Source organism: Lissotriton helveticus, chromosome 5_1 (genome assembly GCF_964261635.1).
Source record: "Lissotriton helveticus chromosome 5_1, aLisHel1.1, whole genome shotgun sequence".
NCBI lineage: Eukaryota > Metazoa > Chordata > Amphibia > Caudata > Salamandridae > Lissotriton > Lissotriton helveticus.
Window position 1 is genome coordinate 2,007,677,465 of NC_136065.1, and position 144,179 is coordinate 2,007,821,643.

At 44.1% G+C, this 144,179-nt stretch overlaps 1 long non-coding RNA gene and 1 pseudogene across 1 annotated transcript; both read left to right on the forward strand.

Annotated features, from left to right (window-relative positions):
• Nucleotides 1-14,402: 14,402 nt before the first annotated feature.
• Nucleotides 14,403-120,426, forward strand: LOC144752845 (zinc finger protein RFP-like; annotated as a pseudogene).
• Nucleotides 120,427-131,811: 11,385 nt separating this feature from the next.
• Nucleotides 131,812-134,230, forward strand: LOC144753946 (uncharacterized). Its single transcript, XR_013594610.1, has 3 exons — nt 131,812-131,909; nt 132,187-132,284; nt 134,165-134,230. It is a non-coding gene; the product is annotated as an uncharacterized LOC144753946 (long non-coding RNA).
• The last annotated feature ends 9,949 nt before the right edge of the window (nt 134,231-144,179 follow it).

Genomic DNA, 144,179 nt, shown 5'->3' on the forward strand with positions numbered 1-144,179 from the left:
AGAGGTGAATCATATCTCAGGATCAGCAAAGCTCTCTGTTACTGGAAAAGGTTTTTCTCCAACAGCCCGAATCATGCATGCAGTGCAATATTAAAGGCACTAGAAATTCAGTTTGTTGCAGCTGTGTGCGTGTTGTATCTAGAGCGTGGGTCATTCAACCTAAATCGCGATAAATATCCATTTGGATGGTGCAGTAACAGAAAGGGAGACAAATACGGAAGTAAATGCTGTGATAAGTGACAGAAGGTTGGAAACGAATTGAGATGCAAAAGAATAATTGCACATAAATATTTATCGCGCATAACTGATTCGGTGCCCGGAGGCTCTATAGAGCCGGGCGTGGCAAGAAAAATTACAAAATTATTTCACAATGAGATACATGCACCGGGATTGGCCTTAGTTCACACCGTGACCTGGGATTGAAGCAATAAAATGGCTTCAAAGCATATACTTGTGTAGAAACTTCCATCATTTGTGAGGATTAAATTGTGCCTTGGTCCTGAAGAGAACCCCGGAAGCAAGCGGGTTCGAAACGCGTAGACCTTCTTTTTCTTGTTTTACCAAACAATTGCCTGTCTTAATTATGATGGCCACGTTGTGCACTTGTAAATTATTTTTTGTTTGAACTGGGAATATTTTGAGAGTATTTTGAGAGTAGTTGGTGTGCACAACTAAGGAGATTATCAATTATTGCTTTGTTTGGTCTTTACACCTTGGTCCACCAGTTTAAGATTAAAATCAGGGATCCAAGGAGTGGGCATGCAATTGTGTGTAGGATGTTAGTTGTGGGTGAATGAGGATTGTATATTGTAGGGAGTAGCCCCTTCCCACAAACAAGTGCGCTCAGTAATCAATGAAACATACTAGTTTCTTCACTAGTTTTAATTCATTTTCTCCAAAGGATTTTTCAACATGTGGACAAATCAAAGTTTCGTATATTTTTTTCAGTTTCCGTGATTCATGTGAAACATTTCCATGTTTATCTCAATTAAATTTCCAATGGTCAACACATAACATTCACCCAATGCATTTCGGGTCAAGTAAAGCTGACCCTCCGTCAGGGGTCTATAAAAAAATGAAACAGGACCAATTAATTCACTATCCAGTAACTCTGTGTCACAATATCAATGATATACAATAGCAGAATGCAAACTAAACAGTAAAAAATAGTTCTGCTGCTCAATTAAGACTGTTCTATTGCAAAGTAAACATAGCGTAAAAAACATTCTTGTGTGTTATACGTAATACCTGCAGAGTTCAATTCCGTAAATTTTATCGCATCACAGTATCATGCCATGGCTCACGTTCATAATAATCTGCTCAACATCAACATTTAAGTGCATCGTTATACTCTAGTACACATTAATGCTATACAATCTACTTACGAAGGACCAATGGGTCTGGAACTGCGGGTATCTGAACTTCTCGACTGCTCAGTAGTGAAATTACGCGCCAAATGAAACCAGTATAACAGGGAACTAGATTCCGTTCACGTGATTGGCAATACAGCCAATCAGCCGCGACCTTTAGCAATAACTCAGATCACGTGATAAGATATACGAAGGTTTCACGGAAATAAACACGCTATGATTCTAACGTGTAAGCTGTGAATATTACGTAAAAGGGAAACGAAATAATACAAAAAATAATACATTTCAAGAAATTACAAGTATGTACCAAGAATACATGACATTATAATCATTTTCTAAACAACCCCAGAATATGTATAAGTACAATGCTGCAAACTAGTTGCATGGTTCTGTTGTGGTGCAAACGGGGATGAGCGGGACTGGAAATGCAATAACAAAAGTAGTGTTAACCTCGTGCACTCGTTTAATCAAAGTTCTTCAAGTATTTTAAAGCTTTTTTTGTTGGCGCAACTCGTGTCACAAGGCGTCCACCCTTGTCTTATAAGCAAGTATATAAGACAAGGGTGGACGCCTTGTGACACGAGTTGCGTAGTAATTTCACTACTGATCAGTCGAGAAGTTCAGATACCCGCAGTTCCAGACCCATTGGTCATTCATAAGTAGATTGTATAGCATTAATGTGTACTAGAGTATAACGATGCACTTAAATGTTGATATTGAGCAGATTATTATGAACGTGAGCCATGGCATGATACTGTGATGCGATAAAATTTACGGAATTGAACTCTGCAGGTATTACGTATAACACACAAGAATGTTTTTTACGCTATGTTTACTTTGCAATAGAACAGTCTTAATTGAGCAGCATAACTATTTTTACTGTTTAGTTTGCATTCTACTATTGTATATCATTGATATTGTGACACAGAGTTACTGGATAGTGAATTAATTGGTCCTGTTTCATTTTTTTATAGACCCCTGACGAAGGGTCAGCTTTACTTGAACCGAAATGCACTGGGTGAATGTTATGTGTTGACCATTGGAAATTTAATTGAGATAAACATGGAAATGTTTCACATGAATCACGGAAACTGAAAAAATATATGAAACTTTGATTTGACCACATGTTGAAAAATCCTTTGGAGAAAATGAATTAAAACTAGTGAAGAAACTAGTATGTTTCATTGATTACTGAGCGCACTTGTTTGTGGGAAGGGGCTACTCCCCACAATATATACTTGCTTATAAGACAAGGGTGGACGCCTTGTGACACGAGTTGCGCCAACAAAAAAAGCTTTAAAATACTTGAAGAACTTTGATTAAACGAGTGCTCGAGGATAACACTACTTTTGAATGAGGATTGTGGCATAATTGCTTGAAGTCTGATTGTGAGTGAAATGAGTATGTGATTTTGCTGAAGAAATTTTTCCTTAAATTCTTCTTTTTTTCTGTATTTTTGTCTGGGTTTTTTAAAAAGAATTTTGTACAAGAAGAACTATAGTGTCTTCAAAAAAATGTTTACATTTAAAAAAAGAACAGTTGATAATTAAATAAATGCTATTGAGTAGTGTACGGTTGCATTGATTTATTGATCTTGCGCTGGGTTAATTAAGATTCATAAATGTCCATCAGTACTGGCAGTTGATTTGTTTTCATGGTTAAAAGGGCTCAGTCTTACTGATTAGAGCCATACCCTGTATCGTTATATAAGGATTGCTTTAAGTCACGGTTCATTCACTCCACAACTGAATTGTCCTCAGGCCTGAATGGAGAAGAAAATTTTACCTGCACACCCAAAGACATCATGGCTTTCTTGGACGCCTTAGAGGCGAAAGCTGGACCCTGGTCAGAATGGAGGGTGCCACATGCAAAAATTCCCACAAAGACACGCAAATCCCTGATGACAGTTAGAGCTTCAGTGCTGTGTTGTGGCCAGACCCATAAAAAGCATGTGCACGAATCCACTGCAACTAAGATAAACGTATACACAGTATCAAAAGAGAAAGGACCGCAGTGATCTAAATAAACACACCCAAGTGGTTTATTAGATATGTATAGCTGTGTTTGTGGTGGACGCGCAGCAGTCAAAGGTTTAATCCGCTGGAAAATGTCACAAGTAAGGACATATTCACGAGTCTGTTTGCACAAACCGCGTCACCAGTAATGTTGCTGTAAGATAGATACAGTCGCTGACAAACCGGCATGAGCCGAGGCCATGCCCTCTTGAGCAGCTGTTATCAAAGTTGGCCTGCAGTCCGCGTTGGGAATCAATCTGTCACCAACTTCATTAATTCTCACATAGGGAACTTTATCAGGACTCAAATGATAAGAGTATTTAGAAGGGAGACCTCTAGGGTAATCACTTCCCTTCCCTGTTGCAGCAATGGCAGCCAAGATGTCATCATCCATCCTACTTTTGGAACGTGTAACTGCTGCTACAACATAAGTTGCCACTGCTGTCTTTGCTACTTCATCAGCAAGACTGTTACCAACAGCGTGTACTCCTAGACGCTGGCGACCAAGAGTATGAATTACATTCACGAGAGGCAGACGCTCTTTAAGTTCTGCAACTTGAACACAAAGCATTTTGTGTTTGATTGTGATACCTTTGGAATCTTGATATTTACTCTGAGTCCATAAGAATAAATTGTCATTGAAAGACTGAACACAGTAGTAAGAGTCACTTACAATTAGAGTAGTCACACGAGGATCAGCAAACTCCAGTGCAAGCACCAGAGCACGTAGCTCTGCCAACTGGGCGGTACAGTCCCCTAATGTCTGCGTGTGCACGACATCAGACTTGAATTCGCCATTCACTATGGTACCCACCACTATTGCGCAGGCCGCTGAATAAGCATGCTTAGATACTGTCGCCAACGCTGAAAGGTAAAAGTTGCTGCTAGTACCCCAGCGCAAGCACGGCTATCTTGTTACTCATAACAATATCATATATTTTCTTTTTTCCCCCTTTATTCCATAGTCATATGTGCCACGTTGGCGCGCAGCCCCTACTGCCAGATCCTACACATGGACACCTTGCTTAGAGCACTGCGGGCATCCAAGCCCAGGCCTAGCTATATGTGGGGTGTTAGACCTGTCAGTCTTAGAGTGTTCTTCCCCTAACCTGTTTTTCTTTAACCTTCTTATTATTTTAATTTGTTTTTGTTTGGTCTTAAGACTCTAAACACTTTACCACTTGTAGCCAGTGCTAAAGGGCTTGAGCTCACTCCCTAAAACATGGTAAAATTGGCTTACACCTGATTGGCATGTTTAATTTACTTGTAAGTCCATAGCAAAGTGGTATACCACATACCTACGGCCTATGAATTAAATGCTACTAGTGGACCTGCAGCACTTAGTGTGCCACCCACTTAGGTAGCCCTTTTAAAACATGTCTCAGGCCTGTCATTGCAACCTGTGTGAAGTTTTAAACTGCGATTTCGCCTTTGTAAATGAAACCTTTTGCCAGGCCCAAACTTTCCTCCTTAATACATAAAAGTCAGCCCTAGGGTAGGCCCTAAGCAGCCCACAGGGCAGGGTGCATTGTATTTAAACGTTGCACATGTACTTTTAAGTTTTACATGTCCTGGTAGTGAAAAACTCTTACACTTTTTTTTACTATTGCAAGGCCTACCTCTCACATAGGATAACATTGTGTTACCTTATTACAATTAATAAGTGATCACGTTTGATTGGGAGCAGGTAGAAAAGTTGTGCGTTGTGTCTGTGGAATTGTAATTTAAAGCCATCTTAAATGGTAAAGTCAGATTATAAGTCACAATTCTGAAAATGACACTTTTAGAAAGTTGACATTTTCTTGTCTTAACCATATGGTGCTTGTAGCCTGTTCCTAGGCACATACCTAGGTGTATTTTGCAGTTAGCCTTTGTGCATTCTTCCCAAACAGCCACACAATAGAGAGACTAGGTGTGCCTGGATGGGCCATCACAGGCAGGATGAGGGGAAGGTCAGAGCTGTGCACAGCCCCAATTGCACATCAATAGTCTGGGTCCTATTCACACACAAAGGACTTCACAATAGCCTTTTATGCCTGCAGCCATGCTGCAGCCAGACAGGGAGACTGGAAATTCCAGACACATCTGTAGGAGAAATGTCCAGAGGTTTCTCCCACTTCAAAGCAGGCACAAGTTATAAAGAAGAGACCCTCAGACCCACTCTTCAGATCACTTCTGGACTTGTGGAAGAATCAGAAGAAGGACTGCTCTGCTGCAAGAAGTGCTGCTCTGTTGCCCTACTGCCTGAGTGAGGTGGACTGGACTTGCAAATTAAACCCATGATCAACAGCTAGTTGGCAGGCCTTTTGATCCGAGCCTCAGAGGGAGAAAAGGATTCAACCCTCTTTAATCGTGCATCTGGTTTCTGTCTAACCTCCCAAGTGATGCCCTTTCCAATCCTGGACTCGTAGAAATGGGGCTAAAGGTTCTGTCACTGCTGTGCCAGTCAAGCTATGGTCCTCACCAGAACTGACCCAGTGAAACACAAACCTGATGCAGCCCACGCAGTTCCCCATAGGAGCCAACCCAGCGTAACGCAGCCCCGAAGCAACCTCGCAACACAGTCCATGCAGCTCCACATCAGAACTGCCGAAGTCTTGATGGAGGCTTGCATCGCAGTCCTCGTAGCTCATCGGAACTGCTGTTGTGCGAACCAGCTTTGATGCAAATTTTGCATTGCTCCTTGGAACCGCCACTGTGCGCAGGGACGCTCCACATCCAGTAAATAAGGTATAATACTCAATCCCTGCAGCCAGCACTCCTTCCATCGCAGTCAGCCTGAACTTGTGACTTTGTCCCAATCCTTCGCGACCAGATAAATACAGTTGGCTCTTTGTGAGGTTAAGCACTATTTTTACCTAAATCTTTAAAATTGCATAGCTCCAGTTAAACTAATTAGATTTCTGCCATTTTGATGTCAAACCTCTCAACCAACAACACAGTTGCTTACATAGGGCCATTGACACTTTGCCATGATTTGCAAGATGGAGAATGGTAAGGTCAACATGGTGGTGGATGAGCCTGACCAAGGTTTGGCGAGTATCATTAACAATTTAGAGTTGTGTGTTAGTGCGCATGGACCGGATTTGTCGATATTTAAAGAGCCTATTGAGGGTTTTATTGTGGGAGGAGTGCCTGTGCTCCTTTTGATAGACTCTGAATCAAAAAGAATGATAATTTCCAGTTTTACAGTTGATGGAAGATTTGAATGGGTAATTGAACCTGCAATTGAATTAAAGTTGCATGCGGAGGGTGGTAAGGTATATGACTCAGTGAGGTGGCCAGATACCTTTAGTAGGCATCATCAGGTGAGATTGGGGATTCATTTGAAGCCTAGATGCAGTCAGCAAGTGCTATGGGTGGAAGATTTGAATGTGGAAGTTGGAAGTGGAGGATTGGAGAATGATTTGGAAAAGAATGGTGAGATATTTGATAAGAACCTGGGAGAGCGAAAAGATTTCCAACATGTTATTAAGGTGAGGAGAAGAATATACATGTGAAGCACAAACTGAGCTGTGTGCTGATGAGTTTTTAGGAGAAGTTAAGTGAACTTTTGAAGGGGCTATATACATAAGGAATGATTGAACCCATTGAATCGTCATTGTGTTTGTCTATCACTGTAGCTGGCTAGAAAAACCGAGGATATGTTTTGGTTTAAGGAGCCTCAATTAGGTGATATCGGTGGATGGCCATCTTTTATTAAAAATAGAGGAGATGGAGTGAGATTGGGGGGTGCTGTTTTTTTTTAATTGGATTTGCGATTTGCCTACCACCAAGTGATTTTGGCAAAGGTGCCAAGTCATCTAAAATCTTTGTGACGCCCAATGGGGTTTTCCAATTCTCTAGGATGCCATGTGTCCTTGCTTTGGCGGCAGCAGTGTTTCAGAGGGTCTTTGGAGATGTGCTGCTTGGATTAGGGGGATTACTTCATTTCCAATATGACATCCTTGTTTATGGTAGACCAAAGGGTGCCATTGGGTATATACATTCACTGAAGTCGAAATAGATCTTTATGAACTAGGGGAAGTGCTTCGAACTGTATCCGTAAGGTTACAGGAAGCCAGTGTAACCTTTGTCTGTAAGTGGTGACGTGGTTACATTTACATAAACCACAAGCTATTCTGATATTTATATTTTCAATCAGATGTAAGCAAGAAAGACGTTTTTTTGATGAGCTCAGGTAGCAGGCATTTGCAAAATAATTCTACACAGGATCGAGGTCAATACCAGAGTTGGCCCTAAACTCAGAAGAAATTACTCTCAATATTTTTCTCAAGACCTTAAGCCAAAGGACAAAATCTTCTTGCAAATTTCAAACCCAAATTCTTAATTACATCTAGGGGTATAAGAGGATCTGCTCATACCCATAGATGTAAAATGTCTGTCTTTTTGAAGTCTGATATTTGGGCCATGTAATAGCCATAATGGGAAATGCACCATGCCCTGGTTTGCTGAAGGCCATAGGAGATGTATCAATACCTGTCAATCGTGAGGAACTTTATGGCTTTTATTAGAGGTGGGCGTAACTCGAACAATTCCATGTGGTGTAATCACCCGGAATTACCTAAAAATATCAGCAGGATTACACAAAAAGAGTAATCCTGCATTTAGTGCTATTTTCTTTGCGCAACAATGCACCCACACCTCCTAAATGGATGTGAGGATGCATTTTGTGCTATGAAAAATAATCGTAAATGCATAAGAACGTGAATAGTCAATGCAAGACGCCACTCCCAGCCTTTACTGCTTGTTTCTTAGTGCAACAGAACACAGTCGTGCTCGCTAAATGTGCTCTCGGGTTAGAATATTTGTCCCCCAAATTACTCTTAATAACTTGAGCATGCATAATTGTGTTATTATTGGTAATTTTGCATCAAAGAGTAACTCTGGATTAGCGAAATTTCGCCAATTACTCTGGCATATTTGAAATTAGGCCCGGCTTAGCTTTTATGGGCATGCAAGAATTCTGGGTAATTTTTATACAAAATGTTACTACTACTATTGAACCACTACACTAACTGTTAAAAAAATTATTCATTTGTTTGGGGGGCAGAGCTGGATGAACTCTTCACAAAAGTCAAATGATGTTTGTTTAATGCACCCCATAACTTCATATCACCAAGGATGCAGCACTTCCTTCTTGGGTTTTCATTTATCAACGTAATGCAGTCTGGGAATTGTAGTCTTAGTTCACTTTAATAGATCCAATTGAACTTACAGACCTGAAAACATTGGTTTATAAAAGAAAAGCCCAGGTGCGGAGAATGGAGTTCTTGGTGATGAAAGCCAGGGCTGAGCACTGAGTTCTTGCTGATAAGGATTTATCTGGATACCTACGTTGGGAGGAATCCAAAATATCACCTGTTTGAAAAATGTTCCACTCCTGCCTGATCCACCTCCATGACAACAATAACAGTTTAATTTATTTGAAGAACTGAGAGTTGTTCTAACTCGTCTATCACTAAGAAGAAAGGACTAGTCATTTCGTAAACAGAACATTCAGACACAGCTGCACAGATTCCTCTCCACTGCACCCATGGGACACTGAACACCACGTCCAGTTGCATGTTACTGGCAGGAAGTGTGTGGAACAGAATAATGAGGTGTGGGGACAAGGTTACCCAGAAGTACAGGAATAATGTGTCAAAGAGGGAAGCAAGAATAAAGAATAGATTAGCATCGCACTTGTATACTCATCATCTTTCCACTCAGCATATATAGTATAACAAAGGGGTTAGGGGTATTTTAGGGCTTAAAAGTAATGGGGTCTGTAGTCAAGTAATCAGAGAAAGTTGTGTGTATCTAATTTCATTTGTTGTAATGTAACTGAACTATTGCATACGGATGTATGACGTTACAACGCAGGCTATTACAACGCCTGCCTTTACAATGCGGTTTTTACATCGCATACCATTACAACGCATAGCGCTTTTGGGTGCTGGATAGTGAATAGCTTAATTTACTATTCCAACTCCCGTCCCCGTGGACACTAGGGAAGGTTATTGGATAGTAAATTAACCTATTCCCTATCCTAGAGCGCCCCCCAGCGCAATGCGTTGTAATAGTTTGCGTTGTAATGACCGCGTTGTAATGGTAGTGCGTTGTAAAAGTTTTGTTGTAAGTGATGTTTCCCATTGCATACCACTCAGAGGTTACATTTAAAAAGTGAAAAGGTCTCACAAGAACTCCTCAAACTTGGAAACATCACACATATGCAAAGTTAGTACCATGGTCTTGGGACATATTTAACTGTGACTTCTTAGGAGTTGCGAAGTATCCACAAATTAATTTGTTATGATAACTGCTCGCTTTCACACAGAAAGAGGGCTGATCCAAATCCCCTCTTGTGTATGGGCCTAATTCAAAAAGGTAAATTTACACAAGTAGATTTACTCACACATAGATCTAGCACTGCACTGAGGGGTGTAAAGCTACCCTCTTTAGCTTTTTGCTATTCAACATTTTCAAGTGTCTATTTACACTTAAGTGTAAATTTAGGGCCTGATTTTGAGATTGACGGATGAAGTAAAAGCAGACAGGGTGGCTAAGTACTTTACGTCCACCACCCTGCCTTTTGTCCACGCATCACATTGAAAGACGACTGCTGGCCCCATGCACTTCTCTAACATATGCAGGAAACCACTGTCATGGTGGTGCCTGTCAATGTAAGAGAAGGTGGACAGCTGGTAGTCTGACATCAGAGCCATCTGTCAATCTTTTCCAAATACTTACATTTTTCAGAAACAAACTCACAAAAATGTAAAACTAATGGCCTCACCCCATGGGAGTTTCCTCCCATGGTGTGGGAGTCATTTTAAAAAAAATCACTGTCCCCCACTGCAATGTTTTACCTGGTAATTATGTACAGCCAAAAAAAAAACTCTGACCACACACTCAAATTTGGGCGGATTATCGAATTGGTTTACCTCTTATAGCATGTACTCAATTGGAGCCATTGGAAGAGTATGTTAGTGATGAAGCTAGAGCTATCTTCATCATTAACATAATGTTGGTCCACCCAGTCTTAAATCAGGTGGGCAACCCAAGAGTTTCATGGAGAGAATACTCCATCATAGTTGCAACTAAGTATCCTCTCTGCCAAAATGTACATCAGAGCCTGAATATCTCCACACCCTGGTGGAGTCTCCTATAACAGGATTTAGGAGTGTCATTTTGCTACAAGTAATTTTTTACACATAGGTGGAGATCTCCTCGACCATGGCAGAGATCTCTTTTTGGGAAAGTATATAGAAAAACATTAAAGTTTAGTATTCTTTATAAATAATATGCAAACATTTTAATATCAATCAGGATTTATAAAGAGCAGCTAGTCATCCGCAAGGGTATCCTGGGGCTGCAGGTCATGCTGCTTTGGATGGGTTCAGTTGAACAGTCAGGTCTTGAGACCTTTCCAGAATTCCAGAAAAGAGGTGGAAGTCTGTGGGTAAAAGGGGAGGTTGTTCCTGAATTTAGCAGGGAAGTAGGAATTAAGGAAATATATGTATTGGATTTATGTGTAATACTTTTTAAAGAATCATTCAAAAACATTTCTACCAGAGTACCATTTTATTTGTATCTAAAATATATTACAGTTTGTTACTATAAGTTGTGTACAATTATTATAGTTTTTCTTTTTCTGCAACAGTATAAAAGTTTAAATTAATATTATTGTTAAATTATTCAATTTTAAAATAAAATAAGTTAGTATATATATATATGTATGCGTTTGTGTGTTTGTAAGTGTGTTTGTTTTTGTGTTTAACATTGTTTCATATTGGATGCTATTTTAAGTCCCAGTCTTGATTATTTTCTACTCTAGTGTGTTGGAGTAACTCAGACTGGGCATGTCTGATATTTGACTTACAGGGCTCGAATACATATGCTACTGGTTTGAGAGCATTAGAGTTTTGGTTCCTTTAGAGGTACAGTATGTGAATAGCAATGAACTTACTCTTTTGTGGGAGGGGTTTGTAGTAGCCGTCCCTTCCTAAACATCTGATTATCTTTTCTAAACTCCTCTGTTACATCCTGCTTTTCCTCCCTCTCTGTCCTTCTTCGGTGTTTGTTCTAAGATGCTCAGCTTGTATCTATGATGTCACCTAGAGTTCCTTTTGTGTATGTTTGATTCTATTGTCAGTTATATCTGAGGCTGAGCAGCAGGGCAGCTGCTCCAGGTGGGGCTTCATTTAAGACTTTACTGAATTACATCCTTGCTTGTATCCTGCACATCAATTCTCGATTACTAAAAATGAACCGGGAACTTGGATACAGTTACAACAAGATTCATCTTATTCTTTATGATTATTACACTGGCCACGATTTAAGGAAGAAACCACGCGTGATCAAAAAGACACTGCAAAAGAAATTACAAGGAACTACCTGAACTTCATGCCAACCACTTGATTGCCCCACCGGTGTCTACAACATCTGACAGCCAGTAGTAAGTTGAGGGTTGGTATGAGCTTGGGACATGTTAAAGTATGCCTAAATGTTGGATGTTTAAGTTGCCACCTGCTATCTGAATTCGGCCTTGAACCTGAGAACTTTTCTGAACTAATTTGACACTGCTTGGATCAACTTTGCAACTTCCAGCACTTTTCTGTGGTGTATCGGGATATTTTGTATGCTGTTGCAAGCGTCTGCACTGATGCTTTGATGTACATGTTTTTCTTTTCCTGTGAAGTGCTAAGATTCACACCTCAACCGGGGCAAGTATCGAGTCCCGGTGTGAAGTGAGCTTAAAATATGGTGCCTTCGAGTGATGCATTTATCATTTTCTGTTACATCCTGCTTTTCCTCCCTCTCTGTCCTTCTTCTGTGTTTGTTCTAAGATGCTCAGCCTGTATCTATGATGTCACCTAGAGTTCCTTTTGTGTATGTTTGATTCTATTGTCATTTATATCTGAGGCTGAGCAGCAGGGCAGCTTCTCCCGGTGGGGCTTCATTTTAAACGTTACTGAATTACATCCTTGCTTGTATCCTGCATAAGGGTGGGCGCAAAAACTGCTACGCTCGTGGATTTTTGGCAATTTCGCGATCTGCGAATCTCACGAATTTGCCGAAACATCTGCTCGCGGGCGCGGCTAGATTTTCTTTTTTTTGCATGCCCGAGTTGAAGCTCAAATTCAGTAACGCATTATAATCAGCCCAAAAAACTAGTGAGCACAGTCGAGGCTATGCACGTGTGCTTTCTCCCCAGATCTACCGTCTACAATTAGCTGTAATCCTTGATGGAGGTCTTAGCATCCACGAGTTTCTCGAGCGCAATCCCCGTGTTCTTCCTGTGACCAGGAGGCTGCTTTCTCCTCATCTGCTGCTCTCATCGACCTCTGACCCTTGATAAACCAGAGGGATGTGAACTCGCATAGAAGCCCCGTCCGTTTGGCCCCGCACCACACACATTAGGGTATGCAACGTCTTCCCGCCCTTTCCCCCATTGTGATAGACAGTGCACTCGAGGGAACTCGGCGCATATGGGCGCAGTGGCAAACTTACAGACACACGTGGTCACTGGAGACAACTCTTCTGGCCCCTGTACGCAGCTGTAGTGTAGGAAAAGCACTATACATTTACCCAGCGAGGTGGCACTTACTGATTAGCCAGTAGAAAATACTCCAGTTGAATAGAGGTATGGCATAACACGGTTGCATCTTTGTGGATACATATGCAGGCAGGATTCACTCTGGCACGATAATCCTGTCACAAAAATTAAACCTCAACAGGAAGCACTTACAGATATAATTAAAGCAGGTGCCCGAGTTGAAGCTCAAATTCATTAACGCATTATAATCAGCCCAAATAACTAGTGAGCACGGTCGAGGCTAGGCAGGTGTGCTTTCTCCCCAGATGTACCGTCTACAATGAGCTGTAATCCTTGATGGAGGTCTCTGCATCCACTAGTTTCTCGAGCGCAATCCCAGTGTACTTCCTGTGACCAGGAGGCTGCTTTCTCCTCATCTGCTGCTCTGATCGGTCTCTGACCCTTTATAGACAAGAAGCATGTGACCTCGCATAGAAGCCCTGCCCGTTTGGCCCTGCTACACACACACTAGGGTACACGTGTCACATTATTGCAAATGGTAGAAAAATCCACGGTTTCGCTGGAAAATCCGCGAACTCGTGGATTTTTTTGCCATTTTGCGTGAATTCGTGGACCGCGGATCCGCAAAATTCGCCCATACTTAATCCTGCACATCAATTCTTGATTACTAAAAATAAACCTGGAACTTGGATACAGTTATAATAAGATTCATCTTATTCTTTATAATTATTACACTCTCCCATTTTGCAGTAAGTTTTCCCCATTTTGCATCCACTCCCCCTCCCACATTTACTACTAAAATATAGGCTTACCTGGAGGGAAATCTCTGCGCAGAAAAGATAGGGGAGTCGGTGGTCTCCTTCCATAGACTAGCGAATAGCATATTGTAGTATGTGAGTAGTATTACTGTAGTCAGATTCACATACTACAAATTGCAGCTTGTGATTAGGCCCGATTGTGTGAGCATTCAAGTATTTTTAGGTTTGTCCAGCCTAATGTAATACAACTTAATAATTAACAATTAAATTCATGCACATTCCATAGAGGAGCTTTGGAGCAGCCCTCTTCTTTCATTGGGCTGTTCAAATGTCATTCATATCCTGCTTCTGCCAATGGGAGCATTCAGCATGTTTCAGTGTGTCAGCCCACTGCAGCTATTAGTTGTAAGGCACTTTGAGTGACATCACTTAGACTGATCACATGTGCACAACTCCCCCTAGAATATATATATAGTGGACCTCAGTGCCAAACTGGCGTCCTAAGCACCATACTGGGTTATATTTTTACTCCTTTTATTTGGAGGAATCTGCCTTACACCTGCACAAGCAGACTTAATGTTTCTTTTAATTGCATGAGAATTGAGAAACAACTAAAGCTGTCTCTAGGCCACACCTAAGAAGCAGGGCTGTATCTTTTCTTTGCTGGACTTCAACCCCAGCTGATGATCCTGCTTTGTTGCACTTCAACCTCTGGCTGATGGGATGGATACGCTCAGCAGAGGGAGTGTCAGGAAGAAGAGGATTAAGAATACTTACACTTTACAAGACGGCAGCAGCCCCGTCACAGAATCTGGAGGACGAAGTCACTTGTTTGATTTGTTTGGAATATTTCAAGAATCCGGTGAGCATAAATAAATAGACTGTGGGCACAACTTCTGCCAGTCCTGCATCTCAAGGTGCTGGCAGGAGATAAACACAAGCTTCACCTGTCCCTAGTGCAGAGCCACATCTCCAGAGAGAAACTTCCAGCCTAACAAGCAGCTGGAAACCTTGTGGACATGTTAAAACTTCACCTCCCTTCCCTGAAGCCAAAGGAGATCATGTGCGAGAAACACCAGCAGCGACTGCAGCTCTTCTGTGAGGATGACCAGGAGCCCATCTGTGTGGTGTGTGACCGGTCCAGGGACCACCGGGCTCACACCGTCGTTCCTGTAGAGGAGGCTGCCCAAGAGTATAAGGTATGTGTGAGGCTCTTTTACCGAAAAGTCTGTAGAGCTTGACTGTGTGTGACCAAAGGTGCGAGGTATCGTGTGAGTCAGTGCTGGGACCGCAGTTCTTTTACTGTACACTCTGTACTGCATGACTATGACTCACTGTCCCAAGGGTAGAAGCCATTTGTGAGGCACTGCTGGGAACGTAGTCAGGTGCGCAATGCCCATAGGGTTCAAAGACAGTGTTGCAAGATTTTGAGACCCGTCTGCAGCCCAAAGCTGTCCAAGTATAACCCCAAATTCAACTCAACACAGAGCAGAATCTGCCCAAAAACCAGCCCAAAGTTGCAACTCTCAAGTTATGCACAAATAGCGTTCAGAAACATTTTAAGGATAAATCTAATGTATATTCAGTATACATCTAATTAGAGAAGGTACAATAGACTCCAATGAATGCCTGCATTCATGCACAAAATATATTAACAACACTAATTTTGAAGACCAATGCCCACTGTAATCTTTTAATTGGCACTTTTGCAAGCACAAATCCACACTCAATCTGGCATTCATGAATCTACAAGAGCAGATTATAAAATCAGTCTAAATTAATTCTAAGAACTGGAACATCCAAGCTATTTCAGCAGTGTGGCTCCAAATAAATAACACAGAATGGATCTTGCAGAAGTAACACCACACAATACATAAACGCCAATATACCTGATTCAGACGAGAGACCCCCCATTTTTTAAGCCAACATTTTGTTTCTTTTGGCTGTCTTCTTCCTGAAATTGGCTCCCGGTAATTTTTTAAAATTCTTCCACTTTACTCTTCTAAAATGTTGGCATGCATGACAATGATATATGTTTTTTGACACAACCCTTGTGTTAAAGTAATTCCTGTAGGACTTGTCTTGCAAGCTTTCCATTATATCGATTTACATGAAGATCTTTGAACAAAAGCGTTCTTTTTAGAAGGCATTTATGACAGTATGGGACAACAATAAAAATAAACATTGTGGCAGACTACTAACTATTGTACTTAAGTATGAAGTGACTGAGTAAAAACTTAAAACCTGATAGGAAAAAAGTCTTATTTGACAGCTGCGAGGGTCACTACAGTAAGATGACGGGCTCACACCCTTCAGTTAAAATGTCAGGAAGAGGCCAGAAAAGTGACAGTCACTTGCACTGACCAATTCCCTTCTTTGCTCTCCACTCCAGAATCGCATCCCCGAAATATCTAGAATGGGGGCAGAGAACGCAAGACCTGTCCAAGGCATGCGTTGAACAACAAACTAACAACAAGAAGGCCACACGAAGAACAAATAGCTCCCTAACCTGTGGTCGACATGTAATGCCCTGCACAGATGTCGCATACCCGAATGAAGAAAGTAGTACAGCTCAACCCCCAGATATGGGTCAACGGTCAGCATTGCATTACCTAGAAGAGGCACTCTCAACAGAGAGCTATGCGATAGCAGACTCGCTCGGACACCCAGGCTTCAGTGAGGAAGACAAAAGAAGAATACTTAGGAAGAGCCGTGGCAGTGGAGCCCCAGGCCCAAACTGCATCCCCCCAATAGTTTTTAAATCTAACCCTGATTTCTGGAGTGGAAGATTAAAAAAACTATTTGATGAGGAAGAGAGAGAAAATCAAATTCCCTCAAGCTGGCAAGGCTCAATAATCTCACCGCTCTTCAAAGGAGGAGACAGAACATCTCCAGCAAGTTACAGACTGATAGCTCTCTTGGACGTAGACGCGAAGTATTATGTATCATTACTCCTTGAAGATCTGATTAGCTGGTCCAATAGCACAAAATGAATCCCGCCTAATCAAACAGGCTTTAGGAAAGTGAGCGGGACAATGACAAACATCTTATCACTCTCACTGTTAGCCGACAAATATATCCATAGCAAACAGCAGTTGCATCTCTGTTTCATTGACCTAAAAGCGGCCTTGGACAGCGTAGACCAAAATATCCTATGGGGGAAATTGCACAGCTGGAATATCCCGGACAAAACACTCAGAGGAATACTGCTCCTATACTCCAACACATGGATGGAAATAAAACTGGGGACGGAGCACGGCTATCAAGAAAGATCAAAACCAGTAAAGGGCTCAAGCAAGGCTGTGTAATGGCCCCTCATCTCTTCAATCTTTTTATGGCAGACCTCGAGCCAAGCCTCAAAAAGATTACATCCCATCCACCCAAATTAGGCACCTTACCTCTAACCCACCTATCTTACGCGGAAGACGTCGTATTGATGAGTCTAACCAAGATCGGCCTTCAAAGGTCACTTGAGGGATTTGCGGAATTTATAACCAATAACAACTTGGAGATAAACACCACAAAAAGCAAAACAATGCTCATCACTAGACGACGGACAGTCAATCAACATACCCAATTGGAGGGAAAAAAGATAGAAGCAGTGCCTAATTTTAAGTACTTGGGCTTTTATTTTGATAATTGGCACAATCACCAGCAGCAAAAAGCCTACATCTCCCAGAGAGCAAATGTTTTATTGTTTGCCTTCAGGTCCCTAACAAAAAAGCTCAAGGGGCCATCATACAAACCCTTACTGGCAACAATAAAAGCCAAAATGCTTCCTACGCTATCATATGGCAGCACAGCCCTCTATGGGAAAGATGCGGACCTGCTGAACAAAGTACAGATGGCCATCTATAAATCAGTCTTCCAAATTGATCGGGGTGCCTCACCAGCGCAGACCAGATTAGAATTTGGAGTACTAAATGAAACGCTGGGAAGAAAGTATGCAACTTTCAAGCATTGGTACAGTTTGAAACAGAATACAGCAGCCTCGGAACTGAACAAGGCCTTGTGGGACGAAATAGAAAATGACGCAAAGTCCCCATACAACCAATTCCTAAATAAAGCTTTAACAGACACCTGCACAAGAGACCTCTGGGAAACCAATTTGCCCTACCCCGCCTTTAAGCAAGCCATAAAAAAATCAGCAAAATTCCATTCGCTTCTAGCTTATAAAACCACTTTTAGCGTGAGAAAACATGCTTGGGTGGTAATATCCAACTATAAATCACTCACTCCAGCTCTATACTTAACAATTACATTTCCGGTCCACAGAAAATTACAGCTAATTTACGTTTGGGTAAATTTCCATCTACCATGGACCAGCCAACCTGGGTCCATGACGGGTCCAAAGACTGCAGACTATGTGGGAGCAGCAAGGAGGACATTTGTCCGAATTTATCCCATGCACAAGGCATCTTTCTAAAAAAATACATGAACTCCAGAGGTATAAGAACATGAAGATCGGCGATCATGGCGACCCTAAACCCTATTGACACTCCATTGAATTGCCTATTAATAAAGTTCCTTCTGGCTCATACACATGCACTGAAATGTAACCCTGTGCCCTGCTCAGGAAAGGGAAATAGGACGGTCGACTTTGTGGTAGAGGGCTCTCCCGAACATAACACAGAACAACACTAGAACATTGGGAGGAACACTTCACATGGCCCAACAAATGCTTTTAATCAGCTTTAAAATTGTACATTGTGTATGTTAAAATGACTACATTTTAAAAATACTTGCACTGGAAACTGAAAGTTTTATGATTCAGAGAAACAGAATGTAGATAAACACTAAGAGTTTTATTTGTAGTGCCTGATTTTATAAAATGTATTGTTATGGTTTTAATTAACTGAAACAATAAACTATTCTACTCTATTCCACTCCAGAATCCTCCGCCATGACCACATAATCAGGCACTGAAAGTGATAGAGTACTAGTGTTGTTGGCTTCGTGCTGCAGCAAAAACTAGAGTAAAGCTCCCAGTCTTGGCATGACACCGATGTGTTAACTTGGGATCTAAAAGACCCAATTTCCCAGACCTTTCTGCAACATCCTCCCCTCAACATTGAACACTCTCTCAGCTCTGGTGACACTGTCATCACCCCACTCATTCCACCCCAATCGATTCCACTTCATCATTTGGGCGCCGCTGTCATGCCACTGCTAGCCTGGGCAATCTCATGAGCCTGTGCAGCTGCTTTATACTCGTGTGTGCGAAAATTCCTAGGCAGTCAAGGAATTACAATTAAACTAAACAAGTGGGAAACCAAATCAGGGACAATTGAAAAGGTATATGGGTGATAAAAACTCGCTATGTTTTAATAGAAACACAATTACAGTTCATTGAACAACACATACAATGTGCAATAACGATTAAAATTAAACAGCTGAATGCTAAAAAAATATCACAGTAAAAAAGTTACATTAAAAACAATGACCATATCAATTTATAAACAAGAACACCAATCAAGGGTGTCCAAAACACAGTAATACAGTACTCGACGCGCGTTTCGGCGACTTAACGCCTTCTTCAGGAGCCACAAAGACAATTTAACAGAGACCAGGGATTTGCTCGGTCAATGCTCAAGAGTTTATAAATCTTTAGACCAGTTTATATCTGCAGAGTGATGTCTCTGGACATAGATGCGTCTTATCTGGTTCTGACACAGGTCGATGTTCACAACGTGTGGTAAAAGTGATAAAATTCCGTGTTGATAATATATGTCGAGTTACGGACGTGCGGTTTGGTTAGCACCCATGGAAATAAGTCGTGCTTGACAGGTTAAATTCTTAAGCGTCGCGCCTGGAGGTAGCAAGGATTATCATTGCACATCCAGTCCAGCTGCAACGTTCGCGCGTCCGAGTGCGCAGATACCGGGTACATCAAACTACGCGGAAGATCCGACCGCCTCGGACACCTTAAATTCTGTCCGAAGCCGAAATCCGGTTCACCAGCAGCATTACGGCGAATTATATAGCCGCTGAAAATATCCTACAGCATTCCGAGTAATTAGGCTAATTTTTTATGCTACCTCCAGGCGCGACGCTTAAGAATTTAACCTGTCAAGCACGACTTATTTCCATGGGTGCTAACCAAACCGCACGTCCGTAACTCGACATATATTATCAACACGGAATTTTATCACTTTTACCACACGTTGTGAACATCGACCTGTGTCAGAACCAGATAAGACGCATCTATGTCCAGAGACATCACTCTGCAGATATAAACTGGTCTAAAGATTTATAAACTCTTGAGCATTGACCGAGCAAATCCCTGGTCTCTGTTAAATTGTCTTTGTGGCTCCTGAAGAAGGCGTTAAGTCGCCGAAACGCGCGTCGAGTACTGTATTACTGTGTTTTGGACACCCTTGATTGGTGTTCTTGTTTATAAATTGATATGGTCATTGTTTTTAATGTAACTTTTTTACTGTGATATTTTTTTAGCATTCAGCTGTTTAATTTTAATCGTTATTGCACATTGTATGTGTTGTTCAATGAACTGTAATTGTGTTTCTATTAAAACATAGCGAGTTTTTATCACCCATATACCTTTTCAATTGTCCCTGATTTGGTTTCCCACTTGTTTAGTTTAATTGTAATTCCTTGACTGCCTAGGAATTTTCGCACACAGGTTGTTTACCCTGCCCTAGGAGTCTTATAGAGTATTACCCAGGGGGTCCTTGTTAATCACGGCTGCTTTATACTCATCATCTACAAGGGACTTTACATGAGGGGGGCCCTGCAAGAATGTCCAATGTATGTCTGTATGAGTAATTACTCCAATGATGTAAATACCACTCACTAAGTAATTTTTGTATTAAATTCTTTATAGCACTATTAATCCTAATGTAGGGTATCACATTACTTTACTACAGACAAACATTTTATACATCAACAATGAATCGTCCAAGTGTGTAAATCAATGTACACGAGGTTCCTACATAAAGTAATCAGTGTTACAAGGTGTAGGAGTCACATATCCTCTATACTGTTAGAGTACGCGGTCAGGAGAAAAACAAAGGCTGGCTTTAAAACATAATGGAGTGGTTGCATGTGCTGATAAGACTTCATTATTACCCAAATTAACCATTTTTTAGCACCCTTGGAATAATGAAAGCTTGAGGGAAAAAGGACCAAAGCCATGCCTTACATACAGTTTGCATACAGCACCTTGATGCACGTTCATTGCTCACTGTGCTATTTTAGAAGGATGTTAACTTATTAACTGCCAGTAACTAAAGGATCTTCGTAACAAATGCAGTAACCTACTGAGAGCTCTAAATACAATACAAATCTGTAATCTGCATGCTACAAGTAAGGTTGTCGCCTGGTTGAATTTGTACCGGCATGACCATTGTTTTAGGATCCCACAGTACTAGCTGGTGCCACACACAACGGGTTAATATAAGTCATTATAGTGCCACCCTGTATTACCACAGGGTCACCAATTTGTCATGTTTATTAATAGATCTGAGATGATAGTGCATTCATTCACAGTCTGCCTTTCCTGCTTCTGGAGCTAAGAGGACTTTGTTCTGTCCTAGAACACAGATTGATCTATCTCTGCAACGAGGACTTAACGTGCCTCATCCATTCGGATGGAGCCACACTTTTTGACCAGCACGTGTCATATGTAAGGTTCTTGCTGTAGAATAGGCCTTGCAGCGGGATAAAAATTACATTCTTTTAAAATTCTTAATGCCTTATTACCCTGCAGCAAAATTCTCTGCACTCAAGCTCTGAGAAAGTGCAATGTGTTTCTTGAGAAATTATATCTAAATAGCTTGTTGCTGTAGAACATTCCCTTTGGTTCCGCAAAAGTCTGTACCTGTTTTCTACCCCCCTTAGCTTGGTTCTGTAGAGGGCTGCCAGTGCAGGCATTGAAGCGGAGCCAGTTGGGGAGAAATATTTTTTCAAAAGTTGCATAATCTGGAAAAAACCTAAAAAAAAGGGCTTACACTTCGTTCAACACCTAGCCTGGATCTCTGTCTTCGATGTATTTGTGAAGAGTCCCACAGCACTGAGGCTAAAGTTCATATTGGAAATAGATTGTACCGCAGCTCTTGTCCACCTGGCAGGTATGTTGCAGCTGAAACGTCCATTGAGGAGCCTTGAGACCTAGGGAGTCACACTCATTTAGAAAAAATGCTGCTGGTTTATTCTGATGAGTAGCAGATGGTAAGTTTTGAGCTGGGAGGTTGTACTCAATATCCAGGCCTTTAACCTTGCAGCCTGTTGCTCTAGCCAGATGTTTTCTGATGGAAATTTTAATTTGAGGTCAGTTAGAATTGATACTAGATTTCTCAGTGTCTCCTTCTTCCTAGACTTGGTTGCTTTTATCTAGATGTTAATCATCAGGAGCAAGAGAACGGTGAACTTCAGTATGGTGAAAAATGCTAAGATGGATTTCTTGAGCCCAATGTACTTTCAATGTCTTTCGCCGTATGGAGCAGTGATGTAGATATATAAATAGTAAGGCCATCCATTGGGCGACAATACCTGTTGGCTTTGCTGGCTAGTTTCTGAAACTCGACATAGCCTGTCAGAGGACAGTTGATTGAGCCCAAGTTTCTTGGAGCATAAGGAGATCGAGATCCTTCTAAAAAGGTGCAGATTTGTCATTTTCTAGTTTTTGCATAAGCCTATGTGTGTTCCAGGAGCGCAGACTGAGGCTGTCCCTGCGCAGACACTGACCGACATGGGTGAGATTGCTTTGTTGCAGAATGCTTCTTGCCTGAAGAGCAGTTTGTAAAAAGTTCAATCGGGTCGGGGACAATCGATATTTGCCCGGCGGTATTGCCTCTGTGACCCTCTAGTTATTTAAATCAATGAAGAGGCAGGCGCTGGAGACTGGAAAGCAGGAAACAAGGTTTTTTATTCTCTCCGGAGGAGAACACAACGAAACGGACAGAAGGTATCGTTCTGAGGTGCTCTAACTGTATTCCTGAGGCCTGGCCTCTTATACACACATTTATGACTTTATTGTAGATTACACATACATGTTAAAGCTTTGATGTACGGAAAAGACATTCTCGGAACTCCCCTTTGGGCCCGTTCCCACACACATTTACAGTTGAAGTCCCCACCCTAGTCACAACAGGTGATGAGCATCGCGCAGCTGGATAATCCGCCGATTCACGGAATGTGGGGGGTTTGATCGGATCTCATGGGGTGGGGGCTTTGATCAACCCGGGGATTCTTTGATGGGGGAAGCTTTCTATTGTACGGGGAGGGGCAAAGATGGTATCGGCAGAGCTGGGTGTCGGCCTGGGAACGGGGAAGACAAAACGGGCACACGGGGAAAAAGGGGGTTTGCATCTAAGGGCCGGAGATCATGAAAGGGAAGCAGGGAGGTGTCGCGCTGGGAACAGGATGAAGGCCTGGGGCAGAGCAGCGCCGAAGAGGGGTTTATGACTCAAGGCAGGTGCAAGCAGGGGGTGGTCAGCGTGCAGGCTTAGCGAAGGCAAAGGGCTATGTCAGGGGCCAGCGGCATGCAAAAGGGTTCGTTCTGATCGGGGCATCTTAAAATGGCGGGCGCGCACGACAAAAGTGTGGCATCAGGGGAAGAGGCAAGATGGCGCAGATAATGTTCACCAAAACGTACTAATTTTCAACAGTCCTCCCTTTAACATATTCAAGACATCTTGCTGGTTCATTTTCTACTCGGTTCTATTGTGGTGGGCATGAGAAGGAAAATGGTAGGAACCCTAGATAAAAAGAGTTGTAAACGATACATTTTAACTTTTCTAGTTTTCAGGAGGCGGGCCTATTTGATAAACTTTGATAAACTTGTTCAGCAGGAAAGTCATAGGAATGTAATACAAAAACGGCGAGCAGCAAGTACATATCATAACGTGAACTGGCAGGTTAATACATATTTCAGATTCGGATTGGAGCAGGATCAATACAATGGCGGCTGGGAGAGAAATGAGGCATAAAAAAACGGTGATTGAGGATGTCAAATGTTCGAAGTTTTACGAGTTCTCATTGTTCTTTGTGGTCTTTCGTTGGCGCTGTTGAGCACCGGCGGTGGAGCTACAAGTCCAGCTCTGTTCTAAGTTCTGCGTTGCAGGGCACGACCCTTTCCTCGTGTTTCTGGTCGGAAAGGTCCTTTTCGCCCTGTGTCCTTTGAGGTGATTGTCAGAAAGTTCGGATGGAAGAAGAGCGTTCAAAACAGTCCATAGGGTAGGTCAGAGGAAAAAGGGGGATGGAGCAAGGCCAAATTGGGAACAAACTAGGGGAACGAGAGACTTCAAATAGGCGGGCGTGTGACGGAATTCAGAGAGCGGGGACTTGTCGACAGGCACTGGACGTCGAGCAGGGGCATCAGGTCGACCCTTTCTTTTCATGCTGTCGAAAACAGTGCCTCGTCCTGCAGCTCTTTTCTGTCGTGGTCTCGCCTTGGCTAATGTCGCAGGTGTTCCTTAGTCTGCAGTCGGGCCTCGTGCTCCCACATCCGGTCCTTTTCTCCTCCAACAGCAGTACCCTTAAACAAGTTTGAAAAGACAGTCTTTAGAAAATTTGCAGATGAAGATAATCAAAAAGTCTATTTCTCTCCCAGCTCCAGGCAAAGAATGAAAAATGCCCGTTATTTTAGTGTTCACAACTGGCATATGAATGACCGGTGACGGGTTCTGTTGGATTTACTATGACTTTCCTTCATAATTATTTATTACAGGCATGGCAGTTCATCTGATGGTAACCCACCCTTGTGAGACAAATCTGGCGAAGATATGCCGTTCTCTAGAGTTTTACATTTACAAAAGGGTGCAGTGAGTCGTCAACATGGTACTACACAGGTATTTTGCTGAGAGACGAACATGGCTAAACATTTCCTTTCTATCGGTGCATCCTGTTTTGCAACTACTGCGGGGTTCATTTCGATGATTTCTTTACCTTGAACTAGTCTGTTAACCTTGTAAAACATCATTCTGGGTCCTACGTAACCTTTTACAGCCCGATTACTTAATTAGGAAGGACAGGGGTTTTATGGGAAACAACCAGGGACATATACAGGGGAGGCAACGGGGGTGGTCATTTTTCCGGTTTGGGTATTGCGACAATTCGGGGAGGGGAGGGTCGCGTATTCTGAGGTCCTTGTCTTATACTATAGGAGCCGTTGACATGTAGTTCCCTTATTTTCGGGTCAGATTAGGGAACCTCTGTCGTTTTACCTGTCCTTTCCCTTACGGCCCAACCTGGGTTCATTGACTTCTAGCGGAAAAGGAGAGGTAATGACGCGGCCTCAGGGTGATTGTATTAAAGACAAGTGTTTGTGCAAATACTGACGGTATTTGAAGCCAATTAGGTGGTGTGCTAGGGGTGGCAATCTGCCAATTTCGGGGCTAACCACTCGGAAGAGTGGGAGTGCAGAAATAGAGAGAGAGAGAGAGAGAGAGAGAGAGAGAGAGAGAGAGAGAGAGAGAGAGAGAGAGAGAGAGAGTGCAACGGCAGGCTAAATAGTACACGTGCAACAGAGAGGGTGGCAGTGTATTCAAGAAAGGCTATTTAGTGCATTACACAGTAAAGGGCATTCACGGGTCTGCGTTAGGATCTTGTAATCATGCAGTTCGAGCATTAGACAGGGTAGAGGGGACATGCTTTGAGAAAAAAAGGAAAGAAGAAAGGAGGTACCATTTTGTCGCACTTTCTCGCATTCTCGGTCCTTTGACCAGTTGGGTCAACGCCTCAGTCACACACACACATTCCCTCATAGTCTCGCATCATACGTGACATGGGTTCATTCGTCCGGTCTGGTTTAAGGGTGATCACTTTTTTTTATCAGGTTGTGCTAATTTTTCGGGTTTGTTCGGTACGTGAGTAGTCTGCAGGCGTGCTTAGACACCACCTTGCGGCGCTAGTCCGCTTCGTGTATTAGACGTGGCAAGGCTTCAGATCTTCGCCACACCTCGGCTGTAATCTCTGATGTAACCTGCAGAGGGAGGAAAAAAGGGGGGGGTGGGGGAGACAGCATTCGCGCGCATTCAAATACATGGATTCATAAGTCCTTTACTTACCTCTTACTCGTCTTTCCTCCTTGGGGCAGGGTCCCCGGGGATATGGTTTCTGGAGTCGGGGGGGGGGGTAGTGTGTTCATGTAGGGCGTGTGCGGGGAAACATAAAAAGGAAACCAGAGGTGCCTAGTGCGAGGTATCTAGTCAAAGGATGTATCTCACTATCGGGGTCCTTAAACCTCTTTCAACGCTGTGGCGTTCTAAGGTTCTTCGGTTCTTGGGTCCCTGCTACTTTGGAACGTTGTACTTTATAATATTTACATTATTTCATTTCACCCTCCTTTTACATTCCCTCATTTACACCATTCGTTTTACCCATCCTTGGAAGTCAAGGTCTTCCTCTACGCGAGAGTTCATGAGTCAGACGCGTACCTTGAAGGCGGAGTGTCGTGTTGTCGATCCGATCCGTCCTCCAGGGCTGGGCAACCATCTTCTTTTAACCTTAAAGAGAGAGCAGAGTAGGGTGCACAAAAAAGAACTTTCCCACCCATCCCATATTTTTTTAGAATAAAGCATGCAATACCCGTCCATAGTTTCAAAGACTTTATTTTGCAAAATCATTTCAGCATATGGATTATGAGGGTGCGGTCGTATTTGGCCGGTCGTGGCAATGGCTAAAGTGCATACAGTGGGGGGTTTCGCTTGCAGCAATAAAAACATCGGAAAGTTTTACTCATTCATTTGTAAGAGACTAAAACGTCTATTAATTGGCTGGGGGTTCGGGGGCATATATTTTCATAATTTTAGAAGCATAATCATAACAGTTGTAATCAGATTTCCTATATGCATACCGTACGTGTGCGTCGTAAATGGGGTTTACATCAGTTATAAAAATATAATACATTGTACATTTGTAATCAACATTTGTAATGGGGATTCTTTCATACTGTTCGTCGAGTGAGTTCTCCTTGTCTTTTCTAGCCAAGTGTACAAAGGATCATATAAAATCTCAGAACATCAAGTTTATATTAGTGCGAAGGAACACCACGAGGTGTTCGTAAGTTCCGATTGATACCAGCGCCATTTTGGGCGGGGCCGGCTCAGTCCGGAAGCAGCATCAGGGGAAATGTTTCTCATTACTGGCAGTTTGGACCAGAGTCCTTTTCGGCAGTTCTAGAATTCACGCTAATAGAAGGTGTGGCAATGTCATGTTTGTTTCGTTGGCGATCAAGGCAGCCGTCCCTTACCGGAAACCTGCAAAGGCCGAAGGTTCCGCCGGGGACCTTTGTATGATCTTCAAGGCTGCGGAGATGCTGTCGGAGATGGGGGCTCGTGCTCCAAGGGGCAAATGTTCGAGTTATATGGCTGGCCAAAGTTACTCTAGTGGTCGGGGCCCACCTTCCAGCGGACCCAGACGCCATTTTGAGGCCCTACCGGGGCCACTCTCGTCGAGTTTGCAAGAGTGGAAAAGACCCTTCGGAGTGAAAGGAAGAGGTCCCTGTTTTGTGAAAGCGGGACGTTCGGCTGGGGTGCGGCTGTGATGCCCCCACCTGGGGGCAAGGGAGACTCGTTCGCCTCGTCTCCTTCTCCCGGTGTACTCCATGCCGCTCCTTTTCATCGCCCCGCATGAAGGCCTCTCCACATCCGGTGTTCCCCAAGTGCCACCATTGTACGTTCGGTGCTGCGCAAGTACTGGGGTGCCACCATTGTACGTTCGGTGCTGCGCAAGTACTGGGGTGCCACCATTGTACGTTCGGTGCTGTGGAAGTATTGGCACCATCGCCTGACTGGGGGTGTTCGGCGTCGGGCTGGGGGCTGGGAAACCTCCTACCGGTGGAGGTGGGAGAGGCTCGTCCGCGTCGCCTCTCCCTCCCAGCCCAACTTGGACAAATTGTTGTGGAGGTACGTGCAGGACATCCCGCCGTCCAGGACTGCTGCGGCTGTGACGGAAGAGAAAAGGAAGAGGTGCCTCGTTCTCCTCTGGACATGTGGCGGGACTACCTTAGTCTTTCCAGGCCCGTTGCGGCCGGCCAAGGAGACATGTGGCGGGACTACCTGCAAATGCCCAGGCTGCGGGCTCCTGCCTCTCCTCCGGCTCCCCCATACGTTAAGATTTCCTGACCAAGAGTTGGCGGCCGGGCTCGCCTTATATGGGTTGCCGTTGGTTGGGCGTAGCCGTAACCCTGCCCTACTTTGGAAGGTTCCAGAATGGGGGGGGGGGCGAATGTTCTGTTTGACTTTCATTTTCTACAGTTTATCGTTATTATTCCTTGTTTGTTGTGTTAAATTAAAAGTTCAAGTTCATTAATGGTCTACGGATTTTGTTTCACCATTTCTTTCTTTCCAGGTTGCTTTTATGCTAAGTTTCTGCTAACAGAGGTCGAGTAACACGGAAACACGTGTAGAGGGATGACGCAGATTTGCACATTACATACACACAAACTCAGACGGGGGACAGTACAAGTACGACATACAAAGACCCAAGACAAATATAAAAACAGTTATTGGTCATAATTATCTCTTTCCGTCTGTGAATTTTTAAACGAGGCTGGGTTCCCGTCTTGACATTGCCCGACCTAGGAGAACGTGAGCATGCCGCTGAGATTTTCCTGGCGAAATCTGTGCCATCGGGCATAATCAAACGTGGTGGTTCTGTCTGGTCTGTTTATGTAAGTCGGGTTCTTCTTTGTCTCGCGCCTTTTCTCGTACTGTCGGTCTGTCGTTCTTGTCGGCCCTTTGCCTTTACTCACGCTCAGTAGAGTCGGGCATTGGGCTTTCCAGTGTCCGACATACCTACAAAAAGCGCATTGGTCTGACCCTAAGTCTGGTCGTCCTTTGCATAGTGTCGGGGGATAAGTTGTGGGTAGCGGTGTCCTGGGGTTGTCCTGTCGGTATATTTCCCTACTTGGTTTATCCTCGTCTTTTCTCTGTCGTTTCGTAGCCTCTCTGCGCCACATACCGAGACTGTCGAGCATAATCGGCGTTGTCTTATTATTTCGAAGGGCTATTTCTAACGTTTCTATTTTATCAAGGTCAAAGGATCCTGCCAGTGGCCACTGTTTGTCTTGACTCTCTTCGGTATACCTGTGCCATAATTTATTATAAGCTATGGTGACTAACCCATAGTTTATGAACATGTCCTTATTAGGGGTGCCTTCTAGTGGAGCTATATGGTCCACCTCTAACACCCGGTCCGGGCTAAACAGGCTATTTATCAGTGGGGAGAAGACAGACATGACGGCTCGTAACGAGGGACTAAAAAAGTCAGCACTGCCTATCTTATCACTAGGTGCAAAGACTAGACAGAATATTTCTATTCTACGTTGTTTGCAGACAGTGAATACCTCATGGACCAAAAAACCAAAAGACCAATAAATAACAATGGGGAGAATGAGTAGGTCCGCAAAGATCTGCGTTACCTACCCTTTTCACTATCTGCAAAAAGGGTGGTCACTTCCCTGTTTGCAGACAGGGAATCTCCAGGAAACAATATTTTTGCGAACAACAGTTCAGTTTCAAGCAATTATTAAGTGGGGGAGAAAGAAAACAAGCACGGCTGCTACCCTACCTATCCTCCACTGCTTGCAAAGAGAGAGAGCCTGTTGTTTCTCTGTTTGCAGACAGTGAATCTCCAAATAAAAAAAATAAAAATAAAAAGAGCAATACTAGTATTTTTGAACAATCAAGCAATCAAACAAATTTTTTCGCAACTTGTCGTGGCAACACGACCTTACCCGGACCATGTGGACAGTTTCTTGTCTTCCGAATCCAGCGCCCGATCGTCCTCTTTTTCTCGTATTTCTCACGGCACTCCTGATGGTTCCCAGTCAGGACCGTAGATCACTCGAGAGAGGTCTGTTCGGAACTAGTGAAGTTCGGATGATCGGCTGCCAGACGAGGGTCTATTGGGCAAGAGCTCTCCCGATCGTTGCAGTCGTTCACTCTGTCGTCGGGACCTCTCCCACTGGATCCACGAGTCGCTGATGGGCCCCACGTTGGGCGCCAATTGTAAAAAGTTCAATCGGGTCGGGGACAATCGATATTTGCCCGGCGGTATTGCCTCTGTGACCCTCTAGTTATTTAAATCAATGAAGAGGCAGGCGCTGGAGACTGGAAAGCAGGAAACAAGGTTTTTTATTCTCTCCGGAGGAGAACACAACGAAACGGACAGAAGGTATCGTTCTGAGGTGCTCTAACTGTATTCCTGAGGCCTGGCCTCTTATACACACATTTATGACTTTATTGTAGATTACACATACATGTTAAAGCTTTGATGTACGGAAAAGACATTCTCGGAACTCCCCTTTGGGCCCGTTCCCACACACATTTACAGTTGAAGTCCCCACCCTAGTCACAACAGGTGATGAGCATCGCGCAGCTGGATAATCCGCCGATTCACGGAATGTGGGGGGTTTGATCGGATCTCATGGGGTGGGGGCTTTGATCAACCCGGGGATTCTTTGATGGGGGAAGCTTTCTATTGTACGGGGAGGGGCAAAGATGGTATCGGCAGAGCTGGGTGTCGGCCTGGGAACGGGGAAGACAAAACGGGCACACGGGGAAAAAGGGGGTTTGCATCTAAGGGCCGGAGATCATGAAAGGGAAGCAGGGAGGTGTCGCGCTGGGAACAGGATGAAGGCCTGGGGCAGAGCAGCGCCGAAGAGGGGTTTATGACTCAAGGCAGGTGCAAGCAGGGGGTGGTCAGCGTGCAGGCTTAGCGAAGGCAAAGGGCTATGTCAGGGGCCAGCGGCATGCAAAAGGGTTCGTTCTGATCGGGGCATCTTAAAATGGCGGGCGCGCACGACAAAAGTGTGGCATCAGGGGAAGAGGCAAGATGGCGCAGATAATGTTCACCAAAACGTACTAATTTTCAACAAGTTGATAACCAGCTCCAGTTGGAGTGGTTTGTCTCAGTCTTTTCCATGTTGCTTTTCTGCAGCCAAGGGCTTATTCTAAGAAATCGTGAGTTAATATGGCAGTTATTTTTTATTGCGCCTTTTGGTATGGATTGCGTCGGAGGAATATTCTGGTACGAGAGCACTTTTGGATATCCTTTGGACCTCACATTCTCGAATTTTATGCCCTAGCCTTTAAAGATTGTAGAATTTGCCAGAATGATTTCCACCCATGTGAGAGAAAGCAATCAGTGGGTTCTGGTTCGTACTTTCTTTTTGGTTCTAAGAACTCGATCGCCAAAATGTCAGCCAATTTTATATGTTGTAACTCATGGATCCATTGCAGCAGAATAATAATATTGCCCCTGTTTAAAATGTTGTGAGCCCCCTATGATTGATATTCAGGAGTGAAAAACCAGCTGATTGAGCTCGAATGGGTTGGAGGAACAATTGGCAGGGTCACGGGTTCTCGACATCTGAATCAGAGGGTGATAGGGTTGGTTGGTGTTGTGGTAATGTTCACTTTGAGGTGCTCTATTGAATGGGTCGGAGCAGAGGCCTGAAGGAATATCTGTTTTGCTGTGATTCGTTTTTTGCTCGAGCCTCCTGTTTTGCCAGCTGTTCGGAATTCTTCAGCAATCTGTGAGTTCTGTTACACTTAAAGATGCTTGATGTAGCTCTTTTAGAGTAATTGGCAATACTTGTCCCTCACCATGTACATTGTCTAGCCTTGGAGGCCATTTGGTGCTAGCACCTGCTGCTGCTTCAGGCGTGACTTGGGAAATTGTAAGTAAGTAAGTAAGTATCTCTCGAATGCACAATTATCAATAAATCTTAAGAAAACAAACATCTTATGTTTCTCTGGTCCACGCAAGAAGAGAAATAAATTTGCTTAGAAGATAAATTCCACCATACTAACTCAGGTAGACCAATACAAATACTTGGGCATTTTACTGGACCATAAGTTAAGGTTCAAACAGCATTTGGAACAGGGGAAATCGAAAGCCAAGCAACTCCAATTTGCCTTTAAAACCGTCCAAAAATAGTTATGCGGAAATTCCACCGGCCATATTTTAAAGATTGTAGCTGCCAAATTTCTACGATCGCTTACATACGGCTCTGAGATAATGGCACCCCGGGACTCCTCAGTCCTAAATCTTGCCCAATCCAGTCTGTTCAAAAACCTTTTTTCAATTCCACGTCACATTTCCCAAGCCCAGATACGGTTGGAATATGGTCTTACAAATCAGTTTCCGGCAAGACACTGCCAAATACTATTGGCGAATGAGGGACGCAGAAGACCATTCCCTGGCTCACCTGTGCTGGCTAGAAGTTGAAAAACAGGCAGGCCGCCATAATTCCACATATAAGTCCCCCAGGCAAGCACTTCATGCGTTAGGACTGGAAGAATCCTGGCTTTTATCCATTACTTATACTGCTTTTAAACAGATAACTAACAAAGCAATCAAACAAGTGTCATTACTACTGGACAAAGCGGCCGTGGTTGGTAAAAGCCACGCCTGGATGGTTCTGTCATCATACATCTATCTGAAACCCCACCCATATTTGCAAGACTGCTTCAGGGACAATTACAAAAGGAAACTAAGTTTGCTAAGGCTGGTCTGCTTTTCGAGTAAAGACCTCACCCCTAAATGGCTACGGACGTGGCCAACATCTGATTGTCGCCTCTGTGGCAATGGCGTAGAGTCACTTCTGCACTTAATATGTATATGCCCGGCACTCCAGGAACTAAGGAGAACACTTCTGTTACCCCTCTTAAGAGACGCTCAGGTGAGAACTTGCAGGGCGGCTGTTATTAAATGCCTCAGCGGGTCTTGGATCCAATTATCCTGTAATACTATAACATTTCTGAAGTACGCCGCTCAAGAGCTGGAAAATAAGGCACCAACGAAAGAGGACTCAGGGTAATATCCCTGGCCATAGTCGGTCATGGACTTTCTCTAATTTTTTTTATTTATTTATTTTTACTTTTACACAATGGACACCTTCTTCTTCATTCCCTAGTATAGTGTAATTATTTTTAAATTTGAGTCAAAAAAGCGCAACGTGACTTAATTTAAACCACTTTCCTAAGTTTTAGTCTCCTCCCAGAATATTCTTTGTAAAGCTTGTGTAATCTCATGTTGCTATGTTCATCTTTTATTTTTCGTTTTTTTAATCGATTCGTTGCTTATTTGTGCAGTTTTAAAGATGTAAATGTTGATCGCATGGTGGTAAGTTCCACCCTTTTATGATTTTTTTGTATAAATCAAATAAAAGTAACCTATCAATCAATCTGGTTCACAGGATTGTGAAACATTGCCCTTTTAGATTAAAATCAAAAATAATTACACGTTTAAAGGGCTTCTCTTATATCGCCCACCAAAAGCGCGAACTCCGTTGATGGAAAATATTAGCCCTTTTCTGGAAGATAGTATAAACGGTTCAGATTACACAGTTTTAGGAGATTTTAACTATCACCTGGAAAGGGAAGATTATATCAACATTACAGCATTTATCGATGCAATGGCTAGTTTTTCCCTGAGGCAGATTGTTAGACAAGAGACACATACTGCAGGGCATACACTGGATGGAATCTTTACTTCCAACACCAGGGTAGAAGTGTCGGAAGTTATCCCGGTGACATGGTCAGATCATCAAGCCATTAAATTTATGATATGGGATACCTGGCAACAAATGACACCAATAAAAACCCAGGTCACAGCAGTATATCAGGACTGGAGTAAAATCAATACTTCAAACTTTCAGCCTCAACTAATTACAACAAAACCGAAACTGGAATTAGATGCCAATGTTATGGTTAATAAATTAAACTCCTGGATTAAAACAGCAGTAGACACAGCAGTCCCCAAAAAGAGTCTACGATCAAAAAGGAAAAGGCCATCAGAACCCTGGTTCACGGTTTAGAGAACAGAAAAAAGTACGTAGAAGATATGAAAGGAAATGGAGAACTGATTATGCGGAGGCAAGGAAAATAGAATATGCACATACTTTATCAGACTACAAAAAAATGATTGTCGAGGAAAAAAGTAAATATTTTACTCAGAAAATCCTGGAAGCAAAAAATACCACCAAGGAGCTGTTTATTACAGTGAAAAAACTAGCTAAACTTCCAGGGAATCTACAGAAGATAGAGAACCCGGAATTCTGCAATATTCTAGGAGAATTTTTCACCAACAAAGTGGAGTCAGTATATAAAGCTTTTAGAGATAGTAAAAATCTATCCGCGGAAATAAAAATGCCAGGGATATATCCATCAACCCCTGACACAATTTTTATCTTTCTCCCACCTACAGAGGATCAGATCATCCAAGTAGTAAAGACAACAAAGGCAGGAGCTCCGTCAGACCCTTGCCCGCCTAAAATCTTCCATATGTTTCCAGAGTTGATCAGTGAGCAAATTAGAATAGTCTTCCTAGAAATAATACAGTCAGGCACTTTCCCAGAGTCATGGAAAATAGCTTTGGTTCAGCCTTTGCTAAATAAAGCTAGCCTGGACCCTACAGTACCTAACAGTTATCGGCCAATATCTAGGATTCCCTTTTACGGTAAGATGATGGAAAAACTGATTAATAGGCAGATCACATCTTTTATCTTCGAAGGAGATCTTCTAGATCATTCACAGTACGGTTTCAGAGAGGGGCATGGAACCGAGACCGCCATGGTGATGGCAGTAGAAGAATTAAGAAGAACACTGGTTGAAGGAAATAGCCGCCATGATTTTGTTAGATCTGTCGGCGGCCTTCGACATGGTCAACCACGAAATCTTGATTGGTAGATTAGGGAATTGGGATTTCAAGACAGTGCGATCAATTTACTGACATCATTTTTAACGAAGAGAACATTTTCGGTAGAAATGGATGGGATGGCTTTCAAATCGTTCAAGCTGCCATGTGGGGTGCCTCAGGGTTCATCCCTGAGTCCCACTCTCTTTAATATTTATGTGGCCCCGCTGGCAGTAATCATAAGGCAATGCAGCTTTTCAGTTATATCATATGCCGATGATACCCAGGTGGTGGTCTCAATATCAAACAACATCGAGGAGATAACTGAACGCTTTAATATCTGCATGCTACAGATTAATACTTGGATGCAGAATAATTGCCTTAAATTGAATGGTGACAAGACAAAGGTCTTGCTACTAGGGTCTAACACCTCCTTCTGCTCCCCAAGATGGTGGCTGGTTGAATTGCCGGTCCGGTCACAAAGGTTAGGAACCTAAGGGTAATATTTGACCAAAGACTGACATTTGAAGGTCAAATCAACAAGCTTACTTCCACCTTCTGGGGTATTTTAAAAATTATTAGGAAGATCCGTCCGTTTATCCCTATGGATACTTTAAAAACTTTGGTCACTGCATTGGCCATATCGCGATTGGCCTACGGAAACGCCCTATACGTGGGACTCCAGGCACAGCTCCTACTTACACTCCAATGGATGCAGAATGCAGCTGCAAGATTGATCCTGGACATTCATAAACATGAACCAGTAACCAATCAGAAACCAAGACCCTAGTGAGACCTCAGACAACTTCAGAAGGTAGCTTTTGACCTGTCAGGCTTTTAACTACTCGCTCTACATTTTCGCTGCATGTAATTTGATTTCATTGCATTTTTAAAATATTCTTTGCTAAAATCCTGCTTACCTGTCACTTGGTGTCCCCCTGGTCCGTCACGGCTGTTCTGTGCCGATTGTACGGAGGGGCCAAAACACTAACCAGACTCACTTCCGGTTGGAAACACCGGTTAGCACTCCATGCACTGCTGCTTGCGGTCCCGCCCACTCTGTAATATAAACGAGTGTGCTGAGCGGACGCGCGCAGCGGCGCACCAGCGGCGTGCCAAAGGCAAGCCCGTCTGCGCCCGTCTGTGCGTGACCTTCGCCAGGCGCCAGCCCCCCTGTACGTTCCAAACCATCTTTTGATTCACATGGCCATTTTGAGATATACTAGACTGGAGCTCCTCTCCCTAAATACTGCCCACCACCCTCTACAGGCAGATAGCTCCAATGCGGTAGCCCCCTCACCATCCAACAGTCACATAATAAAGCCATGCGAGAATGACAAATGTAGATATAATAAGCTCCCTTCACAGCCACTCAAACAGTTCTACTGTCTATATGGCAGCGCCCGTTCGCTTCCCAAACACTCACTTGAAATTTGGGCATTGTTAGATTTAGAGAAACCCAACTTTTTCTTTATCACGGAAACATGGCTCCAAGATTCTTCTACCCCTGATATAGCTGTTGCCCTTCCCTCTGAATACAATATCTCCAGACTGGACAGGACTGGCAAGAGTGGAGGAGGCACAGCAATTATTCATAAGTCAGACATCAAAATTCATATTATCGACACCCATACAGCAAACTGGGGTGAAATACTTCTTTTTTCCCTAGACCTATCAAATAAGAAGTCATAGAAAGAGCTCTCATCTATAGACCTCCTGGCAACAAAACTAATGTTACCGCACAGCTTATGGAAATTATAGCTCCACATATTTTGGCGTGCGGCAATTTCCTCCTATTAGGGGACTTCAACCATCACGCAGAGCTCACACATGACCCTTATACTAACGATCTGATTACTAGTATTGACTCACTAGGTCTAACAATATTAGAGACCGGCCCCACACATAACGCGCGACACACTCTGGATCTTATATTTACAAACTCTCAGAAAATCCAGATCAATGAGCTGTTTCCCGTCATATGGTCAGATCACCTCATAATCAAGTTCAGCATCTTCGTAAACCTCACTCAACCCCACCTTAGAAAGGAAGTGAAAATGAGCCGATCCTGGAATAAGATCAACCTTGATTCGTTCTCTACTCACTTTGTTCCCCCCCTAATCACACAGTCCACCCACCCCAATAAGGCGGCTGCCGATTTAGACCGGGCCATCACCACTGCCTTAGACATCATAGCTCCGAAATAGGGTGCCCTAATAAACTTTCCCCCTGGTTCACCCTAATCTAAAAATAGCTAAACAGGCTGCCAGGGCAGCCGAACGACAATGGTGGAAAACAAAAAATATAACGGACAAACAACAGTATAAAGTCTTACATAAAGTTTACATGAACGAGATAGCCTCAGCAAAAAAAGTCTACCTCAGAAACAGGATTAGCCAGGCAGGGGATTCGCATAGAGAACTGTACTCAATAGTAAAATAATTGACCAACCCCTCATCCTGCCAACCCCCACTCATTGAGTCTCAGGAATGGGTCAATGTCCTCTCCACTTTATTTACAGACAAAATAAATGACAGTCATAAACTCTTTCCCAAACCGACCGCGCCACCTATAACCAAAAGTCTATCCAACCAGTTTCCCAGAGAACAACTCCCTGTCCGCAATGTCCTAAAAGAATTTCAAGAAATTAAATAGTTCGAGCACTGCAAGATGCTGTTAAGTTTTGAAAGGATAACTGAGCTCCAGGAACACCCTCTACTCCGGGGTGAGAAGTACTATGAACAAATGAGAACAAGTTCTTAATCAACTTGTGTACCTGGGCACAAGTATATGCTGATAACCAGCAAGAATTTCAAGAAATGGTTTATAACTTCTTCATTGGAATAGTTTCATTTATTTATAATCCATGGTTCATAACGACATCCAAAATGTTAATTCACATCTAATGTCTTGGTCGAAAGGTTAACAGTCTGATGACATAGATTTAATTGGCAAATCTCTGGCCTCCCATGGCCTCCCAATGCATTTCGGCGCAAGCCAGCGCCTTTATCAAGAGATCTGTAAATTCAATGGCGGTGATTAATACTACGTCATGTGCGACCAACAAAACTACATACGAGCTATGATTGCTAGCAGATATATAAAATAAACACCATAAGTTGCAAATGGCTATATATCAAATGTTAACACTATATACAACAAACTATACAAACGCTAGATACATGTGAAAACGGCTAGTGGTCCTGTAGTTTAAATTAAACATGGTGCTGGACATTAAACTGGCTTCGTAATGGCTAATCGATGGGGCGTGGTTAACAAGAAGACTAATACAGGAGGAGTGATAGCAAGTACACAAATGCCTGCTACAGGTATGTAGAGGGCATAGCGGTCTAGGATATGGGTTAACAACTCCGCTAGAAACTCTGTAAATGTCAAGTAAACGCGCTAAGAAACGCAACGCTCTAACAAGCCGTGCATAAACTACGCTTACCAGGAAAAGCAAAGAGCCGCTCTCAGGGGTCCGCTACGCTCCGGTTCAAACATCACGGAGTGGCGGAGGTGTATAAAGGAAGTAGGTGGGTGGGGTTTGTATCTACGCGCTGCGCTAAGGATTGTGGTACTTGTATGCTATCAGTACAATATACGATACAATAAATCAAAGGACATCATGCGAGGGACATGTAAAGTAGGTAATCAATACATTTACAAATAACAGAGGAATTCCACCCTTTCATTAAGGCCCCACGGTTTCAAAGTTTTAAGGCGATATATCCAGTGGTTCTCTCTCTTTAAGAGTTGTGTTTTGTTGTTGGTGCCTTCGTGTTTATCCACTACTTCCAAAATTCGTGCTTTGAGTTCTGTTATGTCATGTTTAGCTTCCATGAAATGTGTGGCAACGGTGGATTTGAGCGTTTTTGTTCGAATGTTGCTCTTATGTTCATTGAGCCGGATTTTTAATTTACGCTCAGTGTGACCAACGTAATGTAATTTACAAGGACAGCTCAGTATGTAGATAACGTTCATGGTATCACATGTGAAGTTTACTTGCAAGTTAATGGTCTCTTTGAACTCTGGTGGAGATAGCTTGTTGCCTTTCATAATATTGCCACAGTTATTACAATTCATACATGGCAACGTTCCTTTGGATATAGAGTATGGGTTGATCTTGGGTCTAGATTTCAAAAGTTGTCCCATGTTTTTTGAACGGGTATGTGCAAACAATGGTTCATGCTCAAACGCTCCCTTGAAGTCTGATTCTATCCGTAGTATCGACCAATGTTTTCTTATGATGTTTTTAAAAGATTGACTGGCTGTGGAAAATGTACTCACACATGTTATGCGTTGCTCATTGGAAGCTGGTTTATTGGTAAACAAAGTTTCTCTGGACATGTTTTTGATTCTTTGTGTGGCTTCATTCAAAATCGATGGAGGGTAGCCTCTTTTCTGAAATCGTGTGGACATTTCAATCATTTGAATTTCTGCTTTTTGCGGTTCCGAGACAACTCGTTTCACCCTCATAAGTTGTGAAAATGGTAAGTGTCTTTTTAGGGCTGGAGGATGAAAACTATCATAACTCAATAAGTTATTCCGGTCAGTGTTTTTTCTGTATAGAGTTGTATCAAAATTAGACTCTCCTCGGATGACATTCACATCCAGAAAATTGATGTTTTTTTCTTGGATATCCCAGGTGAACTGAATACGTTCATCTATCAAATTCAGTTTTGAGATTTCTAATGATAAGGTTTCTTTGGCACCTTCCCAGACAATAAAAATGTCATCAATGAAACGGACATAGAGTTTAATGTGTTCTTTCCATGTGTTTTGACTCAGAATGTTGGTCTCTTCATAGTTCCTCATGAAGATATTAGCGTAGGTCGGAGCAGCCGAATTGCCCATGGATGTACCACTCTTTTGGATATACCACAGATCGCCATGTTTAAAGTAGCTGTGCATTAAAGTAAACTCTAGAAGTTCCATCAAAAAGATTTTCATAGTTTCTTCATAGCTACTGTGTAACAGCACTTTTTCTACTGCCTCTATGCCTGATAGATGCGGTATAGACGTATATAACTCTTTGACGTCTATGGTCGCCATGACAATGGGTTGTTCTTTGGTGATTCTGATAGTAGCCAATTTTTTCAAAAAGTCTGTGGTGTCTTTAATATAAGACTGGGCTTCCACTGCAAATGGTTGGAGGTACTTGTCAAGGAATTTACCCACGGGTTCATGGATGCTCTTAGACGTGGACACTATGGGTCTGCATGGTGGTTTATGCAAGTTTTTGTGGATTTTTGGTGTCATATAAAATGACGGGCTCCGTGGATCCATCTGTGTTAAATATTGTTTGGTTTTCTCTTTAATGGTGCCGTTGTCTGTTGCTTTTTTCAAAATCTGAGCAAGGGTGTCCTGAATTTCTCTGGTAGGGTTATATGAGATACTCATATATAGGTTGGTGTCGTCCAAATGTTCACTGATTTGTGATTCATAGTATGACCGGTCCATAATGACTAGAGCTCCGCCCTTATCCGCTTTCTGACATAGTATGGATTCATCGTAACTAATGTTTTTGATGATCTTCAATTCGCCCGATGATATATTGGTGTGTTTCTTATGGCGAAGGTTGATTGATTGTAAATCCTGTTTGCAAAGAGTTTCAAATAAATCTATGGCCTTATGGCTTACAGGTGCCATATAGTTACTCTGTACTCTGAGACCCTTAAGCTGATCTGGTTCTTCTCCTCTGACGTCTGTCACAATATTATCAAAAAAGTTTCTGAGTCGCAATTTCCGAGTGAGTTTGAACAAACTCACTTCCAATTCAAGGACATCGGTTTCCGTGGTAGGTATAAAGGACATACCTTTCTGCAATGTAATCATTTCTTTTTTGGTGAGGGATTTGTGTGATATGTTGATGACTAGATTGTCCTCATTCATTGCTGCTATTGTTATTTCTTCCTCTTGGGTTTTTCTTTCGTAATTGGTGGATCTTTCTCTTTTTCTGTGTTTGTGTCCCCTCCTGGGTCTACCCTTCTGTCTGGGCCTGACTCTAAAAAAGGTGTTTGTCCAGAAGTTGTTGGGGTTTCCTTTGATCTCTGTATCCGTGTGTTTTGAAATCTAGTTTGTGCAGACGTATCACTCCCTGTAGAAGAGGTATCTGTTTGTGAGGTTTGTCCTTTGTTTTGCCTTCTTTTAGCATAGACTTCCGCCCATGAATACACTTACTCCAATTTATAATCGAGGGTATCTCGACGGTACTTTCTAATTTTACGCTCGTTAACTTCTTGAGTGTGTTTTATTAATTGTTGGTTGATGTCTTCTAATGTTTTGGTAATTTCCTCAGGGCTCATGAGTTTATTCAGTTCTTCTTTTACTCCCACGATTTCCGTGTTCAGTTCTTCTAGTATTTTCGATAGTTCCTCGATGATCAACAGGATTAAATCAAGACTACACTTATTTAGAATGGCATACCATTTGTCGACAAATTGTTTGCTATTTTTGCATAATGAGGGTTTCAGAGGGATTCTGAGTCCTCTTGGAATCCGTTGAGATTAGAAAGTACCGTCGAGATACCCTCGATTATAAATTGGAGGAAGTGTATTCATGGGCGGAAGTCTATGCTAAAAGAAGGCAAAACAAAGGACAAACCTCACAGATACAGAGATCAAAGGAACCCCCAACAACTTCTGGACAAACGCCTTTTTTAGAGTCAGGCCCAGACAGAAGGGTAGACCCAGGAGGGGACAAAAACACAGAAAAAGAGAAAGATCCACCAATTACGAAAGAAAAACCCAAGAGGAAGAAATAACAATAGCAGCAATGAATGAGGACAATCTAGTCATCAACATATCACACAAATCCCTCACCAAAAAAGAAATGATTACATTGCAGAAAGGTATGTCCTTTATACCTACCACGGAAACCGATGTCCTTGAATTGAAAGTGAGTTTGTTCAAACTCACTCGGAAATTGCGACTCAGAAACTTTTTTGATAATATTGTGACAGACGTCAGAGGAGAAGAACCAGATCAGCTTAAGGGTCTCAGAGTACAGAGTAACTATATGGCACCTGTAAGCCATAAGGCCATAGATTTATTTGAAACTCTTTGCAAACAGGATTTACAATCAATCAACCTTCGCCATAAGAAACACACCAATATATCATCGGGCGAATTGAAGATCATCAAAAACATTAGTTACGATGAATCCATACTATGTCAGAAAGCAGATAAGGGCGGAGCTCTAGTCATTATGGACCGGTCATACTATGAATCACAAATCAGTGAACATTTGGACGACACCAACCTATATATGAGTATCTCATATAACCCTACCAGAGAAATTCAGGACACCCTTGCTCAGATTTTGAAAAAAGCAACAGACAACGGCACCATTAAAGAGAAAACCAAACAATATTTAACACAGATGGATCCACGGAGCCCGTCATTTTATATGACACCAAAAATCCACAAAAACTTGCATAAACCACCATGCAAACCCATAGTGTCCACGTCTAAGAGCATCCATGAACCCGTGGGTAAATTCCTTGACAAGTACCTCCAACCATTTGCAGTGGAAGCCCAGTCTTATATTAAAGACACCACAGACTTTTTGAAAAAATTGGCTACTATCAGAATCACCAAAGAACAACCCATTGTCATGGCGACCATAGACGTCAAAGCGTTATATACGTCTATACCGCATCTATCAGGCATAGAGGCAGTAGAAAAAGTGCTGTTACACAGTAGCTATGAAGAAACTATGAAAATCTTTTTGATGGAACTTCTAGAGTTTACTTTAATGCACAGCTACTTTAAACATGGCGATCTGTGGTATATCCAAAAGAGTGGTAAATCCATGGGCAATTCGGCTTCTCCGACCTACGCTAATATCTTCATGAGGAACTATGAAGAGACCAACATTCTGAGTCAAAACACATGGAAAGAACACATTAAACTCTATGTCCGTTTCATTGATGACATTTTTATTGTCTGGGAAGGTGCCAAAGAAACCTTATCATTAGAAATCTCGAAACTGAATTTGATAGATGAACGTATTCAGTTCACCTGGGATATCCAAGACAAAAACATCAATTTTCTGGATGTGAATGTCATCCGAGGAGAGTCTAATTTTGATACAACTCTATACAGAAAAAACACTGACCGGAATAACTTATTGAGTTATGATAGTTTTCATCCTCCAGCCCTAAAAAGACACTTACCATTTTCACAACTTATGAGGGTGAAACGAGTTGTCTCGGAACCGCAAAAAGCAGAAATTCAAATGATTGAAATGTCCACACGATTTCAGAAAAGAGGCTACCCTCCATCGATTTTGAATGAAGCCACACAAAGAATCAAAAACATGTCCAGAGAAACTTTGTTTACCAATAAACCAGCTTCCAATGAGCAACGCATAACATGTGTGAGTAAATTTTCCACAGCCAGTCAATCTTTTAAAAACATCATAAGAAAACATTGGTCGATACTACGGATAGAATCAGACTTCAAGGGAGCGTTTGAGCATGAACCATTGTTTGCACATACCCGTTCAAAAAACATGGGACAACTTTTGAAATCTAGACCCAAGATCAACCCATACTCTATATCCAAAGGAACGTTGCCATGTATGAATTGTAATAACTGTGGCAATATTATGAAAGGCAACAAGCTATCTCCACCAGAGTTCAAAGAGACCATTAACTTGCAAGTAAACGGCACATGTGATACCATGAGCGTTATCTACATACTGAGCTGTCCTTGTAAATTACATTACGTTGGTCACACTGAGCGTAAATTAAAAATCCGGCTCAATGAACATAAGAGCAACATTCGAACAAAAACGCTCAAATCCACCGTTGCCACACATTTCATGGAAGCTAAACATGACATAACAGAACTCAAAGCACGAATTTTGGAAGTAGTGGATAAACACGAAGGCACCAACAACAAAACACAACTCTTAAAGAGAGAGAACCACTGGATATATCGCCTTAAAACTTTGAAACCGTGGGGCCTTAATGAAAGGGTGGAATTCCTCTGTTATTTGTAAATGTATTGATTACCTACTTTACATGTCCCTCGCATGATGTCCTTTGATTTATTGTATCGTATATTGTACTGATAGCATACAAGTACCACAATCCTTAGCGCAGCGCGTAGATACAAACCCCACCCACCTACTTCCTTTATACACCTTCCGCCACTCCGTGATGTTTGAACCGGAGCGTAGCGGACCCCTGAGAGCGGCTCTTTGCTTTTCCTGGTAAGCGTAGTTTATGCACGGCTTGTTAGAGCGTTGCGTTTCTTAGCGCATTTACTTGACATTTACAGAGTTTCTAGCGGAGTTGTTAACCCATATTCTAGACCGCTATGCCCTCTACATACCTGTAGCAGGCATTTGTGTACTTGCTATCACTCCTCCTGTATTAGTCTTCTTGTTAACCACGCCCCATCGATTAGCCATTACGAAGCCAGTTTAATGTCCAGCACCATGTTTAATTTAAACTACAGGACCACTAGCCGTTTTCACATGTATCTAGCGTTTGTATAGTTTGTTGTATATAGTGTTAACATTTGATATATAGCCATTTGCAACTTATGGTGTTTATTTTATATATCTGCTAGCAATCATAGCTCGTATGTAGTTTTGTTGGTCGCACATGACGTAGTATTAATCACCGCCATTTGAATTTACAGATCCCTTGATAAAGGCGCTGGCTTGCGTCGAAATGCATTGGGAGGCCATGGGAGGCCAGAGATTTGCCAATTAAATCTATGTCATCAGACTGTTAACCTTTCGACCAAGACATTAGATGTGAATTAACATTTTGGATGTCGTTATGAACCATGGATTATAAATAAATGAAACTATTCCAATGAAGAAGTTATAAACCGTTTCTTGAAATTCTTGCTGGTTATCAGCATATACTTGTGCCCAGGTACACAAGTTGATTAAGAACTTGTTCTCATTTGCTAAAAGAATTTCAGACATTTTCAGAGGAGGAAGTGGACATCACAATAAAGAAAATCAAATCAGGGTCCCCAGCTGACCCCGCCTCCTCCCAAATCTTAGCTAAAATTGCACCAACCCTGATCACCGAATATACCGCTACCCTTAACCTATCTTTAACCCATTGTATGGTCCCTGCCCACTGGAAAGAGGCTATAGTTAGACCAATACTAAAAAATAAAAACGCCGACCCAAAACAACCCCTAAATTACCGCCCGATCTCCCTTCTACCACTCTTTGGGAAGGTCATGGAATCTTTAATAAATAAACAACTAGTTAAACATCTGGAAGACAACAAGCTACTGGATCCATCCCAGTCAGGCTTCAGAGCTTTTCATAGCACTGAGACTGCTCTGCTTGATATAGTGGATAATATTCGACTGACCATCGATGCAAGACAAACGGCCATTCTGATCCTATTTGATCATCGGCAGCCTTCGACACCATCTCACACAGCATTCTTTTAGAGCGCCTAGCAGAGATCGGTGTCGAGGGCGCAGCCCTACTTTGGATCAAGAGCTACCTGACCAGAAGGCGGTCTAGTGTCCAACTTGGGTCTTTTTCCTCAATAAACGTGGAAAACGATAAGGGAGTCCCCAGGGATCAATATTGAGCCCCACACTTTTCAACTTATAGCTATCCCCACTGGCCAAGGTAATTAGAGCGCATGGCTTTGAAACTGTGTCTTACGCTGATGACACTCAGCTGTTAATCTCCCTAGGTCCAAACCCTACAGACACTAAATCCAGATTCCAACATTGCTTGACCTCTATAAAGGAAAGGATGACCAACAATTACCCGATGCTTAACGCCGGAAAGACCGAGATAATACTGTTTGGAAATGCACAGAAATACTGGTCAGACGAATGGTGGCCACCAACATTAGGCCCCTGCCCCGAAGAACTCAGCTCAGAACTTGGGAGTCACTATCGATAATAAACTGTCCATGTTGGCCCATGTCAACAAAGTAGTACACACCAGCTTTGGACTGATGCGCAGCCTCAGGAAGATCTTTAAGTGGATCCCCATATCATCCCGCATGCCCTTAATAGAGGGCTAAATTATAAGTCGCCTGGACTACGGTAATGCACTGTTCGCTGCCATCAATGAAAGTCTCCTGACAAAACTTCAAACCCTGCAGAATACAGCGGCCAGACTGGTTCTTCATCTCCCCCCTCGCACTCCATCGCCCCCTTGTCTCAGAAAACTACACTGGCTCCCCATAAAAAAACGCATCAAATTTAAAATATGCTGCTAGTCCACAAAACTATCAATGGTCAAGGACCTAAATATTTGGAAAGAAAACTCTCCGATTACTGCCCGACCAGAACCCTTCGTTCCTCAGATAAGCATCTCCTAACGATCCATAAAGTCCGCACAGTCAGAAATGGGGACAGATGTTTTTCTAAAATAGCCCCAGAAACGTGGAACACCCTACCCCTTCAGATTAGAATAGACCCTAATCACAACACATTCCTCAGAAATCTGAAAACCTGGCTATTTTAGGTCCTCTAGGTCTGCCTTCCCTCTGTTCTCTCACTGAATCTCTGCAAGCGCTATGAGACCTATGGGTGATATATGTGCTATATAAATTCAATTTCAATTCAATTCAATTCAATCGATTGAGGGATCTCCACTGGTTGCCAGTGGGAAAGAGGATTATATTTAAGGCTCAGTATCTGGCATGTAAGGCATTACAGGGGAAAGGGCCTCTGTATCTGAGAACACACCTACGGAAATACAGTCCGTCTAGAAATTTAAGATCAGCACAGGCACATTTACTGGTAGTTCTGAGGTACAAGCAGTTACGCGGGGGGAGGAGTTTTATTGTTGGAACTGCAAAGGTATGGAACTCCCTTCTCTTGGAGATTAAAAATAGTAATTCCTTGATGTCATTCAGAAGTTTGCTGAAAACGTGGCTGTTCAAAAACGAATAAGTTCAGATAAAATTGAATCAGTGGAATTTTAGCTTTTAGGTAGTCCTAGCGCCAAGACGCCCCTGGGCATACGCTGCGCTTTACAAGTTGTAAAATCAGTCAATCAATCATCATACTATCCATCAATTGTTTCTTTTGCATAAGTCACCCTAAGTGGGAAGGGTATGCCCAGACGTGGGTCCCTTGCTCACTACACAAATGGATTCAAGCTAGCCTGGCTGATGAATGGCGATGCCCTGAAACCTGTCCCAAGATACTTGTTTCCAGTCTAGGGAAAACCTGGCTTGGCAGTTCGGGTTGGACTGCGTCTACAACGAACAGGGTCAAGACTGATTTGCATATTGCTGGGTCCAAACTGGGGTGGTGTGGTGGGCAAAATAATGATGGATTTCACCTAGATCCTTGTGACTGGGGTAAGTGGGAAGGGTATGCCCAGATCTGGGTCCCGTGCTCACTACATCACTGGATTCAAGCTATCCTGGCTGATGAAGGGTGATGCCCTGAAACCTGTCCTAGGATACTTGGTTCCAGTCCAGGGAGGACCTGGCTTGGCAGTGTGGGTTGGACTGTTGCCACAAGGAACAGGGTCAAGAATTATTTGCATAAGGCTGGGTCTGAACTAGAGTGGGGTGGTGAGCAAAAGAACTGCCTCTATTTAACTTTCTTAATAGAAAACGGCCAGCTGGGGTCAGTAAAATGGCAGAATCACTTTCATTCTCTAGATTCCAGTCCATAGAAATTGCCTTCCACAAGCACCCGTAGACAATAATATTTTTTTCAAATCTTGTATTTGCAGTGATATGACCAACGAAGGCTCTGCTTTTATATTACAAACAGAGCTTTGGACAATACCATTTCCTGCTGAAACGCAATATTTCTCTTCATGTGTTCCCATACCTGGCGTGTCATGCAGTTTGGTGCTAACTTTCCCTCTATATTAAAGAAAAGTAGATGTTTCTGCACCCAGGCTAATGTCCTGCATAGCTAAATGCATATAAGGTCCCAAAGGTGAAACCGATTGCACTGCAAATATTTGTTTGTTCAGCTGACAATTAATTCCGCTGCATGGGCCTCACTCGGGCACAGAAGGATGGTCGCACTTGTTTTTGTGCATTCCTGCATCCCGTTTTGATCTCCAATGTGTTAAAAGAGAGGTTCTCCTATAAATTGTGCAATACAGCAGGACACTTCAATGTGTTGGTGTGCAAGTAAAAGATGACATTTTAGATGAAATCCCAAAGAGAAGCACATGCATATCCTTTAAACGTGATGCCAGTTCATATTTTTCAACATGTTGCCAATGTTTTCTTGACATTTGTAGAGTGATACTGCGTTGCTTGCAATGAACCTGATTTTGTTGTTCCTATGCAGGGCTAGATTCGGTAAATCCAATGTAGGTAAAAAATCGGTAAAAAATACAGAATCTGTAGGATTCGGTATTTACCGAATCGGTATTTACCGATTCGGTAATTGACATTGATTCCTTCGGGCCTTGAGGCCCATAGGAATCAATGTCAATTACCGAATCGGTACCGATTCGGTAAAATTACCGAATTGACAAGGGGGACAGGGTGTCACTTTGACACCCTGTTGCACCCCTGATACTGGCTTGTGTGGGCATGTATGTGTGCCACATGGCACAGGTGTACATGCACAGATGTGCATGTACATAGAATTCGTTATTTATCATGAAATCGTATTTCATGGTAAATAACGAATTGTTAAGGGCCTGTGGCACTATTTTAAGTGCCACCTACATCTACATTTACCGATTTGGTAAATTTACCGATTCGGTATTTTACCGAATCTGTAAATTTACCGAATCGGTAAATTTACAGATTCGTTAATATTTGGACCCCCTACATGTCAAAAAACAAATACCGGTCGGTAACGGCCGAAATCGGCCGTTACCGACCGGTATTTGGTGTCCTACATCGGGCCCTTAGTGAACTAATTTAATTTTTTTTTTAAACTAGAGATTGTAGTAATTGTTTTCTGAACTGATTTAGTAATTAAGGTTATCTTAAATACATGAAGTGATTCCTGTGGCTTAGAATTGCTAGTGCTATTCTTTATTTTGACAGCACATCGCAGCTCCATTAAGTGAATACAAAGGCCTTTCACGAGAAAGGGGCACTAAGCTTGTTGCCGACCTGCCCCAGTCCTGTGGAGATGTAAAGGAACATTGGCTTAACGATTACTGTGAATTTAGGATGACCGCACACCTTGTAACCACCTTCTCCTTCTATCTGCAAAAGCTACGTAGAGTGATGCCATTCCTCACTCAGGCGGTCTCTTTGTGATTGGCTGTAATCTTGATTAAGCCATTGGCCCAAACTCAGGCTCAAGCATTTTCGCTCTGCCGTATACAGATCATCATAAATGATGCAGCTAGACTTGAGTCCGTTGCCATCATAGGTAGCCAAGTTGAACGGCTGCAGCATAAACTCCCCATCCAAGCTATAAAGTAGCCCTTAAGAAGCTGAATTTTGTCTATCAATCCATTGATGGGAATGCCCCTCACTAACTGAGAAATTGCGTCAGAGACTGTAGTGCAACTTACAATTATCATCAGACATTTTTCACCTCTTGATCCAAGACTTGGTAACTAACTTCAAGCCATTTTTGGACTCATTTCTGTCATTAGTATGCTTGCAAACTCCTTAAAAACTATTATTGTTTGAATCTGTATTTGTAGGTTTATCAGTTGATTGATCTGCTACTTTCGAGCGTTACAAAACCAGTGTCTAAGCACATTCTAAGAATAGCCTAATAACATGGCATATAGATCTGACAGCCTTTGTTTAGACATATTAAATGTGGAGTGCTTCTACACAGGCCTCTCACTCGCCTTAGAATAAACTGCATTCACAGAAGCAGTTGCTTCCATCTCATTTTGCATGTATGGTAAAAACATATTTTTTTATTTCTAGAAAATGTTACAAATTCGCTTGATTGAACTGAAGAGCAATTTAGACGATGTGAAGAAATTAACAACAGAGGAGCAAAAGAAACGGGTAGTGCTGGTGGTGAGTTACACAGTGGGGAGGAATCGTTCCTCCTAGTTTTTTAGTTCAATTTTTATTTTATTTATGCTGTTTCTAGTAATATGTTCTCTAGAGCTTTCCTACACCTCCCTCCCCCCGAAGCACTAAAGACTAAAGGCCTGATAACGACTTTGGTAGTGTGGGAGTGGCCTGCCATTCCCCTCTCCCATACCGCCAAAGTCGACTGCTGCCTGAGTACGAGTTATTTCGTGATCTGGTGGGCGGGCGAGCGGTGCGGTTTAAAGGCGCATATGTGAGTCTTTGAACTGCAGCACCAGAGGAGCACCAAAGCAAGTTCCTGCACAGCATGGATTTTGGTAGTCCACGCAGTGCAGAAAATGGGGTACATGCACGTATCCACAGGAACTGAGGCAACAGGGGACCACGGAGGGACCCTTTAGTTTCCTAACTGCCAGCATTTTTATGGGGTGAGCACCACCATGAGGCAGCTGGGGCTGAGAAAACTCGTAATATGCTTGGCGGTGCCGCATCACCACCAGGGATCGCGGATCTCCAGTGGTTGCGGCAGATCTATGGCGTACCGCCTTCATAATATGACAGTCACTTCACCTCTGCTGCGGTTTTGGCGATTCGATGGACCGCCAAACTCATAATAAGGCCCACAGTCAATTTGCCCATTCGAAGTAGAAAACCAGTTGGACTGCAACAAATAAACAACCCAGTTAGGAAAGTTTGCATTTGATGTTTTTTGATAATGATCAATCAAGGATCACTAAAAATTCATATGCATTTTGAAATGATTATTTTAAAATGCTGTTCTAGTTCACAGGATGTGAATGGCACCCATACAGAAAAAAAAATGGTATCGAAGACATTCATGAGTAATGTAAACAGAAGACACGATTCAGTAAGTAAAATTCTTCAATCTTAGTTTCAGGGATTTAGCCTTGCATACCTGTTTTGGAACAACAGAACCTTTTGTGTCCTCTTAAATAGCAAGTCTGTTATTCCTGTCACAGTTGTGCAAAGGGGAAGTATAAGCACAGTGTTGTGACCTCTTCACAGTAAAGAGATGTTCAATGCCATCGGTTCTAGTAAGAGAATATTTATTCCTGCAGCAAATATAACGTCGTAACCTGGGAGAGTCCTGGGCCAAGTGATACTCTTTGGAATCTCAGTATGGAATCACAAGGTTCTTGCAATGAGATTCCAGATAGGATGCCACATTCCCCACTGTAGAAAAACAAAAGAAAGGTAATGCAAACTATTGCAGCCAAAAAAACTAAACTTAATATGCAATTGTATAATACACAAATGAGGAATCACAAAGTATTTATGACCGAACATTGATGCAGGATCACATAGTATACACATATATCAACTAATACATTTGATAAGTCTTATACCATGTAGGAGGACATCGTAAAGACCTCGCAGATTGGCATTCAACATCTCACACATTTGAATTTTCCACATCGCATAAGATTGTACTACACTTGAACTTAGCTCCTTTGGGATACAAATACTGTAATAACCTTACCATTTTACTCATGCTCCAAACATTACCATCTGTTAACTAAACCACCTCTTTGCCTACTGTGATAATGAGGATTATGATATGGTGTGGTTGTGCAACCTCTCCTTGTAATATTGGAACAATGTTTTTATCAAGCTCACTCATATTTGTTTGTAAAACCTTAGCTCAGTCATGGGTAGCAGTAGGTCTGAACCTTCAGACTTAATCAAAGGAGCCAGTTGAATAAGAATGAAATGAGATAAAAAAAGAAATCTGACACCAATTTATAAACATAGGTTGTATTTTTATCTTTAAATAGACTCCTGAACAAAATCTAAGGAAGGGTTCAGAGATATGAATTTTTAGAGAATCAATAAATCACTGCTTTTCACCAGATTCATTAAATCATTGGAACCTACTACATTAGTGGTTACCCCACTTTAGAAAGTCGAACAAACATTATATGGGTACGCTTTGGGGGGCCGGTCACAGACACCACCAAAAAAGCTGTCTCCAGACCAGTTCCAGGTTCTGAGGAATGGAGTGGTCGTGATTCAAGGGACGCAGGATGCTGAAGATGCTCATGGATGTTGAGGATACTGAGCTGCTGCTCGGGGTCTTCCTATGGCCACCCCTCTGGTTTATGGGGGGTGACTTTGGCCTCAGGGGTTGATATCCCACAAAGTCCTGCATAAAACCAGTTGTCAGTGGTCTGTGGGTCTCCCGTTACAACCAAACCATTGGTTCCCTTTAACTTGCTGTGACTTCTGTGCTGAACAACTAAACTGCACTCCGATGACTCTCCCAGGTCCAGAAGATTCAGGTCAAATGTTGAGGGTCGGGGCTCGGTCTCCCAAGCTGCACTCAGCGGTCAGCAGTGATCAGAAATCTTGGGGCTGGCTGGCAAAGGTGCAAGCTTCTCATCTTCTGTGAACCTGGGAACCCGTGACTGGAGGAGGGGATCACCCAACTGACTCTTGGGCATCACCTATTCAGTTTGGGGATTGAGGAACAACTTTTCCTTGAGTGGGGCACTACAGGCACAGTTCTTTCTTTTCTAGTTCAAATTTTAAAAGTTGCTGTCCAGTCGTTGGTTCAGCCTCTCTTTGCTGGGTCAAGGGAACAGCTGGGCAGTGCATCTTCTTCAACATTCTCTCTAGTTCAGATGTGATCCGAGGTCTGAGTGACACTTTTATGCACTCCCCACTCCCAATATGGCAGAAGCCTGCTCTTGGTGTGTGGTGCTCCCTAGCCCTACCCAGAAGTGTAGCAACCTAGGGGCTACACTCCCCTCAAAATACTGGTTTGAGGGGGCGTGGCCAACCAAGATGGCCGTGTGATCGTAACCCAGGAAGGCTCCGCTGCTGAGGCCCCAATAAACCACGATTTCATAGACAATTCTGCATTAAAAATGAAGATTCTTACCGGTTCACCCAGGAGGAATGAAGCGCATGGACCGGATCGAGGCGAGAGGAGGTGATCTGCTGTGGATGCTGCCAGTTAGCAAGAGGGCTGGGAGGAGTTAGGTCCGGGCCGAGATTCAACTTGCAGCCAAGCCGGTGGAATTTGAATGCGGCAGGGATACCACGGCCCAGCCTCAAAACACAGATGTATTCCCGTAACATCGATGACACACAGATCACCCCAGAGAAGTGAGACACCGCCAGAGGTAGTGCCAGTGAGTGGGAAGCACGAGACCCGAGGCGTGAATAGAAGGAAGGCGCCGGCCCAGGTGTATAAGTGGTGCTGTCAACGACAAGATTTGCGTGAGGTTCCGTTGCAGCTGCGACACGGACAAGCCTGGGGTCGGTTGGGGCCCATCGACAGGGGGCTCTGAGGTGGCAAAGAGCGGTTGCAGCTGGGTGCCTGACTCTAAGATGGCGCCCAGCGGAGACACTCCATAAGCAGAAAATCAGAAGCGCTCCCCTCGCTGGAGCCTTACTCTCCGGTGAAGATCCCTGCATCGCATCCGTAGGCCCATTCTTTTAGGATCCAGAAGGAGCTCATGCTGGGACTATAAGGAGACAGTAATAGGTACCGGGACAACACGCAGACAGCCTGGATGGGTGGCAGTGCATGATTGTCCAGAGGGCATACCTCACACCACATCACCTTAACTGTATGTTTCCTAACGCACAACTCACCTTCCCTAGTTGTCAGGAAGAAGATGCAGACCTTATTCATATGCTGTGGGGGTGCCCGCGTTTAAGCATGTTCTGGCAAACTGTGGGAAATAGGGTTCAGGAGGTCACTGGAATGACTGTTTGGTTTTTGGCGGAAAGCTGCTTGCTGGGTCTGCATAAACGGCCTAAGGGACGGAAGGTCCAATTTAAATCTGCTGACCTGGCTGTACTTATAGCAAAGCGAGCCATCAAAATGCGGTGGAAATCTGCTTTGCGCCCTACACCTCTCTTATGGCAGATGGAAATGGTCCGCTGGGGCACTGCGGAGAGTGTGATTATTAGGCAGGAGGAAGTTAGAGGGCTACATAAGGTCCCTATCTCTCTAGATTGGGACCAGATGCTTGAAACATTCAAAGCCATTGATATGCTGACCCCTCCATCATCACAGAGTGGTCACACCCCACATCCCACATCCCCAAGAGGAGAACTGCTTGCTTTTCGATAGGGCCGTTCCCCCCTTTTCACTCGGAAGATCTAGAGATCTGTATATATTGCCTGCTGTTGAAGGATCTGTTATTTCATATGTAGATACAAGCTCTATTCACATTACGCTGTAAGTTAGTGGACCAGGAACTGGGAAGGGGGTGGGGGGATTTTTTGTAAAAGTTTATAATGTTTCGTTTGCACGATATTCATTGGTCTGCTAGGATTCTGCTACTTCGCTATTTTATTAGCATGTATATCTAATTTGTTCTAGTCCTTAGCGAATATATCACTGTCAGGATATGTATTCTTGGATATTACTGTCCACATTATCATTTACATTCTGGAACTAATGTATGCACTCATGTTCTATATATTTTTTTCTCCTTCTTAGCCCCCAATTGCTATGGAATTGCACCACATGTAGTATCCTGTTTGAAAACTCAATAAAATGGTGTTTGAAAAAAAAGACAGCCTGGTTGGGTCCAAGCAGACACTGTTTGAAGATTGAGGCACTTACAGCTCACAAGTGAAGACGCTCCTACATGTGACCTACCAGCCAACCAAAGCGGCACACAATCGCTAATAAAACACCGGCGAGGTGTTAAAGCTAAGGCTGAGATGGCCGTAGAGGCTCCCCAAGATAACACCACTCAGCTCCAAACGGATTCCCCTTAATTACAGGTTAGGATATATACTCTGAGTATCCTCTAAAAAGTAAAAACCTTCATGGTTAGAAGATTTTACTGCCTCCCCACAACACACAGGCAAAGCGACCAGTTGCAGGCACTAACATGACCCCTAAGGACTCAACCAGAGGAGGTGAATCGGCCACTAAATCCCTTGTGCACCTACCCACTTGCCCGCATCAAGGGAAAAGCAGCAACCCCCAGCAACACAGCGGACTGATCCCAGGACTAGAGGTAGTTCCATGTTGAAGAGGAAAGAGACATCAGAGCGCTATAGGGTGAAGAGCCCTACTGCACAGTGGGAGGACAGCCGCCTAAACAGGCCCCAGAGTGACTTCACACCACTTCAGAGCTGAGCGCCTCACAAATTGCGAGTCTTTTGCGACTCGCAGTTTGCGAGGTGCTATTTTGGATGTACAACAGTGTGTAACACACTGTTAGCGATTCCCAATGGGGTCGCAAATAGAGAGCTCATGAATATTACTGAGCCTCTCGCAATTTGAGACCCCATTGGGAATGGCAGGCCCTCCCAGGTATGGTGGCCTGCTGGGCTCAGCAGACCACCATGTCTGGGACTGCTTTTAAATAAAGCCGTTTTTTTTTAAATGCAGCCCGTAATCCTTAAAGAAAAACGGGGTGCCTTTATTTTTTTTGTAAAGGAAATTATTTTGTTTTGCTTTTTAAGGACGACTGCCTGCCCTAATAAATATTGTCCCCTGTATTTGCAAAGGGGAAGGGGCCAGCTTGGGACCCCTTCCCCTCTGCAGCCCCATTACCACCCTCTTGAAGAAGGTGGTAATTTGCGAGTGTTTTGCGCCTGCAATTGCGGGCACACAACATTCTTACATAGGGCGGCGCTCTCTATTAAGAAGGGAATGCCCCTTCCTAATAGCAAATCACAAAACTCTATTTTACGGGTCACAAAAAATTTTAACTCGCAAAATTCGGTTTATACATTCCCCATGCTGTTTTTGCATGCGCAAAAAACTTCACAAACCCAAAAACTGTTGTACATCTGACCCCAAGTCCCTACATCACTTTATGCGGGGAGAAGCTGGACACTAGGGATACCAGTACCGACACAGGGCTCATTTATGCAGCCAGAAAAATTGCAAAATAATAGTTTCCTTCTACTTCGCCCCCACAGCCACCAAAGACGTGGAAGTGCCAGCGACAGAGCAACACATCATGGCGCTATCTACGGAGGACCTCCTTGCCGCACTGAAGGAATTCAAACAAGAACTAAGAGAGGAGCTAAAGGCAGATATAGTGCAATCCATTGACTCACTTAGGGCTGACCTAAGTGGCAGACTCACCAACCTGTAGCAGGATGTCGACTCAGTGGGGGCCAGAGTACTAGATGTAGAGACTACCACTGTAAACTTGGAACAGAAAACGAAGCAGCTGACATTTACTGCACGGGATCTCCAAACTCGGCTACAAGCTGTACTACTAAAGAAAGAGAACCTGGAGAACAGGTTAAGACAGGAAAATATACGGATTTGCAATCTGGAAGAGGGAGCGGAGGGACCGGACCTAGAGGCCTTTGTTACTGGCCTGTTCACTGAAGCACTAGGGACAGCAACAACAAAAATATAGATCTTGTCCATAGAGTGGGAAGACCCAATCGAGGAGAGACTAGTAGACCGCGGGACATACTGGCGAAGCTACACTCATTCAAGACCAAAGAGGCCATACTACAAGCGGCTAGGAAGCTAGAGGCAGTAAAGTTCCAAGGGCATTCCTGTCAACTGTTCCAAGATGTAGCACCAGCAACCCTGGCCCGCCGCCAATAACTCAGACCAGTCACGGAAAAATTCAGACGGGACAACATTAGATACCGGTGGACCTTTTATATTTTTGAAAGTTTCAGATCTCGTAACAAAATACACCGCATAACCAAAGTCAAATAAGCCTTCAAAGTACTGGGCCTCCAAACACCAAAAACTACCACAGAGGCAAATGGCGAGGGACAACAGGATGGTTCTTCGCAAGGGGTGGCGAAGGGGGGCAGACCTGTCGCCTTCTCAAAGCGCAGAAGAAACAAAGCACTGATGAGATAACCTGCAAGAACGACACCAAGTGGAGAGAAGGATATATGTGCCAAACTCGCTCATCACTTTACAAACAGCGGCAACCAACACTGCCCCTAAACACCAGGAAATATGATTTCACTCTTCATTTCCAGTTGGAGAACCCAATCAACATGTATAATTGACGGCTCGGAGACCAGTGAAGAGGACTGTGTAGCTGGAAAGCATCCGCATGTCTCAAATAGGAAAACCAGAACTTGTATTTTGTTATAACTTTATTAAACTGACCCCGTTGACGGATCATGGTCCAATTATCTCGAACAATGGACAGACAACGCAATGGCGACCCAAATGGGGGACAGTGTGTCCCAACATTCTTGTTATTCAAGACTGTTGCTAGTCTTTTATCTCACAGTTTTATATGTTTTCTTGTTTTCTTTTCCCCCTTTGTATGTTCTGTGTGGAGTCCTGAGAGGTGAGAGCAATGTCGGTGGTGCACAGTGGGGACACACACACTGGACATGGCCAGTGGAAAGATCTGAGGGGTGTGGAGATGGGAGGTGGCCCTGGGGTGGGCGGCAAAGAGGGGATCACAGGGGAATGAGGGAGAGCATGAGATCACAACACAGTACCCACACCCAAGATGGTGATCACCACGCTGACATGGGATGTGAGAGGGATGAATGTCCCATCTAAGCATCAAAAGATATGGAAATATTTAACCGACCAACATTATGATGTAGTGGCACTCCAGGAGACTGCCTTAAAAGGTCAGAAGACCACAGAACAAAACACAAAGCATAACCCCTAGTTTTTAAATCCTCTGCCAATACCAAACACAATGGAGTTGCCCTTATCTTCCATCCTTCCCTCAGATTCCAGCCAACAATTATAATACCAACAAGGAGAGGAGGGTAGTATTGGTAAAGGTCCATATAAGGGGACGCATATGCACAATTGTGGGAATATATGTACCAAATACAAATTAAGCAACCTTTATCCATAATGCACTGACCCTTCTAGCTGGCTTCGCAGAGGACGACATTGTGATGATGGGAGAATTCAATCTGACATGGCATTCCGGGAAGGACAGCACCACCCACATAGGGATCACACAGGTATCTTCTCAAAGAATTTGAAACAAGCAATACACAACTTAGTCCTCAGAGGCAGTTGGAGGGAAGCACACCCAGAAGGTAAAGATTATACATTTTTCTTCCACATCCACCGCACTTACTCGAGACTCGACTATATAGTTATGAGCCAAACCATTAATAAATTACTTTGGGATGCCACTATTCACCCTATTATCATCTCCGACCATGCCCCAGTGGCGATCACCCTAGAGTGGCACAGCCCTAAACCAAAGTTCAAATGATGGTTGTTCCCCAACACGGTAACACAGGACAAATGCCCTAAGCTTCTCAATTAGGAAGTACTTTCAGCTAAATGACCCTAAAGACACATCTCTAGCTAAAAATTGGGACGCTTTCAATGCTGTAATCAGGGGCCAATGTATAACACTAATGGCAGCACTTAATAAGGAAATAACAACAAAAAGAATAATCTTGGAGGGAGAATTGAAAACACTAGAACAAACACACAAAGCCAACCCTACCTTCACAACTCAACGAAAGGTCCCAGCCCTAAAGGGAAAACTCCATGTGATCTACACTAACAGAGCAGAATTAACACTGATTAGGCTTAAGCAGACCTCATATGCACAGGGCAATAAAGTAGGAGCACACCTGGCACGACAACTACAGGTAAAGAGAAAAGGACTTTATCGGGGACATCCAGGCACCCTCAGGCTCACAAACACACGATGACTCGGGCAAAGCAAGAGCATTCAGAGACTTTTACAGTACTATATACACAGCTGGCCCACTCAATTTTCAGGCACAAACAGATTATCTAAAGACTGTGGAAATCCCACGCTTTAAACAGAACCAGAATGAACACATAGGGGAAGCTATCACAAAAGAAGTACAAAAAGCCATTGGGAGTCTGAAACTACACATATCTCCTCGGCCAGATGGCCTGACAACACAATTTTATTAAACTTTTAGTACAGAACGAATTTCCCAGCTGACGGCCCTGTTCAATCACATAGCGACTACTAAACAAACGACCCACACTGTGAGTGAAGCTGTTCTGCCTGTGATTCCCAAACCAGGGAAAGATCCATGGTAGTGTGGTTCATATCGTCCCATAGCACTACTTAACCTAGACGCTAAATTGTATTAAAAATGTTTAGCTACCCGCCTAGAAAATGTAATGCCTGGATTGATCCATCCAGATCAATCGGGATTTATCAAGGGACGACAGACTCACGACAAAGTGCGCAGAGTGATACATCTAATAGAGAAAACTAATAGGCAACAGATCCCCACAGTCCTTCTCGGCTTAGACGCCAGAAGTCATTTGATTGAGTTCATTGGAGTTTTCTTTATCAGATCCTTTAAAAATTCAGCTTTTGCGAAGCATTTATCAATATGATCAAGGCTTACTTTGCAGCCCTCAGCGCAGGAGTCTTCGTCAACGGCATGGCTTCCGACCCCTTCCTTCTGGAATGGGAAACGAGGCAGGGCTGCCCCTTATCCCCACTCCTCTTTGTGCTCAGCATTGAACTGTTAGCCGCACAACTTAGAGACAATAGAGGAATTAGGGGAATTCCATTTGGTTCAGCCGAACACAAAATATCACTGTTCGCTGATGAAATATCTTAACAATAGCGGCACCGCATCAATCCATTACGGCTATACCTGACGAACTGGAAAGCTTCAAGGTAGTAGCGGGATTCAGCAACAACCTTCATAAGCCCTTTCTGCTTAACTTACCACTACCAGAGGTGGAGATGAGTGAACTGATGATGTCAGCTCCCTTTCAGTGGTACAAGAAAGACTTATCATACCTGGAATAAAACTGACCCCAAATATGTAAGGGTTATTTGCAGCTAACTACCCACCACTCCTATACCACCTACGAATGAACCTGAAGAGATGGGCGCCCCTTTACCTTTCCTGGCTAGGCAGAATAAATGCAATTAAAATGGTAGTCCTAACGAAGTTTCTCCACCAGTTTCAAATTCTGCCCATAGAACTCGAAAGAGACTTCTTACGTAAGGTACACATACTCTTAAGGAAATTCATATGGCAGAATAAGAGACAAAGGCTGCCGTTTAAACTTCTCAGAAAGCCTATGGATGAGGGAGGCCTGGCGATGCCCGACGTGAACCTCTATTACAAAGCGGCCCACATTCGAGTTCAGGTAGAATGGTCCCAATGCAATCAGATAAATACTGGCTTCATATGGATCGAGCAATTGCGGGTAGAGTAATATGAGACATACTTTGGCATCCAAAGGGAGACTGATAGGCGACTGCATACATTACAATAGCACACCCACTAGGGTGATGCCTAAAGTATGTGACGATATATTGAAACAGACAGAATGGACTATGTTCCCCTTACCATTCACTCCTATTCATTACAACCCTGCTTTTCCACCGGCACTACAGCCAGGACCCTTTGACTCATAGCGGAAGGATGACTGCCTTACTATGGCTGATATATTCCACAATTGGGACATTTAAACATTCGCACACTGTCAAATGGCATTCAACTTACCTAACACAGAGCACTTCTGATATCTCCAATTACATCACTGGGTCCTATAACCTGAGCTGAGAGAAGAGGAAACATGAGAACCTTGGAGCAGTTTACGAAGGGTGCCAGCTCAGTGAAAGGGGTCATCTTCTCCTTAACTCCTTCCGTGCATGAGGCACGGTTGAGCTGTGCTCATGACGAGCTGAGCTCGTCATGACCGTTGGAACGTTCACACGCGGGGATAATTTTCCCGCTGTGCTGAACGTTCCAAAACGGGTGTGGTCATGACTAGCTCTGCTCGTCATGAGCACAGCGCCGGCGTGCAGCATGACGAGTTGAGCTCATCACAAGCACGGCGGCACGTGCGGCCCCTCACCCCCGCACAGCAGGTGAAAAAACCCCGCAGCGAAGGGGTTAAACTCCCTATTACTGAACACACTGCTGTCTAGGCGTCCACGCTATGTGGAATTCTGGGAACGCACACTAGGCCAAGATATCATAGACACTCAGTGGAAAGCCCTCTGGAGGGATATAAAATGTCATTGTCACTCTCTCAGTCAACTCAAAGCCCACTACAAGATAATGTTTGACTGGTACCAGTACGATTATAAACTGAAGAAAATATTCCCTAACACTTCGGACCTTTGTTGGAGGGGCTGCGGCCTTCTGGGCAACTTAAGATGGGGGGACTGCCTGTCAAGTCTCCAGAGTTCATGATGCTGGGCTTGAGGGACCCAACCTTGAAACAACAAACTAAAGCCGATCAAGCCATTATATGGCTTTGCCTGGGGCAGCTAAAACAGCGATATTAGCCTGGAAAAAGAAAATCTCCTGCCATAACTCAATGGCATGCACGTCTTTGGCAGGCACTCACTATGTAACGTACGAGTGACATATATAGAGACAAATTTAAAAACTTTGAATATGCTTGGGGTCTCCTGGTCAAATATTCATCCAGCGGTCTCCCATTAACCATCGGTCCTATGAGAGCTAGAGCACTGTACCTGTTTCAGTTTTAATCTGAACCACAACGAGCGTACAAAACCACTTCAAGACTAGATTGGCTTCTCCGGACTCCGAGAGTCGGAACAGCCCGAGTTGTCAACTTTACCCCACTATGATTTATTTTCTCCCTCTCCCCTCATTATAGCGCAGCTCCGTCCCCCCATCCCCAATTCTGAAAAGAGTGAACTAACATATCTACATTCCACAAGGAAAGGAACCTGGGAGGGCGGAGAGATTGAGGAGAAGGAATGGATTGACGCTACAGTTTCTGTTTTCGTTATTCTTTTCATTTGTTTTACCAACCAGTAATGTCGATTTGCAGGTAATACCTGACCAAAGAACTGCATGAGAAACTAATCGGATCAACTGACAGAATCTGTACACGGTAATAGATGGCTGATAGCGATATCCGAATGCAAACATAAGATGTATTACCATGCTTGTTGATTGATGTTTTGTAAAACTCAATCAAATCAAGCTTGACAAAACACTGGTTTTTACAATGGCTTTTTCCTCTCTGCCCTAGATGCCAGCCTGTCTACCTAAACAAAAGAGCAGCCCCCTCTGTGTGTGGAGAAGTGTGGCTCAATGGTTAGAGCAGCAGACCCTGATGCAGAGGTCTAGCCCGGGACCAGAGTTTAATTCCCCACCTCGGCGGGTCTTGGGCTCAAAAATTCCACGGACCTGATAATTCTAGCCTCGGTGCCTATTCCAATCATGGAGTCCCACTCTGCAACTCTGGGCAATAGCTTGCTTAATCTCCACAACGGCCCCCACAACGCTAAGGATGCCTGGCCTCCACCTTGGGGGTGCCCAGGAGTGGACACCTCACAGGGAAAGCTAGGATGGGTTCCACAGTGGTATTCGTACAAGCGCCTTTAGACCCTTGTGGGTGAGTAGTGCGCTATACAAGTTTCAATTTACAATTTTTTTACAATTTAGTACCATTTGCCCTTAAAGGCGGGTTCCACTTTGAAGTTCACCGTTTTGGCTCACACACACTCTTGGCCATTATGGCAGGAGGAGGTTGCACCTCTTTCCCCAGTAGATCCATTGTTTAGCTTCCTGAGAGTCATTCTCACTCCCCCCAGGATGGCAGACGGATGTCTCACGGGCAGGAGGAGCTTGTGTGCAACTGTAAATGGCTACTAAAGACTGCACATCATAGTTGCAACTTTCTAAAGTTTACATTTATAATAAAGTTGCATTAAATTCAACTAGGCATCAAGTCGGGTTTCATGCAATGGTTCTTTTGATACCAAAGTATCATTGTAAGTAGTCTCATTTGTAAGTTAGCACTGACTGAGTTGACACTGTGTAGCTCATACTCGCCAATTGGGCTATTAGCCATTCCACAGTAAAAAAAACAATGCAGGGTTTCTACTGTCTGGACATGTAAAGTTAACAAAAAACATGTCCATCTTTTTATATCATGCACCCTGCCTTTGAGGCTGAGTAAGACAGCTTTAGGAGTGACTTATAAATATTAAAAAGAAAGTTTGGGCTTTGCCATTAGTTTAAATGGCAATGTTGAGTTAGCAGTTTTAACGTACTCTGACAGCCTGTAATGGCAGACTGGGAGTTATGCTTTTCTTTCTCACACTCATGGTGTCACAATGAGTGTTGCAGTTAACAAGGGGCACTTTATGTACAGGTCCTGGGTACCATTGGTAGACTATAGTAGGGACTTAGAAGTAAGTTAACTTATGCCAATTGTGGGTAGTCCAATTAGATATAGCTCTTTTTAAGGGCCAGGGCACTGGCACTGAGGGCTATTTGGCATGACTCAGTGCACATCCAAAAACTAGCAGCATCAATCCAAATGTTAGGGGTTGATCATGCAAAAAGAGCCATTTCATTAAACCTCATCTAACAGCTCTAATGGGATCCAAAAATTAAGATGTAGCAGCTTGTGACAAATCTGTAGCCCGAAACTGTTTTAGCATCTTGCCCTGATTTACACATTCTAGAATACCGTATAATTTTCCTAAACTTTGCCTATGACTTCCAGTCTTTTCTTTTACATCAAGCATTCACATCTGTTTTAAATAACACACAGCAAATCTACCCATCATTTTTTCAAAGGGAAAACTCTTGCCAGTAATTCTGGACATGGTGCAATATCCCGAAAGTAAGTCTTTGATCGCTTAATGGCAATCTTACTCATTTGCTAATGCCAACTGTAACCCTTCTTTCAAGACCCTTATCCACAATACCACTGCTCTGGAGATAATAGACTGATATGTACATATATTTGATTCTGGTGAGAAAGCAGGTGGTGGCAGCTCCTGTTCCTCACTGGGGGCACAGCAATAGCGTGAGGCTGTAGTGACTACTATTACAGTCCCTGCATGATTTGGATGCAGGCACCCAAATTTTCATTTTCTTTTAATTCACTGCCAATTTGTTTATTTTAACTTCGTTTTTAATAATCATTGCATTGTGCACTTCCTACCTCGTGTGTGGCCCCCCCGCCCCGGTCCATCACGGCTCTTCGTGCCGATTGTGTGGAGAGCGGGCGCCATTTTGGGAGTAGCCTGAAGGCTGCCTAGACCGCAGTTAGCGGTCCAGTTGCTCGGGGGTGATCTGCATAAATTGACAAGATTCTCAGGGCTCGCTGTGAGAAAGCAGGTGGTGGCAGCTCCTGTTCCTCACTGGGGGCACAGCAATAGCGTGAGGCTGTAGTGACTACTATTACAGTTTTAAACGGACGTTAAGCGGAGTCCCTGCATGATTTGGATGCAGGCACCCAACTTTTCATTTTCTTTTAATTCACTGCCAATTTGTTTATTTTAACTTCGTTTTTAATAATCATTGCATTGTGCACTTCCTACCTCGTGTGTGGCCCCCCCGCCCCAGTCCATCACGGCTCTTCGTGCCGATTGTGTGGAGGGCGGGCGCCATTTTGGGAGTAGCCTGAAGGCTGCCTAGACCGCAGTTAGCGGTCCAGTTGCTCGGGGGTGATCTGCATAAATTGACAAGATTCTCAGGGCTCGCTGTGAGAAAGCAGGTGGTGGCAGCTCCTGTTCCTCACTGGGGGCACAGCAATAGCGTGAGGCTGTAGGGACTACTATTACAGTTTTAAACGGACGTTAAGCGGAGTACCTGCATGATTTGGATGCAGGCACCCAACTTTTCATTTTCTTTTAATTCACTGCCAATTTGTTTATTTTAACTTCGTTTTTAATAATCATTGCATTGTGCACTTCCTACCTCGTGTTTGGCCCCCCCGCCTCGGTCCATCGCGGCTCTTCATGCCGATTGTGTGGAGGGCGGGCGCCATTTTGGGAGTAGCCTGAAGGCTGCCTAGACCGCAGTTAGCGGTCCAGTTGCTCGGGGGTGATCTGCATAAATTGACAAGATTCTCAGGGCTCGCTGTGAGAAAGCAGGTGGTGGCAGCTCCTGTTCCTCACTGGGGGCACAGCAATAGCGTGAGGCTGTAGTGACTACTATTACAGTTTTAAACGGACGTTAAGCGGAGTGCCTGCATGATTTGGATGCAGGCACCCAACTTTTCATTTTCTTTTAATTCACTGCCAATTTGTTTATTTTAACTTCGTTTTTAATAATCATTGCATTGTGCACTTCCTACCTCGTGTTTGGCCCCCCCGCCCCGGTCCATCACGGCTCTTCGTGCCGATTGTGTGGAGGGCGGGCGCCATTTTGGGAGTAGCCTGAAGGCTGCCTAGACCGCAGTTAGCGGTCCAGTTGCTCGGGGGTGATCTGCATAAATTGACAAGATTCTCAGGGCTCGCTGTGAGAAAGCAGGTGGTGGCAGCTCCTGTTCCTCACTGGGGGCACAGCAATAGCGTGAGGCTGTAGTGACTACTATTACAGTTTTAAACGGACGTTAAGCGGAGTGCCTGCATGATTTGGATGCAGGCACCCAACTTTTCATTTTCTTTTAATTCACTGCCAATTTGTTTATTTTAACTTCGTTTTTAATAATCATTGCATTGTGCACTTCGTACCTCGTGTGTGGCCCCCCCGCCCCGGTCCATCACGGCTCTTCGTGCCGATTGTGTGGAGGGCGGGCGCCATTTTGGGAGTAGCCTGAAGGCTGCCTAGACCGCAGTTAGCGGTCCAGTTGCTCGGGGGTGATTTGCATAAATTGACAAGATTCTCAGGGCTCGCTGTGAGAAAGCAGGTGGTGGCAGCTCCTGTTCCTCACTGGGGGCACAGCAATAGCGTGAGGCTGTAGTGACTACTATTACAGTTTTCAACGGACGTTAAGCGGAGTCCCTGCATGATTTGGATGCAGGCACCCAACTTTTCATTTTCTTTTAATTCACTGCCAATTTGTTTATTTTAACTTCGTTTTTAATAATCATTGCATTGTGCACTTCCTACCTCGTGTGTGGCCCCCCCGCCCCGGTCCATCACGGCTCTTCGTGCCGATTGTGTGGAGGGCGGGCGCCATTTTGGGAGTAGCCTGAAGGCTGCCTAGACCGCAGTTAGCGGTCCAGTTGCTCGGGGTGATCTGCATAAATTGCGATGTGTCCCAGTTCGCGCAGCGGACAAGCGCAGCGGGCGCGATGAATGCGAGCCGAAGTCGCGCATAAGTCAAGCCCGTCTGCGCCCGTCCGCGGCCGGACGGGGCTAGGGGCATGTCCTTATGCCCCTTCCATCTCCTACTCCTCTGAGGTTCTGAAATCTCTACAGGGTAATTGGCCTCTACCGAACTCCACCCACGGTATCATATCCTCCCTCTGGCTCGCATCCTCATTACCCTTGTTCCCCCCTCCCCCACAGGCACCTCCGTTGCTGCCTCCCTTTGGCGCCAGCTCTTCTTCCTCTTCCCCTTCCCTGTCTATTATTTTGCTCAACACCAGGTCAGCGGTAAAACACCATCAAGAACTGTTTGTGTTACTGGATTCCCATAAACCCGACATACTGTGTCTAACCGAAACCTGGTTCTGCGAGTCCTCTCTACCTCTCCTTTTGGCTGCCCTTCCTCCTGCTTATGTGGCCATTCGTGCCGACCGCCCGGCTTGTAAGATAGGGGGTGGTGTGGCGCTGATTGCCCGATCTGAGTACAATTTCCAACTTCTCCACTCCCCCCCTATGGCCCCTGCCGAGCATTTAGTGGTGCGCTCATCTACCTTCTCACCCCCGCTTACTTGTTTGTTAATGTATCACCCGCCTCAGAATACTCCATTGTTTTTACCAGCCTTTCAGGACATATTGGCCAAGCTAGCGGTCAACCATGCCTCAGTCTTAGTTTTAGGTGATTTTAACTATTGGCCCAATGATCCCCATGAATGCACATCCTCCAAGCAGTTCACAGAGTCACTTCAATCCTTGAACTTTATCCCCCACATTCAAGTTCCAACACACAGACACGGACATAGGTTAGACCAAGTTTGGTCTCTTAATTATTCCATTTCATCCATATCTGTGTCCCCATGCCCATGGTCTGACCATGCTCTTATCTCCTTTTGCCTTCACCTTAACCCCGTCACTAAGGTTCCGCTTGCAAGAAACATCTGGGCACGTAACTGGAACTGTGTTGACCTCCCCTCATTATCTTCTTCTCTCTTTAATTCTTCACCTAACTTGGGGGGCTTATCTTCTTCATTGCAAGCCACTGCCTTCGATACCTGGCTCGCCGGAGGTTGCGATTTAGTAGCTCCTTTGCGTCGGATCTCAACCAAAAGACCTTAAGAGTCTAATCGGTGGTTCAGCGAAGACTTAAAGGATAAAAAGATGATCCTCCGGCGAGCTGAGAGGCAATGGAGAAGGGACTATTGTCCCCTATTGAAAACCCAGTACCTTTCACTATTACAGGACTATAAAAAAGCTATCCTAGGAGCAAAAACGGCTTATTTTTCATTAAAAATCCTGGCGGCAGAGAATAAATCTAGGGAGATTTTTACCATCGTACATGATTTAGCTTTCTCTGAGAGGACCCCCCCCAAACTCCCTCCTACCCAGCCCTTATGTGACTTACTGAAATATTATTTTCTGGACAAAATCACCAATATTAAGAATAATATCCCTCTCCCTTCTTCTACTTTTATCGATCCCTGTCCTCCCATAGTCCAGAGTCACCTGTCCTCAATCCCCCCCCTCACTGAAGAAGCCTTCTTGGAAATTCTTCCTAAAGTAAAGTCAGGCTCCCCGGCCGATATCTGCCCAGCCCGCATTCTTCAACAGATTTATTCTGTTTGCACTCAGCCCCCGATTACTTTTCTTAATAGTTCCCTTGCGCAAGGGGTTGTGATTCCAGTTTTTAAAGCGGCTACAATAGTGCCTATCCTGAAGAAGCCAGGCGCAGATCCATCCGCCCCAGTCAATTATCGACCCATCTCCCTGTTGCCTTACTTGGGTAAAGTGCTCGAGCGCCATGTTGCTTCGATACTCAGTACCCACGTAAAAGCAGCGGGGGGCCTGGTGTCCTGTCAAGCGGGCTTCCGGCCTCGGCACTCTACTGAGTCCGTAGTGGTGTCGGTCCTGGACAACCTCAGGGAGGGCATGGACCAAAACAAACACCAGGCCCTGGTGCTCCTCGATCTCTCCGCCGCTTTTGATACGGTGGACCATTCCATCCTGCTTTCACGTATCAGAGCGGCGGGAATCGGGGGCACAGCCCTGGTTTGGCTATAGTCCTTCCTGAGGGATCGCACCCAGGCTGTTAGGTTGGGGGATTTCACGGCAACTCCACTTAAGATTACTTGCGGTGTTCCCCAGGGCTCCTCTCTTTCCCCTCTTTTGTTCAATCTTTATATCTATCCTCTGATTTTCGCACTCCAGCAGCTGGAGGTCACCGTATACAATTATGCGGATGACCTCCAGCTTGTCTTCAACCTTTCTTCTTCTTCCCATTCTATTTCCAACTTTCAGACTGTTATGATTTTCATCAGCGACTGGATGAGCCACAACCATCTGAAGTTGAACCCGGATAAAACCGAGTTGGTTCTCACTGGTGGCTCTTCCAGTCCCTGGAACTCTTCATTCTGGCCTTTTTCTCTGGGTTCCCCTCCCACCCCTTCCCTTACAGTTAAGACTTTAGGCATCAAAATGAACAATCACCTCACCCTTCACTCACAAATTAGTTCTGTTGTTTCTTCTTGCTTCTTTTCTCTTCGTACTATTCGCACAGTTTCTCGCTTTTTTTCCCCTCTGGCACTTAAGTTGATTATGTCTGCCTTAGTGATCTCCCGGCTGGATTATGCCAATGCCCTATACAACGGCATCCCAGCCTACAGCTTACGTAAGCTCCAGCTGGTGCAAAACCAGGCAGCCCGGCTAGTGTACGGCCTCCCCCGATCCCACCACTCAACGCCGCTATTGAAGGCGCTCCACTGGTTGCCTGTCAGGGAACGTTCCCTTTTTAAAACTGGCTGCATGGCGTTTCAGGTACGCCAGGGAACAGCCCCCGCCTTTATCATCTCCTTGATAAAGAAATATGTTCCTGCTAGAGAGCTTTGCTCTTCCTCTCAATCCCTGTTACAGGTACCACGCTTTAAACGGAAGAAGTGGGGAGGGGACAATTTTTCTTTTTTGGCACCCACCTTCTGGAATTCCCTCCCCGACCACCTGCGGTCGACTGAACACTACTCCCTCTTCCCTAAAGGCTTGAAAACTTTTTTGTTTAATCAGGCCTTCCCGCACTAACCCACTTTATGCTTGCTCTTGCCTACTCGCTCCTGTTTACTGTGCCTCTAAAGCGCCAAGAAACCGTCTGGTGAACGTTGCGCTCTACAAATATTTTAAATTCAAATTCAAATTCAAATTCAATTCTGTGACTTCACAAGAATTATTTAATTTCTGATGATGTCATGTGTACTCCAAAATCAGTCATGAAGCTTTTTGACCAGCCCTCCTTCTCCAAAGTTTCTTTCATAAACTGAGTAATATTTCTAGATATAGCTTGTCTCACCATTTTCACTTATGGCCATACGACATTTGTTTGTTTAAGAAACTGCAAAATACCTGACTTTTGGATAAGTACATATAGCAAACAATATCTAACAAAATTCTGCCCCAAAACCTACCTGGTCTCGACTTTGGTAATTTTGTATAATCCATTAACCTCTGTGATTTGCCACTTTCTCTTCTACATGTCTGTCAAAGCTTAGCAACAAGAAATCACAGCTCACTCTACTTTTCATTCTACTAATTTCTCGAGGCCCCTTGTGAGCCCAGCCTAATATGGTTTGCCTAAATTTCCCAGGAACTACCAACAGCTTACCCAACATTCACACAACATCCTGTTCAGATTGCCCCTCCGCAACATGAAAGTACGATAAAACATCTTCATCTAACACTTTTTTATTAGCCCATTTTGTCCTAGTGTAATTCAAAACCTTCTGAATCACTGCATCCATTGCACACACTTCTCTCCACTCTGCCTCTGTGACAAATGTAAATGTTAATGTTACTGCGATTTGTATAGCGCAACAGCTACACCAGCAAAGGGGCGTCCCGGCGCTATCAGCAGAGCAACAAACACGGAGTGAAAGGCAAAGGTATGTTTTAATGGCCTTCCTGAAAGTCAAGTAGTTGGTGTGGCTCCGAATGTGGATGGGCAGTGAATTCCAGAGGAGGGCTGCCCTGCTGCGGAAGGATTGGCCTCCTGCCCACACTCTCCGATACCTTGGGACACTCACCAGGTGCTGGCCTAGGGAGCGGAGCTGACATGTGGGGATGTAGGGAGTAACTAAGTTGGCCAGGAAACTGGGGGTGTTGAGTTTCAGGGCTTTGATGGTCTAGATGCATATGCTGTTGTTGTCAATTTTCCCATTAGGTCTTATAGTAGAACCACATCTATACCTATGTTGCTGGCATCAGTCGCCCTTACGGAGTATCACTTGGGGGCATATTATGATCTTGGTCGTAAAGCCTCCGACCATAGGTCGGAGGCTTTAAGACTGTGATCGTCGGTATCAATTCCGACTGGCTGATTACAATACAGCCGGTCGGAATTGAAACGAGCCAGTGATTCCGGCTGGATTCCGACAGGCTTAAGGAGCACGTCAGCCAGTCAGAAGCAGGCCACTAATCTCTATGGACGGAGTTTTACGCCATCCATATTATGAGGCACGGTTTTCGACAGGCTTTCCAGCCAGGCTTTCTGACATGGAAAGCCTGTCGGAAAGCGTGTATTGGGACCCCTAGCAGGGCCCCCTCTGTTTGCGGCATCTGGTTGGGGACCACAGGGTCACCTATGGTGCCCCCTTGTTGATCCCTGCACCTTCTGGCAGGCACCTTTAGGTGCCTGCCACGGGGTGCAGGGATTAACACAAGCTCCCATAGAGAAATAGGAATATTCAACCGCCCCATGTGTGGTCGCATCCTAATAGCTGTGTCGGGACCGCCTACAGGAGGTCGGTTGGTCCCGAGACCACGACAGCGTAATCGAGGCCTTGGTGTCAAACCAACTTAAAGCTGGAGTATCTGCAATTACCTTTTTTAAACGGAGTATCTGCCATTACCTTTTTTAAACTGTTGAATTCAAGCATTCACCATTGCACAAAAATGATTGGATTTATTTTCAATATCTCTCATATGTTTGTTCTACCAGAAAATAAAGACAAGAACTTGTTATAATATTCTGCGAGGCCCAGAATCTATCCTAGCTGATCTTTGTCCTTTGGTTCTGGAGCCTCTTCAATGCCATTAATTAACTAAAGGAGAAATTCCACCCTTGCTATATTGTGACCTAAATAATCTATGGATTTTAAATTTGCACTTGTCCTTTGCTAAAGTCAAGTCAGTACTCTCCAAAATCGTTAACATCTTAAATAAAGTTTCAGTATGTTCATTGTTTGTGCTGCCATACTCATTTGCTTCTGCATTAGGTTTCGTTTATACCCGTACAATATTTGGTAGTGACAAAATATCAGAAAAAAATATCATGATACAAAAATATTGTGTCATGGATATTGGGATGTTCAGTATATAATTTTGAGTGTTTTTAAGTGTTAAGTGTTTTTAATATTGTGGTAAAAAATGTTGATTTAGAAAATATTGTATGTAATAACATTTATGTTATTTTGCATGTATTTAATTGTAGTGTGAAAAGTTTCAGAAGTCACATGTGGTCACATAGGTACATTTGCAAGTTGACATCACATGGGCATGCTGGTATCGCCATAGATCACTTATACACATATATATAATCCTATCCCAATTATTTTAACAAAGCCAAAAATGATCTGCTGTTCTTGGGAAGGTCAAACAAATGATAAGTCATGTGATGTCAACTTGCAAATGTACCTATGTGACCACATGCGACTTCTGAAACTTGTCTACAATATCCCGATCCTCACCAATCACCAACCCCACCTTCCCATTTCCCCTCTCATCCATGCCTCACTTTGGGCAAAAAACGTTCTAGTATTCAGCAAATGTATGCATAATATGTCTATGACTGAGGATGTGAATAAATAACATCACTCATATATAACAAAGAGTGTTATTAGTTTGATTCTGAGTATTTTTAGGAAATTTCTTTTTGTAAATAAATCACGCAACTGGGACCCCCTCTACATGTAACATTTAACCAACCCCAACAAAGCAGCCCCCAGGCGTTGGATAGGCAGCCACTCCTTTGAACGTCGGGAAGTCCCTCCCAAGAACATCAGAATCCCACTCCCGTCGGCGTCTATATGGTGAGGGGCGCTGCCCCCAGCGATGTTCCACACCGCGACCGGGCTCAGCCGCCCATTCCCCAAAACTCCTCACAGGCCGTGTCAATCTCAGGACAAGAGCCCTTTCACCCACGATGGATCAAGGTGCCGCTGCAGGGGTGCAGGCCCTCCCCCGCATTGCCCGACAAGACCACCGGTCCCCCAATGGGCTCACACACCTGGATGGAGATGGGAGGGGGGGAGGAAAGGCAAGGAGGCAAGAACACTGGTGGCCTCTCACTCGAGGCCCTCCCCCTGCACAATGTCACTCACAACAGACCCCCAAACAATAGCAGGAGCCCAACAAGACCACCAAGCCTCCAAGAGGCCTGCACGTTTGGCGAAGGAGAGGAGGGGGAGAGACAAAGAAGCAGGACGAGCCGGCCAACACCAGGCCACTGTCCCTGGCCGCACGGCTGTACTCACGTGCTGGGTGCTCAATGATGCAGGAATTCAACGGTCCCAGGGCCCCCTCATTGCCAGGAACCACACAGGCCACCGCCGGGAGCACCAAGAAGGCCACCGGCTGCGCAATGAACTCCAGCCACACACGCCGCTCAGACCACGACCCGATCAGGCCGCCGATGATAAGCTCACCCCTCAGTAGGCTGGAGGGCCGCCGATACATCGAGACAGGCCACACACATGATGTTGTTGCAGATGCCACACAGCAGTCCGAGCTGGGCGCACCCCACAGCTGCCGCTGCGGTGGCCGGACAAAGCGGCAGGGGATCCACGCAACCCCGCGGCACGGGATAGAGCTATGTTAGTATGTGACACATTTTGATATATTAAAATTAATTGCAAATAAACAATTACATATGGATAAATAAATACCACAATTTTATACTTTTGTATTTCATACGAATTGTAAATCATATGTAGATAGTTTTGCTTGTTGTACATGTTCAGCTATTTATTTCCATTGTTCAACTTTTTTTAAACTTTTCCTAAATTGTTTTATATACATATTTATAGCGTCATTTTAACATAAGGTATTTAGCATATATTAAATAATAGTATATTATTTTATACTATTATTTAATTTATACTTAACAATGTCTTTACATTTTTACAACATGCTTTTTCATGTTTTTCATATTTTTAAACCTGTTTTTAAAACATTTGTTCAACATTTTTAAATTTCCCCATTCATTGCTATGGGCAGATAGTCTTTTTTTTTAGGTAATTTTAGCAGCCATGTTTTTTGCAGCTACCTTCTATGTTGTAGTCTGTTTGTGTCCTTTTAATCTCTTTTCCTGGATCTAGGTTGTGCTAAAGTGCTTGCCAACGGGTGTAGCTCCCCCGGGGACAATTTATTTACTGGCCTCTATTCCCTTCAGTTCTTTAGTGAATCCCCTAGCGGCTGTAGCTCAACCGGATTTAGTTCACTCATTAATTCCCACCGCTAGTAATCTTAAGGTGCAGCTGCCATTAAATCTAGTACCCTCAAGGGATTCCATGGTCTTGGAGGTTGTCCCTCGTGAATTTGGTTACAAACTAGTGAGTTGGAATATTGCCGGTTGGCGTCAGAAGGAGGAGTCTCTTGGCAGGAGGGAGTCTATTACGAATTATGACATCCTTTGCCTTCAAGAGACGTGGTCTACAGCCGAGATACATTTTGATGGATTTGTGTCCTACAATTGTCCAGCGCAAGAATCCACCATGGGTTGGGCAAAAGGTGGACTGGTGATTCTATTGTCCGTTGATTTTCCAGTCCGAGTGAAATCCCATACCACCATTGGATCTCACTCGCAAGTACTATGGCTGGAGCAAGGTGGGGGTCGAGATATTTTGTTAATTAACTATTATAACAATGTATTTGATTCCTCTAGCACCTGTGTTGTTAATGAACTAGAGACTGCTGTTATGAAAATCAGTAGGGCTATCCATAACCCTTATGATATCATTTGGGGAGGGGATTTTAATATTCGTACTTGCCCCCGTTCATTCACAAATGCATGTGGTTTTGATGGGGAAAATGGGGAGGACCGGGCCCATTTTGTCCACACAAATTATGGTGACGCCCTTAATACATTGATGCTCAAGTTTGATTTGTTAATTCAACAGCCAGCTGACGATAGTGAAGGTAACACTGTACCGACTTTTGTAGGGAGGAATTTGTCTTCTGTAATAGATTATTTGTTGGTCTCAGTTAAAATTAGCCCTCATTGTGCTATACCTGAAATTGTTGATTTGGGTTTTAGTGACCATAATGCTATCATCATGTTGACATCTATTTGGGGGACAAAGTCTATAGTCAAGCGTGGGATAGTTGCCGAAATAATACCATGCAGGCAGAATGGTATCAGGATCAAGTGGTGTGTGGAGAACTTTGAAAAGTTGCTGCATAAAATTGTGGTTGCCAGTTTTCAAGAGCTACAACGTTGTTTAGATGATGATGCAGTAGCTTCATGTACTGTCACTGAATTTGAAAAACTTAATGGCATTATAAAAAGGACTCTCACCATCACTATTGTTAATAATAAGAAGGCTACTGCAGGTTGGTTTGATAGAGCCTGCACAAAATCTCTTCAAGAGTTAAAGAAAGCACTCTCACACCATCCTAGGGACAGGGAAGCCGTTAAAATTCTTAGGGCAACCTACAAATGCCACCTGAATCATAGAAAACAAGAGTTAAGGGAGGAAACGTGGGACAATCTGACAAAAGCGGCAGAGCTGCGAGATAGTAAGCTTTTTTGGAGCACCGTCAATAGCCCTTTCCTCCAAAAGGAGGAATTTCCTGTATTAACCGCCCAGGTTAGCGAGGATAGTTGGGTCCAATATTTCACTGGAATATTTGATCCGGCCGGGAAGGACTCTATAAATCCCAGTGCTGAAATCATTGGGCCTAATCTACCCCTCGAGATTACATTACTTGAGGTTGATAACGCTATCCGGAATAGTAAGGGAGGGAAGGCCCCAGGACCAGATGGGGTCGCGGTTGACCTGTATAAAACAGATCTATCATTATGGAGCCCCCTTCTGACACAAGTTTTTAATGCATCTGTAAAGGAAAGCACCCCATCCACATGGGGTGAGTCTATAATTCTGCCGATCTACAAGAAGGGAGATCGAGGAGAGGCTAAGAACTACCGCCCTATCTCCCTTCCTGATTCATCGTTAAAAATTATGAGCAGGGTCCTTTTACTACGATTGGAAGAGTGGGCTGAGGCTAATGGTATCCTTGCGGACTCCCAATTCGGATTCCGCAAGGGCCTTGGCACTATCGAGCAGTGTATTAATTTAGACCTAATTATTGGCAAATACACCAAAGCCAAACAGGGCTCTTTATTTCTCTGCTTCGCTGATCTTTCCAGTGCTTTTGACCTGGTGGATCATGCTTTATTGTGGTCTACATTGCTCAAATTGGGAGCCCCTGCTGCTATTATTCATTTCCTGGCCAGATTATATAATAAGTAGTCAGCACAGATTCGTTTTGGCCAAGCGGGGGTATGTACCAAGAAGATTAAGGTCAAATCAGGCAAGGCTGTGTTTTAGCCCCGTTACTTTTTTCCCTTTTTATAAATGCTTTGGACTCTGATCTGAAGAAGGTTCAAGCTGATGCTCCCCAAGTAGAGGGCCAAGCGATCCCAGTACTGCTTTATGCAGACGATACTGTTTTACTTTCCAGAACACCAGTAGGTCTGCAGAGACTAATGAATTGTTTTTTTGATTTTATAAAGGGGAGGAAACTCAAAATTAATAATTCCAAAACTTTCATTATGGCATGCGGGAAAAAGATGAAAAAGTTTAGACCATTCCAGTTCAAGGATCACATAATCTAAGTGGTGGATAATTTCTGCTACCTAGGAATAACTTTTAGTAGCAGTGGTACATGGGCCTCAGAGATCCTTAATATTAAGGCTAAGATGGGTAAGGGGGCCTCAGGGGTTTTTAGATTTGCTTCTAAACTTGGCAGTCGCCGCCCACTAGATATGCTAAATGTTTACCGACATAGATGTGCGTCTGTGGCACTCTATGGTTCGGGTGTCTGGGGACACTGCCAACACGGGGACCTGCAAGTTGCTGAAAATGTCTTTTTAAAGAGGCTTCTTTTTCTTCCAACGTCGGCCTCAAATGAGCTGCTTCACAATGAGGTGGGGTTGGAATACCTGTCTGATTTAATAGGACTGAGGCCCCTTATGGCCTGGAGGTCCATTTGGGCCAAGGACGAAACAGGATTCACTAGGAGAATAATAAAAGACTGCCTCCGCCTGGATAAATCCAGTATGATCCCCTGGCTCAAATATGTCCTGACTGTAGTGATCCAGAATCACGGTCAGCAGTCTAGTGCTTTGTAAGCCAGCACACTGAACACCCACCCACCACTGATGTCACTGGTCAGGTGAAACAACTTTAATAAAAGGGGCCGAGCCCATGTGCTCTGGGCCAGTTGTACCCAGTAACTGCCTGTGTCTGCGTCAGTCCTTTTAGCAATGAGGGCCCAGGGCCCCCAACATTACATTGGCGACGAGGCGGTAACGCAAAGCTACGCGTGCCGCAGCTGAAAACCCCGGAAAGAAGAAGGGAAGTGCCCATGTGCAGGGCACCCCTCTGGGGAAGCGGCGCCGGCCGCTGAGAGGCCCGAGGGGCGTCTGCCGTGCCCCGGGCCTAGGAATCCACAAAGCAGAGGTGACCGGGAGCTCACCCCGCACCTTCATGCCCAGCGCGAGCCTCCCGGCGTAAGGAGAAAGTGAAGCGGACCGACCAGAGCCCACCTGTGCCGGCCGCTACCGAGCGCCACGTGGAGGCGCGGCCCGAAGTACAGAGGAAAAGGAGCGGACCGACCGGAGCCCACCCGCGTCGGCCGCGACTGAGCCCCTGCCTGGGGTGAAGAGAGAGCCGTGCAGAGCCCACCTGCATCGGCCGCCACCGCATGGTAACCTCCGCGGAGCCCACCCGCGTGGAGGAGGAAGGCCGTCGGCCGAAGCTGAGCCCGGGCGTTGCTAGATGCCTCGGAGGGGGCCGCGCAAGCCTGGAGCGACCCCCCGTGACTGCATGATAAGCGGTGCCCACCCGCATAGCCGTGGCGCCCTGCCGAGCGTCGACAACACACTAACTTTAAAGCAGAGCCGGCGGAGCCCACCCGCGGCCTGCTAGGAGCGTCCCCAGCCCCCGCCGCACAGCGTGTGTAGTGTAAAGCTGCGGCGGCGGGAGAATAATGGAAGCGGAGCCCACCCGGATGATCAGCGCGCCTTGCCGGGCGTAATGGCAGCCCCATTGAGTTTCAAATAAAGCAGCGCCAGCGGAGCCCACCCGCGGCCTGCCTGGAGCAGTGTCATCTGCCCCCGCCGCGCAGCGTGTGTGCCCTGAGGCTGCGGCGGCGGGGTGAATAAACTTAACTAGCGAGCGCCCGCAGCGTGTGGATAGCTGCAGGCCGCCGATTAACGTAAGCGGTGCCTACCCGCACAGAGGGAGAAGGATACAGACCCTCACCCCCGCAGCGTGTGAACTGCTGGATGCTGCTGCGGCGGGGGTGAGAAAAGGAAGGAGGAAAGCATGTGGGCCGAGGCTGGTAAGAGCAGCACCAGCCCCCCTTCCCCCGCAGCGCAGCATAGGTACTGCAAAGGCGGATGCATGCCCTCGAGACTGCCCGCGGCCATCAGAGCGACCCCCCTTCCTCAGCCCGGGACCTGAAGGGGCCTGCGGCTAGGGGAGAGCAACAAGAGACTGCCCACCCCACAGCGACAGAGTTAGCCCCTCCCCCAAAGCCTGTGAACACTCTGCCTGTGGCGAGGAGCAGGGAGTGCGGGAAGAGTAAGAGGAAGCCTTGCAGAGGCCAGGGGAGCCCAAAGCACATTGCCACAAACGTAGGGAGGCTGGTACCGGCATATGCTCACTCTCCCCCTCAGAGATAAATGCAATAAAAGGGACCTACCTGTCGTCCACGTAGGCCAGCACTGGCAGCTCAGCTCCATCTGGAAAAGTCCAAACGAAGATCCAGAGAAGCACACAGAGACGCAGACTGCCATCGGAATCTCTGCAACACTGCCATCCAGTGGCTGTGTCCAGGAACTGTGCCAAAAGAATCCCAAGGGGAAGAACAAGCCTGCAACAATGCAGACTGAAGGCTGCAGCCCACACCACTTGCCACAGTGAAAGACACTAACTGACACACACCACAAGGAACTGCAACAAACATTGCACAAAACAAGAAACCACAGTGTTCACAAACCCACCGTCACTGCCCAGTGACACAGGACAGCATAGAACTGCGCAGGAGCGCGCCAGAAGAATAAGAACACTGCCTCACCAGCAGCGCAGGAACGCGCCAGAAATGCAGGAACACCCCAGGAAGCGCAAGAAGTATCCAGGAGACAGCGCAGAAATGCGCCGGAAAATCCAGGAACTCCACACCTCAGGACCGAACAGCATTGCGCAGGACCGCGCAAGGAGTGAAGGAACTCCACGCCACCACGACTGAGTGACGCAGGGATCGCGTCCTCGGAGACCTGTCAGTAGGTCACAGCGACGATGACTTGCCAAAAAGTCATCGCCAGATGCAGACCAGTCAGTTGGGCGCCGGAAAGGAAAGGAGAAGATGACCAGGCAGTTGGTCACCCGGAAAGGAAAGGAGAAGATGACCAGGCAGTTTGGTCACCCCGGAAGGAAAAGGAGAAGACGACCAGGCAGTTTGGTCACCCCGGAAAGGAAAGGAGAAGACGACCAGGCAGTTTGGTCACCCCGGAAAGAAAAGTAGAAGATGACCAGTCGGATGGTCGCCCAGGAAAAGAAAGGAGAAGCTGACAGTCAGAAGATCACAACTGCGAAGACATGCCAGAAGATCAAAGGCATAGCAACTGAATAGATCAAGAAGAGGTCCATGGACGGGACCCCGAAGAGGTCTGATGACACCGACCCGAAGTAAAGAAGGAGCGACAGGAAGAAAGGTGCGATGCTTGGTTTGGCCATCGGAAGAAGAGAAAAGTGTGTCCTAGGGGTAGGACGCAACCAGGGAGATTCGTGTGGAGTGCACGCCACACGGAGATGGCCTGGGTGGTTGAAGAAAAGAAAAGGGACCAACCACGTCGTGAAAGGAAAGGTGGAGAAGAAGGGAAGTGAATGCCACGGTGCCACTAGAAGATCACAAGAAGTGAAGAGGTGTGACCAGTCAACTCACACACCCATCAGAAGAAGATGGTGACATGCACCAGAACACCGGAGTGCAACAGAGAACAAGGCCTGGCATGAACACCGGCAGCACAAGTCAAAGATATCCACCTACAAGCCATCCATCCATGTGGTAATCGTAGAAGAGGACAAGTTTGGACTGTTGACAACAATTCTACCTTCGGGGTTGAGCGGAAGATTGAATGGCGAGAGTGCTCACACATCCGGCTGAGGAACTGACCACTCCACATCAACCCGTGGCAGCCCGAGAAGCAAAGGCCTCAAGGGACTCTGGTGGCAGCAAGTCCCACAAGAGAGACAGGTACACAACGGTGCGTCTGCAAGACCCACGGAGAGGAAAGCTTCGCGTGCAAGAAAAGAGTCAACAGCGTAACCTTCAGGTGGAACTCGGACACAACGGTGAAGATCGTGGAGCGCCCCGCTCACGGCCCGAAGGCTATGGTGGAGCAACATGACCGACAACACCAGTTCAGTGGAAGCCTGGCAAAGAGGTCCTCCCGGACATCCTATGAGAGAGGAATACCGGTGAAGAGGGGCATCCTAGTGAGAGGGATGTATGCACCTACTCCTTTCATCTGCCCAGAAATACTTTGAAGCCTGCCCAGAGACATCACCAAGGACCAGGACTGAAGAGGAGAACCGAGAAGACAAACAATACTCGGATCACGTCACCCGTCTATCTAGCTACCAACTGTCACCAGTGGTGCCAAGCAAAGGCAAGACCTAGAACAACGTCCAGGCGGCGCAGACAGATGATAGGTCCCGCCAAACAACGGCAAACAATGCCACAGTGACTCATGAGTCCTGAATGCAGTAACTACACCATCTGCGACCTGCAGTCCACCAAAGAGACTCACTTCAAATTACAGAGTCCAGTGTTACATTTGTATGTACATTTTCTATCCCACAGGTTGAACTTTGTCGTGGGGTTTGAGAATTGTACTTTTTCTCCCACAGGTTGGACTTTCGGTTATTTTCATTTTCCCCGAAGTTTGGGAGGGATGTAGTGATCCAGAATCACGGTCAGCAGTCTAGTGCTTTGTAAACCTGCACACTGAACACCCACCCACCACTGATGTCACTGGTCAGGTGACACAGCTTTAATAAAAGGGGCCGAGCCCATGTGCTCTGGGCCAGTTGTACCCAGTAACTGCCTGTGTCTGCGTCAGTCCTTTTAGCAATGAGGGCCCAGGGCCCCCAACATTGCACTGACCTCATATAAAGATGTGTTTGATCTGGATGTTTTCGTGGACCCAGCAAGTGCCACTAACATCGCAAAACAGGAGCTCAAACTTGTTTATTTGGGGGAGAAAGCTAAACTGCGTAGAGAAGTCAGTAGCCAGTTTAACTCACATTTATTTTATTATTCCTACAACTTGGCTGGTTATGTCTTTTCTAAGTACCTAAAAGTAATTACTAAGCATTCTCACCAGTATGTTCTTACCAGGCTGAGACTAGGGAGTGCCCATAATCTGGTGGCCTTCCCCATGAGAAAAAAACATACGTCATCACCCTGTCCATGTGACGGAGTCTCCAAACAGAGCACATTGCACTTTCTGCTAATTTGCCCCTTGTATTTGCACTTCCGTATCATTTATCTTAAACCCCTTTTTACGAAATGTTCTGTGTCCACTGTTACAACTGCTATGAGACTTTTATTTGCACTTGATGTTCCGGATATCTGCTTTTATACTGCGACTTTTATTCTAAAATCTGTGTCAGCTAGGAAAAGCATGGAAATTATGACAAACTGTGAATATTCCCTTTCCTGTATAAATTGCTGATTATGCTGATGTATCCTTTCCCTTGTGTGATCATACTGAACTCTGTATATTATTTTTAATAGTTTTAACAATTTCCCGGAGATGTCTGTAATATTTTACGTGCTTTTATTGATATCATTGATATCATCTTCCACACCGCACGCAGAGCTCAATGGAGAAAAATGTTCCTCTCTTTACTCACCGTATCCAATTCCAGGAAATCCGCTCATGGACAAACACTCTCCATAACACCATCCCAACTCTTCCCAGGCAGAACCTCCATCACTATCTATAACAACGGGATCGTCCTAATACAATCCACAGACAGGAACCTGGATCTACTAGATAACCTGTTTCACACTTTCTTACAGCACCTCTCCAATGCGCTGACCCAACTGAGTACGACCACCCTGGACCTCACGGCCCCCAACCACAATGATTCCAACACAGCTCAGTCCCTAAACGACACGCACCTTTCCCCCACCACCGGCACCGTCGTTATCCACCCACCTACTGTAACGACTTCACACTCCTCAATCACAGACTTAGATCTCTCCCCGACATACACCAGCCGCACCCCCTCCTGTCCCACCAACACCCTGACCTCCACTCATTCCACTCCCATTCCGCTCTCCCCGGTCATCACAGCCCCCAGCAACAACGCCTCTAGCATACCTCAGCCCCAAAAGGACTCACACCTCTCCTATAGCACTAGCACCTTAGTCATACACACACCTATGGTGGATACCTCACACCCCCCAATCACAGACATAGATCTGTCACCCATATACACCAACCGTACCCCCTCCCCCCCTTCACCAGCCCACATTCCCAGTCTTTCCATCCATAACACCACAGCTCCCACTCACAATCCGCCTAACCGAGTTCAGCACCAGACTGACACGCCAACAGACAATCCCCACCCTTTACCCCCCACTCTCAGCCCCCTCTTCCACACATTAACTAGCCACACTGAGCACGCCCCTATCACTGCAACTCCGCAAAAGAGAACCACCTACATCCACACTCACCCCCCCATTCTCACCCCCTACTACCCTACATGCGCCCCCACCACTAATGACATACGCCCATCCTCCACCATGCACTCTCCACCCACCACCAATACCCTCCTCCATAATATGCCATCCTCCCCCAACACTCCAATACCCACCACCAACACAAATCCCACACGAGACTACGTTATGACTTCCCTCCTCCAGCTCAAAGAAGACATCCACATCATCAAACAACTACTCTGCTCGCATTCCAGTCACTCCTCACCCACCACCCTCCTCAAGCTCAAGCAAGACATCCACATCATCAAACAATTACTCTCCACACAACCCAGACACCCCTCACCCGCCTTCACCAGCACCACCTTGCCTAACAGGACCTCCACTTGGGCGACTGACTCTCACATTCAACGCCCCCCGCCCTGGACCTCAATCCCTGTTCGCAATCGGGAAAACCGTCCCCATCGCACCTGCAACACACTATCGGACCTCGATACAATCTTCCTCCTCCGCTCCTACGGCCCAGCTCCCCTTAACAACATACCCGCCACCCTCCGCACCATTCCAACGATTCATCCAAATCCCCTTAGACCCCCCACGCAAAACAACAGAATCTCTATCCTTAGTAACCTGAGAAAAGTCCCCCTCTCTCTCGAAGCCCCTTCCACCCACGACACACCCCGTCTCAAATGCACCCTCCTCAACTGCAGATCGGCCTCTAGACATTCCTCTGCAATCGCTGATCTCATCTTATCACTGGACCTTGACCTCATGGCCGCTCGTGTTTCTGAACTTGTTTGCCCTGAAGTCCTGTGTTGCTGTGCTCTACCTGAGCTGATATTGGAGCCAGAGGAGCTGTTTTTAACCTGACTCGTCGTGGGAGGATCTTTGCAACAACTTGTGGCCGCAGCGGAGAGAGAGGTGCCGGCCCCGGGACTGCGAGGACCAGCATTCTCCACCTTGCAGCTGGTCCTCTTCCCGCGTGAGCCGCGCCCCCTCCCAGAGCCACACCCCCAGCTAATCAGATAACTTCTCGCGGCCCCCGCTTCGCGGGAGCCGCTCGTGTTTCTGAACTTGTTTGCCCTGAAGTCCTGTGTTGCTGTGCTCTACCTGAGCTGATATTGGAGCCAGAGGAGCTGTTTTTAACCTGACTCGTCGTGGGAGGATCTTTGCAACAACTTGTGGCCGCAGCGGAGAGAGAGGCGCCGGCCCCGGGACTGCGAGGACCAGCATTCTCCACCTTGCAGCTGGTCCTCTTCCCGCGTGAGCCGTGCCCCCTCCCAGAGCCACACCCCCAGCTAATCAGATAACTTCTCGCGGCCCCCGCTTCACGGGTGCCGCTCGTGTTTCTGAACTTGTTTGCCCTGAAGTCCTGTGTTGCTGTGCTCTACCTGAGCTGATATTGGAGCCAGAGGAGCTGTTTTTAACCTGACTCGTCGTGGGAGGATCTTTGCAACAACTTGTGGCCGCAGAGGAGAGAGAGGCGCCGGCCCCGGGACTGCGAGGACCAGCATTCTCCACCTTGCAGCTGGTCCTCTTCCCGCGTGAGCTGCGCCCCCTCCCAGAGCCACACCCTAACCAATAGGGAGTAACAACATCACTATTAAAGCAAGCCCAGTTACGCGCTCAGCGGGACGCGCGCGGGTCAAAGCTCGGGGCTAAGCCCGGGCAAAGGGCGGGCCGTCTTAGGCCGTCCAAGGTCGTACAAGGACGGGACGGGCCACTGTATTTTCATTTTTATTTTTGGACTTATTTTAAAAAACTTGTACTTTGCACTTGGTCTTAAACGTTCTTGCCACAGAGTCTTTATATTAAGGACAAACTCATCAACACAATACCTCTTACTTGATTGAGACAATTTATATGGCATATAAAAAATTAAGATCTCGTACCATTTTTATGAAGAGAATGGGTACGGAAGAGGCGGTAAGAAAATGTTCTGCGAAAGCAGTAAAACAAGGCCAGCTGATTGGAACCCCTGCTATCAGCAAATATTTCTTAGCTCTATCATCCAAAAATGATTCCTGTTCACCCGCTTTAGATCTGCCCGTAAAATTGGAAAAAACTCCAAGTAAAGAGACTTTGCACTTGTCTTCTATGGATGTGCAGACCACCTCAACTGTAAGTGATCTTGGTTCTCATATAAAACCTCAGACTTTATGCTCCATACAGGAATCTCAAACATCTATTCTCGATTCCTCTAAATCCAATAATATTATATCTACAATACAACCAATTCATTTCCCGGACATTGAGGATCTTTGTTCAAATGGTATAAAACCGATGGAAAATATGTCTGAGATATTATTAAATCCCGACATTATACAAATCGAACCTCAAGAGCAACACTTTGATTCTAAAATTGATCTGGATATATCATTGGATACGTTTCTTCCTAATAACATGAACTCTACTAATATGGCGACACCCATCTCAAAGGCTCTATATACTTTACAGGAAATACTTGAATCAGTCCTTTCTTTTTTAGGTAACATCTTAGAAAACTCGGATCAGACTTTGGATGCTCAAATTGGTATTTTGAAATTTCTGGTGGAAGAAAAGAGGAAAAAAGAACATATAGAATTAACAAATAGTATACAGACTCAGGATAAAAGAAAAGAGGTCTCCAAATCCTCTCTACTAACTAAAACTTCAACTCCTGATTCTCATACTACATGTGACAATAGTACTCAAACATCTGACCAGGATTTAACATACCAATTTAACACTAAAACTAAGAAAGACACCAAGGAGGTCCGAATATATTCCTTAAAGAACCTATTTAAAGAGGAGCCTTTATTGAAAATAAAAGAGTATCCGATCTTTTCAGCGACAAAGAACTTTAATACGCTAAACGTTACTGATGAAGGAGACGAAATAACAACTCTTCGACCTGTTTTAAATGATGTTGGAGAACAAATGTCTTCCCTAAAGAAATGTAACAAAGGATCAAAAAGAAAAATCAGAAATAGGAAACCACTAAGAAGAATAAATAAAAAGAAATCGAGAAAATTAGATTTAAAAATACAATTAATGATCACAATAATGATGAAGGTGTAACCGACAAAGTAGTAATCAACCAATCTTTGGCAGAGGAATCAAACGAAATAAAAACTAAACCATCCATAAACCAATTGAATCTTAAAGCTCCTGAATATATACCTTTCAGAACAAAAAATAGTACCGAACAAACAAATAAAGTAAGCGGGTCTGATAAGATATTATCCACTGGAGGCTATCAATCTATGACTAAATACCTAGTTTGAAGAACTTTTCCCATCTGATGATTTACCGCTCAATAGAGGAAGGATAATCAATTTACTGCAGCAAATCTATATGCTAAAATCCATCACTAGTAAAGAAATAGATTTAGTAACATTCCCTGTTAAAGAAAATAGGAAAATCGCGAAAGTTGCTTTTTGGTCATCTGTTGTTCCTGGAATCATCGTAGGGGAAAAAGAAATATTACATAAACTTGGTTATGATGTCATAGAAATATTTCCATCTAGGAATTATATAACCAAATCAACTGGCCTCCTAAATACTACTTTAAATACCCCAGCAAATAACTGGGATATAAATATCTGTGATCATGTTGATTCGGAGCGAATTAGCTTTATGAAGGATACCCTGAAAATTCAGATACAAGACGGTCAAAGGAATGTATGGAGCCAAAATCATAAAGGAAAAGAAGTCAGAAAAACAACTGAATCTTGGGCTTGGGTATCTGAGACCTTAAACAGTGATAAACAAGTACTTCAATCGCATCGTACTGTTTAACAACAGCTTAAAGATTACCTCATGGAACTTAGCCGGGAAAACTATCAACAAAATGAACATAGCATTAAAAAATAACCCTGATATTTTAGCCATGCAGGAAACATGGGCTATAAAACCATTTAAACAAAAGGGCTACTACGTCTATGACATTCCGGCTATAGCAACAAGCAGAGGTCACGCCAAGGGTGGTCTGGCTATTCTTTTAAGCGAGGAACACCAATGGTCTCAAGAAATAATCAATTCTAAATCTGACAATTTCCAATGCATCAAGGTTATATTAAAAACAAATATCTCTGACCAAAAAAAGGCTCTTTTACTTTTCAACATGTATATTCCTCCAGGAACCTCTCAGGACGCTACCTTTGTAGAGACTATTGATTCAATTTCTAAGATAATCGAAGAGCAAGCAAACACTGCGTTTCTAATTATGGGTGATGTGAATGGGAAAATCTGTAATCCAGAAATCGGCAAATGGGCAAAAATATATGAAGACGAAGCAATTGATTTACCTACTCCGATATTTCCTAAAGGAAAAATCGCCGATAAAAGAGGGAAAATGCTATTAGCTTCACTCCCAAGTATCAATGGGTCAATTTTGAATGGATACGTAGAGGGTGACAGACCGGCATCCTTCACAAGACGTGGAAACGGATCCCTTTCAATTATTGATTATCTAATATGTAACATAGAAATAGCAGACACATTCCAACACTTGAAAATTAATTTCACACAAGATAGTGACCATGCGCTTCTCTGTTTAAATACTGGGTGGTCGCTAAAATCTTCTCCGTTGAATCCAACTATGTACCTTAAAGGGAATATTGAAATCAATAAAAAACAGAGGCGAATCTTTTGGAACTCTGGGACCATAGACTATATAAATGGAAAGATCTTACAAAACAATCTTTTAACTAAAAAACATTCGGAAGATCAAATAATAAATTTCGAATGTATTATGACAAATCTTAAAAGAACTCTGCTTAACAGGGAAAAACCACGTAAAAACAAAATGTATAAGACCTCCGACGAAAATACCAATAGGAGGAAACTCAACAAACTTATACGAGGGCAATTTTTAAATTATTCACCCACAATACAGCAAGAGATAAATAAATTAAAAAACCAACAAAGAAGAGAAAAGAATAGCAAAAAGAGAAGGCTACAGGACAAAAATTGGGTGGACATTCACGAGGCGGCAAAACAATATAATCAAAGAAAATATTGGTCTATGATAGCCAAAATAACTGGGACTAAAAAGAAATTATATGCCATACCAGTACCACCTCAGGAATGGGAAGCTTATCTAATTGACCTATACAAAGCAAACTTAACTGAAGTCGAAAGTAATGCTGCTGAAATTCGCACGGAAAATAAACTATTATTAATTGAAAAAACTACAGCCTTTTCTATTGAAACACACATTAGAAAAGCGAGAAATACTTCTGCGTCAGGCCCTGATCTGATACCAATCAAAGTTTTGCAATCCAATCCCAAAGAATGGAGTCAGATGTTAACTTCATTGTTTAATTTTATCTTTTGTACCAGGAGAATACCAAAATCATGGCAGGGAAGTACTATAATCCCCATACATAAAAAAGGGAATCAAAACATTGCTAGTAACTACCGCCAAATTGCATTAATGGACGCTACAGGCAAAATCTTCGTTGCGGAGGTACTGGATAGATTAAAAGACTGGTGCTTTTCGCAGGGAATAATTCCGATGTATCAAGCTGGATTTCTTCCTAATCACTCAGTAACAGATAACATCTCAATTCTCCAAACTATACTTGACAAATACATTGAGAGGAAATCACAACCAGTGTATGCTGCATTTATAGACTATTCTACCGCGTTTGATCGCGTGGATAGGTTAACCTTATGGAAAAAATTGAGAAAGCTGGGGATTTCTGAAAACTTATTGCAACTTATAATTATGTTACATACTAATACCTGGTCCCAAGTACAAATGGGAAGTGAAAAAGGTTTGACGAAACCGATCAATACTTTGAATGGTCTTAAGCAAGGATGCCTTCTTGCACCAATTTTATTCTCGCTATATTTGAGCGATTTACCATCATACCTACAACAATGCACCAGCTTGCCCCCAAAGGTTGCTTCTCAGAGGATACATGCATTGTTGTATGCAGATGACATAGTTATGTTAGACCTCACACCTTTTGGCCTCCAAAATTTACTGGATTCCTTAAACGTTTATTCGAAGGATCATTTTTTAATTCCTAATTTAATGAAAACTAAAGTGGTAGCGTTCTCTGGCCGGAAAAATAGTGCCAAGTATAACTGGAATCTTGATGGGATAAAAGTAGAGGAAGTGGAAGAATATACCTACCTTGGGAGGATTTTTACAAAGAATTTAAAAAATATTAAACAAATAAACAATCTAAAGAAAAAATCTGAGATCCATGCTGGGGCACTTTCTAGATTGTATACTGCCACAGGAAATAGGCATTTTTCCTCTCTGCTTGAGGTGTATAAAGTAAAAATACCCTCGGTCCTGTCATATGCAACAGAACACTTACCAATAAGTCAATGGTCGTTTATGAATATAACAGAAGGAAAGATTTTGAAAAGAATACTAAAGGTTTCTATATCAACATCTGTGCAGGCTATCAGACTGGAATTTGCATTAACAAGCTCGTATGCCACAGCTATGGCAAATGTCATCCGTTGGGCCTATAACATCTTGCATGCAAAAGAAGGAACACTGAGATTCTTGTTAAAGACTGAGATATTTAAGTCAGACTCTCGACATCTTAACTTTTCCAAGAATATGTCCGAAGCATTTAAAATAGCAAACCTTACTAAAGATATTCTGTTATCCTGGACAAAATCCCAGTTAAAACTCTTTTTGAAATGCTTCACTCCAAGGTTAAGCTATGATCTCGACTTTATGCATTGTAGTAAGCTATCTACATATAAAATCTTCATAGAGTCATTGGAATATAAGCAACTGCGGCCATATTTGGGGCTTTGTCTTACACACGGAGCAAGAAGGTCCATAACTATGTTGCGCTTAGGCATCTTACCTGTTTCTGCCTTTACATCTAAGTGGTCAACAGGAGACTCCCCTATATGTAATCTTTGTTTAGGCGGTGATCGAGATATTGTGCACATCTTATTTGTTTGTCCGCACGCAAGCGTAGTTAAAGCGCGGATAAGATATCTTCAGCCGATATATCAGAAATGCAACATTACTTCAGTAAATAGTTTATTATCATTATGTAAACAACCGACAGATGAATGGGTTTGTTATAATTTCTATAAATTTTTAAAATCTTTTTTAATACTATATTGATATGTATGTTTATTTTTCTGTAAATGTTTTCAAATTTGTGGTCCTCAGTAGAGTACCAAAGCAAATAAAAAACTTTTTGACTTGACTTGACTTGACTTGACCTCATTGTCATGACTGAAACATGGCTAAAGGAATCTTCTACACCCATATTGGACATACTGGTTCCCCCCAACTACCACATCACCAGATTAGACAGGGTTGATCAAAAAGGTGGGGGAATCGCTTGTATACACAGAAGTAACCTCTCTGTCACGAAAGTAATTTCTCCCTCCCTACCCTCCCCAACCTCCTATGAATACATGTGCCTTGATATTAGCAGTGCAGGCAAACCGATTTGCTCTCTCCACGGCATCTACCACCCACCTGGGGACAACTTCACTTTCTCGCAACAAATTATGGATTTGATCACAACCAATTCAGGGCGACAACTCACACAAATATACCTTGGTGACTTCAACCTTCACTGGAACGATCAGAATGACGCGGTGGTAAACAGTCTTAAAAACTTCCTCGACCCCCTTGACCTCACCCAAATATGTAACAGCCCGACCCACGAGAAAGGCTCTACCATCGACCTTATCATCTCCAAAGAAGACTCTATCCAACTCGAATCTATCAAACCCTGTGACTCGTCAGATCATCACATTGTCACGTTCTTCATCAATGAAAAAGTCAAAGCTAACCCGGCTCAATCCGTCAAGCCCAAAGTCTGGAAAAGAGACCTGAAAAAACTCAACCCAAACTCTCTACCCCCCAACAGCTGCAATATATTACTTCCTCCCACTGGCATGACGGATGTCCAATCCTTGACGGATCACTATCTCAACGCTATGACCGCCTTAGTTAATGAAGCTGCACCACTGCAGCTAAAAGGAGCATCCACAAAAATATCCAATCCCTGGTACAACGGGAGTCTCAATAATGATAGACGGGCCATGAAAATGGCAGAGCGCACCTGGAGATCTGCTCCCTCTGCACTGCACTTAAAAACGCTGAAGAAAAAGAGAAATGCCTACTTCAGGAAAATAAAACACTCAAAATCAGACTTCTTCAGCTGTCAGCTCGACCATGCCAAAAATAGGCCGAGAAAGCTGTTTGAGCTAATCAGAACACAATCCAAGGAACAACCCCAACCACTCAGTACTCTGGGCGATGCACCCTCCTGTGAAGACTTCGCTTCCTTCTTTACCCAAAAAACAGACAACATAAAGAATGATCTCCTCATTGACGCAAGTCTCTACCCCAAACCCCTCTGCACAGCACCCACTGAACCAAAAAACAATGCTACGTGGTCATCTTTTGCCACCTACTCGGAAGAAGAAATTGGTAGACTGCTCAGTACGGTGAAACCAGCCAACCACCCCACGGACCCCCTTCCTGCCAACGCTGTCAAAGACCTTACCCCGTCGCTCCTCCCACTTTGGACTAAAATTATCAACAGCTCACTTCAACAAGGGACCATCCCTGACTCCCTGAAAGTGGGACAAGTCACACCTCTACTAAAGAAACCTACTGCCGACCCCTCTGATCTAAATAACTACCGTCCCATTACCAACATTCCGACTCTTGCCAAATTGCTCGAAAAATGCGCACAAACTCAATTGGCTAGACACATTAATCAGTTTGAGCTACTCAACACTCATCAATCAGGCTTCAGAGCGGACCACAGTACAGAAACTGCTATGATACACATAATTGACGACGCCCTTCAAATCCTAGATCAAAACGATACCTGCCTCCTGACGCTTCTTGATCTCTCCTCTGCATTTGACACCGTCAAACATGAGAACTTACTTGACCTATTAAACTCAAGAATGGGTATATCTGGAACTGTGCTCAAGTGGTTCACGTCCTTTCTGCACAACAGAACGCAGAAATTCAAGAGTAACAATTTGATGTCTTCTCCAATACCGGTAACGCTAGGCGTCCCACAAGGATCCTCCCTATCCCCAACTTTGTTTAACCTAGTTATGGAACCTCTCACCACCTTGCTACAAGCATCCAATGTCCAATTCCACATGTACGCCGATGACACTCAACTTTCTCTCAAAGTACAATCACCCAAAGACATTATGCTCTTGAACTCAACGATCAGAAGCACCCAATCATGGTTGGCTGCTAATCACCTCAAGCTCAATGCTCTTAAAACAGAGTTCCTCTTGATCTCACCTCCTGCGAAGATCACTAGCACTCAAATCTGGCTTAAACACCTAACCGCACTCAATGTTCAGCCCATCATTGTGGACTCAGCAAAATCTCTAGGAATAACACTTGACACCAACCTCAACATGCAGGAACACATCAACAAAGCAACTAAAGGGGCGAACTACCAGATCAATACCCTAAGGAAACTCAAACCCTTCCTTCCAGCCAAAGATTTCCAAACTGCGGTACAAGCTCTAGTCATCCCTCGAATAGATTACGGCAGCATCGCCCTCTGCGGTCTCCCCCTAACTACCACGGCACCCATAAGAGCTTCATAAACGCTGCAGCGAGACTCATCACCGGTTCAAGAAAACACTCACACATTTCCCCTGACCTGAGAGCCCTGAACTGGCTGCCTTTTGAAGCCAGAATTCATCTGAAAATCGCCTGCATCACGCACAAGGCTGTCCACCTGAGCTCACCCGGATACCTCGCCCAAAAGCTGACGATTTCCGGAGGATCTAGGAACACCAGAGGCACAAACAACCTTCTGCTAAAGCCCCAAAGATTCCGCAAGGAAAAAACGTATAAACGCTCCTTCTCAGGAATGGCACCCAGGATCTGGAACTCACTCCCCCCTGAAATCAGACTCATCTCCTCTACCATGCTTTTTAAGAGAGAAGTAAAGGCTATCCTCATGGCTAAATACACTTGATTTATGACTGGGAATGAAAAATTGTCTAGCATTCGCGACAAAGAATTTTCAATTCTATTAAGGACACGGAGGCGAGGATTATGCTTCTCTTATCTTTACTGACCAAAAACAGCAGCCAATAAAAACACTTTAAACTTGCATGACCCCGGAAGGACAACCCCCTCCAACAGTATGCACCAATCACTGTCCAGTCCATACAATAATAGTCCATGTTAAACCGGAACCTTCCTCTTTCTTTGCGAAGTCCTCCGCAGTCCAACCAAGACTGTAGCCCAACGTGGCAACTATCACAATCTCTTGTCCGAAGGGGAAAACTGCTCCACAGCTGAGACCCAGCTCAGTCCCCAGGAATCGCAATCAGGTCTGCTTGTGCTGATCACCTGAAACGAAAAAATATGTCGTAACGGCTATTCCAGCCACAAGGAATAAAATCAGCCATAATTTCAATCGGGTGGGAAAATACAACACTTCTGTAACATTTACATGCCAAATACATCCTTAACAACTCGGGTGGGATAATCCTCGCCTCCGTGTCCTTAATAGAATTGAAAATTCTTTGTCGCAAATGCTAGACAATTTTTCATTCTATGTCAGTCCACGGAGGCTCTGATTATGCTAGTTTAAAGTGTCTCCACCACCACCGAGGCCACATCCACAATAGGTTTATAATAAAACGTTTTAAAAGTAGATTCAGAGGACCAATCAGCCGCAGTCATGATGTCCTGAAGCCGAGAGCCGGCACCAAAGGATTTTGAGGCCATGGCCCCTCTTACAGAATGAGCTCCGAATTTGGAGGAATCAATACCAGCCATACTCATTAACCAGGAAACCCACCTGGCCAGAGTAGCATTGGCGACTGGGCGGAAAGGTCTCTGTAGAGAAATCAATAACTGACCAAAATCTGTCCTAAATTCTCTAGTACAATCCTCATAAACTTTCAGACATTTAACCACACACAATTTGCTGTGATGAGGAAAAGCAGGATAAGAAATACATTTTGAATGTGTTTTTGTACGTTTTGAAATAGTAAAGGAAACTCCCGTGGGAGTAAATACTCTACCTGCCAATTCCAGTGCTCGGATGTCCGAGACTCTCCTACAGGAAATCAAACATAGCAACATCGTAAGCTTCGCCGAGAGTTGTTTCCTAGACAGACCCTCATTCGCCGGCCATGCCGTCAAAAAACGCAAGATAACCGAAACATCCCAAAGCTCCGTGTACCTAGGTTGAGGAGGGTTCACCATCCGGATCCCCCTGACAACCTTACACACTAATGGATGTTCCCCGACCGGTCTACCATCCACGTGAGGATGGCCCGCTGAAATAGCTGACCGGAAAGTATTCACCGATCTGTACGCCAACCCTGACCGAGCCAAATCTGACAAGAAATTCGCAATCACAGAGACATGAGATCCCACCGGATCTCTTTGTCGCTCGTTACACCAACCAACCCAGCGTCTCCAAGCAGACTCATAGCGTTTGTGGGTGGAAGGAGCCCATGCCTGTGACAAGAAAAAGAGAGTGTCTTTAGAAACTCCTGGCACTTGCCAGCGTCTCCTGAAAGTCTCCACGCCATGAGAGACAACTGCTCCAGAAGGACCAGCGGATGACGAAGGCCCACCGGGTCCGTCAGGAGGTCTGGGAACGATGAGATTCGCACCGGATCTGAGCTAGAACCCTCGGGATCATGATGAACGGGGGAAAAGCATAAAGAATGCCCATCGTCCATGACTGAAGAAAGGCGTCCGAGCTGATCGCCAACGGATCCGGGCGCCAACTGAAAAACTGGGGTAACTGTCTGTTGAGCCGTGAAGCAAACAGATCTATGAGGTTTATCAAAGAGGAAACAGACACTTGTAACACTAGGCCATTGGTCATATAAATTTAGAGTAACCTCAAAAACCCTATGCAAATGTGGTTATTGCGGTATATATGGTTCGTCCGCCCCGCATATGGGTTGTTGGCCGTTATCATTGGTTACTCCAAGTTAGTGATGTTGCCAGCCTCAACCGGAGGCACCTCTGGCTTATAGTGCAGTGTCCAGAGAAGAAGAAAAAGTGGTGTGTCAAAATAGAATTTCGAAAAAAGGAAAAAAGGTTTAAAAGCTGAAAAATCACCCTGAATAGTTTTATTTAATGGTGTGATTTCCAGGTTATTAAAAAGATCTGTTACTACTAGGTTGATCGAGTAACTAGATCATAGTAGTTGAAAAACACTTATTGCACAAACGTCGACATGTTTCTGCTCTGTCGGCCCACAGGGGTCTATAGAGCATTCGTCAGGACTCACGGTTAAACAGACAAACAATGTTCGGATTACTCACACCTTTTGTGTTGTGTTACGTTAATAACCTGTATACTTTGCAGGGTATTGACTCCTCCGGTTTCTGAAAAGAAATAGGGAGAGAAACATCGAGAGAGACACACTGATTGCAAAACATCCTAATTTAGGCTAGTGCAAAGGGTAGAATAACATTATTATTCATTCATTCCTGAAAATTCATCTCTAAAGTGGGGAGGGTTTGGTAACCGGGTAAAGCTTTTCGCGCTATAGACAGGGTAATGAAATTATGTAAAAAGCACATTCTGCAAGGGTGAGTTTTATCTAGTACGCGCTGGCTTATTATTTAGCAAGCATAACGGGTAGGTTATTTTAAAGAAATGCAGCGCATAGAGCTCGTGGAAAAGGAACTCGTGGAAAGGAACCTATTAAGCAAGATGGGCGAGTTATTAAACGCAGCGCATTCTCGTACCTTGTAAACGGAGAGTACTCGCTTGCGTCGGGGGGCCCTCAGGACTCAGAGCTGTGTTTAAAATATATCGTGTTAAAAAATATTCCGTATGGTCACCTTACCGAGATTCAGTGGAAAATGCTGCGTGGCTCCGCCATTACCCGCGTGTGCTTGCAATCACGTCTAGTGCTGACTCTGCCCCCGGAAGTTCGTGAATCCGGCTGGGCAGGCGTTTTTAAAGAGGCAGGCACTCTAGGCTCACGTGTTTGCGGACGTATCTGGATAATATGTTTTTTTTAAAACAAAACTTTATTACTTGCATCAAGGAAAAATGGAATTTTGGCGAGTATTGTTTATTTTCTGAACTAGGCAGTCTCTTGTATTCTATAGATGGTACGTCATTTAGAAAATTGGTGCCACGGAATGGAATCATTAAGGTCGTTTTCGTAAGTTCTAAGACGTTCCACCCACCTCTGTTCTTTCTCAAATAATGTTCTTTCACATCTTTGGGATTTATCGGTTAGCATTTCGATTACTGACCAGTGGATGTCATCGCAGGAATGACCTGCTTGCACGAAGTGGGTACAAAGTTTGGTGGTATTCTTTTTTAATCTTATATTACTGCGATGTTCGCCAATCCTTGTTTTTATTTTTCGACATGTCATCCCGATGTAACGCTTGCCGCAAGGGCAGGTCACTATATAGATGACATGAGTCGAATTACAATTAGTGTGTTGGCGTTGCTGCCAGAGGAGGGTGTCAGAAAGCTGTAATGTTTTTGTAGCAGTTGTAGTTTTACATGCTACGCATGACCCACACGGATAGTGTCCAGTTACAGGTGACATAGTTATATCCCTGGGCAGAATTGCTTTCAATTTCTTTGGCGGCGGTCGAGTATGTACCAAGACATCCTTGATGTTCTTTGATCTCCTATTGGCAAACCTTGGTCTGGGCCAATCAAAATGTCCGGTGTGAAGGATATGCCAGTTCTTGTTTACTAATTTCTTTACTGCGTAAGACGCCTGGCTGAATGTTGTCACACAGGTAGTTAGATCAGGTATTATTTCTTTCTGAAATGTTTGCAGGAGGCATTCTCTCGGTTGATTGGTAGCTCTTTTTTTGCAGAGTTTGATGGTTTTCTCTGTATAGTCTCTCTGTCTCAGTCTGTCACATAATTCATTGGCTTGCAATCTATAATCTGAGTTGTTACTGCAGTTCCTCTTTAAACGCAGAAACTGGCTGTAGGGAAGATTGTCCCTCAATGGTTTGGGGTGAAAACTTCTGTAGGACAAAATGCTGTTTTTGGCCGTGGGTTTCCTGAACGTTTTCGTGTGTAACTCATTATCCTTTACGAATATGGTTATATCAAGGAAATCAAGGTTGCAGCTGGTGGCTGTATGTGTGAATTTTAGCCATGGGTCAAGGTTATTGAGCCAGTTCATAAAAGACTGTAGGTCCAATTTTTTGTCCCAAATCAAGATGATATCATCAATGTATCTCTTCCAGTATAGAATACTGGAAGAGAAGGTGTTGTTCACATTGATTATGTTGAGTTCTTCAAAGTGACTGACATAGAGCCCCGCCACCGAGGGAGCGAAGGCGCTCCCCATGGATGTTCCATGGATTTGAAGGTACATATCATCTCCAAAGGCAAAGAAGTTCTCCTTCAGTGCTAACTTGCAGCACTCTAGGACGAAATGTCTTGGTGTTTTAAATTCCCAATCTTTCGAAAATAAAACGTCTTCCAAAACTTGCATAGTATCGTTTTGAGGCAGACTAGTGAAAAGGGCTTCAACATCCAGGCCCACAAGTAGCATTGTTTGAGGATTGAAAGGTTTTTTGTCTATTTGTACCAAGAGATCTCGTGTGTCCTTTAAATATGCCGGTGTTTGTTGGACAAGAGGCTTTAGGAATTCATCGGCAAATTTGGAGAGTGGTTCTAATATTGAACCAATGCCCGAAACTATCGGACGACCTGGTGGTGGGCTTCTGTTTTTATGAGTTTTTGGCAGAGAATAAAAGTAGGGAGTAATAGGTTCCTTTGCCATCAGAAAATCTGCCTCCTTCGGTGTAATCCAGACTTTGGTCTCTGCTTCATTAACCATAATCGAAATGGTATTCCTGAGTCTTTCAGTGGGGTCTGAGTCAATCTTTAGATAAAACCTTGTATCAGATAGCAGAGCTAAGCACTGTGAGTCATATCCTTCTTTGCTTAAGATAACAGTTCCACCCCCCTTGTCCGCTGGCTTGATCACTATTTTATCATTGGTTTTTAATGCTTCCAGGGCCAAGCGTTCGTTTTTGCTCAGGTTTTGGTAGGGTTTTTTATGTTGCAATTTGTCTACTCCATTTAGAAGTGCCTGCTCGAACGTCTGTAATTCTGGGTGTACGGTTGAGGCTGGTGGATTAAAGGTGGATTTGTTCCTCAAAGTAGTATCACCCTGTTCTGTCATCCCAATGTTGGTATTCTGATTGGAGAAGAAGGCCTTCAATTTCAATGTCCTACAGATCTATGACACACGGACCCCACAAGCGGTCCAAAGCCTTGAAAATCTTGGGATGCAGCATCCAATCGCTGGCATCCCTCAAATATCGTGAGTTCCAATCCGCTGTCACGTTGACAGAACCCGGAATGTACTCCGCCGTCACCGATATCTGATGGTCCAGGCAATAGTGCCAAAAGTCCTTGGCTATCTCCGCTAGGAGACGAGACCTGGTGCCCCCGAGGCGATTTATGTACCGTACCGCGGACACATTGTCCATGCGTAGGAGAATACAGCACGAAATCTTCTGAGGGGACAAAGTCCGCACTGCAAATGAACCCGCCAGGAGTTCCAGACAATTGATGTGGCGATTCAGTTCCTCGCGGGACCAACGGCCCCCGGTCTCCACCGAGCCGCAACGGGCTCCCCAACCCCATCGGCTCGCATCCGACTCTATCACAACCTCCGGGGTGGCCGCAAAGATGGCCCTGCCGTTCCAGGCTTCCAAATGTTCCAACCACCAGTTCATCTCGGTGCGCGCGTCCGTCGATAACGAAACCTGCTGGGCGTAAGTCACACCCCTGCGAAGATGCAAGGCCTTCAAACGCTGCATCGCTCTGTAGTGCAAGGGACCCGGAAAGATCGCTTGGATGGATGAAGCTAAAAATCCCACCAGGCGAGCTAAGGTCCTCAAGGAAATTGTCGGAGAGACAAGTGCTTTCCTCAACTCCTTCTTGATCGCCATCCTCTTCTTGAGCGGGAGGAGCAACTGGGCCTTCACCGAGTCGACCTGGAATCCCAGGAATTCCATAACCTGTGAAGGTGCCAGAATGGACTTCTGCAAGTTCAACAGGAAGCCCAGGTCCTGAAGGAGACAAATCGTCCATGATAAATGAAGTGAGACAATCTCCGGAGAGCATCCCAGGATCAGGATGTCGTCTAGGTAGATGATCATCCGTACGCCTCTCTCCCTCAAGCATTGAACTATGGGTTTCATCAGTTTGGTGAAACACCAGGGAGCGGATGAGAGGCCAAAGGGCATGGCGGCAAACTCGAACCACTTGTTGCGCCATTGAAATTGAAGAAACCGTCGATGCGGTGGAAAAATGGGCACCGCCAGATAAGCGTCTTTCAAATCCAGACGTACCATCCAATCTTGTTCTAACAGAATGTCTCGCAGTAGGTGTATGCCCTCCATTTTGAAGTGTCGATACACCACCCATGCGTTGAAATCTCTGAGGTTTAAAACTAATCGAAAGCCCTGGTCTTTCTTTGGGACCACGAAGACCGTGCTCACAAAGCCGTGAGCGTGTGGCAAAGTCTCCACAATTGCTCCCTTTCTGAGCAAAGCCATCACCTCTGTGTCTATGAAACTCTGTTCTTGTAGGGAAAAATGTAGAGGCGCGGGCGCTTGACGCTGCGCGGGGGAGGCATAAAATTCTATCTGATACCCTTGGACGGATTGCAACACCCAGGGATCTGTAGTGAGCTCCCGCCATCTGTGAATAAACAAGGCCAACCTGCCCCCCACCTTGTGTTCCGATGCACAAAGAATTCGTACCTGAATAGGAGTTGTCTCCAGAGTTATTTTGCTGTCCTCTGTAATTTCCTTTCTGACCTCTGCCACGGCCTCCTCCCCGATTACGGGAGGGGTAGAAATTGGGGCGCTGGTAGCCTCTGCCTCTCTGTTCACCTCCACGTGAGGTCTGATTGAAGCCTCGGTCGGACCCTCGACCTCGCTGACGTCCGGCCCTATCAAAAACACCGGTGTGAAGCACCCTCTTGATTGTGGATTGCGCCTTGTCAAGCGCGGAAAAGGTGGCGACATACTTGCCCATTTCCTTGACAAACTTGTCTCCGAAGAGCATGCCGTTAGCCATCGAACCAGGTTCGTTGGTGGCCATCTCCGCTAACTGGGAGTCAATGCGCATCAGGAAAGAGCGTCTCCGCTCCGTAGACAACGCCACGTTCGCGTTTCCCAGAAAGCACATAGCGCGCTGGGCCCATTCCATAACATCAGATGTGTCCATAGGCACGCCTTGTTCCTTGGCCTTGACTGCAGCCTCCAGAATCTTAGTAAGGGGACCAGAACATCCAGTAACTTGTCCTGGCACCCCCGCCACGCCCTATCCAGTCCTTTTTTAGGGTCTTTAGCGAATTTTCTCATAAATGCCGTCATGGTGGGATCAAGGTCCGGAGTATCCGCCACCTTCCCCAGCACCGAAGGCCTGGGGCATTCTGATCTCAGAGTGGCTCGAACCCCACTCTCAAAGCCTTGTCGCAAATTATTGGTGACATAATGCGCAACTTCGGCACAGGGCACCCATTCCGTGGATCTAGGGTGAACAATATTATTGGGATCAAAGAGAAGGTTTCTAGGGATCTGACTATCGTCCGGCTTGTAAGCCGTGTGCTTAGTTTTCTTGAACTTCTTTCTAGGAGCTGTAGAATCCACCTCCGAGTCTGAAGTACCAGGTGGTGTCGAGGAGGAGTCCCCCGAAGTTTGAACAGCCATAGAGCCATGGTCCCTCATCACTGATTTAGCCATCTCCGCTATCTTATGGGCCCTGGGATGGTCTGAAGTATCCCCCTTACGTGAAGACTTAGCCTTCCTCTTGCCCGATGAATGATGGGATTTTGTGAAAGGCTTTAACGCCTTAATCAGGGCTTTACTGACAGAGCTCTGGTCGTGGGTAGCCAGAGCCTCACCTAAATTCTCCTCCTGTTGTTCCTCTTCCGGCTCATATTGCTCATACTCATTAAATTCGACCCACTGGTCGCCCTCCTCGGCGTAATACGCCATATCCAAGTGATAAGGAGGTGAGGAGGAGATTAATAGGGGGGGGAGTAGCCCAGGGGTACCGCCTCTACACACACACAATGCAAACCCAGTTGCCACACACACCAAAGAGGCAGGTCGATATATACAAGGTGGAAGGAGACCCCTTATTCAAGCCACAGAACTCCCCTGGAGCAAAGCTCTAGTCCGGACACGCTCCGGTCAGCGTTCTACAGAGGCCAGAGATTTATGCAGTCCAACAAGGCGCCAAACGCGAGGAGCCGGTAAACTCAAAACGAAACTCAGCTCCTCGCGCATGCGCGTTCCATCTGGGGCACACACTCGACTGCTCTCTGAGCGCGGCGAGGCCGCGTCTGCCTCCTCCTACTCCACCGCCCCCTAACGCGCTCAGACATACAGCGCACGCCGCAGGGCAGCGGACCGGGAAAGAAAAACCCCGAACGGGAAGAAAAAGCAATCGCAATGCGCAACGACAGAAGGCGCAGTCACACTATAATTACTCGTGCACTCGGTCATACACATACAAGGAAATTCAACCAAATCACATCATAAAACCCTCATTCATAAGCAGAAATAAGGGAAAGGCACTTAACTCGCTGCTGCAGCAGCAAAGAAAGAGGAAGGTTCCGGTTTAACATGGACTATTATTGTATGGACTGGACAGTGATTGGTGCATACTGTTGGAGGGGGTTGTCCTTCCGGGGTCATGCAAGTTTAAAGTGTTTTTATTGGCTGCTGTTTTTGGTCAGTAAAGATAAGAGAAGCATAATCAGAGCCTCCGTGGACTGACATAGAATGTTATTCACAGACGGTGCACCATTCAGTTTTACTAATCTTTTTTGCATTTTTGTATGACGCATGTTATTGACCTGCCTGAGTGTTTACGCTATCAATTATATTGCATTTGTATCATTATTGATGTATCTTGATGACTATGCTCCCACTTGTATCTTCCCCACCCCAATTGCTAGTTTACCCACACGCTGTTCCCTTGTCTGTGAAGCGCTCTGATATCTGCAAAGATCTTGTTCGCGCTATATAAAACTTTCAAAATAAAATAAATAAATTTTATGATCATCTTAAATGATCGAAAAAAGTTTTCAAATCGAAATCGTTGTAGTCTGTTTGTGTCCTTTTAATCTCTTTTCCTGGATCTAGGTTGTGCTAAAGTGCTGCTGTTCATTTGAACAGGTAGTCCTTTTAAAGTTTTGCACCAGTCCGCGACTTCACTATAACAGCGGCTTTCTTTATAACAGCTCGGCGTATTTACTTTAAGTATTTTCTTTTTAAACGCACCCATGATGCGCTTTTACTTTAATATCTGCAACTCGCCTTTAATTATAGGCTTGCCGTATTTACATTAACTAAGATCTTGTTTTAAAAGCGCACCCATTCTGTGCTTGTGCTTTCAGTTTAATTGCGGACATTAATAGTCGCCGTGCCCCGTAGATCGCCTTGCTGAAATGATTGAGACTGAAAGGCTGTGAGGCCTTCATTTTCTTGCAGCTGAAATCTTGGTGCTGTGTGCAGCTCAAACATTCCTTCTCTGTAGTTGCCATTTGTGGGCAGCAAGTAAACATCTTACTGTAAATGCGCTCTGTGCCAGCTGGCAGCATGCTCGCCACGAGCTTGTGACTCGAGCGTGGATTTAGGGAAACGCTCTGTAACGTGTTTGGTTTCTTTCAAGGAGAAGGAGGCAGAGCAACCCATACCCCGCGGCAATCCAGTGGCAGATTTTCCTCCAGATGCGAGAAGTGTCACCGGCCTCTCGCAAGAAGCATTAAATCAAAATAATGACATTATTTTTTAGCACACCTCTGACCCGGAGCACTTAACAGCGTCCACAATTTCATCGGAAGCCTAAAGTGCCAGATCACGCTTCGCAAAAAGTAATGTTATTTTAGCTTCTGTTTCTGCCTTGGTTTTCATTGTTGATGTGTGTATTTAGTTGCTAAAGTAACTAAGTAAATTCAATACAAAATAGACTAAATAGTTCTATATTGATGTCCAGCCGGACAGTTTAATTACATTTAATAAGAAATTCATATCAAATTTTTTTTTTTAAAAGATGTAAGTGGGACACCAGCCGGTGCCTGATTCAACAAACTCCACCAGGGAAGGACATACAACATAAATTTTGTAGGCAAAACAAAAGGCAGTCTGATTAGTATAAATTATGTACAGACTAATCATAAACTACACATATGCACACATAAATACTGATAGATTAATGACATTTGCGTATTTTGTCGACGACGTTTCGAACTTCCATTAATTAAGAGTTCATCTTCAGGACAATTGATCCTTTGCTTATTTTCAAATGCAAGCCCGTCAGTTTGGTAGAGGGACCACCACTGGTTTGGGGTACCTGGAATTACCGAATTACATATTGCCTGTTGCGACTTGTAAGTGGTAATTTATGCCGGTTAATACAGTCCTTGATAGAAGCACGTTCAAGAATAAAATTCGTTAATAAGGAAGGAAACGTCCACAATGGGGATCCGGTTTCCAGAAGGGAACGTGGCCCCGGGCTTGAGCAGTTGCGACTCCTCGATGGGGGTCTGTTCTGCATGTAACTGACGGTGCGCATGTAATTCGGTAATTCCAGGTACCCCAAACCAGTGGTGGTCCCTCTACCAAATTGACGGGCTTGCATTTGAAAATAGGCAAAGGATCAATTGTCCTGAAGATGAACTCTTAATTAATGGAAGTTCGAAACGTCGTCGACAAAATACGCAAATGTCACTAATCTATCAGTATTTATGTGTGCATATGTGTAGTTTATGATTAGTCTGTACATAATTTATACTAATCAGACTGCCTTTTGTTTTGCCTACAAAATTTATGTTGTATGTCCTTCCCTGGTGGAGTTTGTTGAGTCAGGCACCGGCTGGTGTCCCACTTACATCTTTTAAAAAAAAAATTTTGATATGAATTTCTTATTAAATGTAATTAAACTGTCCGGCTGGACATCAATATAGAACTATTTAGTCTATTTTGTATTGAATTTACTTAGTTACTTTAGGGACCATTGTCTCTGTGAAAAAAGTACTACCCATAGGTCCCTAACGATTGCACCTTGGGTTCCCTTGTGTTGTAAAATATATAGATGTGTGTATTTAGGCCAAGAATGCTGAAGAGTAGTCGTTATAGTAATGTAATCTCTATGGGCCTCTGTCACATCTCTCTGCTTTTTGTGAAAGCTGCGACTGCCATACAATAAAAAGCAAATGCTTGTTTAAAGGTTTGGTGGGTAGCGGCGTAGAGAGGGAGGTCTAGAGGTTAGTTGTAGTGTTGTTTGTGGTTGTTTTGTACATTTACTTCTATTAATAGTGTTTTCTTCAAGTGTGTAGTTCGGGATTTTCGTACTCTTTTTTAGTAATGTTTTGTTATGTGTATATATATTTTGGTGATTAAGTGTAATGTATATATATTTTTGAGAATGTTATGTATTTTGCAGATCGATTTTCTTGTTTACTTTTCAGGTTTTTGTCAATAATCGTGTCATATCTGCATTGGGAGTTACCTTTTTTTAATGAAATCACTTTTGGTTTATAATCAAACATTATTTTTAACTTTGAATTCCGTTTTTTGTGGTTTGAAGTTTTTCTTTTTACAAACACTTTTTTGTTTCTTTATGTTTCCTGCATGCTTTGGATTGCTCTGAGGGGTGTCTATTGGATTTGTTTTATTTTTCCATTTTCTGGGGAGTCTTTTTGGAAACAGTGTCCCATTTTTGCTGAATCAATACTTTTGACTATATGAATCGCCAAAAGACCGCCAACCTGACATCGAGATAAATCGTAATCTGCCGGGAAGCTGGCTGTGCGCTTTGGCGGTGTGGCAGCAGGCTGGTGGCGTGCGCACTGCTCTCACAACACCAAACTCACACTCATCACCTTAGTAATTGCTTTGCTTTCTAAGATGTTGTATATTTGGCTTGCTGTGCCATTACGTCTAAAAGTAGTGTAATAGTATAAATGAATACACTTTTTTGTAAAGTTTATAAGTTTGTTATTTATATATACATGTATGCTACTACTTCTATTTATTTATACTCCCATGTACGTTCCTAGATGTTTTACTCTCTTTTGCAGCTTTTCTGTTGGGTGAGCTGTAATGTAAAACAAGTGATTTCTTTTCTATTGAAAGAAAAAAAAAATCAGGTTTATTTTAAATGTTTATTTGTTGGCAGTCATTAGAGTTTAAGGTCATTAGATACACTCTAATGTGGTCAGTTCATATAGCTTAATAATTTGTGTATACTTCCTTTTTTATATCATTTTGCTGGTTTTTGATAGGTATTTTATTCTGGCAACTTATCACTTTTCAAAGTTTTAGTGTTTTCTTTCAGGTAGTCAATTTAAAGAGGTAGAAGTTTGAGAGTGTTTTGGTAATCAATTGCTATTTTACATTTTATGTTAATTTACGAGTAAGTTTTATTTAGATATAAGTTTTACTTAGTTAATTTGTATTTCTTATTTAAGGGTCTGGTTAGAAAATTTGGCAAAGTTTCTTCATCTTGCAGTGCTCGTCATTTTAGAAGTATTTTTGGGGTAAATTTAGTTTGCCTTTTCAATTCAATTCAATCAATCTTTATTCGGATATGAAATATCCATAAAAGCACATGTCAAAAATACTAGCAACAATACAGATTACTATGCAAAAAACGCAATATAGAAACAATGAATACATGAAGACTTTCAGATTGCATTAGGGGACCTCAATAATATACATATGTTAAAAGGCATAATGTGCAAAACAACAGTATCAAAGATAACATTAAAATGTAGAAAATGTTATGGCCCTGACAAATAGCAACGTTGTGCTATTAGGTACAATTAAATGTTAAAAAAATAGCCACATATTATAATAAAGTGCAATCAGATGCAAACAATTTTAGCAGCATAATATAAAGTGCAATTATGTATAAAATATAAATGTAATCTGGCATGCGAACAGCCCTTTCTTTCAATACTCCATATCATAAAATCATTTATAGGTCCTTACGACTAACAACATAGTGGGCTCAGTTATACTACAGTGTGTTATGGAGTGCTCATAGAGGCACTTGAGCGGGCTGCCACTTTTAGGAAGGAACTTACACAAAAGATCAGATCGTCCCTCTCAAGCTTAAGAATTTCCAGATAGGCTGTTCTATAATCAATGTTGGCAGTTGCTTTGAATTAGGGGATCAAATATTGTTTAGTATATTTTTTATAAAATTTGCAGAAAAATAAAAAATGTAACATTATTTGATTGCGGCATGTACCACAAGGGCAGGACATTTGCTCAAGATTGATGTGAAATCCCAAAGGGAAGCAAAGTAAGTATTTTAAGGTGCTGACTCTAAGGTGGTTGAGCAAACTTCACTCCCAATGACCCATATTCTTCAAAAGATACTTGGAAGGCATATGGGACCGGGGGCTATTAGCAACCACTAGTGACATGTACCTGGCAACTGATGATTGTGGGCGCTCTGTAGCGTGTCTTGCGTTATTATATAATTCGTACAGGGTGTATTGGAAGATATGTTCTAGGTTCACACTGCTCAGACTTTTTCTGACAGCAGCGAGCCAGGGTATGCTCCCTGCCCTGTCGCATTTAAGACAGTCTGCTATTATATCCCTAGTCAAGGTTGCTGCCAGATTTTGCCAATCTTTTAACCAAAATATGGCAGGGCGGAAACTAATATAGTCTTCTATATCACACAGATTTAGTTCCTAATGGCATACAAAATGTGAGGAGGAAATTGGGGCCCCTAAAAGTTTTCGGCCGAATCTATTTTCCTCTCCCTGGATTCCACTTGTAAAACCCCAAACTTCAGCACCATATGTGGTAGTGGGAATGCACTGTGTTTTATAAATGTTGATTATAGATAATACTACTTTGGCTTGTTTGGGTTGAGGGAGGCTCAGGATCAAATTAGTGGCTTTTAAGGATTTACTTCTACTATGGGCAGAATGAGCTTCCCAAGAGCCATTGTCAGAAAATACTAACCCCAAATATTGAAAAAATCAGGTGTGTAATAAATGTTCAGAACTTGAACTAATTTAATTAATAAGGTGCTTTTTTGAGCCACAAGTCATAATAAAAGTTTTTTTTAAATTAGTGCAAAGGTCTAAATCAGCCATAAAAACTGCAAACCCCCCAACTAAAGTGTGTAGTGCGTTCGGTGTGCGGCCCATTAGTAAACCGCATCATCCACGTATAGAGTGAGTTGCCATTGATACTCGGAACATCATTAGTGAGTTCAAACAGTTCATTATGTAATTCCTTAATATAGAGGATAAATAGGAGTGGGGCCAGTACGCACACATGCCTGACCCCTCTACCAATGTTGATGTCCCTTGAAAGCTTCCTGTTGTTGCTAACCCTTATCTATGGCTTCAAGTCCCCGTGCAAATAAGCTAAAAAGTGGACTAGGGCCTCCTCCAGGACCATAAACGTGACTTGTTGACAAAATCGAAGGCTGAGGTAAGGTCCATAAAGCCAGGTAGATGGGTGACCTCCGGGCTATCGTGTATTTGCCCACAATCAGGTTTAAGTTAAGGCACTGTTCCCAATTTGCTTCTAAAACCTTGCTGACATTAATTTAAAATGTGTTCCCTCTCAGCCCAGGACCTAATTCTATTAAACAGGATCCTTCCAAGAATCTTTAATGTATTATCAATCAGGGAGATCGGTCTGTAGCAACTAGGGTTGGATCGGTCTCCTTTTTTATTAAGAATAGGAACAATGATGCTGATAGACCAGGTGCTCAAGATAAAAGTGCTTGTTAAATTATTAAAAACATTAAGTAAAAGAGGTGCCCAGAATTCAGGTTTATGTTTGATAAGGTTGATGGAAAGCCCATCTGAGCCAGGGGCCTTATTACCTAGGCTTTGGTGGATGGCATCCTCAACTTCTAACTCAGATATAGAAATCCTTGAGGCGGCATGATTATTTCGAAAATCCTCATTCTGGGGTGGGGCGGTGTAAATCTTAGAAAAGTGAGCTTCCCAGGCTTTGTCATATTTATGGCCTATGCCTTTATACTGTGTTAAGTTAGCATGCGCTTATTAGAAGTTTAAACGCCATTTTCTCCTTTCTGTTGCTTTTGCACACGGCACATGATATTATAAATGTTTAGACTTTAGCAGAATATTTTGCTTCATACAAGAATAATATGTTTTTCCTATAGTATCAGTCTGGCTTGGTAAGCTATGTCTGAACAGTGAGTGCCGAGGCCCTCAAGGTTACTTCAACACAGTAGTTGTTATTCAGTCTGATAAGCGCCCGTCCTAGACATAACACATCTGCCGCTGGGCACCTCGAGTTTTGAGCGCGTTTAATATTGCACTGCGCAGAGCATGCAGACACAGTTTGATGAACCTTCGCATGCAGAGAGCTGGTGTAGAATATGATGGGATCTCATTCTACTAGAACCTGAGGTATGGGGCCGCCCTTGTAATCCCAAGAGACCTTCTATAGATGTAATATAATATACTAGCAAGGGAGGTTAAGATTTAGGTGCCATTTAGCCTTCTTCCCTTTAGCATTTTAACATGTTTTCTCCCTTTGTATTTTAGGGAATTGTAACTATGCTGATAACATTGTTTCTTATAATATGTTTGCTTGTATTAGCTAAGATACTGTACTTGAGAACACTGCAGTAGAAATAAATATTTCAAACTTGCACGTGTCCTCATTCACTTCTTTTGGACTGATCAGTGAGTATAACGAAAGAGTGTTTATGTGTTCAACGTTTCCTGAGGTGTACTAAGTTCATGTTCTGGGTTGTCTTATTATTGGGAATTTGTAAGAACCAATAAGACACTGATTGCTAGTCTGGTAGGGGATTTTGGGTACTAAGGTGAGTTTTTGGTACACCCTAACTCACCAAGGTTCCAAGTCTTTGCGCACAGTTCTGCGTATAAGCAGGATCCCTGCGACAGCTTCACTAGTTATATTGCAACTTATAGAGGTTAGGGTAAGGCCCATAGACCGCATACCTTTAACTGCTGCCCAAAAACCGCTTCCGTTATCAAGAGTATCGGCACAGGCAAGATTGTTCCAAAATTCTTTTAAGATCGCATCTTTTTGTAGCCTGGCCACTTGTTTACAATGGGGCCTCAAAGATTTAACAAGAGTTGCGTCCCTTAGTGTTGCTGCGAGTGCTACTCGGAGTTCTCTATTTCCTCACGGGAAAGTGCTATTAAACCATCATGGGTTCCGGCTATTTTTTTTATTTTTATTTTATTTTCAAAAGTTTTATATAGCGCTGGCTAGACCCGGAGGTATTAGAGCGCTTTACATGTGCCTTAGATCATAGTTACAGGTTACATCATAACAAAGGTTACATAGTTCTTAGAGCATGGCCACATAGTTACTTGTAAGGTCGAGATAAACAATAAGCACAAATACGTAAGGGGAAAAGCAGGCAAGATGAGAGATTCAGGGGAGGGGGGGTTGGAGCAGGGGAAGTAAATAATGAAGGCGGGAAAGAGGAGGGTAGGGTGAGAGACACAGCATGGGAAGAGGAGGGGAAGGGTGACGGGTGCACAAACCGGTAAACGAGTCAAGGCAAACGTCCAAAGTCCAGTAAGCTGTGATCCCAGGGGAATTGGTATCACGTCCCTATCTCTGTTGCGAGAGGTTTCCTTTGCGCAGTGGACTCTCTCAGAGAGGTCTCTGAGACTCCAAGGCCTACATACTGGATCCTTCCCCAGAAAGGGGAGAGGGAGTGCTTTGGTAAGTCTACATGAGCCCCCTCGCAGTCTACATGAGCCCCCTCGCAGCCATCGCACGCCAGCACAACCTCAACATCATCTCCTACGCCGACGACACCCAGCTGATCCTCCCCCTCACCAATGACCCCGCCACCGCCAGAGCCAACCTACACGAAGGGATGACAGACGTAGCCAAATTGATGTCGAACAGCCGCCTGAAACTGAACTCGGACAAGACGGAAGTCCTCATCCTAGGATCCTCACCCTCCGCCTGGGACGACTCCTGGTGGCCCCCCGCCCTGGGCAGCGCACCCAAACCAACAGACCACGCACGCAACCTGGGCTTCATCCTGGACTCCTCCCTCTCCATGACCAGACAAGTCAACGCCGTCTCCTCGTCGTGCATCAACATCCTGCGCATGCTACGCAAGATCTTCCGATGGATCCCTTCCGAGACCAGGAAGACAGTCACCCAGGCCCTCGTCACCAGCCGTCTGGACTACGGCAACTCCCTCTACGCCGGAACCACCGCCAAACTCCAGAAGAGACTCCAGCGGATCCAGAACACCTCAGCACGACTCATCCTGGACATCCCCCGCCGCAGCCACATCTCCGGACACCTGAGAGACCTGCACTGGCTCCCGGTCAACAAGAGAATCACCTTCCGGCTCCTCACCCACGCACACAAAGCCCTATACAACCAAGGCCCAGGATACCTCAACAGCCGCCTCAACTTCTACGCTCCCAAACTCCAGCTTCGATCGACCAGCCACGCCCTCGCCGCCGTCCCCCGCTTCCGAAGAGCCACCACAGGAGGAAGGTCCTTCTCCTACCTGGCCGCCAAGACTTGGAACTCCCTTCCGACCCGCCTCCGCCTGACCCAAGACCACCTCGCCTTCAGGAAGCAGCTCAAGACCTGGCTGTTCGAGCAGTAGCGGCCCCCCCCCCCCAGCGCCTTGAGACCCTCCGGGTGAGTAGAGCGCTATATAAATGCTCTGATTGATTGATTGATTGAAGGGGTGCCATACCATACCTCAAGTGTGAGTGGCTCCTTGGGCGCAGTGGACTCACTCAGCGGGTTTGCTGAGACTCCAGAGTATAAATATTGGATCTTTCCCCAACAAGGGGAGAAGGAGTGCTTAGTCAAAGGGCACAAAGGACAGGGGGTAGGCAGAGTAGCAGGCAAGGGGAGAGAATTCGGGGGAGAGGGGATAGGAGACATTGAGGAGAGACGAAAAGAAGTCTGTCTAAAGACCGACTGGGTAGGTGAAGCCAAGGAGGGAATCCACGGCCAGACAGTTGAACGCAATAACTGCCTCTGTGTTGGGGTCACTAAATGACAGACAGACATCGATAAGGGATGGGTGGGCTTTTATCATTTCGGAAAACAAATTCTTGTTAAATGTGGGCCTAAAATTCGTTCCGCTCGTGGAATTTGCGGATTTTCTGCAATTTCGCGATCCACAAATCTCGCGAAATTGCGGAAAAATCAGCAAATCCACGAGCGGGACGAATTGTACATGAAGCAACACTTACAGGGTTACAGCAGGTACCCAAGTTGAAGCTAATTTCTTTGTAACCATTTACAAAAGGGTTACAAAGAAATTAACTTCAACTTGGGCACCTGCTGTAACCCTGTAAGTGCTTCCTGAGCGGCGCCTCGTTGCCTACTTGAAACTATTCTCTGACCCTGATCTGACCCTCGAAGCAGGGTCAGAGAATAGTTACAAGTATGGCAACGAGGCTCCTGTCACAAAAATTAAACCTCAAAAGGAAGCACTTACAGATATAAATAAAGCGGGTGCCCGAGTTCAAGCTCAAATTCAGTAACGTTTCAATCAGCCCAAAACATTAGTGAGCACGGTCGAGGCTGGGCAAGTGTGCTTAACCCCGTCTCTGCTGTCGAAAAATAGCTGTAATACTTCGGGGAGGTCTTTGCATCCATGAGTTTCTCAAACGTGATGCCCGTGTGGCTGTGGCCAGGAGGCTGCTTTCTCCTCCTCACCTGCTGCCCTGCTCGCTCTCTGACCCATACACAAGAGGAATGTGAACACGCATAGAATCCCCGCCAGTTTGGCCCGCACACCACACACTAGCGGTATCAAACATCTTCCCGCCCTTGTCCCACTATGATGGGCAGCTCACTCAAGGGACCTCGGCGCCCTTTGGCGTGGCGGCAAAGTTACAGGCACACATGGTCACTGGGGACAAATCATCTGGCCCTTCAAGCGTGATCCCCGTGTGGCTGTGACCAGGAGGCTGCTTTCTCCTCCTCACCTGCTGCCCTGCTCGCTCTCTGACCCATACACAAAAGGCATGTGAACACGCATAGAAGCCCCGCCAGTTTGGCCCCGCACACCACACACTAGCGGTATCAAACGTCTTCTCGCCCTTTCCCCACTATGATGGGCAGCTCACTCAAGGGACCTCGGCGCCTTTTGGCGCAGCGGCAAAGTTACAGGCACACATGGTCACTGGGGACAAATCATCTGGCCCTTTACGCAGCTGCAGGGTAGGAAAAGCACTATACATTTACCCAACGAGGTAGCACTTACCATTAGCCAGTAGAAAGTACTCCAGTTGAGTATGGTGCAATCGCAAAAAAATCAGCGATTTCGTGGGAAAATCTGTGAATTCACGGATTATTTTGCGATTTTGCATGAATTTGCGGACCGCAGATCCTCAAATTCGCCCATACTTAATTTTTGTTATCGATCTTTCCAAATAACTCTAAATTGCTTGCCCCAGGCTCTTTATCAGGACTTGGTCTGGGGGCAAATCTAATTATAGTTAGAATTGGATTGTGATCACCGTACACAGTGGGTAAAACCTCAGTCTTTAATAAAACATCTTCTAATGAAGCAGATATAAAAACGTATTCAATAATTGAGGCACAACCGCGACTCCTATATGTTAGTGTTAAACGATTATCAGCTTGGCATACAGATGCAATTATCAGGCTCCGTCTTCTCAACTTCTTCAGGGCTGTGCTGAATGACCTATAACCTCCCCTACACAACTCCCCCAGAGCCTGAAGTATAAACACAGGTGACTAGGACAGTCCCGCAGGGGAGGGAAAGGAAGGGGACAGCGGGGAGGGAGATCTGAAACGAGAACGACAGCCAGTTAGAAGGTACCCTCCCGCACCCTTAGAAACCCTCCTAAACCCTTTCTTTTCCTTCCGTATACAATATGGTTTCACCCCTACCTGTAAAGGAAAATACGTTGGACCTGAAACCTAGGAGTAGAGACTCAGGCGTTGCTAGAGTATTGTCACCAACATCTAAGGAATATACAATATCAAACATATAATTCACATTCCCCAGTAGGTGGCAACTATATACACACAGTTCTCATGCATACCCAACACTGTATGTTTTCAATCCTGTTGACACAACACTCCCTCAGGCTTGAACCCCCTATCTCGATTCTCCTGTGTAGGGATGAAAATAAGGTATAAACAAAGTGAAGACTTCACAACAGTATCTGGGTTCACATGGAAAACAGGCACAACGGAACCGATAAATTCCTAGGCCCAAAAACGTCTAATACCTCTTAGATGGGCCTGTCATTGTTTTGAACAGTACAATGGTGAGAATAGTCCGAACCCCGACTTCTTTGTTTATGAAGTTCGACACCCGTAGTGTTTTGGCTCAGGTACCTCCCTGCAATGAGACGGTCGTAATACGTCTCCTCCAACAGGAAGAATGCAATATAGTAAGCTGTAGTGCGAAAATGCCCCAAGACTCGTTACAGCTGAAACTCCGCTCAGAGCAAGTGCGGAAAAGTGTCCGACCCAGAACGGGACACTGGTGGATTCCAAGTAAATAGAGGAGCAGAACAGAACGGCTCCATACCAACCATCTCCGTCTCCTCTCAGGAATAATCGGCGAAGTCGGCGTCTTTGGTACGCCCTTTACTTCCGCGTCTTGCGTGATGTACGTCATACACGCAACGTGATCCCGGGCATGCCGGGAAATGTAGTTTTCAGTGCCGCTGTTGCCGTTTTCGGGACTCGAAGAGCCCTCAGAGAGCAGAGGACACAAGAAACATGAAGGCAATTTCCATCACATTAAGTAAATTATGATTGGACAAAAGGTCTAAGAGTTCCATCCCCCTTTTGCATGGGAATTTGTAAACCAAAGATACATAGATATTTAATTTTCCCTTGGGATTCTGACGTTAAAGTCGCCACCATGACAAATTCCAGCTAAGTTGTGGGGACGCCTTTTTACTTTGTAAGTTACTAATAAAATCGAAAAGATTGATGAACTTGATATTAGGTAGGGTAACAAAACCATTATCATAAAAATAATAAAACAAATTGAAGCCCCCGTGTGTAGATCAAAGCTTGAAAATTATCATTATTTGTAACAAGAGACTTGACACTACCACCTGATGAAATATTTACCCAAATGGAGAGTCCGCCAGAAGCACGACCTACTTTAGGGGTAGGTACAATGTTGTTTAAACAAGCAAAACCTTCTAGGAATAAGTCCCTCGTAGCCCAGATTTGGAACATGAGAATATCATGTTTTTGGACTATGTTAACCCAGTCTCTAGAGCTTAGCTTGGAAGCCATGCCAGCAACATTCCAGATTAGCGCTTGTAGGTTTAGATTATGTGATTCTGGGGTAGCATTGTCCAGGGAATCGGGCAAAGATCTAGAGAGGGCGGATTCACCTAGTGTTGAGATAGGCAACAGTCAATCCTGGCTGTCTGAGTCAGACAGGATAGAGAACCTGTTATGCATAGTATGTGGGGGGATGACAAAAGTAGTTGACCCCTGGGTTGGTTGTAAGAAAAGCCCAGGGGCAGTGACCAAATTCGAGTTGGGGAGATTTAATTGCATTCCTGTGTCATCAAAATCAATCTTACCACTGAAGGATGTCGAAAATTAATGACAGCATAGTCTCCCTCAATATTCTTTTGTGAGGAGCCAACGCATCCTACCATACGCACCATTATGATATCGCTAATATTTGGCACTTTAAACTCTTTATGTTTGACAAGCCAATCAACGTTTTTGTTCTGCAATTGGTCCCAGATCTCAGTCTGTTTTTTTCTTAGTGGGGGACGCCTGCTAGGGCTAGGACGTAGGGACATGCCTCCGGTTGTAGATTAAGGACGTCTCTGCTAGTCTCAGCAGGCAGCCTGATGTTGTGGTTTTCAATGGTGGTGGTGTCACAATGAGTGTTACGGCCTGAAAGGGCAAGATATGTGCTAGATATGTGGGTTTATCAGAGGTAGCATAATCAGCTAAATGAGCATGAGCATTAGTGCTGTTAGTTTGCCCTGTGGGTAATAAAGTTTTCTGACCAGAGATGGATTTGGGTGAAAGGCTTTTCTTTGCTTTACTGCACGTTGCACAAACACTCTTAAGGGGAGGGGGTATAGAGGTCAGGGTTTGCCGTTGTGGTTTCAAATTCTCTATGCTAGAGGGCTGTGACTTCTGGACTACCCCGGTGTAATTGTTGATTTAAGAGTGCTAGTATGTGTGTTTGATTTATTTGTCAGTGACTCCAAGCGGTCTAGACATTTCCAAAGTGTAATAAAGTTATTTTCCACAAGTACACTAATGCACTAATATACCATGTCCACTACTATATCAATTGAGATGTCACTAGGTCTGAGACGAGTTGAAGGCGCTGCTATAGACTCAGTTTGCGTGTGGTAAGAATGATTTGGTCTGATAAAGTTAAGTCGACTGTGGGATCCTCAGTGACATCAGCGGGCTTCGCATTTGCGGAAGTCGCAGTACTTTGAATCCAAGAACTCAGGGCAGTACATTGCTGTTTTAAGCGGGGGGTTGTTTCTTCTTAGAGCTAGTCAGTTTAGGTAGTTTTCTTTTCCTTTTTGCCCCTGTGATTATTGGATTCGGGGACACATCCATATTTAGTACGATGTCCTCAATTTGGGCCTTAGCTTGATGGTCCTCGGAGACTCCTTTGTCCTTATTGCCCTGATAGTTTTCTATTGTACGGCCACCTTCTTGGTTCGGCGAGTGCATAGTAGTATTAAAAATTACATTTATTGACAGGGGGAGGCCAGTACAATCCTCCTGTTCCTCCCTTGAGCTTTGTATATTTTTGTCAGGCTACGAAATAGTTGCGACATTTCTTACATTTTTTTCTGGCACATAGAGGACTGCAATCAATTCAATTCAATTCAATTCAATAGATCTTTATTCGGTATTTAAAAAATACCCTAAAAGAACATATTATACAGTTAAAATCAGTAAAATACAATTCATACCACAATGATTGGAGACAATTGACCGAAAAACCCATTCAACACCGCCCTCTTGAATTCCTTAACCTTAAAGCAACCTTAATGAAACTCATAATACAGAGCAGAGTATAAGGATCGTTAGCCCATTGCAAGAATAAAAAGGCAACCTTAGCATGTTTGAACTTTGCCTGTTTTAAAATTGAGAGCGAGATAAGGTTCTATTCCCTCCTCTGTTTTAGGCACAGACTGAGGTTTTACTTCCTTCTACCGCCTCTACGTGAGGCTACCAAGTCCAAAAAAACTCTTTTAACTCTAAGTTTATCTGGGGGGACAATTTCCATAGGATTGGTAAAAATATCTTTACAGCCAATTACCTCAAGTGTGGACTTCACGTATTTTAGCCAGGGAATACACATTCCTTTGTCCCTTTCTATACAGTCTCTGATAATTTGTCTGCTCAGGTCAGCCTCAGTGTTGGTCCAAATCTTAAGCCAAGCCTTGAGGGGTCTGACCTTTATCAGGTCCTCGATGTATACTTTTCCTAATTCTTCATGGATCATGTATGCGGGAGTACTGCAATCAATTGTCTTGTCAAAACCAAGCTCTAGGCATACTTAAATGAACTGTGAATCACAGGAGAGTAGCAGGCACCTCAGAACAAGGCGCAGAGGAATGAAACTCGTGTCTTTTCAGCCGCCAGTCGCAGTGAGTGAAATGCCTTCAGCTAGTGGTTACTGTCCACATTTGTCAGTAATTACATAGTAAAAATAGATTATGATAGGAGCTCAGGAATTTGGGAGTAGCTGAAAAATACCCCAGGCAATTCACCTCCAGAGACCCAGTCATCTAGGGCAGCGTAAATTAATTAGAGAACCATATTTTGGCAATGCAGCATTTAATTAGAATGCATTCATTCTTTCCATGCTGTTCATTGAATTTCCTCACCACCTCTCTTGTTTTCAGTCCTGTCTCAGATTCATAAAGGAAAATGGCAAACGTTCAAGCCAAGTACGTTTCGAGATTTGCAGTGAAAAGGCAGGAGCTGAGTATGTTAATTACATTTGACTGAGAGGGTTGAAGGCATCTACATTATTTAGAGTGCCTTTTATTTTGTTGATTTATTTGCTGGTCTGATTTTATTGGTTAAAGTTGTTTATAGTTTGATTGTATTGGTTAATTTAGTTTGGGTTTGAATTTCTAAATCAACCATGTATTTCTTTGATAAACTCTAATTTAGGATTTATTTTTAAATTTTCATATATAGTTTGATCGTTTTTAATATCATTCTATTTATATATATTTATATTAATATTTAAGTTGATGTGGAACTATTTGTGGGTAATGTCAATATTTTTGCTTATATTTTTATTAATTTAAGGACATCTGTGCAACTGCAGCACAGCTGGATGCTAGAGATGGATAGTTTATACTGATGGCATCACAGCTGCACTGAGACATCTGAAGCACAGCCTAGGGCAGAAAGTGGGGAGTTTACAGCAAGCATCACTACTGTACAGAGACACCTGGGAGATAGGAAATACACAGAGAGCATCATTACTTCACAGAGACATCTGAGAGATACAGCCTGTGGCGGGAGTTAGGAGGTTATACAGAGAGCATCACTGCTGCACAGGGCCACCTGAAGCGCATCCTGGGGCAGGACACATGAGTTTATACAGAGATCTTCTGAGTGCATCATTACTGAACAGGAACATTGGAAGCACAGTATGGGGCAATAGATAGAGGGTTTATACCGAAAGGATCATTACTGCGCGGGGGCATCTGGTGCACGGAACAGGATTTTGGGATTGTATAGAGAGAGCAGAGCATTCCTGCTGCAGAAGGACATCTCAAGAACAGGCTAGGACAGGAGATGGGGGTTTATAGAGAGATCATTAAAGCTGCACAAGAACATCTGAGGCCCACCCTAGGGAAGAAGATGTGAAGTTCACAGAGAGCATCATTGGTGCTTAGGGGCATGTGAAGCACAGCTTCGGGCAGTAGAGGGTACGTTTATAAGAAGAGCATCACTTCTAGATGGATATCTGTAGCACAGTCTGGGCTAGAGATTGGAAGTTTATACTGAGGGCATCATTGCTGCGCAGGGGTATGTGAGCACAGTGGGGGCATGTGATGGGGAGATTATAAGGATAGCATCACTGAGATACAGGGATACCTGATGCCCATCCTGGGGTAGCATACCATGCCGTGTTATTGTCTTTCTAGATGGACTGCTCAGTTGTTTAAGTGAGCCATAAACCCCCCATTATTACTCTCCTCACTGCCCAACCCATTTCAATCTACAAGCTATTTCAACAGTTTTCTGGCAATTTCTGAATACAATATCTTATGGACCATATATTCAATTTCAGGGGAAACAGCATTTAGAACAAAGTCTAAACCACACACTGCGTTTACAAAGTGAACTTTAAAAAGCCTTGTCTTTACCACTGCATTTATTTACCACACAAGTCTTTACAACGACTTGCCATAGGGTAAGCAGTGTTGGGCTGCGAAGTTCAATTCTTTCCCTACTGTTGCGCAGACTAGAGATGTAATTGCAATGTGTACGTCTCCGAAGTCCAGCGCTTTCTCTTAAGGCAAAGTGGTTGTTCCAATGTAGTGGTAAAGATGCGTTGTTGTAAAGACGGTGTTGTAAAGCCATGCATTGTAATGGCTTGTGTGGTTCCGATGTACAAAACACTTTCAGCATTCACCGAGAACAGGGAGCAAGACATTTATTTTGCAGACACGGTTTCAACAAAGATGCATGGTGTACTAGATGAATTTTGATATACTGAGGCGGTTTCAAGCATACAGTAACTGATTTACAGTCTGTTCATTATTAAATGGAAAACAAACGTAGGGTGCAATTTAGATTTCTACAGATGTAAATTGTTTGTGACTAACCACACTTTGTCACCCTCACTATGTTGGTCCAGCTCCATGCACAGTAACTTTTTTTGCTGCTGTCTCCTCTTACCTCTTGGTGCTTTCAAACTCAGAGCAAGGCTATGTGCTTTTGTAAGCCCCCTCAAAACAAGCTCCCCCCACTCCTCTCCTTGTCCTGCAATGCTGTTAGGCATGCCTTTTCTCACTCAAACCATGTCCTTTCCTTCTGACAGTCACGTTAAACAAGTTTTGAGGTAGTGTGCATAGTGCCCTCTGGTCCATACCCACACTGAAGCATAATTCAAATAAGACACTTGTTGAAAGACTTCTAAATTCTTGGCTTAAATTCTAAAGAATTAGGGACAAGATTTTAACGTACTGTTCTATAAATATAGTTCATTTTATCTACGGTTAGTCTAAAGTTTGTATTCTCGAAGTCAGATGTCTTGTAAATATTACACTGCTCAACACTTCTCTCTGTGCCAAATGAAAAAAGGGAATGCACAACTCAGACAATGTTCTACTAATAATTTTCATTTTTAGAATCCACCACCTGTTTTTACTTTTTATTTAGGGGGAGTTCAAAAATCAAGCTATGAAAATCACGAGAACCTTTGAAGATCTGCAGCAGTTTCTGGAGCAGAAAAAGAAAAACATCCTGGGCAAGCTGGAGAAACATCAGCTGGAAATGCTAGAGAAGATGTCTTTCAAAATTACTGTAGTGGAGAAACAGAATGCCTCCCTGAAAAACCTGATTGAGGAGTTAGAGGCCAAGTGTAAGCAGCAGGATGTGAAGTTATTGAAGGTAAGAGAGGTTTAGACATCAATAGCACTAGAAGGGGAACATTCCTGCTCAAGAAACCGGATCCAGTTAGAGATGCGTCCACAGCACGGAGTAGAATTACACAATGTCAGAGTATTTAAGAAATCAATGGAACTGAGGTGTGATATTTTGTCCTTAAGAACCTAACCACAGATAGTGGAAGTACCCCTCATAGAATATATAGACGCTGAAAGGGAGAGGTGGTAGGAAACTAGAGGGAGGTTTGGGAGCACACCATTTAGTTACTGAAGGTGAAAGTCTTTTGAAATCTATAGTTCTAGAATAGCAGAATTCAGTTTTAAAAGAAGGGGTGAATATTCCTATTCTCTACATCAACAAAGGAGGGATTGTCTTTACATTACGTGGGGAGAAAGAACTCTGGTACAAGAAGCTCAACTCGTTGACTGACCATATCAGAAGAGAAGGAGTCGGCTTATCTTTAGTGAGTGCGGTCAGTTATGTATCTGTTGAAGGTAGTGTACTTTAGTTTGTATATTGTATAAATAGCGGTAACTGCAAACACAACAATGAATGTGAATCAATGTCACACATTCACCCCAGTCCAAAGATCTGGGCCCAAATCCATCGTTTTTCCACTCCACACCACCCTGGGTTAGACAATGGAGATATGCAAATCAGCGCTGACCCTGTGCCCCATGGGAACAGTCCAGTCCGAACTACAAAAGCCATGTCCTTCCCAGAACGGAAACAAGCATCCGAGGACCGGCCCGGTTTCGAGGTAACACCTCTCTTCAGCCCGGCTAGCTTGATTCCAGTGGTGTGGAGTGCCTGGGACTCACGTCTGAGCATCCCCAGTACACTTAGAGCGGTAACTGCAAACACAACAATGATGGACAGAATGTGGATCAATGTCACACATTCACCCCAGTCCAAAGATCTGGGCCCAAATCCATCGTTTTTCCACTCCACACCACCCTGGGTTAGACAATGGCGATATGCAAATCAGCGCTGACCCTGTGCCCCATGGGAACAGTCCAGTCCGAACTACAAAAGCCATGTCCTTCCCAGAACGGAAACAAGCATCCGAGGACCGGCCCGGTTTCGAGGTAACACCTCTCTTCAGCCCGGCTAGCTTGATTCCAGTGGTGTGGAGTGCCTGGGACTCACGTCTGAGCATCCCCAGTACACTTAGAGCGGTAACTGCAAACACAACAATGATGGACAGAATGTGGATCAATGTCACACATTCACCCCAGTTCAAAGATCTGGGCCCAAATCCATCGTTTTTCCACTCCACACCACCCTGGGTTAGACAATGGCGATATGCAAATCAGCGCTGACCCTGTGCCCCATGGGAACAGTCCAGTCCAAACTACAAAAGCCATGTCCTTCCCAGAACGGAAACAAGCATCCGAGGACCGGCCCGGTTTCGAGGTAACACCTCTCTTCAGCCCGGCTAGCTTGATTCCAGTGGTGTGGAGTGCCTGGGACTCACGTCTGAGCATCCCCAGTACACTTAGAGCGGTAACTGCAAACACAACAATGATGGACAGAATGTGGATCAATGTCACACATTCACCCCAGTCCAAAGATCTGGGCCCAAATCCATCGTTTTTCCACTCCACACCACCCTGGGTTTGACAATGGCGATATGCAAATCAGCGCTGACCCTGTGCCCCATGGGAACAGTCCAGTCCGAACTACAAAAGCCATGTCCTTCCCAGAACGGAAACAAGCATCCGAGGACCGGCCCGGTTTCGAGGTAACACCTCTCTTCAGCCCGGCTAGCTTGTATAAATATGCCATTCATCATTACACAGTCTCCCTGAGTCCATGTTTCACTACCTAAGGCTTTCTAAAATCACGGAACTCTAACATGGAATGCAATATAACATTTTTACGCATTTACTTTATTCCTTATAATACATTGCTTAACATGCATAATTTACTCTCCCGACAGCAAGTGTTTACTTACATTTTTTGTGTTCTTCTACTTCACTTTCTCTAATTACAGGAATATAGACTCCACAGAGTGGAGTGGTGTGGCTCACTGGTTAGAGGCGGCAGACCCGGAAGCAGAGAACGGCCCGGGACCAGGGGTCAGCGGACTCAATAAGTCTCGCCTCGTTGCCTACTCTAACCAGGGATCACACTCGGCAACTCTGGGCATTAGCTTGCCTCATCTCTACAACGGCCACCCACATTCGCCGGGGATGCCTGGTTTCACCTTGGAGATACCCAGTAGGGATCATCTCACAGGGATAGCCAGGACGGGTTCCCCAGCTGTTTACAGCGCCACAACGCCTCAGGGCAGCAGTGCGCTTTACAAGACACATACATTTACAGAGAACAAGTACTGGTAAATGAAATGTGTTAATAGCTGACTTTCTTGTAGTGGACTACATTAGGACAATACATAAACATGCTTCTAAACATGCATCCTTGTTTGCTAATCAAAGTGACTATCAATGGAAAAACCATTCAGCAGGTAGCTGAAAAGGTATGCCATACTTTATTTGTCTAATCAGAATTTATAATAGTGGTCTTTGATCTGACTTGCTTGTTGTCCCATTGGGTTGGAAAACAGGCAACTGGAATAGAGTGTGACATTAGAGTGTGCGAAGGTCCTGTCATATGACAAGTAAACTGTAATAAGAGATTCGGATTCAGATTTTTTACAGCTGATGCAGGCTTTCAATTATTCTAATGGAACATTTGTTTTCCCAAAATGTCATCACTGTTTATAAAAAGACAATTTCATGGCTATTTAACTTAATAAATCCATTCACAGGTTCCCCATTGTTCGGTGTTTAGACGGACTATCGAAAACAGAAATATTGTCGGATAAAATATTGTGTCAAGAATATCGAGGACAAAAATTCGGTGAAGATATGTTTCTATAGGTAACAAAGATTCGCTATATATAACACCACATATATGTAGCTTGATGATATATATATATATATCAAGCTCCTTGGATGTGGTATGTCAGGTGTTGGCAATTAACTCTTCACACGCATGTCCATACCTAATAAATAAAGCTGTGGGGAAAAGCTAGTTTCGTCTGCAGTGCCGCTCATGTTGTTGGACAAATCCCCAAGGAGCTTGATATTTAGGCGGCCGTCCTGCCGTCGAGCTGGCACCACCCCTGGAGCGAGGGGGCCACCGAGCTTAAAAATGTATGCGAGCTCGAACAAGTGGAGATTGAACTTGGATTGAGGACATGTACCTGCGGAGTGGCTCATGCAGAGCCTTGAATGACACTAATATCGAGGTGCATCCATCTGTGGCAAGAAATGGTAACTGTTAGTCCTACGGCGATGTGCAACCTATTCAGGAAACAATAATGCCAAACGAGGGGACTAACAGACCCAGCATGCACCTCTCTGACTTTTCGAAACATCCATGAGGAAGTTAACTAACGAAACGCGTCGGATGTGGTATGTCAGGTGTTGGCAATTAACTCTTCACGCGCATGTCCATACCTAATAAATAAAGCTGTGGGGAAAAGCTAGTTTCGTCTGCAGTGCCGCTCATGTTGTTGGACAAATCCCCAAGGAGCTTGATATTTAGGCGGCCGTCCTGCCGTCAAGCTGGCACCACCCCTGGAGCGAGGGGGCCACCGAGCTTAAAAATGTATGCGAGCTCGAACAAGTGGAGATTGAACTTGGATTGAGGACATGTACCTGCGGAGGGGCTCATGCAGAGCCTTGAATGACACTAATATCGAGGTGCATCCATCTGTGGCAAGAAATGGTAACTGTTAGTCCTACGGCGATGTGCAACCTATTCAGGAAACAATAATGCCAAACGAGGGGACTAACAGACCCAGCATGCACCTCTCTGACTTTTCGAAACATCCATGAGGAAGTGAACTAACGAAACGCGTCGGATGTGGTATGTCAGGTGTTGGCAATTAACTCTTCACGCGCATGTCCATACCTAATAAATAAAGCTGTGGGGAAAAGCTAGTTTCGTCTGCAGTGCCGCTCATGTTGTTGGACAAATCCCCAAGGAGCTTGATATATATATATATATATATATATATATATATATATATATATATATATATATATATATATATATATTACCTACTGGCAATAGCCAGTAGGTATATATAGTTAGGATTGTTTTCCATAGGGAAATCGCAACATTCTATTGGGAATAACTTTGGCGCCGGTTGAGGAATCTTCCTGAAATTTTCCTTAACTTTGCCTCCCGGCGCTCTGCTCCTTCCCTGAAAGTTTGGGGGGGATTTGTCAAGCAGGGGCCGAGATAAAAGGGGGTCCCAAAACATGTTTTCCCCATGTTAATTTCCATAGGGCGGTTGGACTCACTTTTAGCCCGAACGGCTGAATGGTTTTCCACCAAACTTGGCAAAATTGTAGGGACTGGTAGCCCGATGTGCCTTTGCTATGTCTCAAGATATGTGCTCCAGTGGTTTTTACGAAAATTAACTTTGAAAAAATATGTATTGGGCTACATTGGGCTATATATATGTTAGAGCCCAAATGTAGCCAAATATAGCCCAATGTAGCCCAATGTGGCCCAAAGATGGCCACCAGAGACAAAAAAAAACAAATGTAGCCCAAATATCAGCCAGATGTAACCCAACTATAGCCCAATGACAGAATGTCCCAGAGTGTTCTAAAGAACAACTAGGGCGCTAACAGTCTTACTTATGACAAAAGTATGGCACACCTGAAGTCATCTTGATTGGAATAAAGTGTTAACACTTAAAACATTTAATTTGCAAAGGAACAAAATGAGGGGGGGTTCATTTTGCCATAGAAATTATGATTAGTGCTGAAGAAAGAAAAATTAGGGCACATTTTGAGGGACTTCTCAAATCGTCTTATATTTCATTAAAAAATTCTGATATGCAGTCTCCCAAGATGGCCACCAGAGACAAAAGAGCCAAATGTAGCCCAAATATCAGCCAGATGTAGCCCAACTATAGCCCAATGACAGAATGTCCCAGAGTGTTCTAAAGAACAACTAGAACGCTAACAGTCTTACTTATGACAAAAGTATGGCACACCGGAAGTCATCTTGATTGGATTGGAATAAAGTGGTAACACTTAATACATTTAATTTGAAAAGGAACAAAATGAGGGGTTTCATTTTGCCATAGAAATTTTATATATATATATATTCACTGAAAAAACCATAGGTTACACACCAGTTATAGTTAGGAATTAGCATTTAAAAAACCTTTGAAATTCACTGAAAAAAACATAGGTTTCAGGCCTTATATAGTTAGGAATCAGCATTTAAAAAACCTTTGAAATTCACTGAAAAAAACATAGGTTTCAGGCCTTATATAGTTAGGAATTAGCATTTAAAAAAACCTTTGAAATTCACTGAAAAAACCATAGGTTTCAGGAGTTATATAGTTAGGAATTCGTTTTTAAAAAACCTTTGAAATTCACTCAAAAAACTATAAGTTTTAGTGGTGTTATAGTTAGCTGGACATTTTACTCATACAAAACCAATGAAATTGCTCCTATATAGTTAGTTGTACTAACTATATTTCGCGCACCCGCAATCCACTGCTGATGATGTCACATAATAGATCATTCATGACATGGTCAGTGACGTCACTGATGACATCTCAAATGACATCACTGATGACATCACTGATGACAATAACATACACCTTTTCATACACTATTACAATTTTTCATCACTGTTTGTAAAATACAGAGTATCATATTTAAATCCATTGTCACAGCAATACAAGTATCTAAAAATCCACTCAGTGATTCATAGATGTATACACACATCTAATCACTTACCTATGGATTCACTCATACATGCTGTCAATGAACAATAGAACACTATCAAAAATACTTATACATCTATATCGACATTAAACAACAGCACGCATCCTATTCACATATGAAGTCATCCTACTCACTTATGCAAACAATGGCTCATACTTAGATATTTACTTAGCAAAACACTTATACAAACACCACTTCTTCTATACATTTAGATAGTAAGTCATACTTAGTGAATTATAAAATCATTATTACAAGTATACAGTTATCCATACAGTCACTCACACAATCATTGTGTCTTATGTATACTTATTTATATACAACAACTGACACATACACTGCCTTTTATTTTTCTAGTTTGTTGGACCTGTACCTTTGAGAAATATATTTGCTCATCACCACACCCATAAAGAGATTCCCTCACCCAAACTGTTAGAACATGTCGTTTTAACTTCATATATCTACTGAATCAACTATTCACACATCTTTGGACAGTCACACCCCCCCCACCGAACCACACACACTTTCACACTCCCATACAAATACTCAGTTAACTAATCAATAACTAATATAGACTTTCACATAGCTAGTAACCAACTGTAGAATCAGTTTACACAACAACTGACAAAGTGATACAGATATTCACACAGTTTAGTCACTATCCACTATATTTAGTGAGACATTATAAATTGGTCAAGTAAACAGTCAATTACACTGCTACTAAATCCTCCATCCAAATATTTATTTATATATACCCACTCATTCTTCAATGTAAATTGCTATATATATAATACATATTTAAATAACAAAGCAAACCACATTCACTGGATGATGTCATCAGTGATGTCATCAGTGATGTCATTTGAGATGTCATCAGTGATGTCACTGACCATGTCATGAATGATCTAATATGTGACATCATCAGCAGTGGATTGCGGGTGCGCGAAATATAGTTAGTACAACTAACTATATAGGAGCAATTTCATTGGTTTTTTATGAGTAAAATGTCCAGCTAACTATAACACCACTAAAACTTATAGTTTTTTGAGTGAATTTCAAAGGTTTTTTAAAAACTAATTCCTAACTATATAACTCCTGAAACCTATGGTTTTTTCAGTGAATATATATATATATATATATATATATATATATATATATATATATATATATATATATTCACTGAAAAAACCATAGGTTTCAGGAGTTATATAGTTAGGAATTAGCATTTAAAAAAACCTTGCAAATTCACTGAAAAAAACATAGGTTTCAGGCCTTATATAGTTAGGAATTAGCATATAAAAACCATTGAAATTGCTCCTATATAGTTAGTTGTACTAACTATATTTGGCGCACCCGCAATCCACTGCCGATGATGTCACATATTACATCATTCATGACATGGTCAGTGACATCACTGATGACATCACTGATGACATCACTGATGACATCATAAATGACATCACTGATGACATCACTGATGACATCTCATTTGACATCACTGATCACATCACTGATGACATCATTCATGTGATGATACAAGGCACCTCCTCACACTCTAATATAACCTTTCATACACCCAGTGTTAAATACAGACTACCATTCTTGAAACCATTGACACACCAATACCAGTTACTACATAGGCACTCACTGATTCCTAGGTCTACACACACATCCACTCATTCACCCATACAATCACTCATACATACAGTCACTCATAAATACAACACTATCATATGCACTCATACACCTATGCAGACACTCACACACTTCCACTCATCCATGGAGTTACTCACACACCTAGTCAGTCATGTAAAGAATCAATCACACTTCCATTTCCTCATCTATACTAAGCATGGGCGCAAAATCCGTTCCGCTCGCGGATTTTTCGGATTTTCGGCAAATTCGCAATCTCGCGGATGTAGCGAAAATACGCAAATCCGCGCGCTGCGGATTTTTTGCTTGTGTTCGCACTGCTCGCGGTCCGCGGCGCGGGCAGCAACAATCTCGCACTCGCAAAATTACATTGAAGGAAGTGGCCCAGTCTCCAACTTCCTGTTCCTGTCCAGCAAGCTCCTCCCATTGCTTAGTCCATTTCCTGGCCACTTTGAATTCGATCTTGACTGGGAAGGATTACTTTTTGTGGATGCTGCTGGAGATTTGGCTTTGAGGCCTTTTGGATTACTTTTGGATTCGAAATTTGATTTCACAAGTAAGTTGATAAGTTGATGTTGTTTGTTTGTGGTGATTTTTGTGTGTGTTTTTCGACTTTTTGGGGTGGGGTTGGGGGCTGGCTATGTTGGTGGGAGGCCATTTTGAGGCATGGTCCTGCAGGTCCTGGCCATGTGGATGGGGTCAAGCGGACATTTTGAAGTCAGGCAGTGTGTTTTGTGCCCTAGGGCTACCCAGTCTGCTCTGATTTTTTTCATTATGCCCAGGCGAAAATCGGATTTAAAAAAAAAAAATTGCCTGTGTTCGCACTGCTCGCGTCCCGCGCAGCAACAATCTCGCACTCGCGAAATTGTAAAAATTACAATTCTGAACATGAGTTGGAAACTACCAGGCTTAGTTATGGGTGCATGCATGATACAACTGTTTTGTTGAATTTTAACATGATTCTGGCCAGGGCATGGATGGCATTGGATTGTGGTGATATTTGTATGTTTTACGACTTTTTGGGGTGGTGTTGGGGGCTTGCTATGTGGGTGGGGGCCATTTTATTGCCTGCTCCCGTGTGAGTGGGAGTCTAGGGGCCATTTTTAAGCCAGTTTGTGTGCTTTAGGCCATAGGCCTGCACCCAGTGTGTTGTAATTTTATCATGCCCAGGGGGCCCAGAATCGGTCTGTTCGTGGATTTTGCTGGTTTTTCGCCACGTTCGCGTCGTGAAGCAACAACCTCGCACTCGCGAAATTGCAAAAATTGCAATTCTTCACCAGAAAACCACAAGCAGGCAACATAAACCTTCTGAAACTTGATGGATGGCATTGGATTGTGGTGATTTGATTGGTGTTGTGTTTTTTGACTTTTTGGAGTAGGGGTTGGGGGCTGGCTATGTTGGTGGGGGCCATTTTGAGGCATGGTCCTGGCCATGTGGATGGGGGTCAAGTGGCCATTTTGAAGGCAGGCAGTGAGCTTTGTGCCATAGGCCTGCACCCATTGTGCCTTGCTTTCACCCATTGTGCCCAGGGGGAGTCAGTGGTACATGAAACTATAACCCTTTGTGTGTGTGCTATCTTGGATCAATGTTAAATTCCTGTTTCCCAAAAATTTAGCAATTCTTAATTTTGAAATTTCCATATTGTGTGGTGTGCACGTGTGTATTCATAAATGCCTACTTGCAAACTATTTATTGAAGCTCTACATATGCAACATATATTTACTGATGTTCCTCTGTCTTCGTTTGCTTTTAGGTGCACAAAGTCAATAACTCCGCATCATCGTTGAGCATCAGTGCCAGGAAGAAGTCCTGCTGCGGCCTGCTGTTCCGACATCTGAAGAAGATGGCTCCAAAAAGAGGTGCCCGTAGCTCCTCTAGCAAGAAAGATGTCTCTACTAAGGAGAAGAAGAAGCAAGTGGCACCACTTACCAAGGAGACTGGTGGCTCGACCACTAAATTTTTGTGGAAAAAACAAAGGCCCACCATGAGTGCTGCACAGGTAGCCTGTTTAGTGGTTCAATCACCAACGACCAGTGATGTTGGCTCATCGCAAGAAAGTAGCAGCACACCATCAACACAGGTTGTAACTCATCTCACAAGTACTATTCAACAACCAAAGCCGCAACAACAACTGCATGGGCTACTAGTACAAGCACAAGTACATGCGCAAGGAGCTGTCCGAGAAGGAGCTGTCCGAGAAGGAGCTGGCCGAGAAGGAGCTGTCCGAGAAGGAGAAGGTCGAGAAGGAGAAGGTCGAGAAGGAGAAGGTCGAGAAGGAGAAGGTCGAGAAGGAGAAGGTCGAGAAGGAGAAGGCCGAGAAGGAGAAGGCCGAGAAGGAGAAGGTCGAGAAAGAGAAGGTCGAGAAAGAGAAGGCCGAGAAGGAGAAGGCCGAGAAGGAGAAGGCCGAGAAGGAGAAGGCCGAGAAGGAGAGGTCCATGGAGAGTTGCAAGTAGAGGTCAGTGAAGAGGCCCATGTAGCGGCGCATGGAGCGGTGCAAGTGTCCACAATGGTTCTTCTTCCAGGAGTAGGGGCACAGGAGGAAATTGACTTTGGAACCGGGGTATCATGTCAGGAAGACGAAGGCACTCCTCCTGATGATTCATTTTCTCCCAGCTCCCCAGCAAGGAAAAGATCAAGGAGTGTGTGTAGAAGTTCCTCTTCAAGCCCCGCCTCATCAGATGATCTGGATCTAGATTGGCAACCATCTCCGACGTCTGAGAGGGAGGCACACCACTCGCTGCGAAAGGTATCAAATGTTAAAAGTAAGGGCCCCGGAAAGCTCATACTTATGGATCCGAACGCCGGACTTGATGAAGTGGTGCATTCTGATGTTGTTAAACAGGATGACAGCAATGACCTAGTCATCACACACGTCATTCCAGCCACACCGGCCATGCAGCAGAAAGACATTTATACCCTATCCTGACGTCATGCTGAGCGTGACCCTGGCGACGTGGCACTGGTAGCACCACCAACGCAGTCAAGTAGTACAACAAGTTCAACAAAACCTACAGCTCCCATATATTCTCCCCAGAGGGGGACTCCATCCAGCTCGACTCCCTCAAGTAGGGTTGCTGCAATAATTGCACAACCCAGTAGATGTCTGCAAGGCTCATCCACCACTGCTTCATCTGGCATTGGCAGTATCATCTCGTGCGGCAAAACCAGAAGTTTCCAGTCCCCAGTTTGGAACTTTTTTAGTGTCCATGCAAAGTATGATAACATAGCCGTTTGTTGCATTTGTAAGACTAGAGTTAGCCGTGGTAAGACTGGTACCAACTATGGAACCAGAGGCCAGATAGGTCATCTTCAAAGAAGGCACGCTGTCGAATGGTTTGCGCACCTAGCAAACATCAAGGGAAAGCAATCCCAAAGGGCAAGTGGCCAAAATATACCCATACTAGGTGTTTCATCTGAAGATGACGGGGAGGTAGAAGAAGCGTCAGACATTTGTCCGGTTGCACCCAGTACCCCTGGCAGCACCACACCCTCCGGAACACATAGGAGGCACACTGAGAGTCTGGGAGACACACCAATGCGGAAAATGTCAACACTGAGCAGAAGTGGGTCGAAGAAGGCATCCGCATCATCCAGTAAATTTGTCCAGCGCACCATTACAAAAATGTTCTCCTCAGATGCGCAATTTCAACGCAACCACCCAATTGTACGCCTGTATAACACTAAGCTGGCTAAAATGCTAGCGGTGGACCTTCTCCCTTTTTCGTTTGTCGAAAATGTGGGTTTTCTTGAACTCGTGGCAACACTGGCCCCTAAATGGAAGGTTCCTAGCCGGTTCTATTTTGCCAGGGTTGCTGTTCCAGCATTACATAAAGAGGTGCTTGAGTTGGTTGGGGCAGCTTTGCAGAAGAGTGCTGTTCACACTATACACTACGACAACAGACATGTGGACCAGTTGCCAAGCCCTTGATTACATGTGCATCACTGCACACTGGGTCTCTTTTTCAGGGGTTGCACAACAGATAAATGCAGGTGGTGACTTGGTCGAGATTTTTAAGGGTGCTCGTAAACATGCAACATTAGCCATGTTTGGCATGGAGAAAAATCATACTGCAGCCAACATTTTGGATGATTTTAACAAAAAGGTCTCGCAATGGCTGCCCCCAAGAAATTGCAAGGTTGGTTATGTTTCTACTGATAATGGCAGCTATGTAGTTAAGGCCATGGAGAACGGTTAATATTTCAGAGTGCTGTGTTTGGCGCACTGTATGAACCTTGTCGTGCAAAAGTTCTTGAAAAAAGAACTTGAAGTCGACAAAATACTGACCATCTGCAAAAGAATATGCACACATTTCAACCATTCTTTTAAGGCCCGGAAGGAGCTGAGGCGCCAGCAAAATGTACGTAGAATGCCAGTGAAAGCACTTATCCAGGAGGTGGCAACACGTTGGAACTCAACCTTCTACATGCTTGAGCGTCTGCATGAGCTGTTTCCAGTAGTCAATGAGTATTTCTACAACCTGGGTGGTGATACGACAGAAATGATGCTAGTGGTGGAGCAATGGCAGCTAGTTAAAAGCCTGACAGACATGCTTTGTCCTTTTGAGGTCTTCACGCGTGACGTCAGCAGGGAGGACTGTTCTTTGAGCAAAGCTATCCCATTGTTGCTGAAGCTCGAGCACCAAGTCAATGTGGTGTCTTCAGAATTAAAAGATGCTGGAAAGAATGAAGCATATGAGTTGGCGCAGAGATTATTACAACGCCTAGTTAGCAATAAACAGCTTGTAAATATCAAGAAAAAACAGCACTACATTTGTGCTACTATTCTGGATCCACGTTACAAAAAGCCATTGTTTGGCAAAGTAATAATTCCTTTTGAAACATCAGATGTTACAGAGTACAAAGGTTGGCTAGCTCAGTCAGCCATTCGTTTTGAAAGAGAGCGGAAGGAAACTGTAGGAGAACTTGAAGACAGTACTACTAGTGAATCAGCAGGCCATCAGGCGTCCCAAAAAAACACTTCTGCATCTGTGCCTGTGACAGAAGTGAGTGACTTTTCCTCTGAGCCGTTAACCACACCAGCAACCGTATCATCTGCACCAGTCACAGGCGATATGTCTGAAGCGGATTGGCTAAGTGAGCTAGGGTTTCCTTGTCCCAGAAAGGACACATAAGTGCAAAGTACAGGAATCCGTGAGAACATTGTTTCAATGGTGCAGGCCTATCTGGATGACTCAACAGCGGTCAATATTACTGAGGACCCATTGGCGTATTGGCATGGGAAAAGAAAGATATGGCGAGAGCTCACCAACCTGGCTATCAATTACTTGTCTTGCCCACTCGCAAGCGTGTCTTCAGAACGTGTTTTTAGTTCTGCTGGTGGCATTGTGACTTGCAAAAGGTCTCGCCTCTTGCCTGCAAATGTGGAGCGGCTCACCATGATAAAGATGAACCAGCACTTCATACCATCAGATTACAAAGTACGAGAATGCACGCAGGAAGAAGAGGACACCGACCTACCTGAGGGAAGTTTTCATCAGTTACCAGAAGTACTACCGACTCAATTTGCAGAGTTTGAGGACGAGCTCTGCTTCCCTGACAGCGAGTTCTGAAAATGAGTCAATGATTCATTATTTCGTCCTTATTCACTTTTATTCCTGTGTGTCTGTCTTTCTTTGTTTAGCAAGTGCTTCATCACATTCACAACAAAACTGTAATCACCCAATCAAACAACAAGCCCATCAGCAGAACTGTCTTGATTTTGATGCCGCAGCATTCCTCAGGTTCACAACAGTTAGTTGACAACTCAGTCCTGGTCGTCTATCCTCCTCCTCCAGACTCACCCTATCCATTTGTTTCCCATAATGCTGATGCCTGGATTCTGCACAATGAAGAAACTTACGTTGACGAGTCCCCTAAAGAGGGACTGGAAGTAGTGAGTCCTCATTTAAATACATTTTGCTAAGTGTGAATTATTTTCCCCGATTTGCTTTTTGGCTGTTTGGGGGGTGTCAAACTTGTTTGCGCTTGGGTTTACGGGTCTTGGCTGGGCCATTGCTGGCAAGGTCTATTAAGGGATGAAATTGGGTAGGCATTTACTTTGGAAAACATTTGGTCATTTACACGTGAACGTTTAGGCGTTATTATTGCTCGCATTGCCTGTCTTAGGGGTGCTGTCTGTGGGGCTTGTAGGTTTTTGGTGTCTGTGAGCACCGCTGCCACATTTATAATGTTGAATGCTTTTGTTTTGCAGAAAATCCACGCCGGGAAACTCCAGTTGGGGCCCTGCTGCAGAACGCTTTAGGACAATGTGAATTCCAGGTGGAGCCAGCCCTCAAACACAAATTACAGGTAAGATAAGCGTTTGGATGGGAGGTAGTATAATGGAGTATTAGGAGAGGCGAGAGAGTGACAGTGGTACTAGTAGTAAAGTCCTAGGACTCTTGAATTAACAAACTCTGTGAAAGGCATTTACTTTGGAAAACATTTGGTCATTTACACGTGAACGTTTAGGCGTTATTATTGCTCGCTTGCCTGTCTTAGGGGTGCTGTCTGTGGGGCTTGTAGGTTTTTGGTGTCTGTGAGCACCGCTGCCACATTTATAATGTTGATTGCTTTTGTTTTGCAGAAAATCCACGCCGGGAAACTCCAGTTGGGGCCCTGCTGCAGAACGCTTTAGGACAATGTGAATTCCAGGTGGAGCCAGCCCTCAAACACAAATTACAGGTAAGATAAGCGTTTGGATGGGAGGTAGTATAATGGAGTATTAGGAGAGGCGAGAGAGTGACAGTGGTACTGGTAGTAAAGTCCTAGGACTCTTGAATTAACAAACTCTGTGAAAGGCATTTACTTTGGAAAACATTTGGTCATTTACACGTGAACGTTTAGGCGTTATTATTGCTCGCTTGCCTGTCTTAGGGGTGCTGTCTGTGGGGCTTGTAGGTTTTTGGTGTCTGTGAGCACCGCTGCCACATTTATAATGTTGATTGCTTTTGTTTTACAGAAAATCCACGCCGGGAAACTCCAGTTGGGGCCCTGCTGCAGAACGCTTTAGGACAATGTGAATTCCAGGTGGAGCCAGCCCTCAAACACAAATTACAGGTAAGATAAGCGTTTGGATGGGAGGTAGTATAATGGAGTATTAGGAGAGGCGATAGAGTGACAGTGGCACTAGTAGTAAAGTCCTAGGACTCTTGAATTAACAAACTCTGTGAAAGGCCTTTACTTTGGAAAAGATTTGGCCAATTACACGTGAACCAACACGATGACAGTGTTCAGTAAAACGAACTTACTCCAAACCCACCACCCACCAGGCTCAAAAGTAGTAAAAAACAAGTATGCTCAGATAAAGTTTGAAAAAGTGCATTTTTATATCGCTAACAAAATAAACTCCCGCAAGACCCTCCCTAACCCCAACAAATAAATAGTCCTTCAAAAGTCCCCAAAAACCCCAACTCCCAATTCCCACCCCCCAAAAGTCACTAAAAAAAGGGCAAGGGACACTCTAGGGATGCATGGTGTTGATTTTGGCCTCCAGGGCATCATGCCTTAGGGCCAGGGCATCGTACTGCTCCCGGAGGGTGGCGTGATCTAAACGGAGGCCCTCCACCAAATTTTGGTACTCTTTCAATTTGCGGACCTCCGCCTCCAGGTCCCACACTCGGTGGATTGCACGGCCCAAGCGAGCCTTTACAGTACTATGAGGGGCAGCCTTTGCTGCTCGGCGGTGGCGTCTGACAGCACGGCTCCGTTTCGCCGGAGCACTGCGATGACCGGCAGAACGTGGGGTCACGGAGGAGGATGCAGATGTCCCATTTGATGTACTCGACTGCGTGTCGTCCCCCTCCAGTTCCACCAGCCGCCGATATTGGGCAACAGTAGCATCCAGCCTCCGTTGCCGGGCCAGTACAGCCTGCATACTCCTTGTAGGTTTTGTTGTTCTAGTATGACCAACTATATGAAGAAAGAAAGACATAATCTGTAACCAATGCTCTTTAAGAATATGATTAACACAAAATGATTCAGCAGGAAGTTGTGTCACAGTACAACTAGCAACTAGCCAGCGCAGTACAAAACTATTCAGGCCAGTATCATGGGCGTCCGCAGAGAGGGGCATGAGTTCAACCTCATGGTCATAGTTTTTTTTGTTGCTCTAGATCCACCCCCCTCCCCCACTGACCCTGCCCCCTTCGGTGCGGCCCTTGGCCACAAACCACACTGTCAATTTGGCCCCGAGAGAAAGTTTGTGAGGACCCATGCTCTATAACCACATCCTCCTGATTTAGATTGAATTGTTTTTTTCTGGCAATTTTTTATTTTTCCCTCTGTTTTAATGTAGTTGCCAGGTCGTCTGCTGTGGTGCCGCACAAGATTTTTCTCTTCCCCCTATGGGGTTCTTTGTTTATTTAAGCTCTATGTCGTGTTAGATTTAAAAAAAAATTATTTAATACTTGTGCTCAATCATGTCAGGAGTAGGACTCAGGAGATGGTGAAGATGTTGCACCCCCCCCCCTGGAAACATTTCATAGTATGTTCGTAGTTCATCCAGTGACCGTCTACTCTCTGTAGATACACATCATATGCTATCTAAGAGTCAGATAGTACCATGATCCAGCTTACCTGTACCCGCCACCACCACTGTCTCCTTCCTCACAGTCTGTACTTCTTGGTCCTCTTGCGCCGCCTCTTCCCCAGAGTGGTCCTCGGACTCCGAGTCGATCACCACCACCACATCAGAGCTGGCCCCGCCACCAGATGTTCCACCTACAAAGTAGATGTAAGAATGTTAGATTACACCACTCACTAGTATTTGGTCTAGGAATGAAGAATGTGAAAACAACAGAAAAAGTAATTGACTGTCTACTCTAGTCTAAAGTAAAAATGTCCCTCCTTCCAGGGAAGGCTGTTGTCTTGCTGCACTTTTTTGTCACAATTGATTAATGCTTGCTTAATTTTAACACACACCATTTTTCTCTGAACAGACAGAAACTGGACTTCTAAGGACAAGAGCAACATCAACTTCAAACCAGGTGAAAGCTCGGCTCGACCACAAGAAATGTGTTCCATTACTCATCAACTCAGCACCAGGCACTTTTCCATTTCCAGCTAACTTTATTTTAATATATGTGTTTACTTTAACTTTTAATAAAGCTTTTAAACTTGAATAGACTCTGTGGTTTTTGGTCCTCCAGACTAGAGTGACTGAGCGAAAAGTTTTGCAATTTTTGCAAGGAGGAGTCCGTGCCGCTGACACTACCAGGTTTATACAGTGTGTCAAACACGCCACTCTGAAATATTATTACTCTGGTCTTTGGTGTCCATAGTTCGGTTTGTGGAGAATTGTCCCTGCAACAGTAGTATTATGGATTTTGCTCTTATCTAAACACTATTTCGAAAAAATTAAATTAAGAACGCTTGGACAACAATAGATCCTCTATATTTAAATGAAAACTTACTGGGGCCAGCAAAGGAGCACTCACCGCCCTGGCCTACATCCTCCTCCTTTGGAGCCACAGCATCCTCTTTTTCCGTCCGCTTGCCCCTGGGCGGACCTGACATACAACATGAAAGAAAGAACAGAAAACATTGATGATTGCTGCTTGTCGATGTCCTTGTCAACCAAATCAAACATTTAGAAAGAACAAGAACCAACTATTTCAGCCAAAAAGAGGGCTACAAAAGAAGGATGCACCTGAGCCTCTACTCTAGGGGCAGATTTACAAGCCCCTTGCAGCTCTTTTGCTCCATTCTTGCGTCACTTTTGTGACGCAGCGCCACAACAAGAGAGGCGCCATGGTGTGGCGTATATTAACAACGTGACGCATATGGGAGATGCATCCCATTCTAAAGCCCTGCGCCATAAGGGAGCGTTCCAGCGCAAGGGAGGGCGTTCCTGCGTAGGAACGCATGCTAAAAGTGGCCATGGGGAATATATAAAATTTCAATCAGTCATTTAGGACAATGATGCATCACTGAAACCCTGCGCCTGCATGAAGCAGACGTACGGCTTGATGCAGCATTGCTGGAGCTGCGCCATCGTTGCAACGCAACTCCATCAATGAGCCGCCTTTACGGCACCGATGCGTAACGCTTCGGTGACGTTTTGGGACCATGGTGTGCCGCATTGTAAATACGGCGCACCATGGGTGGTGCTGGCGTGCCGCACACTTTGCAGGGATGCGCAGGTAATTGCTAATCTGACACTTAGGGGCATACTTACGAGTTCTGGGCTGCACACCTCCAGAGGTGCACCAGAAGAAATGCTTAACGCAAAACTAACCTTGCGTCACGGCAGATGCGCTGCAATTACAATGCAGCAAACCCTGGCGCAAGGGTAGGCAGATGCGTGACGCATCTCGTGACGAAAGAGGGGCGCATCTCTAGAGTTGCATCGCAGGCGCGATGCAACTCTAGCAATGCTCAGGGCTGCCCAATACTCAACATACCGCATCAGTCCTTACGCCTGCTTCAAGCAAGCAGGCATAAAGAATTGACGTAGCAGCGTCGCGGAAGTGCCTCCGTTAAATCTTGTAGATTTCACGCAGGCACTTTTGCGAGGCGCACAGCTGCCTGACCGCCACCTCCCACCCCCCCCCTGCGTGGGAACGCACGCATTGTGGCGCAGGCCCAGGCCTTAACGTGGCGCATCTCCCTTGATGCATCACGTTGTACATGACTCACAGGGATGCGCCACGTTTACGTCGCTGTGCGTCAGGTAAGGCAGCGTAAACGTGGCGCAAGGGGCTTGTAAATCTGCCCCTTTGTGTCTAGCATTACGCAGTTCTGTAAAGTACACTCATACATTATTCAGCCCAATAAAATGAACACAAAATAGAAAACAAATAAGCAGTGGCACCGCCACAGAGAAGGAGAGCAGTGCACCTGAAATGCACAGAAGATTTCGAAATATTAATTTACCTCTCCTATCAATGTAATCGGCAGCATTATTGCTCTTTGTAAAAAAGTTAAAGCAAACATTTGCAATATAACACACAGAGCAGGAGAAAATACAGAATAGTGAGTGATTAAAAAATTGTTACTACTACTCACCAAGCCCGGGGACCTCCACTCCCAGCACGTCGAGCAGGTCGCGCTCTCGGTCCAGGATATCGGTCCAGCGGTGGGTCACCTGATTATAGGTGCGCTGGACCCCCGAGATGTGAAACAGGGCCCGGCACACCTGCTCCCACCGCTTCCGTCGCTCCTGGCGGTTGGTGTAGCCACCAGCGATCCTGCCGCCTGCCGCGATGGTCTTGGGGAGGCGGCGCTGTACATAAAAAACGAGTGCGCCCACCTCCTCAGGGCTGAAGATCTCCCTGGGCACCACCATTTCCGCCCTCAACCGGCCACACGGGAGCCGGGCACGGGCTGCGGGGCCCGTCTTGGGCTGCTTCACAGCTCTCTTCACCATGGTCTGGGCAGGTGTTAGGAACAAGGAGACAAAATGAAAAAGAAGAAAACTAGGGAAGAAGAAAAAAAAAGTTTAAAAAAGTAGTTAAAAAGTAAACAAAAGTAGCCTAAAACACAAAATTTTAGACCTAGAAAACTAGAGGGATAGAAAAAAAGTTAAATAGATAAAAAAAAATATAAAAACAAGCAAAAGATGGCAGAGATATAGAGGATAGAAACACCATGCCCAGACACATAGGAATGAATGAAAAACAAGATGGCGGCCCGATCACGTGCGCGTAAGTAAGTTCGCACGCGATTTCTCTCGCGAACTCGTGCGAACTTGCATTCGCAATGCGCTCATTCCGCGAGATTACACATAGCGGGCGGAAACGGAAATACGTCACGTAAACAAAATGGCGGCGCCCGTACTCAACCTTGGGGTAACTCGCACGAGATCGCGTCTTACACGGTCGAGTTCGCACGACGCCGCGCCTCGCGAATAGGGCGAAATTACCGAAAAACGAGTTTTGCAAAAGCAAAACCAACGAGCAGGTGCAAAAGTTCGAGCTCATCATTTGTAACCATTTCCCTGTAGTGCTTCCTGAAGGGGCCCTCCAGAATCCGGTTGCCTACTTGCAACTATTGTGTGACCCTGCTCTGACAGTCACAGAATAGTTACAAGTATGCCATTGCATCCTGTTAAAAAAAATTTACATTGCAAAAAAAAGGAAAGGGAGCAGACAAGCAGGTGCCAGCCTTCATTAATGTCAGTTGGGGCAGGGCAGGTGTTGTTGTTTGCAAAACTTAAAGCACTTAGCAGGTGTGCTTTGCTTTGCCACAATAATGTACACTCACTTGTCAATCAGAGGGTGCTGTGATGACACCGAGGGTGGCATGGGTGTGCCAGCCAGAGGGTGGCATGGGTGAACCAGAGTGCCAGTGTTGACAGAGGATGGCAGTGCTTTGCTTTGCCCCAATAATGTACACTGGTGAACCAGAGGGTGCTGTGATGACACAGAGGGTGACATGGGTGAGCCAGAGGGTGGCATGGGTGAACAAAGAGAGTGCCAGTGGTGACAGAGGGTGGCAGTGATGAAGAAAGCCTTGCAAACAGGCTGGGCACGTAGAAACAACAAGTTCGCAAAACTGGCGACCCGACAAGTAAGTTCGCAATTTGCGAAATTGTACAAAACCCTCGCGAACTTGCAGAAACCCGTGCGAACACACACCCCAAAAAAAATCCGCAAAATCCGCGAGAATTCGCGGATTTTGAGGATGTTCGCAATCCGCAAATTCGCACATCCGCAAATTCGCGGATTGCGAATCCGCAAAATCCGCCCATGCTTAATCTATACAGTTATATACACAACACCTTACTTGTTCAAACATATACTAACACATACTTACTCTCTTATACAATCACTGATACAAGTACACATTGATCACACACCTCCCTGCCACCACACACACACTCAGTCTCCAATACAAATACTTGGGCAACCAATCAATAACCTATATAGCCACTCATATAGCTACTGATCAACACATGCAGCAGCTTACACAACAACAGACATACTGATGCACACATTCAGACAGTTTAGTCACTAACCTATGTATTCAGTAAGACACATTTAATCACTCACTCATACAGTCAGTCACGCACCTACTAAATCCTTTATCCAGACACTTATACATCCACTCATTCTTCAATATGTCAAACATATTTAAACTTTACAGAAAAACACAGTCACTGGATGATGTCATCAGTGATGTAATCAGTGATGTCATTTGAGATGTCATCAGTGATGTCATCAGTGATGTCACTGACCATGTCATGAATGATGTAATATGTGACATCATCAGCAGTGGATTGCGGGTGCGCCAAATATAGTTAGTACAACTAACTATATAGGAGCAATTTCAATGGTTTTTTATATGCTAATTCCTAACTATATAAGGCCTGAAACCTATGGTTTTTTCAGTGAATATATATATACAAGTGTACAGAAGCATATTTCTTTCTTTAGAACACTCTGGGACATTCAGTCATTGGGCTATAGTTGGCCTACATCTGGCTGATGTTTGGGCTACATTTGGGCTCTTTTGTCTCTGGTGGCCATCTTGGGAGACTGCATATCAGAATTTTTTTAATGAAATATAAGAGGATTTGAGAAGTCCCTCAAAATGTGCCCTAATTTTTCTTTCTTCAGCACTAATCATAATTTCTATGGCAAAATGAACCCCCTCATTTTGTTCCTTTGCAAATTAAATGTTTTAAGTGTTAACACTTTATTCCAATCAAGATGACTTCAGGTGTGCCATACTTTTGTCATACGTAAGACTGTTAGCGCTCTAGTTGTTCTTTAGAACACTCTGGGAGATTCTGTCATTGGGCTATAGTTGGGCTACATCTGGCTGATATTTGGGCTACATTTGTTTTTTTTTGTCTCTGGTGGCCATCTTTGGGCTACATTGGGCTACATTGGGCTAAATTGGGCTAAATTTGGGCTCTAACATATATATAGCCCAATGTAGCCCAATATATATTTTTTCAAAGTTAATTTTCGTAAAAACCACTGGAGCACATATCTTGAGACATAGCAAAGGCACATCGGGCTACCAGTCCCTACAATTCTGCCAAGTTTGGTGGAAAACCATTCAGCCGTTTGGGCTAAAAGTGAGTCCAACCGCCCTATGGAAATTAACATGGGGAAAACACGTTTTGGGACCACCCTTGTATCTCGGCTCCCGCTTGACGAACCCCCCCCAAACTTTCAGAGAAGGAGCGGAGCGCCGCGAGGCAAAGTTAAGAAAAATTTCAGGAAGATTCCTCAACCGGCGCCAAAGTTATTCCCAATAGAATGTTGCGATTTCCCTATGGAAAACAATCCTAACTATATATACCTACTGGCTAGCGCCAGTAGGTAATACAATTTCTATGGCAAAATGAAACCCCTCATTTTGTTCCTTTTCAAATTAAATGTATTAAGTGTTACCACTTTATTCCAATCAAGATGGCTTCAGGTGTGCCATACTTTTGTCATAAGTAAGACTGTTAGCGTTCTAGTTGTTCTTTAGAACACTCTGTGACATTCTGTCATTGGGCTATAGTTGGCCTACATCTGGCTGATGTTTGGGCTACATTTGGGCTCTTTTGTCTCTGGTGGCCATCTTGGGAGACTGCATATCAGACTTTTTTTATGAAATATAAGAGGATTTGAGAAGTCCCTCAAAATGTGCCCTAATTTTTCTTTTTTCAGCACTAATCATAATTTCTATGGCAAAATGAGCCCCCTCATTTTGTTCCTTTGCAAATTAAATGTTTTAAGTGTTAACACTTTATTCCAATCAAGATGACTTCAGGTGTGCGATACTTTTGTCATAAGTAAGACTGTTAGCGCTCTAGTTGTTCTTTAGAACACTCTGGGACATTCTGTCATTGGGCTATAGTTGGGCTACATCTGGCTGATATTTGGGCTACATTTGTTTTTTTTTGTCTCTGGTGGCCATCTTTGGGCTACATTGGGCTACATTGGGCTAAATTGGGCTAAATTTGGGCTCTAACATATATATAGCCCAATGTAGCCCAATATATATTTTTTCAAAGTTAATTTTCGTAAAAACCACTGGAGCACATATCTTGAGACATAGCAAAGGCACATCGGGCTACCAGTCCCTACAATTTTGCCAAGTTTGGTGGAACACCATTCAGCCGTTTGGGCTAAAAGTGAGTCCAACCGCCCTATGGAAATTAACATGGGGAAAACATGTTTTGGGACCCCCCTTTTATCTCGGCCCCCGCTTGACTAATCCCCCCCAAACTTTCAGGGAAGGAGCGGAGCGCCGCGAGGCAAAGGTAAGGAAAATTTCAGGAAGATTCCTCAACCGGCGCCAAAGTTATTCCCAATAGAATGTTGCGATTTCCCTATGGAAAACAATCCTAACTATATATACCTACTGGCTTTCGCCAGTAGGTAATATATATATATATATATATATATATATATATATATATATATATATATATATATATGAATCACCAAATGCCCAGAAGCTTTCAGGAAGGCACACAGCTGGAACCCCACCATCCGGTCTGAAATTACGGCTCTCCGCAATGCGCCTCAGTTATCCGTTATCGCCTGACGCGTTTTGATGCCTTCATATGTCCGCATAGGATTTGGCACATGTCGGAAAGTCTCCATGTTTGGCTTCCAGTGCCGTACTGCCGCCGATCAGTTCCGCGGCACGGCCCCTTGGCTTGGCTCAGGAGTGGACTTCACCTCCCATGGGCAGAATGCAATCTAGATAACTCCAGATTTTAGTGAAGCATGCGGAGAGTGAATTTTGCCCAACATTGATATGCTGCGCAGAGAAATAGAGGCGCTAAGTGACCCACAAGGAGCCAAAGATAAGTATGAAGAGGAAATGGAACAACGCTTGCAAAAAGAGGAAGACAAAATCAAAGTGCAAAAAACGTACAAATTTAGACGGGACAAAGAGCATTACGAAAACGGAAGGATTTTAACCTTCTCAAGGAAATATGATGTGGTGAGGAAAAACGCAGGAAACGTGTTTAATCAACCCACTGTGGCAGCACAACAGTCGGCGAGCTCTGCACCCGAGACCTCTTCAGTCTCAGGATCGAGTGTATACACGGAAAGTGGTTCAGAGGATGGCGAGGAAAGTAGCAACGCCATAAAACCAACAATGGGGGAAGAGCTGGAATATATACGGCAAAGCAGGCAGGAGACCCTTCGCTCAGCAACAGCAGTGCAACCGGCAAAAAACGGCGCACAAGGAGCAGGCGGGAGAGGAGGGCCGCCCAGAGGAAACGCGACAGTACGAGGAGGTTGGAAAAAGAAAAACAAAAATCAGAGTCAATGAGGGGAGGAGGAGACAATACGGCGGAAGTCAGAACAAATTCAAACACCATCATAAATCTGTCTGAAATAGCCCTCACAGTGGCGGAGAAGCAATTATTGTCACTGGGTTTATCTTTCTGCCCGGAATCCAACTTCCATTACACAAGAACTAGAGCCGACATTTTTCTGTTTATTCGCAAATTAAAGCTCCAGAAATTTCACAAGTTGCAATCGAGGGGCAAATTGAAAAACACAACCAACGTGGACACAGGAAATAGGAATACCAATCTGGTGTCAAGTGACTTTGAAACCCTAGCTGCGGCTCAAAGCATCATCAACTCATCCAGCATGGTATCCAACAATACCGCATCTCAGGACAGTGAGATTTCCCTAACACCATTTCCAGTATTGACCACACAGGAGGTAAGAAGCCTGGGTAACACTAAACCGGAAACACCCTTTAAGATCAATTCTAAGTTTGTGCCAATCATGATAAAGGATTCGATAGATGTCTTTAATGAAATTGTAGTGGCACAAGTGAAAAAACTGAACAGGAGAATCCAAGCAACAAAAGTATGGTCTATTGGTTGACAAATTGAAAAAGGAAAATAAGGTCGTGATAAGGAATTCGGACAAAGGAGGAAATATTGTGCTGTGGCCCCTCTCTGAATATCTTATTGAAGCAAACAAACATCTATGGGATACTTAATGTTATGTCAATAGCACACCACTCAATTACAAGCGCATGCAAATTACTGGCATGGAAGAGCTTGGGGTTATTAAACAACGATGAGTTTAGGTTCCTAAAAAAAGAATTCCCCAAAACACCGGTAATATACTTTATACCGAAGATACATAAGGACCGTGCAAAACCTCCTGGCCGTCCTATAATTGCAATTTGTATTAACGAAAACTCCGGCGTGGCTCAGTCTCACTCGTTGCATCACTTCCGTGAGACTGAGCCACGCCGGAGTTTTCGTTAATAAAAATCCTCACTGAGACAACGGATTACTTATATTTTAGTGCAGTACAAACTTCGCCCAAACAGACAGGTACAGTTGATACAAAGAAATAAGAGTCCTGTACCTAAATACATTATTGAAGTTGTCCAATAGGAAACACAGGGGTCTTAATAGTCTTAAGATTGAAAGTCCTGAGGATGGCCTTGAAGATTGGTCAACCATAAGGCCGAAACGTCGACACATCAGTCCACATTCTTTTCGTGTGATTATTCCTGCACAATGTTATTTAAGTTATTTTGGCTCAGTTACGTTGTGTTATAATTTAAAAAAAGAGTGGACCACAACGCAAGTGGTGTTCAAAGAATAATTGATCTATATCTTGTCCATTTGTACATCATTGAATATTCTTGATTTTTTTTTTTTAAAACTCTGTACCCCATAAAATACATATTGGATTTATAAAAAGAATTTTTACTAAAACTACTTCCCGTGTAGCTTTTCATTACAGTGAGTCATTGCCACTTTGTTTACCAAGTGAATGTTGTATCAGATATCTAACAGGTGTTTTAATTAATTTAAACTGATCCCAAAATCACTAGTAGTAAAATTTGATCAGCTTCCTGTTTTCAAATAAGTTTAAACATATACATAAAATAAATCCCTTGCAAGCACCTTTGCATGTCCTATAATTGCAGCATGTGATGGCCCACTAGAAAATCTTTCCAGATATATCGATTATTTTTTACAGGAGAATGTGGTGGAGCTGGAATCTTTTATCAAAGATACAGGAGATTTCCTATCAAAGATAAATAAGATTAAGTGGCAAGAAGGATACTATCTAATCACCCTTGATGTTTCATCCCTGTACACTTGCATTAGGAACCAAGATGGATTAAGAGCAGTGAAACATTTCCTAGGCAAAAGGAACATGGAGTTTGCAGAACACAATAGATTGCTTATGGACCTATTGACTTTTTGTGTAGAACACAATTATTTTTTGTTTAACAAACAAATGTATCGCCAAGTACAGGGGGTAGCTATGGGGGCCAGTTTTTCCCCCGGCTACGCTTGCCTCTTTATGGGCTGGTGGGAAGAGCTGGTCCTCAGGAGGCAATATACCGACATACATACAGACAAGATTGTTTCTTGGTTAAGATACATTGACGACCTGATAATTGTGTGGAAAGGTTCCCGGGAAGAAGCCATAGATTTCATTGGAGAGATCAATGTTAATGATATCAATTTACAATTTATGCACAACATAAGTAATTGTCATGTATCTTTCTTGGATGTATCAGTAAATATAGTAGACAGTAAGATATGTACAACGTTGTTCAGAAAGGAAACAGCAGGGAACACGTTGTTACACGCAACAAGCGCACACCCCAGACACCTTTTACACAGCATCCCGTACGGGGAAATGCTAAGGCTGCGGAGAATATGTAGCCAGGAAGATGAACTCAAAAAGCATCAGCAGGAAAGCAAAGTTAGGTTCTTAGAACGGGGCTATGGTGCAAAAGTGATTGATGCTGCAATTGCCAAATCCAATGTGAAAATAAGGGAGGAGCTTATAGGAAGTACGGGCAATTGCAAACAGCCAGAGATTGAAAACGCCCAAATAACACAGGACTCCCCTAGGCTGATCCTGACTTACAATAGACAGCACAAGGATTTACGTAAAATTATACAGCGCAATTGGCATGTGGTAAAGGATGACCCTATAATAGGTAGTCATCTTCCAGAGTTTCCTGCAATAACATATAGGAAAGCCACCTCCATGG